This window comes from Talpa occidentalis, unplaced genomic scaffold, assembly GCF_014898055.3.
Source record: "Talpa occidentalis isolate TD23 unplaced genomic scaffold, MPIMG_talOcc4v2.1 talOcc4.11, whole genome shotgun sequence".
Taxonomy (NCBI): Eukaryota; Metazoa; Chordata; class Mammalia; order Eulipotyphla; family Talpidae; genus Talpa; species Talpa occidentalis.
The window spans coordinates 83,447,758-83,591,936 of NW_023601104.1; the positions used below are offsets into that span (position 1 = coordinate 83,447,758).

General features: G+C 40.7%; 1 protein-coding gene across 1 annotated transcript; it reads right to left on the bottom strand.

Annotated features, from left to right (window-relative positions):
* Positions 1-4,554: 4,554 nt before the first annotated feature.
* FLRT2 (fibronectin leucine rich transmembrane protein 2) lies at positions 4,555-107,382 on the bottom strand. The gene is given in 3 exon segments (XM_054691832.1): positions 4,555-17,199; positions 17,202-18,701; positions 106,792-107,382. Coding segments are annotated over 2 exon segments (1,980 nt in total). The 5' UTR covers positions 18,322-18,701; positions 106,792-107,382; the 3' UTR covers positions 4,555-16,339.
* Between the last annotated feature and the right edge of the window lie 36,797 nt (positions 107,383-144,179).

The following is a 144,179-nucleotide window of genomic DNA, read 5'->3' on the forward strand; positions in this document are numbered from 1 at the left end:
TCTCTCAAGCTAATCATGAGAAGGAATAGGAGGCAGCTTCTAGTGATGGATTTAGCATGTGGTTTGAGTAGTTGTCTATGTTCTAATCAGGGGCCTTAAATATCTTAGCAGAGATGATGGGCTCCAATAAAAAAGCCCAATCCTGACCAGTGAGTATCTAGCGCATGTATATGGACACAATGATATTCACAAGGCACATTTATTAAAATGTAGGAAATGTATGAGAGCAAAAGGTTTGTAATAGCAAAGACCTTAGTGAAGGAACTTATTATTATTAAATTCTACCTCTTCTAATTTGTTTCTGTAGAGAAGACTCACTGTGTCTTCTTCAAGGATTAAAATACAAACAAATGAAAAATCTGTGAAGATATCTAACACTGGCTAGCTATACATACTTTAGTGACTCCATTTTGCTACCCATGGGAGGCGGGGTCGTGCTCTTTGATCTAAACTAGTAATGTACATTTCCAAGTTCAGGCAGCAAATTGGAAGTGTCATGAATACACTAACCTCCCCACTTTGGGGAATAAAGTGTTTGGATCAGTCATTTTCAGATTTTCTTGGCTTTGTCTATGGCATAGTCCACTACAAACTCATGCCGGAGTGAATGCTAGCTGGGAAGTTACATAAAAAAACAACTGCAAGAATATCTACTGGTAGAGGGGAACCAGTGGGCTGAGGGGGGGAGTTATTGGTGTCTTGGTGGTGTTCAGGGTGTGCTAAAATACATCTGAAGGGGTGTCAACCTACACCTCTGAATCATATACCAATACTACCTCAATAAAAAATTTAGCAGTGTATTAAACCAATGCTACCTCAATAAAAAATAAAAGATACATTAAAATAACAAGGATATCTACCAATGAAAAATGTATATTGTAGTGCTCTGAAACACTTAGTCCTGTGTTACAATGCTTATACCATCACTCAGTATTGGAGCTTCTCCACTCCTTTCCTGGGGTTCAGTTTTTCATCTTGAAAACAGGTGATGTACTTGATGATAGCAAGAGGTGATAAATAAAATTTCCATTTACCCACATCTAATCCTAATCAAAATCACAAGAGAAGCTTCAGCAGCTCTCTAATGGGGTTGAGAAAAATCATTTATTGTTACCATTCTTTGGACACAGAAGCACTGAAAGAGCCCCTCCTACTTTTATTATAAAAAGTAAATTTGCTGCCTTGGATATCTCATGGCTTTTAATACTCACCCTCTTTTTGTCTATGTGGGTAAACTGCTTTCAAGAAAAGATGCTTATTTTAAAATCATAAACCACTTCAGAAAGGGAATTCAGTTCTCCTTCCTCCTGTCAAGATTTTATCGACTTAATGAGGAGGCACGCTCATGAATAACTTGCCATCTGGTTAACTGAATTTGTCAAGGAGTAGCAGAGCTGGAGGAAAGAAATAGGGAATGGTGAATGAGAGTCGCCACCTTCCCAGCTTCCAGGCAATTATTGAGAAAAGCTCTGGATCCTGCAGGTATATTTAAAATGATTGGACCATGAGAGAAAATTGTTACAGAGTAGAGACTGCTGTTCTGGAAATTCTTTCCGTTTTATTTTTTTATATATCCACAAGAGACACTTGTTCTAACACACCATCATTCTGGCTGCCTTTGTCTTAGACACTGTTATTTTCACATAGAGTTGATAAATTTGATTTCACTTCTCATCAAAGTATTGAGAATTAGCTTTTTTCACTTCAAAACTTTTTTAATTTTTATTTTTAGGGTATAGTAAGGCTATTTCCTTCACAATTTGACAATCATCAGAGAAGGAGAATGGTTGAAATATTAATTAGCCAAATTAAGTTTACCTTAAACATGCAGCAAAATTTGGGCTTCATCTATGCTCACGGCCATCATTCAAATTCACAGAACTAAACAGAAATTATAACAAGAAGTCAATTTTACTTCACTTTGCTCAATAGAGAGAAAAGGCTTTGGGCTCAATCTTGCACCTTTATCTCATTATAAGCCAATCTCTGGTGATATTTAAGAGACCTTCGAGCAGAAGCAGGAAGTAGACTAGGGCAGGTTGGGTTTCCAGGGAAGCAAACTCTGAGATCGAGATTAGCATGCAAGAGGCTTATTCGTGAGGGCTCTTGCAAGAGACACATGTGAAAGGGAAAAGAGAAAAAATGGGGTCACAGGGGAAGGGAAACCCCAATTAACTCAGGGAAGCCTAAATTGAGCCTGCAGTTGGTTCAATAGATGGTCCTTAGCACTGATTGGTGTTGGGGTAAAATGTTTAGATCCTAATATTGTGGTCCTAAGGAAAGGATGGCCTGGGGACAAGGACAGAATTTTGACAAGTGTTCTCTCTTCAGTGTTAAATTTTCTACCAATAGCACAAGAGCACTCCCTGGAATGCCAACCACACTGGCAAAGCTTGCTCTCCCTAATGCTGCCCACAATTTGGGATCCCTCCTAGTGACTGTCCATCCTAGTTGCCTCTGCACCAAATTCTTTCATTCATCCTTTGTCCATCCATGCCCAGTTGTCCTTTTTCCCATCCTCTGCTGGTAATTATCATATTTGGATAATATTCACATTTCAAGCTCCCATTATAATGACTGCTAAACACTTCATTTCTTGCAAATCTGGATAACATCACCTGGGTAACATAATCTAGGTAATATTACCTAAAATCAAAGGAATGAAGATATTGGTGGGAATTCCAAGCATGGAAGAGGATGACAGCAAAAAGCAAGGACAACAGAGAATTGAAACTCCCATTAAATGACAGCATTATATGAATATACATATTTAACCCTGTTATAACTATGGAATGATTAATCATGAAAAAAAAATGTAAAGTATGTGCTGTACCACCTCTCCGAGAAACATCCACAGATGCTCAAAAGGAAGCTACTACATCTTAATTCTTAATTTAAGTCAAGCAATAGATGAACATATCTAAAGGATGTTGAGATTGGTAGATCCATACTCCAAGCTATGCAACTTCTGGTCACAGAAGATGCCATCCTCTATTTGAGGATCTCATAAAACAATGAACTATGAAATGTTTCTGTTTGTTTCAGAACTACAGAAAGCACCTCCTTCTACCAGAAGTGATAGAAAAGTAAAGAGATGGGACATGACAGGAAGAAGCTGGATGGAGTTACAATAGCCAAATGACTGCTGAGCACAAGCTGTTGATTTTAAATGAATTCTCACATCAATACTATGGGAGGAGTTTTTATTACACCATTTTAAAGATAAGAAACCAAATATTGAAGAGATTCACTATTTGACCAGTGGACACAGCTGGTAAGTGCATGAGCTAATATTTAAACTTCAAATTTAATGTTATTTTCATCATCTCATGTGCCATGGGGATTCTTGAATAAGTTTTAACAAGTGCAGTTCAACACCCTAGCACTTGAAGGGTTAATATTTCAAACTACTGGTTAATGTTTTTGATAACTTCCTGGCACTTTGTTTTCACATCCTCTAAATGAAGCCTGATTATTTTAACTTGTCATAAGTGAACTATAACTTCAGTGTGTTCCTCCCTGTGTCTACAATATATGTTTATTTTCCCTAAAATTTTGTCACACCACAATTTCCTTCCTTAGCTGCTCATGTTGATAATTGCTTTGAAAAACATATAATTTATATGTATGTATGTCTTGTTGGGTTTTAGTCTTTAAACTGTTGGTGACTTTGGGAAACAAAGTTTAACTTAGGTCTTTCTCTTCCATATGCTGGTTTATTTTGTGTTTCTTTTCAGGTTATATTGGCTTTTTAAGACAATCAGTAAATAGTAATCCTTTCATAATGAAAGCTATCTTTCATAAAATAAGTGACTTCAAAAGAAAGTCTCTGAAGTTTTGAATTTTCTTCACTATGAGAAATTAGTTAAAATTCGTAAGAATGTTTTTCTGTAGGTGACTTCATCTGTGATTTACTTGTCTTTTGCCAGTAGCAGGAAGTTCCTGAAATGCCAGGTAGAATATTAATATTTGAAAAGATAAATAAAATGATTTGATAATATTTACTTTGATAAATTCCTTTAAAATGCTATTTTGCTCTTTTATTGTGGTGGCATGGTATTCCACTAATTTTCCAAAATGCTAGTTTTACTAATGTTTTTTTAAAATAAAGTCTCTCTATAAAATGTAATGAACTGTAAAAAAAATTCATAACAAAGAGCAAATGAATTAGAACTTTAAGTAACATTTTGTAAAAGAGGTGTACAGATAATGATACCTCAATCTGAATCTCAAAGATCATTTCCAACTACAATTAAAAGCCATTCATTTAAAATATTAATCATTAGGCTGATATAAATTACTGGAAAGCCTACTTTATATAAATATCTCTAATAATACAATTCTCATTATTAAATTCAGTTGTGTGACATAGTCAAATGAAATTGGCAGGGATTCTTAGATAATCAGTTTGAGGCTGAATATTTTAAAATTAACTTCTTATTGTTAATAATTAAGCAGTGATATCATAAATGTGTTGAAAATCATGGAAAGAAGTATTTACTACTTATTCTTAAAAACTCATTTTTTAATTATTTTAAACCATAATAGTATACTTTTTTCAAGTTTCAAAGATAAGAAGTGACAGTCAGTATTAAAATCTATCCTAGTTCATCAAAAATAAACCATAACTATTACTTAAAAATTCCCCAGATTTTCTACTCACAATCTCTTTTCTGTTGAATATTTAAAGTGTAGTAGCTAAAACTCTACATAAAAGGCCTGATAAAATAGAAAATGCATTCAACATTTGAAGAAACAGTTTTGTTTTGTACAATTTTTATTGTAGGGAAATTTATCTTTGATACTTTTTACTAAAATAAAGTATTTATAAAGATGTCTACTTAACATTATAGTTTGAATTTCTCTGTTTTGAATAAAGGTAATTAAGTTGAAACAAATGAGGTTTTTTTTCCACTTGCTTCTTTTCTAGTCATTTGTAATTTTTCAGTCATAATGGCTTTGAATGAATTGCTCTCACACACTGAACATTTGACAGAACTTATCTCATTGAATGCTCACAAGCATTATTACTCCATTTCATCTTTGAGGAAATTGAGGCCTAGGAACATTAAGTAATCTCGTACAAATACAAAAGTGGGAGTTCCTTGTGATGTTACAACTCTTGCTTTGAATGAATGTGCATGTAGCTTCCCAAACACAGGGGTTTACTATTGTAACTAATGGCAGAAAGGGGTGGGAGGGGCAGCATTCAGTTTTTACAAAAATTCATGAAACTGAGTCTTTGTATTTTTCTTGTCTTATATCCCATATAGAGCTTCCTAAGATTTACAAGAACATAAGACATAAGCAACCCAATTAATTCACTCTAAATTTTAAGGATCATTAGCCAGGATGGAATAGAATTTGAGGTCCAAAAGAAATTAAGGAATCAACAAAATTCCTTTGCTATCAACTAGAAGAAACAAGCCAAAAAGATGAATGGTCTTACTCAAGATCCAAGAAAAACCTGAGTTATGTAACCCAATTTTTGGGACATAAATTCCATAAATTTCTGGAAATAGCTGACTCTGAGTACTTCATATATGTCACACACTGTGTGGTATTGTTGTTGCTGAGGTAAGTACTATAACTACTTACACCTTGCACAGATGAGAAAACAGAAGCTTAAGTGTGCACAAGTCCAAGGTTAGCACAGGTTGGAATCAAATTAAATCTAGCTCTAGACAGCTTTGAATTCAATTGAAGGGATTCATCATGTTTCAATAATTTATTTTTCCATCCAGTGGGGTGTAGACACCACTGTTCTCTATCGGGTATGATTGGCATTCCTACAAAGCAACTGCTTCCCCTTGCTTCAGATACACTAGTGGACCATACTATATTTTAATGAAAGAAAGACAATATTTTACAATAGAAAGAACTTAGGGTCCATGTATCAAAAAAGACATTTTCCCCAGGATAATAGAAATTGGCTATTGATGCTGGGAATGTCAGTATTGATTTATACCTTTGAAATAATTGCCCTGAAACCAATTAAACTAGAAAGGGAGGTATTTTTCCCTTAGCATCCAAATATCTCAACTTTTATATGTATTGAACAAGAAAGAATAGAATAAAAAGGAAAATTATACTGGTATAGAGCCTAGTGATAGAGCTGTTTTGAGACGATTTAAACTGCCATCAACAGAACCTGTACAGAATGAAGAAATACAACCCAACCAAAGAGGGGGCATGCCTCTTAATTACAAATAGATTTTGAAATTAAGAATGACATTGATTACAAAAAGCAGCCATGTGGGAACTAATTGACTATCACCTTTGCAAACAGAGTCATTAAAACATCCATCCATGTGTTTCTACCATTCCCACTATCTTCCAACGAAGTGTTGAAGTGTTGAAAGAGGTCATGGTATAGCAGGAGGAACTCAACTATATGTCATTTAATATATTAGATTTTTCAAACAGGACGTTATCATCTTGGTTTTAAAAAAGTTTGCTTCCTTAAAAAAATTAAAAAAATAAAAAAAAGGTTTCAGTTTCCCAATGTCTTCTGAATACTTTTTCTTGGTATTCATTTGGTACATTTCCTGAATTAAATTTCAGCAGTAAGCACATCTATATGTGCTCTACAGATCAGAAAAGAAATACAATGTTTTATAAGAAAGTCTGTCTATTCCCTTTCTCTTCAACCATTCTATTGAGTAGTCCCTTACACCACAAGACAGAGAACCTAGTGTTGTTCTATGTTACACTATGTTACACTTTTCCAACCAGAAAATAAGGAAAATGTAAAACCTCCTGTCAGTCTTGCATTGATAAATGGTGGCACATATTTATGAGGAACTTAGGAAGCTAACTGCTTTTCCATAGATATGATCTCCACATATACTTGAAATCTTAATACTCAAGAAATACAGTTTTCATAATGTAAAGTTGGCAACATGTCACCCTGTGATTGTGAATTAGGTTTGTCTGCAGATTATATTGTGTTTGATGTCATGTATTCAAGCTTGCTTAATTCCCAGATAATTGCTCTACATGCCTGCAATTCTGACAATCACAGTATGTGTTAGACTTTACCATCTTCATTTAGTGCAAAAGAAATGAATGACTATACAGTATAAGCTACTAACAAGGCCAACAGACTGGTCAATAACAGAGGCAGGTTTCGAAAATAAGTCAGTCTGACTCAAGTCTTAGTTCTTAACAATCAATTCTCTGTCTTTACAATAATGTCATTTCTAGAAACGACTACTTGTTCTCATGGTGACAGTTAAGATAATATGACATCAGATATGCCATATTTTAGATACAGGATGTGTCACAGTGAATAATGACTTTTCCCTTTTGATATTGTTGATGAAAACAAAAGTTAATAAACTACCTTTGCTTTTTGCATGCAAAGAATTCATCTTGACTAGCAAACTGTCAAAATGTTTGACTTGATTCTGTCTACACATACTTTGTGGTTTCTTTTTCAGGATGGTCACAATTTGTTGCAAGACAATTCTTTAAGAGAGCTCTTTATGTGTCTTTCTTCAAGCTGCCTCAGAACTTTGTCTGTAAAGTATAAAAGAAATGTTTTCAAGTCATTTTAATAGTTCTCAGCATTCCTGTGGGGAAGCTTGAAAATCAGGTAAGTGTGTGCCCATTAAATAATCACAAAAACAAAATTTCCGTAAAAAATGATAAGCAAGAGATTTTTTAGAAAAAAATATATTGTTCTTATAAAATACCTATTGTGGCATTTGAGTGAGGCTTATTCTGCAAAATTCATAATTCCATTGCTTTTCTTGACTTCTTTAAAAACCATTCAAGGTAAGGGAGAAAGGAGGGGGGAGTAAATAAACGGTGGAGAGAATTGAACTTTTAATGGTGAACATAATGTTTTAGATGCAGAGGTTGATTTAATATGCACACCTGAAATCTATAGAGCTCAATGTTACTTTCATAACAAATGCATTTTAAAATTAAAGAAAATAAAGTCATTCAGCCATAGGAAACAGACAGGGTAGGGTGCCTGTTATCCTCATGGTTGCTGTCCATGGAGATCTGGTCCCAAGGGGATCCCAGTGTCACTGCAGGGGCCAGTGTGTTCTATTCACGCTTTTGCCAAAGCATCTGCTGGGTGCTAACAGGAGCCGGACACCACAGGCAGCCCTGGATGAGATACAAGGAACAGAATGTGTTCTGCCCCCAGGGGATCCAGAGTATAGATATGAGATAGAACCATGAAAAAATTGCAATATATAACTGCTATAAATAAAAAAAAAATTCTAAAGTTATATTTTTTGCACCAAGGGCTCAGATCATTGATAGGTGGAATTCAGAAAAGTTTTCCAGGGGAAGAGGAAGAGCATTTGAATGTATTTTGAAAAGAGGAACAGGTCACTAGGCAAAGGAGAAAGCATATACATAGGAGATCATTCAGAGATGGTCAGAAGACATTTTTGTTCATTTTAAATTTTGATTTCATCTAGAAGGCAAAATGGATGAGGATATGATTAAGGAGCAACTTGTGAGAGGACATACATAGCACACAGAGAGTTTGAATTCTTCAAAGCATTGGTAGCAGAATAGATGGCATGATCCCTGGGAGCAGACCGTGGATTAGTGCAGGATATGTTTGAACTTTTAGCATTGAACTTAATGAACTTTGCACATATCGTTTCTCAGGGATGAACATGTGAAACTTATATAATGTTGCTTCAATTAAAAAAAAAATAATGGTAATGGCATATTTTGAAGGCAAGGCAATGTCAATCTAGCATTCCTTAGAGATTATCCTTTGTCCCATAGAGTGTAGGTAAGGTTGACCTAGAGGAAAGGCCTTCTTAACCACATCATAGATAGGAAATTGTGAGAAGAAAACACATTTGAGTGTCAGATATAGGGACAAGGATGGCTGATTATTTAAATGTAGGCATGTGAGAGCTCAAAGGAGGAAAATGCAGTTTTCAGGAAAGACTTTTGATGATGCAGTTAACTCTCTTGGAAAACAATCTTATTTGGCATCAAAACTCAGCAAATATTTACTGAACGAAAACAAAACTAACCAATAAAGGCCCAAAGGAGGGAGTTTAGCATTTGATGAGGGAAAAATTCACCCAAATGGAGGTTTAGCATATCATTGATAGGATAAGCACGCCCCAACTCCCTCGCCAGAGGATATATTGAAAAGTTCACCTAGCTCAGACTTCATTCACACTGGAAAGCAGGCAAGTAGAATCATCTGTATATGTGCTAAAATGACATCTGGCTTGGGATATATTATGACATCTGGCTTGGGATATTTTGGTCATATTTTCTTAACTTTCAGTTTAATGAATGAAAGCCAAGCTTGTATGACATCCTCTAAAGCACAAATTCTGTGCTATGAAAAAAAAAAAGTACAAATTCATAAGCCAGTTTGCTAATGGCCTAATAGATTCTGACAGATGAGCATCCTCAGCAGGACCTACAAAATACTGAGAGCAACTCTCAAGCATGTAGCAAATTGATTACTAAAAATAACCTGCTCAGGTCCTTAAAAAAGTTCTTCAAGCTCACTCTGTGGGTGTAGATCTAGCTTCATCACATCTGAAGATTTCAAATCATGTAAGATGCATAGCCATCGTATAAGCAAACAAACAAAAAAATCTTTCATAAAAAGCAGGAATACCTGACCAAAAATAAGGGACTTACTAAATATTTTGAAGTTTTTTAAGAAATGTTCTCTTGATTTTGTCATGAACTATAGTATATGCACCTACTGAGTGAAGTTGTGATAACTTCATCACCAAAAATCTTTTTTTTTAATTTTTTTTAAGATTTATTTATTTATTTTATACAATAACCGGGCTACAGGCCAGATGTGTGGTGAGAGGGTGAGAGGATTCACCAGAGACAGAGCAGGGAACAGAACAAGCAGACTGAAATACACTGCTGAGGGGAGTAGCGGGCGAGACAGCAGAGTTCTGTGGCACCATTTGGGACCCTCGCCGGCCGGCTGGGATCGAACCCGCGCTACAGAGGCTGCAGACAGCTTCACTGCACTGCGCTCAATAGCCTGCGCCACCAGGGGAGACCCCATCATCAAAAATCTTCAATCTTGACCAAGAATTTGTTCTGAAGATTTTTCAGTCCTAAGGCTAGTCAATGTACCAAAAGGCAAGAAGACAGTTAAGACTGGACAGAATCATGTTAATTCCCAATTCTGCCGCTGACAGATTTTGGGATTGTGAAACAACCACATTTCCCCCTTAAGAATCTGTGTTTTAAAATGTGAATAGGGCCTCCTTGGCGGCGCAAGAGGTTGAGCAAAGCACTGTGAAGCTATTTGCAGCAAGTTCGAAGCGAGCCCATATGGCAGCCCCCTGTGCTGTCTCGCCCACTGCTCCCCTCAGCAGTGTTTTCCATCTGCCTGCCTGTTCTGTTCCCTGCTCTGTCTCTGGTGAATCCTCTCACCCGCTGCACCTCTGTCTGGCCTGTGCCCCAGTTCTTGTATGAAAAAAATAAATAAAATTTAATATACAAGATGTGAGCAATAGAGAATACAACTTACAGGGTTAGAGATAAAGTGTAATCACATGTAACAAAGCTTTTTGAACATGGTCATATGTGTATATATAGGTGCTCAATAATGGTCAGGTCTCAATATTTCTTTAAATTGATTTCCATTCTGATGCCCAGTGGCAATTTAAGAGGCTGAAATTTCTGATTACTTGATATACATCTGAAATCTTAAGTGAAAATGAGTTAGAATTTTATCAGTGCAGTATCATTTTGTTTTGTCTGCTAAACACCAAGATCTAAAATATACAACAGATGCAACATTCTATCAGGTGTATGTCTTCTAGTTACTTTAGACATTGTTGAGTTTCATGAGAGAATGCAAAATCATTATTAGGGATCTAGGACTATTAGAAAACGTTTATCCCATGATCTGTAAGCCCCTTTGCAGTGGACTCATATTTTTGTGTGAATACTCAGTAGAACCTGACACAGCAAATACTCTGTGGAAGTAGATGAAGAATAAATACGTCAGATGAACCCAGATTTCTTTAGGAAATCTGGTAAGAGTATTGGATAGACTTAGGTTCATTGGCACTACTTTTGTCTGAGCTCTCTGAAGCCTCCTCTGTGAGACCTCAGTGCCTTCAACACAGTAGAAAGAATAAACTTTTTTGAATGGATGCTATTCTCTGCCCACAGGTCTGGTTTTGTAGATTACAGAGTGTAACTCTTGGCTAAAGTAACCAAGAGTAGCATGGACATCATTTTACATAAAATCTCCCAAATGTAAGATCAATCAAATCCTTATTACTATCTTTCATAGTTAATTTTCCAACAGATTCTATAAGTAATTAATACTAGTTAACTGAAGTGTCATTTTATTCCCTGATTCAATCTCTGTCAAATACATTATTAGAGACATGGCCAAGACAGGTGAGAGAAAGAGATTCTGGAAAATCATGAGATGAATCTGGAGCTGAACTTGAGTATATGAATAGATACAATTTTTTGAGTGCCACTGAAAATATGGGTAGAAAAGCTGTGATTCGGAAGTAGAAAAGCACCATGGGAAACCTTAATGAAAACTGACAATTAAAAGCAATAGTACATATTATGAAATAGGGAAGACTCTTCTGATTGGATAACTACATTGATATTTAATCTATATGCTAAACATCATAGAATTCACAAATATGAAATATGTTCAATGTATGTGTGCATATTTCAAGAATATAGGAACACCACTTAGGGAGTAATAAAGGACATGATGATATGTGCATATGAACCCCTCACACTGAAAGGATAAAATGGCCTTAAAAAAACAGAATTTGCCCTCATGATAGAGAAAATGAAAAAACCCTATTATTACCTCTTTCATTCCTGCCATTCTCCTCCATGATCAAGAGGTATCCCTCATTTCACTTTGACACAGTAATGGCTGCATCCCGATGAACTTAGATAAACACAAAGTGGTTTTCTTTTAAAATAAGCCTTTACTGAGTATATCAACAAGGTACTGTAGAGTGCAGAGTCAAATTTGCAGTTAAAGTGTGCCGCATGATAGGTCTCAGAGGATGTGATGCAGAATCTTCCAGTCCCTTGCAGTCCCTTGTCAGCAAGAACAGACTAAACATAAACCAGAAGCAAATCAACACCGTCGTCCAAACAATAACAAATCATCAGGATTAACTTGCAGTGAACATATACTGGTCCTAAGAGGGACACACAGTGGGGACGCCTTCACCTTATCTCAAAATGATTATCAATCTAACATTCCATGGATAGTTTACAAATGCCCCAGTGGGGTGTGTATGTGTGTGTGTGTGTGTGCGTGTGTGTGTGTGTGAATATGTATGTGTTTTATACTAGTTTTAAAAGGTTTGCTGCAATGGTTTGTGCTCTTCTGGTGGGAGTGATACTAGAAAAGAAAAACAAAACAAAACAAAACAAAACCCAGAAACCAAAGGAAAGGAATCTGTATTATTACAGAAACAGTATTGGATGCAACTTAGTCCCAGCAATCAGTGGCAGGTATCTTGTAGTGCCTGCAATCTTCTTCCCACCATGCTGCAGAAATTAGAGAAGCTGATAAGCACTAGCTTCCTACATTAATATTTTGACTATAAAATACAGCATCAGGCAAGGTTTGACAAGAAGACCTGGGAGGTTTTCTGTTTCATTTTGTGCGTCTATCTTCATATTTTTCTGCTCTGCTTTCCCACATATCTTTGAAAGTTAAGTCATGAGCTAAACAGATGTTCTCATGTTCTAAAGTAAAACTTGATGTCTACTTGTTATAGGTTAGAGAAAAAAAAAAAAAGTCAATGGGTATTAACCACTTCACTGTCAAAGTTGCAATGGGCTCTTCTGCTGAGTTCTCTGATCAAAGCCAGCAGGGACCCCTGTGAATTGCAATGTTGCCTTGTGTTTGGATTGGTTGTTCTGCTCACAACATTAAGGGCTTGTCGTTTTCAGTTGGGAAGGAAGATCTCATTCTTGTGAAATCACTATGACAGTTAAGATCTGCTCTAGTAGGATAGGGAGCTGCAGCATTTGCTACTTCATTAATAGTTATTACCAGACTGGTCACATTGCACTCTTTTTTAATCTCCAGGACACTGTCTAACATTTTCAACAAACATCCAGATAATTAGATATCGTGTTATTTTTCACAGCGTAGAATGTTTTTCACTTGATACATCAGAAAATAGGCAGAGCAACACTCCTTGTCTCTGTGATTGTCCCATAGATAATTGCTGATGCATTTGACAGTTTTGAGGGAAGCCCAGGTCTCTCCATGATCAAACACTGCTCTCCAAATAAGTAGATTTATGACAACCCTGGTAGGAATAATGGTCAATAATACTGGTGTGATCATGGCTTTTCCTTTTAGAATTGCCTCTGCACAGGGACAGCTACCTTATTCTAAGAGTGGACCCATCTCTGAAACCAACTCATTGGGGTCAGACAGCATCAAACCCTTTATAAGCCAGTAAGTAGGACTTTGCTTATGATCTTGACCTACACATTTGACTTTGACTCTTGACTGATCTCAACATACATAATAATGACAATGACAGCAAGTATCGGCAAAACACATTCCTGTGACTATAAATGTCAATAAATGCACAATTCGGCACTTATGGTTGTCATCAGTTTCCCTAATACAATTAAGACAATCCAAATGCCATGATGTGCTCACTATGCTGGTGTAGGTGAGTCCCGGGTATGCTATTACAAATAGGACGTTCACAACCAGTCTTTGTCATGCTGTGCACATCATCATCAGACAACCTGTCTACATTCTATCTCTTCAGGAACACCTTCTAGCAAAGGCACCTTTTCAGATCAGCCTAATCCTCTCACCTAACTGGGTCTCTGCAGTATCACTTATGCCCTAAATCTTGTGGTTAATCTCCTAAACAGCAGAGAACCTCTCCAATCTTGGTTTTCTTGGGCCAGATTCGTTTCAGCAGCCAATTACCCACTGGGGGTTAAAAACAAATAAATGATAATAATTATTTTGTGGATTAAAAAAAAAAAAACCTCAAAAGTCAAAGTACCATCGTTTGGACACAGAGTTTTATCTACACAGCCAAGAGAAAGAGGACAGTGAAAGTGAAGCGTTCCGTGAAATACACAAAATCCCACACCATTGTTCTGATTTGGGATGGCTTTACTGCTTCTCTTCTCATTCACAGAATATCTCATCCCTTCACTGTGTGGACCTAATTTTAAAAAAGAAGCAGCTGAAACTTGCCAGCTAATAGACTAAAATGGAAACCAAATTCACTTTAGAATGAATTCAAATTAATTTGCTGCTAATTTCAGCTCAACTGACTGCAGAGTTTTGATTCTTGTGTCTATAATATAACTTTATAGGTTCTGCTTAGTCTGAAGAACAAGAGCTATTACAACATATAAGTTGGGGTATATTTTTAAAGAAAATAAAGCTCTTACTATAAAGAAAAACTTGCATAGAATTTTATACCTAAACTTTTACAAAGAAGACACATCACAGTTCTGTCTTGTGAAAGGGAGAGAGAGGGAAAGAAAATTATTGTGTCATTGACTTCATGGGTCCCTAAAAAAAAATGACCAATGGTACAGGAAATATGCAACAGAACATGAAATGCCTAAAGTTGATTTTAAGAAGAATTTACCAAGGGTGTACATTTTATATAATGCATGTGATCTATAGCCCTTCTACATCTAAGGGGTGGACAGGAGTAAATTACATATGCTTTCTGAAGATGGACATTGCTTCAAAAATATCTAGAGTTAAACATGAACATTCCTCTCTTCTCTATACCCTCTGCTCTATGCCCCATTCTGCCCAGATAAGGGAACAAGTGTTCTCTCTCAGACTTGTTCATTTTTCATCTGCTAGCCTGTTAATAGAAGATTGATTATCCCTCTACAATTCCCAAAGAAGAGGACCATCCAAGATTGAAAAAGAATAAATGAAATTTCAAAAATGGAGTGGGATCAAAGTCAGTCCAAGGTGGAAATTCGGTATTGCTTTTAAAGAAAAAAAAATGCATTATTTCAGACAGCTTTGATGTGTCCTTACAGAATTATTAGCAGTGAAAATTAGCATTACATTTTAAATGTATGTATTCATATGGATAGTTTATGTAACCGAGAGTGGCATCCACAATTTTCTTTCAAATTTTGAGCAGAGGGGGAAAGAAAACAATTGTAGCATAAATAGCTAATTACGAAAATATATGTAAGGTGATTGGAAGACAAAAATTTGTGAGGGGATAAAGATATTAATGCAAGTTATGTCAACATGATACTAACAAAGTCGGTTGATAGGAGTTAGCAGAACCACTGATGACTTGCTTTGTCTAAATGGTAGCAAATAACAAGCTGTCTTAATATAGTACAGGCATCGATCCCTTATTGGATCAAGTATCATGTTGACATAGCTGCAAAGAATCTACCCAAATAAGTCATTCTCATTATCAAAAATAATTCCATTCAATATAATTCTTCCCATTATTTTATTAGCCTCTTCTAAAAAAGTATTCTAGAATATATTTCTGTTGAACATGATTCAACCTTGACGTAGGATTTGAAGCATAATGTTATTAAAGGGAGTTTTCTTCCTGGGACATCAGACCCGTCCCTGGAGATGACAGAACTCAGATCCGGGCCTCTAACTCTGTTATCATATAGGGCCAGGGAAGCATGAGGAGTGATTTCCAATTCCCCAGTCAGAAAGCCAACCCTAGGGTTCCAAGGTCTCCTCAAATCCCCTTTTCTCTGCACTGTCTGGCTGGGTTAACTCATCTCACAGGAACCAACTTCCTCCTGACGCTTTCTGCATTTCCTGCTTTGGGTCAAAATCAGGGTAACTACCTCCTTTCTTTAGTTCAGGATTTTTAACTTTTACAGGAAGTCTAGAAATAGCATGAAAACAGCGGGCCATTTCTTGTCTCACCCATAAGATGTAGCCTGCCCTGATGAGCCCGTTTTCGCCTGGCCTTTCACCTGACCACCAAGTCTAAGAATGGAACTTACTCTGACAACCTCAACAGCAAAGTGGTTAATGTGCATCATGAGGAAGAAATCACTCGTTCGTGCGCTTGGCATTGGGTTCTCCTTGTACAACCCTGTACAGTACTTCAGCAACTATTTTTTTTTTTAAGATTTAAAAAGCAAAGAGTTACAAAACCGTTTGTAATTAACTTGAAATAGAAAAGATAGCACTTTTTTTTTAAATCCCATTATATAGTACACCGTATAAATTACAGAGTATTCAAATGCACAAATGCATCTGTGTAACATTTATCAAATGTAATTCGCGTGTCTGTATGTGCACACACGTGTGTGTTCTCAGGTGGCCTGTCCGCCGTGGGGACGCCGGGTCTGGCCGTCACGTGTGGCAGTGCTCCAGGTCCGGCACGCTGCTGTTGCAGTATCGCATGTTATTGGGGATATGACAGTCTGTGTAATTAATGCCCCCATTTGGGGTGTATATGGGCTGCAGTCTGAAATCTCCTTTAAGGAGCTGATCGTTATTTAAGGAGACGATCTGAAAACTGGTTTCTGTCATCTCCAGGATGGAGTTGTCCTTCTTGGTGCCTGCCTCGCAATAGTCATCTTTCCGCCGGCCCCGGTTGTATTTCCACTTCTGGGAAGTGTAGCGCCCCTTTTTGTGCATATGCCAGCAAAAGACGCTGAGCAGGACCACCAGCACAAATATCACCGCGCCCCCGATCAGGCCCGCCAGCAGAAACGGGGAGCCGAGGCTGTGCGAGGTGGTCTGCTCGTGGCTGGACGCGGTGTTGCTGCCGTTGTTGAAGTAGGAGTCGTGGGTGGTGGCCTCCGAGCAGACCGTGTCCTCCACCGCGCGGTAGTTGAAAGCATCCAGCGGCACTAAACAAATCCGGTAGGTGGACCTGGGCTCTAAATTCACCAGGCTCAGGTGTTGCTTCTCGCCACTGACGATGCGCTCCTGCACGATGCCCCCGACTAAGCTGTGGCCCATTTTCACCCAGGTGAGTTTGTAGGCCATGACAGCAAAGAGCGAGAGCCAGCTCACTTGAATGGAAGTGTCATTCACAAAATGGATGGAGAGCTGGACCCTTTCCGAGATGGGTGGGGTCGCTCTTGCTCTGCTGTCCCAGTCTGGGATGGTGGGCGGTTTGGCGGTGGTGGGGCTCGGAGGCGTGGCGCTCCGGCCCGGGGTGGGGTCGGCAGGTGTGGGTGCCGGGGCGGTGGGGGAAGCAGTGGGGGCGCGGGGGTGAGGCGCGGCAGGCCCGGCGTGGTGGTGGGGCATGACAGAAGATTCATATTCAGCTCCCTGACGGCCATGCCCCGCACTTGTTCGGGCCCTTGGCACATGAAACCCCGCACGTTGAGCGAGGAAGGGATGTATTTGAGCCATTCCGTGACCCACTTAATACTGCAGTCGCAAAACCAAGGGTTATTGCGCGCAGTGAGCTGCTTCAGGTTGGAGAGGTTATCGAAGACGCCCTGCGTCAGCATGCGCAGCTGGTTGTTGGAGATATCCAGCCTCTCCAGCTTGCGGAGATTCGCGAAGGCCGTCAGCGGGATGTGGTTGATTTGGTTGTCCTGCAGATACAGCCTGATCAGATGCGTCCCTGGGAGGTCAGGGGGCGGGTGGGAGAGCGAATTCCGCACGATGGAAAATTCCTTGAGCTTGGTGAGGTGGCTGAAGGTACCCTCGGCGATGCCCTTGTTGGTCAGGAGATTCCCGTCCACGATCAGACGCTCCAGGCTCGTGAGGTTCTGGAAAGCCATGTCCGAGATGACAGCGATGCGGTTCTCATCCACCCTCAGCTCTTGCAAGTCCACGGGGAGGCCGACAGGCACGCTGCTCAGGTGGTTCTTGGACAGGAACAGCAACTTGAGGCTGAGCGCCTCGCGGAAGGCCCCGTCTTCTACCCCCACTGTGGAGATGGAGTTGTCGTCCAGGTGCAGCTCCTCGAGCTTCAAGAGCTGGGCCAGAGCCGCGCGGGAAATGGTCTGAATGTTGTTTTCCTGCAAATGGAGGACGCGGACGTTCTTGGGAAGGTTCATGGGGAATTCGTCCAGTTGGTTGCCATAAAGGTAGACGGTGTGCACTGACTGCACGTCGTGCAGCTCGGCGGGAAATCCAGCATTATTAATTTGGTTGTTGTGGAGGTAGAGTACGGTCACGCCCTCCGGGATCCCAAGAGGCACTGAGGTCAAGCTTCGCTCATTACAGTAGACAAAGTTCCTGTCGCAGCGGCACACGCTGGGGCACGCCAGGGTTTCTGACACTTGGGAGGAGAGCCCCAGGGAAATGAGAAGCCAGGATTTCAGGAAAAGAGCCCCATAGCTGGGCCACCGTGGGGTCTGTAGGCCCATTGCTGAAGTACAGAAATAAAAGACAATGGGATGGGCGAAAGCAAAAGCAAAAGCAAAAGCAAAAAAATAATAATAATAAATGACCAGATAGGGGTTCTGTCAAAGTCCAGAACACCAACTACAGGGAAAAGTCCCCAAAGACCTTGATGAAAGAATCTTCCAGCAGTCTCTGGTCCTATTAGCCTGTGTGGCCTTTTTTTCTATTGTCCTCCATGGGGAAAAAAAATATTCAATGGGGAGAATTTTCCACGCAGGCAACAAGTGATAAGTTATCCCCACTCAACAAGGGCCCAGAGGGGCAGCTGGAACTCCTTCTTCCACTGCAGGTCAGACTGGCGTTGATCAGCCTCTGAACTCCTTGGTTAAGCTCAATCCACAATCTGTTGTAGGAGAGTAGAGAGAAAAGGGTCAGTTAGGGGAAGCAGTAGACACGCCCATATGGCTGTAGGCTTTTCAAGCACTAGGTGATTTGGACTAAGTGGTGTTGTGTGATATTTTAAGTAATAATAATGGAAATGGCTGTGGTTACCTCTCACGATTGAAGGGCATATTCAGTTTACATCTGAATCTGCATCCTCTCACACAGATCTCTGCACGTCCAAAGAGAAGCACACACCTCCCTCCCCCCCCACCCCCCTACTGCTGAATGCACTGAATCAACCCAGGATGGCCGCCTGCAAATCCCACTGGTCACCATTTGTTTCAAGATGAAACTAGTGGCTAAGCAGCTAATACAATTTAAGAGGAAAAATGTGAAACTCTTGCGAATTATCAATGAACAAATGTAAACTGGGGACTGCTAAGTCATTTTAAAAGATGCCTCCATTTGATCTGAAACTTGCGAATGAAGCAATATAAATGTAATGCAATATAAACAAATGCAGGTGTGAAGGTAAGACATTACGCTTTTCTTCTCCGCTTCTTGCCTCCCCACCTCTTTTTCTTCCTCCAAAAAGAGCTCACACTCGAGTTAGCAAGAACTAACAAAGTCTAGTCCTTGATACATCTCCACTTATTCGGGACCTCCAGGTACAGATGAGGTACACCGTGGTGTTCCCTTGAAGGGTTGCCAAGCTCATGATGGAGAATAAATTAGGTTTTCAACACCACCAGCTTCTTCCCAAATGTGAGTCTTTCCCTGCTTTTTAACGAAGGACTTTCAGCAAACTTTGCAATGATAGAAAACTCAGTCTGGGAGGGAAGGGCAATCCAGATCGTAACCATGCCTTCTTGTTCCAGAATGTGTTCCATCTGTTTTTAGATTAGAGACATAAAGAAGCAAATTGAAAGGTGCCAGATTTGATTTCCCTACAAAATAAGCTAACATGACAGGACATGGCAGGCTACGAGTCTCTTAATTCTCACCACTACCAGAGAGTGAAACATCTTATATCTAAAAATCACGGAGGAATTATTGGAAATTGTCCCTTTAGTTATCTTTGGAAACAAAATTAAAAAAAAGAAAGAAAAATCATTGTAAGTGCTATAAGTGTCAAGAATATTGTGAATTCGTTTTACAATTTAAAAAATTGTGAAACATCTTCTTTTAAAAAATGCTTTTGATGACCAGAAATGGCAACATTTGTGTTCCATTATTTAGAAACATTTAGGAAAGGACAAGGGAGTCTCTTTTCAGGCAAAAACAAAACCAGATGGATGTATCTTCATTGAAATTCAAGCATTATTTATATTAAAGAAAACTTACAAATAATAGGTTTGATCACAGTACATAAACCATTCCCTTTGACAAAAATCTCCATTCATGCTTAAAGTATAATTTATAATACAACTAAAGGTATAGAAAAGCTGAATTTTCGATGCCTTCCTTATCTCAAGCTTCAAATTGTCAAATTATCTCAATGTTCCCTACTAGCTTGCGACTCAAGTGTGAGCCTCAGTTTAGCCCCCCAGCCTGACCTGGGAAGTTGTTAGAAACACAGAATCCGCGAGTCAGTGAGCACTCAGGTGTGCATGTTACAATTTGAGAAGGGCTGCCCTAAATACAGTCTTAGCTTCTTCAATCATTCAAAATGTTTGATTTATTAAATGCTAAATGCAGGAGCATGTCAAATGACTCTTTTTGAGGAGAGGAAAGGCCTAATGCATACTAATCACTTTGTACCCAGGAGAGTCGCACATTTTATATGAATGAAATCTTAGAGGTGGAGTAACGCATTTGTAACAGGGTGGTCCCCCAGGCAGGTTTGTGGCGTCTGGGGTGCCCCTCTCTCTGCCCTGTAACACATTCACCACTTGTCCTTGGCCTCAAAGGATTCTTGCAAAATGCCTGCCCGAATGTCCTAAGAGCTTAAAGAGTTACTTGTAAGCAGAGGAAGCCACTCTTCTAAAGTATGATTTACATACTTTTGGTGCTATTAGCATTGACTCTTCAAAAGTGACAAAAGTGGGGCTCAAACACTAAAATCAAATATATTTTTGAATTTGTCACAGGAATCTTCAAAGTATAATAGTAGCACACAAGGAGTAAAATTAATAGTTAGGCACAAAGGGAGAAAACCAGCTGCTCTGATGCCTCTAAAACTCTTATGGAACAGATGCTTCTTAACTGTGTTTATAAGTTTTTAGGACCTGAAAAACTAGCAATACTTGAGATAATAGAACCTACTTAGAAAGTTCATTGGCTAATAACTTCAAGATAATAGTCATTGGCAGTTAACAAAATACAGGGGATGGACCTAGAGACTCATTGTTATACATCCATTTGTAAAGTTTCCACGTGCCTAAACTGTGTTCTCTATAAGAGAGAAAAGCCCTACCCGTCACCCCTTCACCCTGGGCTGTGTTCTCTTACAGGTGCGCTTTAATTAGAAGTTGTTTATTTAATTTTTTTAATGATTATGAAAGAAGGGGATGAGCCCCCTAAGAAAACCCCAAATAGGATTACATGGGGTAACACTATTAAACCACCTTACTAGGAAAAAAAAGGTCCATTTAGATCATGAGGTGATGATCAGCCAGGACAAGGTTCAATTCTGAATAAAAATGAACTCTCTCAAGGTTTCTTTGGAACTTCTTAGGAATCCCACAAATGAGAAGCACATAGTAGCTTTGCTCTAATCCAGGGATCCAGAGCAGCCAACACACTGTATCTGCTCAAATTAGTGCAAGTGGTAAAATTATAAACGCCAAGACAGTAATGATCTTTATAAATTTAAGTAAGTAGACTGAAATTTCCTTTCCATTTTCAGCTGTAATTTCTACTGACCACTGAGGATGGAAATCCTTTTAAATCTTAAGATGGAGACTGTATTTATAGAGAAAGTTGTACAGTTTAATGGTCCAATGCTTGGCCCTGAGCTTGAATCTTCCTGATCTCTGACACTTAGTAGCTGCAGGTTCTTGAATAAATTACTTAGCCATTTAAGTGTTAGTCTTCTCCTCTGAAAAATGAGGATAATATTAGTTCCCAACTCAGCACTGTTGAGAGGATTAAATCGATTAACTTTTGCGAAAAGCTTATATGATGCCTGACACATGGCAAGAACATAATAAATATAATCTGTTATTCTCCATGTTATTGCTATTATTAGTGATATCCAATGCGTAGAGCAAGAGAAAAATCACTGCAGACCTGCCAAGTTCTGTGCACTTTCTCTCACTCTTGGAATTGTCAACTTTAGGTCTGTTGACATGGAAGGGCGGATAGTTATTTTGTTGTGAGTTTGCTGCGAACATTCAGAAATGTCTCCAGATACTGCCATAAATATGATAGTGGCAGCCCTTACCCTAGTTGAAAACCATTGGCCTACACCATCTTATAAGAACCTTAGGAAGTTAATATTATCCTGATTTTACAGAGGAAAATGAAGTTCCAAATAAACAGAATTTTCCATGTCATTCACACAAAAAAGAGCATGAAAATACAATTGTTATTCAGTTATTCAGCCTATATATATATATTTTTTTTAAATAATGTACCGCTGTTTTATATCCTTGTTAATATTTCAACAGTATAGGATTTCTCCCCTCAGGTGTGGTCACCACCAAAGCACCCAAAGTCCTCCACCACAGTCCACTGTGCTCTCCTTTTTTACCCCTCCCCCACACTTCACATCTATAGGCAGCTTTCAAGGTCTTCTTCCAGTATTAACCTTATGCAGAGCTGATCAGCTCTTGGACTTCATGGAGCTTAAATTTTTAGTAAGAGGAAAGAGATGAATAAGCAGGGAAATGTGGCACTGTGTAAAGAGCTTGAAATTTTGGTATCGGATAATTATGGTACTTTGTAAAGAGTTCTAAAGGCAGTACGTGGGCTGTAGAGGAAAGAACCAACGAGGAGACCAATAAGAAGTTGTATGACTGGGAAGGGATTTGAGGAAATTGTCAGAGGTGTCCAAACTGGTTGTAATGTGTCTCAAATGGTGAAAATTAAGATGGCAGATCTGATTTTAATATTTTGAGAAACCTCCATACTGTTTTCACAGAGGCTGGACCTGTCCACATTCCCATCAGCACTGTAAGAAGGTTTCTTTTTCACCACACTCTGGCCAGACCCTTTTGATATGTCTTTCTCACAACCTCATTGTGGTCCTGAATTGCATTTCCCTGATGATAAGTGATGATGAGCATTTTTTCATGTGTCTGTTCACTGTAAGTCTTCTTTGGAGAAGTGTCTATTTAGTTCTCCTGTCCATTTTTTGAATGATAGTTTGTTTCTTTCTTTTTTTTTTTTTTTAAGAATACTGTAAGCAAAAGCAAACAAACAAACACAATGGTAAAAATCAGCCCAGGAGAGAGAAGGGACATAAGTTTGACTGCACAGAACTTCTTCCCAACTCTTGCTTCTCACTGAAACAGCCCTGTTTCTAGAAGGTAATAAACACAGCCATGTTTCAAAAATCATTAGCCGTTGCATTTATGTCTTTAAATGTTGTAAAAAAATATTTCACTTTATAAGATAATTTTAAATTTTGAGAGCAAAACTTTATTTTTTCTTTTCCTATTTGCTGTAATATTGTACTGACTATATTTTCCCTTCTGGAAACCAGAGATTATGAAGAAAGAATTAATGGAAGGTGCTAGATCAAAACAGAAATTTTCACTTAAAGTAGAAAACATACTTTCAAACGTCAGAATATAAATCAACATGTAGCAAACACTCTTTGGAGACACAAGAAAGTAGCCCACGGTCTGTAAAAGACGGTAAAAGCAGCGGTTATTCTAGGACACTTTCATTTAACTCTTTTCATAGGAACTGAGACTCAAAGCATATAAATCATATAAAAGCTTTCTGCAAAGCGTTTCTCTCCTAGTGCTGCCTAAGAGGATTTTGTTTTAACAATTAATTCCAGGATCCTGTTTTCTAGGAGCGCTTAATAAACTCCCACTATAAAAATCAAAGTACAGAAAATAGGAATTGTCAATAAGCACCACCGATTGCATAATATAATGACGCTAGGACAAACCTAATAAAATCTTAATGGCTTTGGCATTGGCTGGATTGAGACAAGACCTCACAGTGCATGAAGTGATATAAAGGAGAAAGCTAACCTGAAGAGAGATTCTCCTGGACAAGTTTCTCAGGGCGCATAGGCCTGAACTGTTGGAGGTAGGGAACCAGTGCCTACTAGCAGACACACACAAGTGCAGAATCCACAGGCCTGACTACACTACAAATGCCTTTGTGACGATCTGGAAACACGAAAGTAATTTGTAGAACTTGAGCACATTTCCACATTCCTGAAGACAGGTTATAAATATTGTTCTAAAACAATCAGGAGAGCTCTATAGTTAGTTGGCCAAAAGGTGGGGATTAGCAAAGGAATTTGGGAGAAACAATTTAACAATGGCCCTTGCAACCACTTTTCCATCAAACTCATTAAACGTCAAGCAAGCACCATGATGTTGTTCATTAGTTTTCTTTGCTAGAACAGAGAGAGAGAAAGAAGGGGAAAGGTTGAGGAGGAGGGAAGGAAAGAAACACTTTAAATAGCTGGCCATTTCCTGGCTCCAGCAGTCTAGTATTAAAAATATTATAATTGGACCCCCGTAAAAAGGCTATTCTCCTGGCCAGCATAAAATTCTCTAACATATTTGAAGAGTTGTTCTCACAAGTTTTCCAATGCAGTTGGAAAGTAATAGGGGTAACCTTAGAACAAGTAACCAGTGTTATAAACTGAAATGCATAAGCTATGAGAACACAGGCATTACTGCCACATGCTGTTCTCCATACACTAGGAAGCTCTCAGTGACCATCCCTTGGTTGCATCGCAATCTACATAATCTGGGATTGCAAGACAGGTTCTTCAGGGTATTTAAACCCATGGTGAGAGCAGACACTAATGGAAAAGAATTTCATTGCGACTATACACATCAGATCAAAGGAAAGGAAAATGCATAGTCCTTAAGGATGAAGTTCCCCAAAGCTCATGTCTATATAACTTTCAATCAATTTCAAATGGGGGAAATCCATTCATTCATACAGTCATTTTCCCAAAGACTGAACCCTTCATGTTTCAAGCACAGAAAATAGCTGATTTCAAATACTCTTATCTTTGGGAGGAATCATTTCCATCATCTAAAGCAGTGATTCCTCAGACCCAGGGGTTCAAAACACTAGGGAATGGTGATGAAAAAAACGAAGGTTTCCAGTTCAGTTTCACAAGTCCTGAGAAAAGGATGAGCATTTGCATTTTGTCAACTTTCCCCAGATTTTCACCAGCTTAGTTCAGTAGATCTACCTGTTCTGTTCCTCACTTTGTCTCTGGTGAATCTTCTCACCCCTAACCCCTACCTTTGGCCTAAACCCCAGTTTTTGTATGCATAAATAAAAATAAATCTTAAAAAGAAAATAATTACACATACTCACATCATTTGACCCTATTTGCCTATACATTTCCAATTTGAATTCAAATTCAGCTAAATACTCAAATACCAAGCTAGTCACAGTTAGCATTGTGAATTAGTCACAGTGATGAGGAATAAGTCACTATTATTCCTAATTTACAAATGAGAAAACAAACTTAGAGAAATGTGTGACTTAATCAAGTTCAAATAGTAACAAATGCTGGAGACAGAATTGTGACTCAGTTTTCCTGGGTGGAAAAAACAAAACAAACCAATACAACCAGTGCTCTTTCCACTACACCACATTTCTCTTCTGATTAACAGTTTAGAACTTTCACTCTTTCCTTGTGAAACTTATTTGGCCTATACCCAGGATTCTCCCTCTGAAAATGGATCACTTTTTAGACATTCACCAATATTTCCTACTAAAAAAATACTCCCTGCAGTTATTATCCTGTCTTTTCTAACTTTTAGCCAAATTGCTAGAAAGAACAGCCCATTTTCAGTAAGTTTTCTCAATTCCTCCCCAGCACACTCAATACTGGTTTCCATCCCAATTTTCACACATCTCTGATGTCAAAAATCAGAGCTGGTTGGTAAATCCAAAGAGATTTGGCCTGACGTACTCTTACTTGATCTCACAGCATCATTTAGAATTATTGTGCCTGCCCTTCTTGAACCAGTCTCATCCTGACATTAGAGTCTGCTGGTTTCCATCCTATTCCTCCTGCCTGTTCCTATGTGGCAGGCTCTCTCTCTTCAATGTAGTCATTTAGTGTGAGTCCAGAAAGCTTGGTTTCAGGTACTCTTCTCCGTCTTTAGAAAACAGCATCCAAGCCTTAGGCTTAAATTATCATAGATATGCAAATTAATCACAGCTCACATCTCCATCTTGGAATCTGAGTCTTCTCAGCTTCCTACTTTCACATTCAGATACCCAATTGACTTACTCGATTTCAGTGTTTCAAGACCATTTCTCTGTTAATATTTATAGTTATGATATTTTTGAGAACTTTACATGTGCTGAATCATAAAAAAAATGCATTTACAATATTGTCATTACCCACATTGAAAGAATGGATGTTCCAAGCTAAGTAGCATCTTCAAGGCTAATCAGCAGGTAAGTGACAGGAATGGGGCTTGAACTCAGGGAAGAGTTGGTCTGCTTTTGCTCACTTATTATTTCCCCTGTCACTGTAAGTGACAGGAATGGGACTTGAACTCAGGGAGGATCTGGTCTGCTTTTGCTCACTTATTATTTCCCCAGGGCTGAGACCAGCATGTGGCAGACCTTCAAGAGGTGGTTGTAGAATAAATGAAAGAGCCTAAGAGCAACCTCCAGATGATTACTCTGTTTGAAGAGGCAGTCTGCAAAAACTCTTCAACAACTTCAATCTGAGGTCCCATAAGGATTCACAGAGTTAATAGTACTGAACAGGTTTCAAGGGTCTTTAAGCTACATTACCTATCTGAAGAGACTGAATGGTAGAGAGATGGATGGATAGGCCCCAAACACAAAGAAACTGCATGACCTTGGGGAAAAAGCACAGGGTGTGCAACTAGCAAATGATTGCAATTATTATAGCACTAAACTTGTTTTACAAATTCCATAAAATTCTGTGCTTCTGTTGACTGATAGCGCCACTGAAATGGGGTCAATCTGACCTATTAGTACAAACCTCATTCAATGAGAGACAATTCTGATCACACCACATACCCCACACTTCAGTCCTATGATGCTTAGGATGTGAATTCAGGTAAGTCCTTCCAGTCTACCACAAAAAAAAAAAAAAAAAAGTATTCTTCTCCTATAATACCAACAATTTATAAATATTTACATAAATTCAGTGTGATGCTTCAATTGCACTTTACTTATACACCACTTTACCATTCCGTATAGGTAGGATCAATACCAAATAGGCCAGTATCTTAGAGAGCTATAAAAAAGCTTATGAAAAAAATACACTGAATCCAAAAATATAAACATTGGCCTATTTTCCCAACAAATATTGCACTGCATATGTAATATACATAATGAAACAGAAAATCTTGTATATCCTTCACAAGGAGAATACAGATTTCCGTCAGTGATATTGATTAGGTGCATGAAATGAAATTACATAGTGTATATTTCCAGGTGAGTTATCTGGCTTTGAGTCTAAAAAATGAAAAATTCATTGCTTAAGCCTATTTTGGTATCATAGGGATGGCTGTGAATGTAAATGGTGTAAAATTTCCTGACTGAATAAATAGGTTTTACAATGTACCTTCTCATCTTCAGAACACCTGTCACACTGAGAGTGTCAGGCTATGTTCAGGGGACTATTTCTGGATTGGGGGATGAGAATGGACAAGAAACAGAAAAAAGGTGATTATTTCTGATCCTTGACCCTCTCCTTTTCTCAAGGACATCCCCGCACCCCTCCCACCTGAATGTGGCCAGATATGCATTGAGATAAAACCCACTGATCTGTGTGACTTGAAACCCTAGATGAGAAGCCTCAGTTTCATGACCGGTGTCAGCTACACGGAAGGAATAATTCAAAGGACAATAGTAAAAATATGCAAGACGATTGAAAAAATACACAAAAGATAAAATAATACACGAAAGATTTTAAAAGCCTTTTTTTTCAAATCTTCACCGGTGGCCTGTCTCATTTAAATGGATGTTGCCATATGTTCTCCAAACACAGAGGAATTTAAGCACAGGAGAGAATCCTTCAGAGGTTTATACAGTCAAAGCATTACTTTCATTTATGCACGCTGCAGGTTTCAAACTTTACCCTAAATGCAAAAAGCTTGCATTTTCTTAAATATAGGCTGCCAATGAATGTAGTCCACTTAATTCTTTGTTTAAAAAGGGGGGGGGGAGCACCAACACATATCAATTCAGGAGACCGCAATGGTATATATATATATATATATATATATATATATATATATATATATATATATTTTTTTTTTTTTTTTTTTTAAAGGAAGGCAAGCTACAGTCTGACTTGGTGCAGGCCACCCAGGCCCACGTGCATAGATCGACCACCAGGGGGCGCAATATAGCTGAAACATGGTCCCTTCACATACATAAGCACATGCAAGAAGATAGATTTGACCAATTTTTCCCTCTTTGTCTCAGCTACCTGATGGCTGTGCAAAAGAGATTTCCTATACACACTGGCAAATAAAAAAGAAAACCTCAAGTATTTGGAGAGTAATGTGAATCTGGGGGGGGTAAAGCAAATGTAACACATAGCATTAGATGAGGGGCGTATGGTCTGTGTGAAATCAGAAGGGATTACTCATTCCTTCCTTAGTCACATGCTGGACTGAAATGCAGGCCCCACCCTTGGGAGTATCATGAGTGGCCACAAGCTGTGTCTTTTACAGAAGGATATATGAATGACCGGTCTGCTCTCTCGGACAAAACACTCAAAAAGGCCAAGGAAGAGGACATGTGAGTCCACCCTCCCCTGGCCCCTAATGCCAAGCACTTTCCCAGTGACCTGTTTTCTCGAATCTCCTTTCTTATCAGTAACCCCCACTTCACATTCGTTTTAAGATTTATTTATGTATGCATACAAGAACTGATGTGCAGGCCAGACATGCAGGGAGGTGAGAGGATTCACCAGAGATTTAGTGGGGAGCAGAAGAGGCAGATGTACTGAAATGCACTGCTAAGGGGAGCAGCCAGGGTGACAGGAGAGGTCTGCTGTGCCATGTGGGTCAGCTCCCTGGCTGGGGATTGAACTCATACTACAGAGGCTGAAGATAGCTTCACAGTGCTGCATCTTAACCCCTTACACCACCAGGAAAGCCCCCACTTCACATTCTGTGGTTACAAACCAGTTCCTTTGGGTTAGAAGGCTACTCTCTCTAGAAATGCAAATACTCTTGGCAAACATTTTAAATCAAGTGGATCAAACCTTTCCCTAAAACTAGTATTTTTCATTCACACATTCCTCAAACAATTGCTGAGTGGCTAATAGGATTTATTCCTCAATTGATGAGTGGCTTTGCTCTTAATAAAGCAAAGGTGAACCAGGGTGATCAAGTGGCTCCAATTAGGAAGGGGTTATATTTAGTAAGCAAGACCGGTTGGGGGTAGGTGGGAGAGGGGAGAATAAAATGAAAACAACAAACTTGAGACAGGAAATGATAAAATTGTGAGCAATGTCAAGAAGAACATAAGGAATTCTGGGAGCCTGTGATGGAATGAGGGTTTAGAAATGGCTGTCCTGGATGGCATTTTGGGGGTCCCAAAGAATGAGGAGTTGTTAACAGATGGGGGTTGGGGACAAGGGAGGACAGTGCGTGGGAGGAGAGAGGCTGAAGCCACAGACATGGTCAACCTCAGGATCGGGGCAAAGGTGTATGGGAGGGACAGCCTGAGCTCTTCTGAGAACAACCTGCGACCTGCGTGGCTGTGGTCATTGTGTGAGGAAGCAGGAGAGCAAAGCACACAGAAATGTGGTCAGCGGGCGGCCCCGGGTCCTGATGGCCCAGACAGGCAAGGCCTTGTGGCTTTGGAGAGCCATCTGGATTTTATTCTTAGGGCAATGGGGAGCCTACAATTAAATGGACTGGAGCAGGCGGGGTGCGGTGAAAGAAGGAAATGATCCAAACGCTGGACCTGAATGTGCATGTGCAGCAGCCCAGAGCTGAAAGCACTTTTGGGGGGGAGGGGAAGGGATGATGAGGGAGCACAGGAAATTCTATCCAGGCAAAAGAGCCTGGGGAGGAAAAGCAAGTTCCAAACATCGCCTGTCAGAATATTCTCTTCAGCCATGCTGTTTCAGAGAGCTTCTCCAAGAACCCCACCTGGTTTTTCCTCAGCTATCTCAAATTCTCTTTGCAAACAGATGAAGTATGAATAACAAATAAATCAAAGAAATACAGCTTTGACTAAACAAGAACTTTGATGACAAACTGAAGTAGGCACACTGGGTCACGTCAGTCCTGTAATTAATTAGGAGGGTCTCCCCCCTTCTGTGGAGAGCACAGAAGCCTGCCACCAGGCTCTGCCTATTGTCCCTTCCACTGGGAAAGGCTCAGGCCACACGCTGTGGCCTAGTGAGTAAATTGGTCCCTACCTATAAATTATTCTATGTGGGGAAGAAAGGCACGGGCTTTTCTTTTTTTTTTTTTTTTTTTTTCTGAAGTTAGAAGCACAGCCTGGCAAACAGCCATAGATAATTTGAAAAAGCAGCTTTTAGTGACCCCAGTGACAAAAAAGTTGCTAGTGCAGCCCAGGCTTTGACAGGTTTCCAGGGACTGACCGGCTGCGTCCTTCCTGAGGGGCTGCGTTGTGCCACCTGAGCGGAGGGTGGGGCTGCCGGCCCGCTGCTCACACAGATAAGGGTGGGCACTGCTCACACTCTCTAATCCTACCAGAAACCTGCTCACATGATTCTAGATTTCAGGCTCTGCAGAAGAGTGATTGGACTTTTGGGAGTCAGGGGGATGCAGAAACTGGGTCCTTAAGGTCAGGACTTACTAAAGTGAATTCCCAAGTGAAAAACCACCACCATTAGGGACTTTTGGATGTGTCTAAGCCCTGGCCCTGGTGTTTTCCAGAATTTCCTGTTCCCTTGATTCTTGGGTTCATTCTTCAGGGAATTTGGAGATTATTGGAATAATCTCAAAACTAGTGGTAGTTCCATAAGAAGCTGGAACTGACTACAGTGTCACTCTGAGACCTGCCAGGTATACACCCCCCACACCACACCCCTCCACCCCCCAGGGCAAGGAGCGCTGCCCAAGGGCCAAGGGGTGTGGCTATAGGGAACCTGGATGGCCTCTGAGAAGGCTCTACCTGAGTAGCTAGGTTCTAGAATGTCTTGCCCTAAACCTTCTGGTAGGACCTGGTGGCAATGATTGTTCTAGGCCTAGTCATCTGGGGGAGTAAGCATGTGGGCCAGGCCCCTAGGGGTTCAGCCTGGAACTCCTGAAGAGTGTGGGACGAGTTCTCCCTGTGTTGATACTTTCTTTAAAAAAAAAAATTATTTATTTATGCATACAAGAATTGGGGTGTAGGCCAGAGGTGCAGGGGGCAAGAGAATTCACCAGAGACCGAGTGGGGAGCAGAACAGGTGGTGAACTACTCTGCTGAGGAGAGTAGTGGGCGAGACAGGGGAGGTCTGCTGTGTCATGTGGGTCACATCCCTGGCTGGGGATCAAACTCATGCTGCAGTGGCTGGCGATAGCTTAATAGCACTGAGACTTTAACCCCTGCACCACCAGGGAGGCCTTGTGCTGACACTTTCAATGTAGGAACTCATGGAGTTTGAGAAATCAAAAGTCAAACCTGCCTAGCCTTTCAGGCCATTTCAAGGGCAGATCAGACACTGTGGGAGAACTGGACACCCCTTTCAAACAATTTGCTTATAATAGTTATAACGTTTGAAATATTAGCTCTATGACAAGTCCCTCTTAACTTTTGCCCATCCATCTGTATATCTGCCTGTCCATCCTTCCATTTTATTATGGAATGCTCACACAGGAGACATAAGGAGACATGAGGAGACATCCTGACTCTCAATCCTCATAAGAAGAGACCAGGACATAGTCACACAGCAGGGAAGACCACAGGACAACACAGGAGGTCTTGTAAAAAAGGAGGCCACAGACCCTGCTAATATCTTGATTTCAGTCTTATAATCTCCTGAAAGGTGAAAAAATTAACTTTTGCTGCCTAAGTCTCCTATCACATGGTAATTTGTTATGGCAGCCCAAGCAAAGGCCCAGAGACAGCCTCACTTCCATTTTTCGTAATGCAGTAGAGCAGAGAACCACGCCACAACTAGTCTGAAAACAAGGTGATTAAGAAACAGCTCACGTACAGTCAGCCCTCATAGTGGGACTGCAAAGCTGACTTGAAATCAAGGGCAAAGTCTTCCTTCTGTTCATCTACTTTGAAGCTAATTTCAGCTTCTAGGTCTCCCCGTAATAATTTTTCATTCTTAGAACTGAAAACTATTTTTTCCCAAGTGCTATGGTCACAGTGGTTCCAAGAATCCGCCCACACCTTACTTTTCAGGGCAATGGATAATGACTTCATGTCTTCAATGACAATCCATTAACAAAAAAATGAAAACTGCTAAGTGGTTATTAAGAAAAGTAATATTGCTGAGCCCTAATTGCTTTCACAGACTCTAAAATTCATCCATGTGCTTCAGTCTGTTACTGGGTCCTCTGCATCAACAGCCCCTGAATCTTAGACCTATCTCAGAAGGGAAACATCAGGAAGGTATAGAGTTGACACTCTGGTCAGTCTTGCTCAATCCCGTATAATAAAGAGTCACCTCCTCTAACATAGTGCTTGGGGTGGAGAAGACACAATCATCTGAAATTCAGGAGAACATCCATCATCAACAAAGGCAATGTGGTCCCCAAGGGGTTAAAATTGGCTCAGCATAAAGTAAAACCTTAGCTATGATGATAGTTTATCTTGCCCCAATTCACAGATATACAGTGTATCTTTTGTACTAAAATGTCATGTGAGATCTTTAGAAAAAAAATACCTAAGCAACCTCTTAGGGTTAACAATTAGGAGAATAAAGTATGAGAGAGACACTGCTAAGCACAAAGAACTACTAAGCACATAGTAGAGAACGGTAACAGCTAGCATGTGACTATCAGGTGAAACTAAAATGCACCATGGGGGATCTCCCTGGTGGTGCAAGGGTTTAAGCACCACACTTTGAAGCAATCCTCAGCCTCTGCAGCACGTGTTTGATCCCCAGCCAGCCAGGGAGTAACCCACATGGCAAGGCAGACCTCTCCTGTCTCGCTCGCTGCTCCCCTCAGCAGTGTATTTCAGTCTGCCTGTTCTGCTCCCTACTCTCTGATGAATCCTCTCACCCCTCACATCTCTGGCCTGTACCCCAGCTCTTATATGCATAAATAAATAAATCTTTAAAAAATAATAAAACAAAATAAAATGCACCATGTCACTTGCTTGAGATTTGTCAATTCATTTATTTCTCCCGGCAGCCCTGTGAGAGAGGGTTATTATGACCATCTTATCATTTCAGTGACATTGCAACTAAGGCATAAGGTGTTCATTTTTTCCAAGAGTACGCAGCTTAGATGGGGTAACTGGGATACAGGTAGCAGACAGCACCTTCCCTTTATTCCACATAGTCAATGTGCCAGAGGCACCATGACCTAATGGAATGTGTGCTACCCATGATGCACTGGGCATGAGCACAGCTCAGGTATTCTGGCTGCATCTGCACACGTCTCTCCACTATACAGCTCACGTCACCAAGATGCCAAGCCATATAATGCCAGTTAACACATTTATACTGCAATCATATAATAACAATACATATCCTATAAAGCAATAAAATAGGGGCATAAAAATGGAGTTGCTCATCCTACAAAAACCTAGTTAAATTGTTTAGAAAAAAATCATTGAAGGTAATTCACCTAAAATTATTGGCAAATTGAGGAAGAGGGGAGAATCTTTGAAATCTGGATTGATTGAACACTCACATTACTCTCCAAGTACCTAAATGTTTTCACTCCAATAGAAGAAGGCAAGGTGGAAATCGGAGTTAATGCATTTGGGGGAGAAAAGAATTTTAATACAATAGTTCCAAATGCAGGCACAGCCCTATTACATCAAGAGATTGATAAATTAATTTCCATTGAAATATCTTTCCATGTTTAAGTTATTTGTAAATATGGCTATGATTTCTTAGTTTAACTGAAATAACTGTTCTGATTACACTGGATCTTAGATGCTTTGTGTATTATGTAAAATTCCAAATATATATCCTGGTTCTTGCCACCCTAAAACCTAAACATCTGTGATTTATTACTGAGGCAAAAACTTAAGCAAAAGTATCCTGATCATCATCCAATGGAGAGAGCGATCATGACGGAAGCAAATTATTTACCTACATCCAATTGTATTTGTGAGTCACAGCAAACAAAATGTCACTTAAATAAAAAGCATGGGGTTCCCTAAATGGTCTTTCATGACAAGAGTGATATTTAGACACAGAGACAGAGATAACAGGAAAAGAGAGGGAGAGAGGCAATGCGAGAGAAGGCTGTAGTTTTTAGTCAGCTGGAAAGGTCTGGGAAGAGATGAAAGGGAAAGATAAATAAGCACAGTTAGTGTCTTCCATACCCAGGCAATTCTGACTCCCTGAATTATTTATCAGGTGCACTGCAGTTGGAACCCCAAAAGGCTATGAATTCTTTGTGATGCCTTCTTCATGGCCTGGGGTGACTCTGAACCCTCCCGTTGAAGAGTCCTGTCTTAGCTAACCAGCAATGACATTTAGAAGATGCTTGTGGGACCACTGTGGTGCTCTGTCTTCATTCCTAATCTGACCCCTGCTCTGCTAGCTCTCTGCACGTATGCCCTCGCGCACATGCACGCACACACACGCGGGCACACACACACACACATACACACACAGAGCAGGAAAGACAAATATCCTCCCATTTCCCACACCCTCCTGGAAGGTGTTTCTCTAGCACTGCTCTGAAGTAGAGCTATTTACAGCAATTTAGTTTATCTGCATCTTTTCCTCCCTCTACTATTAGTTCAATTTAAAAGCAGTGAGAGCAGAAAAATTTTTCTCAGTTTTATACACAATCTTGAGGGTTATTTATCTTGCTTCTGAATTTTTTTTTCTTGTTGATGGATTTTTCCAACTATCTCTCAATTTCCTAACCCACAATGATCGATAGGAACCAGTGCTGCCCACAGCAATCATTAATCCTTGAAGAGTGACCTGCTGTGAATAAAAATATTCAAAGACTTGAGTTTGGTGGTGAGAGGTCAAAGAAGTCAAAGATAGTGTCCAAATTCTTGAAAAATGTTCAATGTAGTTGAAGAGAAGATTACCAGACAACTGATAAACAAGTAAAATACAAGGAAAAAGTTGTAACAAAAGAGATTGGAAATGCAATCTATTTTTCTTGGGGGTTTACCTTCCTGGGACAACTGCAGCAGTTACCAAGTGAGCACGTACTATGTACTACGTGGAGGGCTCAGTACTTTAAGCCTTTGGGGAATTCTGAAATAAATTGGTTCAAGTCCTGGTCCTCACACAGCTTAGAATAGAGGACTTAAGGAAGATGGATGAATGACTATTTGAAGGCAGAAGGTTGTAAGTGGCATAAACAAAAACATATCCAAGCAGACAAGTGAGAGGATATTTTGGAATATCTGAAAGACTTGGAAATAATGTGGTATTTGAAATAAACTTCATTTTCAAATCCTCATTTAGTGTTCTGAAGAAGAAAATTACCTCAAGACCTCCCTCACACACATACTCATACTCCAGAAATAAAGCTGAGGACATAGAAGGTCATTAATCTGGAGTTAGGTAAGATTCTCTCTGCACAATGCCTTCTAAATGGTTATTATCTTCCATTTAAATAGAAATGAAAGGTCCCATGTAGAGTTCACATGCATCAAAGAATAGGTCATCTATGACATTCTGGTAACTTGTTTCCTAATGAGTAAGTTACCAACCCACCCAGTTACAGAGCAAAATAAAGTCACTGATGGAAAAGTCAGGTTCCTCAAGCAAAATTCTGCCCACATTCTCCATTTCATTCTTCAACATAATTATAACATTGACCAAATCATAGTTTTCTGTACTGAATGTAGAGTCCCATTTAGCTACTCATGCTTTGGAGACACTATCTTGGCTTTGAACAAAGCTTGACAGAGACTAAGAGATCAATCATCAGACAAGGTTGTTGGATTTATGTAATCAATCCAGATTTCTCCAATTTGTGTGCAAAGCTACGGTGCTTTAGTGAAGTCAGAAAAGCCATTTCATCTTCCAGTGGGGAAGCTGGAAGCTGGGCAGGGAGAAGAGCCCCAAGTAGACCGGGAATGTCTTAATGGCATCTCCCATTGGAAGCACAGAGACTATTCCAAGGTTGTTTCAGCAAGAAATCACACTGAGAAACCGGAGTAAATGTATCATCATTGGAAAAGACAGCTTTGTTAGGAGACAACAAAGGTAAAATACATATAAAATATTATATGCATTTACTGTGTAAATGTGTGTGTGTACATAAGCATATATATATGCACACATATGCAAATACATTCATATCCACAAAATATATCCTTTATTACCAATAAGTATGTAATGACAAATTTTAGATTTGGTTAAAGAATTGTCTTTCCTCTACACGGACCAAGAATTATTTGTCACAGTCAATGAACTGTTCTACTGACTTCTTTTTTTAGTTGAGAAGTATTTTTCTTAATGAACACATTTTATTTTCAATTCTTTAGAATGAGATAGAGTCCCATACTTGTGTTTCCAAGTTATGCTTAGATAATTTTATTTCTTTTTTTCCAACTATTTTAACTAATTTTAATTAATTAATTTATTTATATTTTTTACATCATTGTTCATTTTAAACCAAAGATTGCTTCCCCCACCCCAGGTTCTACCTGACTTCTAAAAGCAAACATCTGGGTCAACTGGTTTTCTAAATATAACATGCTGAACCCAAGCACAAATCTTCCATCTGGCTACTACAGGCTAAATCAAGACAATCCTTCAGGTCCTTTTTCTTAGCCATCCATATTTCCATGCCCTGGACAACAATGATGGTAGTTATGAAAGAGTAAGATTTGCTTAGAATTTATGATTTATGAGTACAATCCCATATACCTCATTTGATATTCGCAACATCTCTTTAAGGCATATTCTCATTGGACCCATTTTCTTAAAGACCAAACTGAGGTACAGGCAGTTCAGGGATTTGCTTAAGCTCATCTAGGTAATGTGGAGCAGAGCTGGGGTCACGGTCAAGTGTTCTTATCCTGGGTTGTACTCATTCCTTTGGAGTGGGGCAAATTTTAAGGCTTTTCTCCCCCAGCCTTAATCTACTGCAACATGCCATTTACCAGCTGAGTGGGCTGCCTACTGTCTTCTATTATACAGAGGCCAGTGGTCTCCCCAGGGAATCGGCGATGTTGGGTATAATTTTAGTCCTGACAGCCTGGCTGTGCTCCAAGACCTCTTTATTAGGATCATGCTGTGTCATTTAAAGTTCAAAGGCACTTGTAAGCAATGCTGACAAAGTGACTCAACAAAGATCTGTGAGTCCATGGCGAATTCAACCCAACCCTGATGGATCTGGGGCTGCCAGCTCACTGTTTTCCTTGCCCCACATTCCAGTCAGTTGGTCTCTTCCATGTTTTGCTTCCCTCAATCTCATCCTAAGCTCCCTTTAGCATGTTGAACTTGTCCTTGCATCTTCACTGTTTCCTGTGCCTTAATCCTGCCTGATGTCAGCTGAGCCCTCCTTTCTGATATTAACCTTGTCCACTGCATCCAAACTCTCTCTATCCTCCTGCCTCCTATAAGGTATGGATTACATCTGTTTATTTGATTCCATGCTTTATAAAATATATAAAATGAGGACAATATATATTCTTCTAGCTTAGTAGAAGTTTAAGTTAGTTATTCAATAAGCATCTACTAAGACCCTGGAGTAGGTAGGGCACAATGCAGCCTAATGTAAAAGTCAGATTCTTGACCCCAAAACTGGGTCTTCTGTGTTGAGAGGGGTGGTCAGGACTTCATAATCCAAAACCACTTTCGCAGCACTGGAGTCCACCATGTGCCTAGTCCATGCTTCTCCCTGCATTTATGCAAATTATTATCTCTATTTTACCCTCCAGATCCCTAAAATCCATTTCACATTATCCTGAGATACTTCGGAGACATCTCTCCATAGAGTCCAAAATATGATTTCAAAATACAAGACTCTCTGGGGCTTCCTGGTGGTGCAAGGGGTTAAGATGTAGCCTATGAAGCTGTCCACAGCCACTGCAGCACAAGTTCAATCCCCGGCCAGGGAGATATTCACATGGCAGAGCAGACCTCTCCTGACTTGCCTGCTGCTCCCCTCAGCAGTGTATTTCAGTCAATCTACCTGTTCTGCTCCCCACTCTGTCTCTGGTGAATCCTCTCTCTCACACACACATACCCACGCCTCTGGCTTGTGGCCCAGTTATTTTATGCATAAATAAATCTTTAAAAAAAAAGACTCTCACGGTCTCTTTACATCTTCCTTCCCCTTGATTTCTCTGTAGGATGGACACTTTCTAGTCCCTCCTTTCCCTAAACTTTCCCCGTCATCGATTTCTCTGGTCCCCTCTCAGTCTTGCTCTCATTTTTCTGACCATGTCTGCTTTCTTTCCAACCTCCTAATGTGGGAAGTTCTCATAGTTCTATCCCCATACACCTTCTCCTTGATAGACTATCAAATATTAGTATTTAATATTATAATGCTGAATCAGAAATCTTTAACCCAGTATAAACATCTGATCAGAAAGTGTGCCCTACGTTTCCAAATCATGGACATTAACAGTCATACATTCATCTGGAACTTCAAATCCAATCCTCTCAGCTTTTCTTTTGACTTGACCATTTTGACCAATGATTTTAACAGCCTCAGCTATTCACAGTGAAGAGGTCATCACTGCCTCCTACTTCCTCCTAACTTACCGCTCCTATGAGGCACTGGTGAGATTGTATCTTCCTTACAATTTCCTCTTCCCACACTTACTACTGCTGCCATAGATGAGCTAAGCTGTGCCTCACTCATATCTCCTTGTCTTGCTTTCCAAATCACCATCAATCATTGTATTGTCTAATCCAAAACTTTATTCTATAACTTGCCATGATAATGCCATTTAAACTTTTCCATAGATGAATGCAGCCTATTATTTTATTTGGGTCTTAGATTTAGATCACAGATTTACCACCTCCTCCAAGCTGTATGACCTTGAAGAATTTCCTTAATCTCCCTGTGACCTGGTTTCCTCATTTTCAAAATACACATGCATTTGCTCATTCACTAATGAAAGAAAGGATGGGAGAATGAATGAATTATTAAACTGAATGAGTAAGGTGCAACTTAAAAAGAAGAAATTTTAACTTTTCCTGTATGGCGCTGTTAACCATCTTAACTCTTCAAATTTAATGTTAGTCCAGTGTGGTACAGAGGCAAACATGTAAGCTTTACAATTGGAGAATCCGTGTTCAATTCCTGCATATTCTAGTGATTAGTTGTATAGCATTATGAAAGTTATTTAACCTTGATCTTTCCTAGAAAATGCCTGCTTTCTAGAGTTACTCTAAAAATTAGGAACAGCAACATGTTCAGCTATTGCAGCCACTGACAGTATGGTAGTTAGTAAGACTGTGAGGATGGCAGAGGGACATGGGAGCCAGAATGTAGCCACCTTGACCCTGGAAAATATTTTAGCTCATTAAGTTAAGAGCATTAGATGGGGACAAAAGCTGTTAGCATTTGTGTTTGAGTTTTGAAAAATATATTTCCCTTATTTCATCCTAAAATGCATAGCTGTATAACACAGGTTACATATTATTAAATCTATCAATATTCTTTCTTTAAAAAGAGAGACTGTCTGAATCATAGAAAGAGATTTCTACAATTGGATTTTAGACACCTTTGTCTCAGTTTTGTTGCTAACTAAATATGTGATTTTGGGAAAAGTTAGTTCATGTCTCGGGGCTTGAGCATTAAAACCATAACAGGAAGAGGGTTTTTATAATGTTTTTGAGGTCTCTTTCAGCTTGGAAAGCCCGTGAATCTCAGGGCTAGAGTGCTACCCACTGGGTGTAACTGAGAAGTGACTAAGATTTGCAGAGCTTCTTGGAGCATTTGTGTTCCCATCAGAAGTTAAGCCCTGTGCTAAAGTCTCAGTACTATGAAGCTATCCGCAGCTATTGTAGCACAAGTTCGATTCCTGGCCAGGGAGCTACCCACATGGTGCAGCAAACCTCTCCTGCCTCACCACTGCTCCTCTCAGCAGTGTATTTCAGTCAGTCTGCCTGTTCTGTTCCCTGCTCTGTTTCTGGTAAATCCTCTCACCCACCCTCCACCCCACCCCCCTGCACCTCTGGCTTACACCCCAGTTCTTGTATGAATAAAACAAATAAAATAAATCTTAAAAAAAAAAAAAAGAAATGGCCAAGAAGAAATAAGTTTATAGGCTTTTGTCTGTTTGCTAGGAATAGCAGTCAAATGATTCTAGTACAACAAATAAAGAAAACAGGCTTATCACGGCACCTCTGTGATGATGTCTTTCCTCACAAAGAAATCAAATATCTCCAAGTGGCTCATCTAATTTACTCACCTGTTTCTCTCCATTAATAAGAAATATGTACCTAGTACTGTATATATATAGTACAATGTTTCTAAATAGCTAATGCTTCTCTTCATCTTTCTTTCATGCCCTGACACATTTTCTCTCATTTTCCAGCTCCTTGAACTACATTTTTCCTTATTATATTTTAATTGACTTTTCATATAAAATTTTCTTGAAAGGATAATTTGGGTTGAAAAACACCAACACACTCATACCTTTTGAGCAAAGCTTTATGTCAAATTTAATTTGATCCAAACTTTGAGAGCAAATGCTGGTTTTCCCCTTTATTTTTCATATCAACATAATAAAATATAATAAGGGCATAGCTAAAAATAATAAAGAGAGAAGAAATCATTTCTGTCATTCAAACCTTGTGATTTCACCTTGACTTTCGCTATCATGAAACGCTATCATTTTTAAATGTTTTGCTTGCTTTCTGTGAATCAGATCGTTAAAGCCATATGCTATCTCCTAGCCCGGCATTCTCATTAACATTTAAAGTGTGCTTAAAATCAATTGGAAGTCAACACATCACATAACAAGGTACTGTTAGTGCATCTGATCTGTTCAGTTGCATGGAAACTGCTCGCCTGTGAAACATCCGAATTCTCTCAGGTACCATGGTGATAGGCAGGAGGGTTTATATGGTGAAAGTTTTTTTTCAAAAAAATCTTTGAAAGATGATGGGCTCGGTTACTTTTAAATTTTTAAATCTGAAATCCTTTTATCTTATTTGCGCACTGGACTGATCCAGAAAATAAATTCTCACCCTGCAGTTCTTTTCCTATGTTAAAAAAGTGTTACTCCAACAACAACAAAAAAAGCCTGTTTTGTGTTTGTGTCTAATCTCTACTTTGCTCCATGATTCTGTAAGACAAAGGCATAACAAAGAGCAAGCAAATGTGCTGGCACATCTCAAAAAAAAAAACCAAAACAACAAAAACATGAAAAGTGAGTGTCCAACTGTTATAGCATTAACAGAAATGCTTGATTCATTTTAAGTTTCTTGTGAAGATAGGGTGGGTGGCTGTTTAATGGACCCCACCTAAATCTGTGAGGACAGGTTCTATGTCAGTGTCCAGATCTGGAAGAGCAGATAACATGGGAAAACAAACAACAGCCCCAGCTCAGTGGCGTCTACTTCCTGGCCCCTGGGTGAGATGCGTCCTCCTTGCCCTGTGCAGGGAGAGTCCGTTTGTTTGGTGGATACCAGTATTTTAAAAGGCCCTTCCTGAACAGTCAAAAAATGAGCTGTAATTTCCTGAGACATGCAGCCACAAGTCTGATTTCAGCCAAATATGAATGAAAAGCAGCCTGTGCCCACCACGGACATCTCCAGGATATCCATACCCCCCCCACCCCGGGGCTAGGAGAGGCTGGATACAAATGACAGACCAAGCCAGGAACCAGCTCACCTCTTGCCAGTCAATTGTACCATCCTACCCCTCCACATGACACCAAGAAAATATGTGAGCCTCCCTGGTGGCCTAGGGGTTAAGTCTCAGCACTATTAACACTACAGCCTGGGTTTGATCCCCTGTCAGGGAGGTGATCCACATGGCACAGCAGACTTCTCTTGTCTCTCCTGCTGCTCCCCACCTCAGCAGTATATTTCAGTAGATCTGCCTGTTCTGCTCCCCACTCTGTCTCTGGTGAATCCTCGCACCTCACACCACAGTTCTTCTATGCAAATAATAAGAAAATATGTGAAGACAAGAAAAGACAGTGAACTGAGAATGGCCTGGTTTTCCCAATGGCCCTGTTATTTGATATTTATCCCCCTATAGAAATAGCTATGGATTTCACTCCCAGGCCCTCTGTATTAGGACTTCAAAGGAAATTCTGAATATTAATCCTAGTGATGCCCTTTGAACATGGTAGGCACTTATACCTTGGATAAAAGCGGAGCATTAATTCCTAAGCTCTTTGCATATAGACTTCAAAAGTTTCTTTCTTCCATATCTTTGAAAGAAATCCATGATTTCTCATAGCTTTGTCTATATACATTTAAATAAACAAAGAGATAGACATTCAACGTGTACTGGGACCAATGTCTGAGCACATTCTCCATGCCAAGCCCCATTTCAGGCATTGATCAGCATCACCAGGCCTCACAAAACCCTTAAGGGTCAATCTTCCTAAACCATTTTTGAAATTTTCTTAACAAAAAAAATGTTTTTAAGATTTTATTTATATAAGAATCGGGGTACAGGACATATGTGCAGGAGGGTGAGAGGATTCACCAGAGACAGAGCAGGGATCAGAACAGGCAGACTGACCAAAATACACTGCTAAGGGGAGCAGTGGGCGAGACAGGAGAGGTCTGCCTCGCCATGTGGGTTGCTCCGCGGCCAGGGGGATTGAACCGGCACTGCACATGCTGTGGACAGCTTCATAGCACTGCGCTCAACCACCTGTGCCACCAAGGAGACCCTGCTTAACCAAAATTTAAGATGAAGTAATGTGCTCAAGTTCACACTGACTACAAATATTAGCTCTTGGGACTCCCAATACTCAGTGTCTTTCTAGTTTCACACAGAAGGTACCCAAATCGGAACACCCCAAGATTCTTGGAACTGGCTTCCTCAAGATGCCTGCTCTGGTCTGCTAGGGATTCTGAGCAAAGAGCAATGAAATTCCTTGAGGTCTAGAAGCTTCTGTCCTTCCTTATGTCCTTCATTCTCTCCTAATCAAAGAGACGGTCATGTTCTAAGCTCCTGCCCTTTTGCTAATCGGAAAAGCAATCACTGCTCCCCCTTTCATAACCTGGAAGAATGTAGTATGGAGGGTCTCGTCCATGTGTAGTTTTATCAGCGGACATGGCCTCTCTCTGAGATTTCCATTGTTACTCTCAGAATAAGAATGAGTTCATTCCCTCCTTGTCTGTCATGTGGAGTCTTCCCACTCTGCCCTCAACATTCTAGGTCTCTAAATGCAGAGTAAATAATCCCTGGTCCCCTTTAAAATACACAACTATGTTCATTCTCCACTGGTGTTTACTATTGATTGTTTTCCTTCACTCACCCATTTCATGCTGTTTCGATGACTCATTCAGTCCAAGAGGAGACCAGTGGATAGGGGATTTCCTTTGCATGCAGACAATGGACAACATGCACATCTCCTTCCAGATAATTAGTGTGGATGTGTATGAAATTGTTAACAGAAGTTTAGTTCTTCTCAGCTTTAAGACTGGGAAGGGGACTTGGAATTAAAAATACCCAAACCTGGGCTTCCCTGGTGGCTGGTGCAAGGGGTTAAGATGCAACCTATGAAGCTAACCGCAGCCTCTGCAGCACAAGTTTGATCCCCAACCAGGGAGCTACCCACATGGCACAGTAGACCTCTCCTGACTCACCCACTTCTGCCCTCAGCAGTGTATTTCAGTCAATCTTCCTGTTCTGTTTTCCATTCTGTCTCTGGTGAATCCTCTCAACTGAAAATGACTCAGACTAGGGCAACTTAAGGGCCCAACTTCTTTCAGCCCTTGAGAAAATTCCCAAATGTTTATCAAGAACTGACTGAGATAACAGGGACTGAGGGTGTGTGGGAAGGCCAGTTGAGCTGAGACTTGCAGGAGGGAGGCAGCTGGGCACACTGGTACCTGGGGGAGCAGATCCAATAAGCTCCGCCCACCACCTAACACCTACTCAAGATACACACCAGTCACATCCCACACAACACAAATCTTCAGACCTCTCCAGCTTTAGGGACAGCTGTCTACACTTCTCTCCCTTCCCTGAGAGCAAAAGGAGAAACACAGAGAGAAGCTGATGGAGAGTTTTTCACTCATCTATTGTCACATCATTGTGACCTGCATTTCCATTCTCCTACAGAAGAGTCACTTTCTTTTACAGACTTGTAACTTTCCTTTGGGCCTCTGGATGCGTACAGGATGCATCTGTGGAGTTTCCTCCCCTCTTACTCCTTTGCTGTCCCCTGGAGTCTGATGGTTTGTTGCCTACATCCTCTCCTTTCCACAGACACCTTTCCTGGTCCAGTGCTTATTCTGAGTTAGAGGTCAGCATCATGCTGATGTAAGGGCTTGTTTGTATCAGCAGGTCCTCTCTAAGCAAGATACATTTTGATTTTAAAATACATTTTTATCTGCAGAAGAGCCCTGGGATCCCAAAGGAAGGAAGCCACGCCTCTGGGGGTGAGGCAGGGAGAGGCTTGGGCAGGGTAGACAGTGTGTGTTTCCTTCCACCAGCATCTGTCTGGGGCTTTCAGACCCAGGCAGGAGATCCCATCTATGCTGCACATAATGGCTGAATTACCTGGGTCTACCAACTGCATTGAATTTTCCAGAGAAACTGGACTGAGGGGTAGAAGTCTAGTGTCATTTCATTGAAAATTTCAGAAGACCACAATTAGGGCAAACTTAAAGACTTTTTACTGACAAAACATAAATTTTAGCTTAGGTAACTCATTTTGGGTAAAAAAAAAAAAATCATTGTGGTCATTCCCTGTCAGTTAAGTTTCATGACTTGTTTCCTTAATATTATTTAAGTCATAATTTTTATATATTATGTGTTTAAAATATACTCAATATTGTTAAATAATTTTTAGATAAATTAGGAAACAAATGATTAACTAATACCTGTGTCCTGAATATTCTAAATAAGCAATATATGAAAAATTGAGGCTAACAGAATAGGGGAGTAGGGCTGGGGATTCAAGTAGGGAGGGGCCCTGTTGACCCTGGTGGATTATTGGTGCTTTAGCGATGGGAGTGATGTGCTAACATGCACTTGAAAAGGTATGAACCTATACCCCTAAAACATAAAGTGTTGCAAGCCAAAATTACCTCAATAAAATAATTTAATTAAAAAATAAGCAGTATATAGGCTGAACAGGAAATTTTAAGAAACCGAGTGTTGAGGACCTGTAATGCTTAGGATCAGGTATAAAATTATTTCAGTCCAAGACAAAAAACAACCAACCAAGTTACTAAGTCATGAGAACAATGTTAAACAATCAAAAGAAATAGTTAAAGGTTGGCAATAATATCAAGATTTCAGAATATACAAAATAATATTAATTGTTTAACGGGTAGACTATAAATACTCAAAAATAACCCTTCCTTTTGGTCCTCAGAAAGTGCTCTACGTATTTCAAACTCCTACTGGCACTTACTGATTTTGACTCAACATGTTTTCAATTGTGTCAACTCAACAGGGTTTCAAATATGTTTAAGTAAGAATCATATGAAAGATATGAGCCTTAAATTAACCTACTTGTTGGGTCTACCTGGTGGTGCAGGGGTTAAAGTCTCAGAGCTAGCAAGCTATGCCCAGCTACTGCAGCCTGAATTCAATCCCCAGCTAGGGAGCAATGCACATGGGGCAGCAGGCCTTTCCTATCTTGCCTGCTGCTCCCCTCAGCAGTGTATTTCAGTCAGTCTGTCTGTTCTGATCTCCACTCTGTCTCTGGTGAATCCTCCTACCCCCCATACCTCTGGCCTACACTCCAGTTCTTGTATGCATAAATAAATAAAATAAATCTTTTTTTAATAAATTGACCTACTTGTCATGGAGTCTGGAGATGAGTTACAGAAAACAATTTTGAATTTCATGAAGAGCAGGCAAAGATTAATTCCATGGCCTTTCCAAAGCCACAAAAAACACAGTTGTAAGGACATCATAGAAAAATCTACAAAATTTTATAAAATGTCTAAAAAGCATCAAGTAACCATTTGAAACCACACTCAAACAAATCAAAAGTTAATCTAAAAATATTATATAGATATCTAGTCAAATAACCTTTTTCTCTTTTCTTTTGAAGTTTACCGAAATGCTTTTAAGACAGTATAATCCAGTGGCAATTACCAATGTTCAGATGTGAGCTGAGGTTCAGCCTATAGTGAAGATTTTGTGTGTATTTTCTCTACACTGATCTAAAAATATTATGCAAAATATTTATGTCATTTGAGGCACTTCAATGGAATGACTAAAGGAAAGCCCATGCATATGGAACCAACCAACCATCTAGCAGGCTGGTGTCTGGGCCGCTCACAGCACTCTGCAGATTTCAAGGGGTTAGTCGTGATTGAGCAAGTAAGGACAAGTGATTGAGCAAGTGTTTTAATTCACAGAGGAAATGCACTTGTACCCGCAAAGGGAAAAGGTGCACCAGTTCTTGTTATCCTGAGACAGGAGAAAGGGGAAGTGGGGGGTCTCCATTTACTGGATGTCCCACAATTTGCATCCCAGTTGCTACCAGATTGGGAGTGAAAGCAGGAATGCAGCCTTGGTGTGTCCACATGGGACTTCCTTCTTCCTCTAAGGGCATTTCCTTCCTTTTCTCTCTTTGTCTTCTATCATCACAGGATATGTTAAACATTATAAAATAAGGAATCCATTTTTAGCTATTTTGTTTTTTTTTTAAGACAGTCTTATAAAAAATGTTCATTTTTATCAAGCCCCAGGTATGTAAATAACCCATATCAAGCAGGGTGAAATCAACTATGTTGAGAAACATTTATTTGACATGTTAAAACACGATTTGTAATTTATAGTTTGTTATTTCAATTTAGTGGAGTGAGTCATTCATCTCTTGATTGTTGTGTGTGTTGAAAATAATAAGATAAATGCATATCAAATTTATATGGTATTCTATGTAAGCATAATACCCCTTTAGTCCCCACATCCATAAGAGTCAGGACTTAGCTCATGAAATATTAAGCAATAAAACTGCTATATATTCACCAGACTAAAGTCCTCATTTAAAAATTAGGTAACTATGTATACCTGTCACTCAGTAAATCAAAAACAATTAAGAAGGAACATTTAGTTTCCTGCTCACCTAGACATATAAAGATTTGTTTTATTATTACCTTTTTCATACACTAATGGGCACAAACAAGTTAATGGCTATTTTTCAGGTGATGGGGATTCCTGAGCACCCAGGCATTCACCTACATGACATTTTATTTTATTATTTTTAAAATTTGTTTATTTTATGTGTACAAGAGCTGGGGTGAAGGCCAGAGGTATGGGGGTGGAGGGGTGAGAGGATTCACCAGAGACAGAGTAGGGAGCAGAACAGGCAGATCTACTGAAATACACTGCTGAGGGAAGCAGTGGGCAAGACAGGAGAGGTCTGGTGCGCCATGTGGGTAGCTCCATGGCTGGGGATCAAACTTGTACTGCCAAGAGCTTCATAGTGCTGAGAATGAACACCTTGCGCCCCAAGTGACATTTTAAATGCTTAATAAAAACCTTCTCCAGTCTGTCCTCCAACTATGCATGTGGGAGTTATTCTCCATGGCAGACTTTCTAGCTAGAAGATTGATTCCCAGAAGACGAGGCACTCTGTTAAGTCCCAGGAGGGAGCGAGACATGCCCTCAGCCTCTGAGATGTGAAAGGGCACTAACATCAAGATATCACTGGTGTTGCTTTCACTCGGCTTTTCCAAAATTATTTTATATTCACCCAAATCCTCAATGACTAGAAAGTCCAAGAAAGTCTCCACCCCCTGAGAAAACTCAAAGCCACCTGAGGATGGCATGGGAAAGGCCTTGTTTCCACCTCCCTGCTTCTTACCATCATTTCTGTATTGATGGCTGATAAGTGGACCGTTTCATCTTGAAAATGAATTCCAATGAATGAAGCAGATTCCCCCCCCCAAAAAAAATTGCATTTACTTTTCAGTGAATTGTATGCCTTAGAATTTCTTCATGGTGTTTTGCAGTGAACATCCACCGTCCCCCAAAGTCAAAGATCAAAGGCAGTTTCTCACTTTCTCAAATCTCAAAAAGTAAAAAGAGGAAACACAAGTGAGTCACTGACTTGCCCAAGGTGACTCAGCAATTTGGAGAAAACAGCTACAGCCAGTCTGACTCAGGGAACACAGGACGCACCCAATCACCCTCAGCAAGTGCGGAGAAAAGCTGTCCGGAAAGTGCTCACTGTCTAGTCCCTGGGTGCAGGCCTGAGTCTAGGTGAACATTATACCTCAGAAACAATGACAGCCTCTTCATCCCCCTCTTCAGGTGCTGCTGCGTGTCTGCTGCTTTCCTTGCAATGCCTGGACCCCGCCCTATTTCTAACTGTACCACAGAGAACAGAAGGGTGTTTTGTCAATGAACAAGCAGACTAAGGGTCAAAGACTGCTACAGGCTGTAAATATATTCACAAGAGAAAGAGAGCGGGTGCTGTAGTTTTCTACTGCACAAGCAGGGAGTGGTGCTACAAGAGGTCAGAGGAAGACAGCCCAGGAGTCCCCCTATAACAAGGGCAGTGCTCAACAGGGGCCATCAGCACCCCTCTGCAGCCTAGGGATTGTGTGCACTATCAGAGATATTTAAGTCACGACTGCAGCTACCGCTGGCATTTGTGGGTCCAGACCACAGATGCTGCTCCATCTCTTACAAGACATAGCACAGCATCGCCACAAAGAGCTATTCAGTTCCAACTGTTGATGGTGCTGCAGTTGAGAAATCCTGGGCTGGGGATGGACATTGAACTTCTAGAAACCCATGTCTCCTTGTCAGTGTAAAACTACTCATGACACAGCACAACATCCTGTGGGTGGGTGAAGGTACCCTGGGAGATAACTCAAGGAAAGCACTCTATCCAGTTACTGAAATGCTGATTGAATTGGAAGAACCTTTATTCTTTTATGAATAATAATGCCTAAGGGCTTTGCCACAACACGTGAAGAGAGAAAAGGAAAATATAGGCAGCTACGTGAATAATCACACACTTTCAAGTTACAATGGTATTAAAAATACAAAATTCAGCACTTAAATAATCACATTTGGTTCATTCTAGAATATTTATTTAATCCCAATACCATCATTACAAAGATAGCTAAAGGGACAGCAAACCTTCCAGAACCTTCCCTCCTAGTCACCACGTCAGCTTCAGAGATCATGAAACACAGAGAATTGAGAAGCTTTGGCCATATGGGTAGTATTTAATCAGGAGAAATTTATGCTAAAAGAGGATGCTAAAAATTATTCTCATTTTAATATCATCTTTGAAACAGTTCTCATGCCAGGGGTGGGTTTTTATTTCAAGTCTTAAGGGTTCTGATGTCCTCCTTTTGAACTGTCAACTGTGGCCACATCTGAAGAGACAGCTTGCATTTGTCTGCTGAACCTGACCCGTGGTAGGGTTTGAGTAAGAGCAAAGTCTACATTTAAAACAAAACAAAACAAAACAAAACTCCATAGTCAAGTCCTTTAATTTGTTCAAATAGTTAGGACTTAAAGAGCAAGTTCCAGTTAAAAAGACCTAAGACTCCAATATATTTTTCTGCTCTAGGTGGTGTGAGAAGGGCCAGAAACCACAAGATTATACTTCAAAAGAGCAAACAAAACAAGTCAGGAAAATCTCCGACAGCAGAAGTATCTCTTCCGCAGGAATTCTCTGGAACATTGGCAGGCTGGTGTCTGCTGCTGGTGCCAATCACAGTGACCGAGATGTGCTCTGTCTTTTTTTTTTTTTTTCCCCATTCCTGAGCCAGCTACAAGCTGGATGACCAAGCAGTTTCAAGGTTAAATCGGCTTGAGCAGCTTTCCTAAAACGCTGATGGAAATGGATTTTTTTTTCAAGTTTCATTTCTAAAACAAGTAAAACTGAGCTTCCTCATTTGATGGTAACACTGGAAACTCCAACACCTTGTCTAAGACGTAACGGAATGTCAAATGATCCTCTGGTTTTATAAAACAGTGCAGCTTTCCTTAGGGCAAAATGAGAGACTGTGCTATCACGGAAGGCCAACTCCAAAAGCCAAAAACTCTCTTCTCTTTCAACATGCACAGGGGAAAATGCAACCAGCCTTCTTTGGTTTCCCAATTCTTCACCTCAACCACTGGCTGGTTCCCTACCAGATGAAAGCCAAGGGCCCTCTGGCTTTATAGCTTTTCTTGTCAAATTTGTTGTGATTTAGATCTATCTAAATAAGAAGAAAACAAAACACATTCATCCTTAATCTCAATTAACTCTATTTTTCAGGATCCAGAACCTTAAATAATATACTAAGTAATATAAAACATAATAAAGTATGTACAATTTCTACTCTTAGGCCTCTGCCTCTCTCTCTCTCTCTCTCTCTCTCTCTCTCTCTCTCTCACACACACACACACACACACACACACACACACACACACACACAGATTCTTTCTGTGTATGGAAATTATAGTTGCTGGGTATTTTACTCTTTAACTTTGGATTTTCCAATTAGCTACAATAAGCTTGTCTCACATTTGTGGTCAGAAATAAAAAGGTGTGTGCATTCCCAGCAGGGATAATTTTAGTCTTCTCATTGTAACTGAAGATTACGAGCCCTTTCTGAGCGGGGAAGGCAGGATGAGCATACCAAAAATATAAACACTGTCCTAAGAAGTGACAGTCTTGGGTGAACAAAATCTGAAAAAGACTAGTAAGAAAAATAGGACACTTGAGTACCCCATCTTGCTCTTCCAACCCATAGGGAAAAATCGATGTTCCACTCAAACTTGAGCAGAAATGGCCTGGATAGGCTTAGGGGCTGGGGTTTCTTAATGAGTGTTGATGGCAGATGATTTGGCAAAATTACCCCCAATCTCACCCACCTTGTAGGGAGCGGTCAGGACCATGGTTTTACAAATAAAATAACAACAACCAGGGTTCAAGGTCACATGGGCAGTCAGGAGCAGAATGCCAAGCACATTTCCTGGCTTGAAGTTAAATATCCTTTTGCCATGCCAGAGGCATCCTGAGCCCAGTGCCTTTCTCACCCCCTTACACCTTTATTCACTGCCTCTAACATGCCCTCCCTGTAAGCCCACCCCTCCCCTGCTTTTTGGAGGCCTCCCCATTTGCAATGAAAAGTAAGGAGGAGTACAAAAGCCTCATAGAAGGTCTGACTAAGGTGGGGCCAGTGATGCCTGGCCTACCAGGATTCTCACAGAATGCAGCTGCAGGCAGGCACACCGACTCTGCAAGGCTCATAAAGCAGCTTTCAGCACCACTTAGGAGCCTGTGTGAGCTGGCCTCGCAGCCGGCCCGTGCCTGCACAGTGAGTGATTCTCTGCTGAACTCGGGGCAGTGAGCAGGAAGGCGGGCGCGGGAACCAGAGAAGAATGTCTGTCCTCTGTAGCACTGGAGGGCACACTGTCATGTCTTGAAAGACAGGAAAGGATACAGAAACATCTCAGGAAGAAACCTGGAGTCCGAGTACATCTCCTCTCCCAACCGAGGTGCTAGAGGCTGAACGATTTGCAGAAATAGAGAACTAAGACATCCCTAAACAAGGCCTTCCAGGGCTCACATTGGCCTTCATGTTTTTCTCACTTATAACTTTCAGCATTTTTCTTCATGTAATTTCTTCTGCTAATTATTTATACAAGGAAATAAGTGCAGTGCCCTGAGTCAATATTAAGATGCCCTGGACCGTGCTCATCCCATTCATAAAAGGCATTTTCTAGTCCTGTGCAAATATTAATCATCAGCATTTTTCCAGGCATGAAGCTAAGGACCCCTAGTTCAGTAGCTCTTACAGGGAGAGGTTAAGACAATAGAGCATATAATTGTAGAGCCTTCCTGAGATTGGAAACTCACAGGTGAGAGAAGGGGGTGGATGCATGCTCTCTGAGGGATAAATAAACAAATAAACAAATAAATAAATGGATAAAGACAGGCCAGTGTGCCACAGAGCCAATTGGTAACAGAAAACCAATGCCTATCATTGCCTATTCCTAACCCATGCATTGGGAGAGTGTGATTAGCTTATGAAAAGCCCATTTTCTCTTTTTTCTCCCTGATTTTCAGTAGGTGATGGCTACAGAGCACTGCAATCAACATGCAGTGCTCGTGTCACATAAAGGAAGTTGTATTTTTGTCCCTGCATAATGCCTTGAAGAAATACTCTCCTAGAAGGCCTGGGGCTCTGAACTTGACTTGATCCTGCAGGATTCCTGGGATGGGCTAGAGGTCTCTCTCCAAGGCCTCAATCACCCGATTCTGGGTGTTAACTGGGATGTCAACAGCTCTTGCGGAAGCGAGTGTATTCTGTTTCCAAACGTCACTGCTTTGAGCCACATCTGAATTCTGATTGTAGAGCAGGCGCCACCAGTGGCTTTGTGGATTAACTCCCTGGTGGCCACTATGGGGAGATGTACCCAACCCACCAACAGTAAGGGATTTCAGTGCCTTATAACTGTTTCCTGAATTTCTGATGTCACAAAATGTAGGGATTTCTTACATTCTCATTACCTCTGCAAGTATTATGACATATAATAAAAATTAATTGAAATTAATTTATCATAAGTAAATATCCCTTCAGCATTGGCACTGGGAAGTTTTGGGAGAGATCATCTCATCTTCAGAGTGGGTCCTTCCCAGCCATTATCAGCCTCTTGTGCATGTTACCTAGCCATGGTTTTCTGCACCATTCTGGAGCACTTGACTCTTCACAAGGTCAATTTCCTTCCTTGCTTGGAATTTCCTCCAAGTTCTTTTCCTTGGTCTAAGTTCATTTCCTTGGGGGGCCTCCTGGTGGCGCAAGGTGTGCAGTCTCAGCACTATGAAGCTATTGGCAGCACAAGTTTGATCCCCGGCCAGGTTGCTGACCCACATGGCACAGCGGACCTCTCCTGTCTCGCCTGCTGCTCCCCTCAGCAGTTTATTTCTGTAGATCTGCCTGTTCTGCTCTCCACTCTGTCTCTGGTGAATCTCTCACAGTCCCCCTCACACCTCTAGCCTACACCCCAGCTCTTGTATGCATAAATAAATAAAATAAATCTTTAAAAAAAAAGTTATTTTCCTTGGGATGACTTTCTATCTTAGATAAGGGCAGGGACAGGGGAGTAGGGAGGAAACTTGCCTTTTATCTCCAAACTTGAACAGTGAAACAATGTGCAATTTTTACCCTGAAAATTATGCAGAGTATAGAAAACAGTAAAAAATAAAATGCATCTAACATACAATGAACCCCAGAAATGATGTCCTTTTTCAAAGTCATGACTTAACACTTCTCAAAGTTATATGCTTTCATCAAAATAAAGTTCATAATAAAAACAGCTAGATGCTACCAAGCGCTTTCTTAGCTGGATAAATCCGTGCATTAATAGCTCAGGTAATCACGCAACAACTGCATCAGATAGGGCTGACTCTCATCTCCGTGATATATATCTTGACAATGATTATAATAACATAATGGCTAGGCTTTATTATTTGAATGTCTAAGCATATACCAGACACCTTACTTGCAATATCTTCATTTAACCTCTGCAATAACAGAATAAGGTTGGTTCTCTAGTCACTCCCATTATAGTGATGAGGGAACTGAGTCCACAGACATTAGGTAACCAACCCAAGATCAATACTAATACATGTCAGGATTTAAGCCCAGACTGGCCTGATTCTCAATGCCTTAACCATTCTGTCATACTGCATCAAACACTTAGCATATATGAAAATCAATGAGTAAGAATAAAAAAGATCTAAGAGTTATTGAGCAAATAATTTTTTTAAAGATTTATTTATTTATGCATACAAGAACTGGGGTCCAAGCCAGAGGTGCAGGAGGTGAGAGGATTCACCAGAGACAGAGCAGCGAGCAGAACAGGCAGATAGACTGAAATACACTGCTGAGGGGAGCAGCGGGCAAGACAGGAGAGGTCTGCTGCACCATGTGGGTCAGCTCCCTGGCAGGGGATCGAACTCATGTTGCAGTGGCTGTGGAGAGCTGATAGTGCTGAGACTTAACTCCTTGCAGCACTAGGGAGGCCCTGAGCAAATAATTTCTATCTCTTCCTTAATTCTGCAACTCAAACTTTCTATCACAGTCATTATTTCATCCCAGTTCCTAAGTTAAAATGAATCACAATTATCCTCACACACACAGGCACACACATAATATTATCATGTAGTTGTACTACTTATGTATCAAGATAATGCTCATCTGGCTATCGAATAGAATGGTACAAACCTCCCTTTATTTTGCTTTACCACCAGCTTACAGATCTAAGTGAAGGACCTATGTATAACCTGCTATATAATATGGAATAGTAACTGTTATTAAGTAAATGTTTTAATGTTTTCCATTATTAGAGGTACTATTCTATATAAATGTCTGCTCACTTATATTTTGAAAGAAAATTCCAAAAGGACCTCTTATGTACAACCTAGAGACTCAAAAACTTAAACTCAGAAAAATAATAGCCAAATAATATTTAAAATTAATTCTTCCTCCAAAGTTTATTCCCTCTCCACTACAGACTGCCCTGATGCTATCCCCATTTGCAACTCCTGATGAACAAAACCATGAACTCCATGAAGAGAAAACCATGCCCCTCCCTGTAGGGAAACACAGTTAACACCAAGGGGTACCCTTGTTTGCAGGCAGATCCACAGCATGAATCCATCCCTTCAAAGGTTATAATGCAAGTTGAAATGAAATAAAAGAAACATGCCTGTCATACATCTTAATTGTGGACAGGACAATATAAAGAAGCAACTGCAAATTACCCCAAAGTTTTCATCCAAGTGAAATGTGATAAACTTTCAAACATCAACCTCATTTCTCTCATAAATAAAAACACATTTTTTTTCCAAATAAAGAATTTTATCATTTAAAATGGGGGCCAAATGGATGGTGGTTACCTATAGGTGCCTTGTAGTTGGGCGTGGTATGGTAACATACCTCTGAAGAGCTGTGATCCTATACCTCAGAATGATATATTGTGTTGTAAACCAGTGTTATAAAATACCAATTAAAAAAAGGAAAGAAATGAAGTTAAATAGATGGATAATATCTCTACCAAAAAAAAAAACTCTATTTCTAAAAATTTAAAAATAATTTGATAATTGGTAAAACAAACTTGATAAAATGCATGCCATGTGATGACTGCATGGGAAGAAATGAATGTTTCATTCCAAAAGAAAATGGAGGTCTTCACTAACAGCTATGAACACTCTGAGGACCAGAGTCTGACTGGAAAGGCAAGAGAAGGGTACCACTTTGTTCTAAGAAAAGAAGACGTGGTAGAATTTTCTAAACTATTTGAACTGGGACTCAGTGGTATTGTCAAACTATTGTTTTTCTTCATGGACCACTAACTACAGAGGCTGGTCTTCTGTGGGCGTCAGTGGCATCCCATAATGTGCTATGATAAGCCACAGGCTTGTCATTCAGAGCACCGCTTGCTCTGTTCTAGAATCTAGAAGGAATACTTGAATCCTAAGACCATCTCCAAACAAATGGAAGCTAATTTGCATAAGCCTCATTTTCATTTTATTCATCCTCTGCCCAAATCTAGATCAGGATGTTTAATATCATACCACTATGGGAGGTAACTCAAGGGCATCCCTAGTCAACAACTACAATACATGAGTTCCAGAGTTGAGTTTATTTGAAATGAAAAGCTGAAATAAGAGAAAGTCTGTTGCAAGATAGAGAGTAAGAAAAACAAAGAAACCAACTGAAGTCTAAATATGGAAGAAATCAGAACCATCACTAAGGTCTGCTTTCTCTCTGCTGCTGAGCTCAAAAGCCATTTATGAAATGCCTACCAGGTGCTTATTTGCACACCCACAATTACACTTTATTTTACTCCTTGATAAGGAAGAAAAGATCTGGGGTTTTCTAAATCAATGTCCTCTACACAGTATACCCAAGATTCCAACAAGAGCAGGTATCTGGCCGAGCCCTAAGTCTTCCACCAATCACTTGGGTGATGTCCCTTCTGCTGACACATTATTTTCTGATCTTAGTCCAAAATATCATATGTCCTAATAAGTATAAACAAAAACTTCAGCAATTTACTCAGCATTTGAATGTTTTCTTCTTAAACATTAAACAGACTGATCCAAACTGTTAAACTATATTCTATTTAGGTTTATAGGCCAGATATTTAGGTGAGTGTGTGAATATTATTTTCCAAGAATAAATCAGCACGATGCCATAATAAATGCACATGCATGCGAGCACGCGCGCACACACACACACACACACACACACACACACGCACATTTCTTTAGCAAACACAATTCCACTAGAAGGAGAAAACAAAATTACTTCTGAAAACTCTGCAGAAACACTGCAAAACCAATAGCACCTTCCCTGGTTCATTAATTCTGGCCTAAATTTGCTCCTGTCAGGCAAATCGGGTACACCGTCCAGCAGATACCCACCTGCTATTAAGCTGAATGCGCCTGGCATCTTGACATTCTATTGATTCCAGCCCAAAGCTTATGTAAAAAAGGCAGCTCAGAGTCCAAAAGGAATTTTAGCCACAAATACTTTGGGAGAAATCCAAACAACTAAAAACAGAAAGACAAGATGCAATTCTGAGTGACAAAACAGAGTCAACCCAATGCAGGCTGGTCAGTGTTCAAGGACAAACCTCCAAATGACCCAGGCTTCCCCCTCGATAGCGACTTATTTAGGAAATCTCAGTAGCTTATGCCTTGAGTGACTACCCTTTTTCTTCGGATGATCGGTGTATGTATGCACACAACTATTCATTATGATTCCAGCGGTGCTTCTTTGAAAGAGGACACTGTGGATTTTGCCCTCTCAACCTCCCATTCAGTAGAAATGTGCTATGTCAGAGCTACAGCCCTAATAATGGCAAAGGACTTGGGTTATTAAGCAGTTAAGATGAACCAGAAAGTGCTTAAGAGCATTGCATCCTTTCATCTTCAAAACAGCCCTATGAGTTAAGAGTTGCATTTCCATTTTACAGATAAGAAAAATTGAGGCTCTGAGAGACACAGTAATTTTCTCCAGGAAGCCAGAAAATGAGCCATAAGGGTAGCGAGAGCAGGTGCATCAGGATTCATCTGTAAATTTTCTGACACCTCCCAAACTACCTCCGCCCCTCAAATAACCTAAGTATAAATAAAATGGGTATAATAATAAGCCCAATCCCCAATCCTTGGCACTAGTGGCCTTGGCGATGGCTGCTTGTCACAGTCAGCTCTATATAAACAGGCTGACCCTGGGGGTGGTCCTCAAAACTAAACCAATTTTCTCTATCTTCTTTACTTCAACCAAAAGGAGGCACCCATTTCAAAATTAAAGCTTGTATATATTTAAGGTGAGAGACACAACCACAATCCTGATAGCAGTACAGAGCAGAGCTGGCCCCCTTTCTTCACTGCAGCTCCCCCTCCCACCCACCACTGCACAGCCCAGCTCCCAGTGACTCCAAGGGCAGCTGCTTGGAGGGAACACGCAGTCCATTGGGGCCAGCTGGAAGGAGGACCTTCTCCCTAGAGGCGGGTGGAAGAGGAGTGGAGATTCACTGCAGACGCCAATCATCTCAGGAATTCAAAGTGTTTTCCAAAAGATAGTTTCTACCAAGGCTGCAGGGGAGAATGGGAAGGTAGGCGGTGCCAACAGGGGGGATGTGTAGCTGCTGTGCATGTATTTCCCAGACCTGCAAGATCAAGAAATGTCCCTGTTTTGAAGCGTCCATCTGGGTCTAAAGAGCAGGGGTATGAGACTCCCCAGTACCCCGGCCAGGAGAATACAGCACTTCCTCCCCCTCCAAAAGAGCTCCTGTGTCTTCACATGTTTCTGTAATCAGAAGCACAACTACTTTTGCAGCAGAACCTCCCTGAATTGAGCTATGTAAAATATGTGAAATAACCAACCGGAGTTCCTTAGAGTAGATTTGCAATATTCCTCCACCCCGATGTTCCCCACTTGGCTGTGGCATCTACTGTCTTAGCCTATGTCAGTGGGAGGCTCTGCCTAGAAGTCAGCCCAATGCATCCTCCCTCTGCCCCGCCTCTGATCCACAAGGCGACTTCCTGGAGATAGCCAAGTGGCCATCTAGTTTTGGTGTATCATTCATTGGTTATCATTGCTACTACTGCCATTATTATTCAAAATGATTATGGACATATGAAGATGCCCTCATCTGATAATAATGTTTGCAATCTGCTTTCACATTGCCTAGTTAATTGAACACACTGGAGATCTCTGTTCTGGCACTAGTCACAAAAATGGCCATGGTAGAACTTTTACCAGCTTTCTGAATGGTTACATGGAGACCAGAGTCATCATCATAATCATAACTACAGGTGTTTTGTAACTGAAAAACAACAGCAAGGAAAACAGCAAGCTGGGTGTCCTTTCATGGAAGGTGACAACAAAAGGCAACGCGGGATCACACATTAAACGACCTGGTCTTATCCCCCTCCATTCAGGGTCTGAGGAGGTCTCCAAGGACTGTGTTTGCCCTTTGCTAAATAAAATCCTGCCCTTGACCTTCACACTCAAGTCCTATTGACAGCAAGGGGAATCGAACACATGTAATGGAGACAGCATGGTCCTTGGAGTCTAATAGAATGACTGAAAGAGTCTACTGCCCAGAAAGCAGAGTATCGAAGGGGAGCACAGCTGAGGGGAATTAATAAAACTCGGTGCCTCTTTGTGAAAGGCAGCAGCGCTGGGCTTGTGACAAGTGCTCCCTGTGTATGTGCTCGACTTGGCCAAACAGCACCAGCTCTGAAGCAGCATTGCAGGGCCACTGGGTCCATGCGTCATGTCAGATGAATCATTTCAAACCCTCTCTTCCATTTTTCTCTGTATCAACAAAATACAAAAATACATTTTAAGACATCAATTCAGCTCTGTCGTTTTCTACTCCAACAGCACGCATCAACTTCAGAATAAGATTCGATAGCACTTGAGTAATTATTTCAATGAGGTCACCCACTATGGAATTCCATGAGCCTCAGATCTGCCGAGCCAAAATGCAAGATGCAAGTGGCAATGTGTTACAAATCGCTCCTGATTTATTTTGAGATTTGAATTTCCACTTTATTTTTAACAAGGGCTTCACAGTTCTTTGACAAATGTCCTGAGCTATATTTAGGGGAATAACAATATATAAGATCAGGAGTGCATGAGGGTAGAGCTGGTTTTTTTTTTTCATTTTTGTTTTTGTTTTTAACTTTCTCTAAATAGAAATATATAACCTGTGCTCCTGTTCTGATTTTCATGTCAAGGCTTCATATGCTAGCAGCATGTCTGCTCTCCTGGAACACAATGGATTTGTGCTCTTGGAGGTGCCTCTCAGAATCTTCCAGGGGGTGTCTACATGGCCTTTGTGCAAGGCAATAGAAAATCTCCACATGGGCCTCCCTGGTGGCGCAGCGGTTGAGCGCTGGGTTGCGAAGCTGCCCGCAGCCTCTGCAGCGCCGGTTCGATCCCCGGCTGCCCCAGGAGGGTCCCACACGACGCGCAGGCCTCTCCTGCCGCCCCGCTGTTCCCCTCAGCAGTGTACTTCGGTTCTTCTGTCTGCTCTGCTCCCTGCTCTGACTCTGGTGAATTCACTCACCCTCCCGCGCTTCTGACTGTACCCAGTGCATGTATAAATAAATAAATGAATAAATCTTTAAAAAAAAAAAAGAAAGAAAGAAAATCTCCACCACCAAGCAAGCAATAAGTTTTAATATATGGAGAGCTACAAACTGGCAAGGAGTTTGAAAACCAAAACAAACAACAACAACAAAAAATCCAAATGACTTATGAGTCTGCCCACCAAAGATACACGCAGTTGTTCTAAAACTATTTTAGGAATTCGATTTTCAGAAATTTGAAAAAAAAAATGAAAGAATGTTACCAGCAGGCATAAGTTGATTATGTTTCAAAGGCGGGAAAGAATGTGTGAAGAACACTTAATGACATGTAAAGTTTCAAGTTTGCAAGCACCAAAAGCTAAATGATGGTCACATTTTAGCACTTTTCAAGTATAAGTCACTTTGTCTACTCTCGGGAGACAGCAAATACATTTTGGCAAATTATAATATCTCTGGCTCTATGACCAAGTAGAGGAAAACAGCCAAAAATTAGGGGGCATCAGAAGATAACCATGCTGATGAAAACAAACAGTTCCTATCCTGAAAGGAAACCAAGAAAACCATACACACATCACTCAAGTAGCGGCAGATCAGAAAGAAACCCCAATAACTGAGGCTTTGGTGATGAGTTTCCCAAGCTGCCTCTGATAGCCAGAATTTCAAATGTAGCACAGACTATGAGTAAAGGGAGATCATTTTCTCTCAAGATTGGTTACAGGAGAACTCAATGGTGGATTATTAATCAGAGGAAGAGCAGAATACAAATAAATAGGCCCATGAATAATCTTTTAAAGAGTTCGTGCCATAAACCTCCTACCCAATTCTAGCACATACCATTCCAAATGGTATTTGAAAGGCAAGAGGGAAGGAAGGTTACTGAACTCCTTAAAAGCCATGCCCCTCCAGAGATTGCACTAAACACTGAACATGCATTGCTTGTCTTAATCTTCTGGATAGCCCAGCCAAGTGACTAGTATTATCACTTCTTTACAGATAAATAATTTGATGCTCCTAAGTGAAGGGGCTTAGCACCTAACTATGGCTAGGCGAGACTGAGGAAAAACAAAAGTAGACTCCATTCTGATTTCCCAAGCCCCAAACCCTCATTCTCTGCAGCTGTAACAGAGTTGGCTTGAAATGGTGGCCTCAGGCTTGAAATGGTGGCCCCCCAGCCCATTGGCCCTCAGGGAGGTAGTGTGTTTGAGGCAGGGTTGTCAGTACTGTCTGGAAACCACATTTCCTTGGGGTCTGCAGTTGTTCATCTCTCACAACTCCATTTAGTGACCCTTAACCTGTCATTGGTCCCAGGACTAAAGTGCTTGTCCCAGAGCACAGAAACACTTCATCTTCCCACAGTTCCAACCAAACACACACTTGCTGAAAAGGTGAGTCAATGAAGCACTTTCTTTCTTGAGCTGCAGAAACCCTTAAGCCAATTGAAAACAGTATTTTGAGCAGGAAACAAAAATATCTATACAGTATTTAGGAACTTGGGGTTCTAAGTAACAGTCTGTTATTCCATCCACCCACTCTCCCCTCCAAGGCACCTACAGTATCAGATCACACTTTCAGTATGTTCCTGCCATAAAACACTGGGCTTGTTTTAGATGTAAAGCCTGTGTGGGATGATCTGGGTTCAGGCTTCAAGATCTCAGTGAGATGGTAAAAACGGAGAGCAAAGGCTGGGAAGAGAAACCTCCAGACCAGTGATGAGCTCCAGTCAGCTGAACGGCTTCCTTGGCAATTATAACCACCTGTAATTACAGACGTTGCTAGAATTTGCCTTGTTCAAAAGACAAGTATGCCTATTAAGTTCACAGAAAAATCACATCTGCTGATTAAAAAAAAAAAGAAAAGACCAAAGGGTCTCCCTGGTGGTGCACAGGGTTAGGTCTCAGCACTATGAAGCTATCTGCAGCCACTGCAGCAGGAGTTCAATCCCTGGCCAGGGAGCTACCCACAAGGTGCAGCAGACCTCTCCTGTCTCGCCTGCTGCTCCCCTCAACAGTGTAATTCAGTGAATCCACCTGTTCTGCTCCCCACTCGTCTCTGGTGAGTCCTTTCACCCCCGACACCTCAATCTACACCCCAGTTCTTCCATGCATAAATAAAAATAAATCTTTAAAAATAAATAAAAATTTTAAAAAGCCAAAGAGAAACATTTTTGCTTGTCTAGTGGCCACAGGCCTTTTTCTGCTGAGTCAGTTCATAATGAATGTGGGAGGCACCCAGAGACCAATTTCTGTGCAAATGAATTCAGGTGTCATTGACACTGACCTCATCTGCTCTTAGAACAATTGCCAATGCCTTTGCTTCCTTATCCAACCTAGTATGTCCTGGGTAATTTCTCCCCCCCTCACCCCGAAGGGATTTAAAGAGATGCAATTCAACGACAGTGGAAAATATTTCATTTGGAAGAGTATGTATTTGGGAAGATAACAAATTGGTCAGTGGGGAGGTCTTAGATTCTTAAAAGCCTCACATCAAAACAAAGTTCTACAATTTAGAAGAAGGTGGTTGTGCCCACATGAGAAATGCTGGAACAGATTTCCACATGAAGTGATGGCTTAATAGGAGCCATGTGGCTAAATTCCTTTGCACTATAAAAAAAAAAAAAACCTCAATTTATTTAAGGAATAAAAGTGAATGCAGTGATAGCACAACGCCACTCCAAGGGACGAAAACAAAAGATAAAAAAGATACTTTTGAATTTCTTTCTAATATAATGATCCTTATAAGGATCAGGATATAAGTTAAAGGGCAGGTGAAATCTCCACAAACTCCTCTGTCTTGGAATTTTTTCTGACCCTTTGGTATTAACACTTGTGAAAGAACCAAATGCTGGCTTCCTCAGCATGAAGGGCTGCCAGATTAAATGAAAGAAGAAACAAATATTGCATTGGACATGTGTCCACATAAAAACATTCACTGTTAATCAGAAATTCAAGTTTAACTGGGCATCCTCTATTTTTATTTCTTAAATCCATCAACTGTTTGAACAGTAAAAGAACTATCGAACAGTCTTGAGAAAGTTAGGAACGGACTATTTCTAAGCTGGTTAATGGTGCAACCAGAAGTCCTTAATCACTGGTGTGCTTCATGGTTTCCTGGGAAGATCTTAGAAAATGCAGACTCAGGGGGACCATCCCCTACAGATCATTTCTCCCGTGGGCCAAACATCACTATGTTTACAGGCTCCCAAGCGATTCCTGATGCATACCCAAATGAAAATGAATGCTTTAACCGAGATTCATTTTTTAAAAAAAGTTTAGATGACACAATAAGCCAGAATTCTCTGATGACTCAAATATCTCTATTAGGCCACTAGTGTTAATTTATATGTCATAAATCTTAAGACAGTGTTAACTTGGGAATGACAAAAAGAGGTAGTAAAGCCAAACATTGGTTAAGGAAACATTGTCCTGAACCATTTCTTCATTACCCAGATGAGAACACTGAGGGAAAATTACTCACTCTAAATTAGCAATCTAGAAACATAGGCAAGAATAGAAGATGTGATACCTGATGCCAAAATTCACCCCATGCTCTCATTTCTGAACAATTCCTCCTTACATCCTGTTTCTTGAACAGCTGAAAGAGCTGGCGCACCCAACAGAAGGAGCGGAGACATTTTTCTACCCTTAGCTAATGTGTAAAGTCCCCCCTTACAAACTGTCCAATCACAATGGGACATAAAAAAAATTCACATTTGAATCAGGAATTATCTCAACAGATGTTGTCTCAACAGAAGATGCTGCTTCTTCATTTTATCAGTAAAAGCTAAGATAGCATTCAAAGTGGGTAAAAAAAATCTACTTGTATTTCACTGAAAATAAAAAATCAGTTTTTGCTTCCAAGTAATAGACACATGTGTGTGTGTGTGCGCTCACACTTTGTCTTTGGTAGGAGTGACAGAAGAGAGGGTATTTCCTTCTTTATCATCAGCAGCATTTCTTGTCTGTGATATACTGGCAGTTTAAAATAACCCCACACCCACCCCACCATTTACAATCCATAAGAACTTCCCTCCCATGGAGGCCAAGTGTGATCATTATGGGTTGCAAACTGTGAAATCCAAATATCTAAAAAAGTGCTTCAATCAAGGACAGACATTAACACAAAAATGATGGCAATCAGTAGTAAGAATGACCAAGAACTGGAAAGTTAAAACTGAATCATGGACCTATATATGCAAAGGGAATTCAGAAAGTAGTGATGAAAACGCTCTCTTGTATTGTAACCCTCCCTGATCTGTGTTCAACAGAAGTTCCATCTTGACTGTCCAAGAGAGTAAAGGACCCTCTGAGTCATTGTAAATAGCAGTAGTTTACTCAAAGACACTGTTAGGATAAAATAATACATGTGAAGTGCATTTCACAAGACATGTACATAGCTTCCAAGTGGAAGAATGAGAAGCAGGGGCACACACTTGTGTGGGTCCAGTGGTCAAGCTGTCACCTTGGATTTGCCAGTACGTAGGCACAGTCTTACTCTGTGTCTAGGTATGTGCACAGTACAAGTGAACCAACAAAGACTATCAATTGCACATAGTGTCTTATAATCAACCAACCAGTACATGCTTAACAAAAACTCCTGGCTACAAACATGGTATCTGATCAATTGATGTGGATGATACAACAGTCATGAACAAATATTTCTAAGCCGCCATTCTCCCCATGCACTCATTGAGAAGATAACACCTCCTGGGGAAGTTAATGAAAACGAAGGTTAAATAACAGCAAAAGTCCACATAAAAATATGAATGGCAGCTGGTGAACAGCGAATGAATAGTCAGAGAAATGGTTTAGCTGATGGTGCCTATGAGCTCAGAGGAAAGGGAACCTCCAGGAGTGATAGCAGTCTGGAATTTCTTCATGGAAGATAAGCCACTTGAGATTGGTCTTGAAAGAGGAGTGGGATTTAGATAAGCAGAAGAGAGGAAATTCAAGGTTTAGGACATAATTAAAGCCAGAGAATAAGAAAATGCAGGACTACGTGATGACTGAGAGATATATAATACATTATCCATGTCCTTTACAGCATTGGATGCCAGGCAGAAGAACTGAACCATTGCTATTTGAGAACCACTGTTGGTTCTCAACATTTTATTGTTTATCACTATACAGCTGTCAGATAAGAACAACAATCATTTTCAAGGTTCCACCAAAAATATTTGGGTTACACAAATAAGATGATACATGTGTAGATGATACATGTTGTAGATGATATATGTGTACACACACACACACATCCATTTTGACTGAAAAACAATGGTATCTCTTGACCTGTGATACCTGTCCCTGCTTGAAAAACTAGAGTCACTAAGAGCTTTGGAAAGTCTGATGAAGTGACACCTGATAAGCAAACAAGGTGCTAAAAGTGTGCTCTCCACACAACAAATGCCCAGAATCAGGGAGGTCCTGTGATCAGGGCTCACCCCAAACCACCTGTTACAGCTCCTCCCACTCTAGAATGGCAAGAAATTCAAATAATGAACAAATAATGATTATTCTCATTTCCGTTTTTTTTTGTTTTTTTTTTTTTTTTTTTATAGAGGCATGCTTTATTTATTTGTTTGCTGGTTTGTTTGTTTTGTTTATACATGCACTGGGTACAGTCAGAAGCGCGGGAGGGCGAGAGAATTCACCAGAGCCAGAGCGGGGAGCAGAGCAGGCAGAAGGACCGAAGTACACTGCTGAGGGGAGCAGCGGGCGGCAGGAGAGGTCTGCACGCCATGTGGGACCCTCCTCTGGTGGCCGGGGAGCAGCCGGGGATCGAACCGGCGCCGCAGAGGCCGCGGGCAGCTTCGCAACCCAGCGCTCAACCGCTGCGCCACCGGGGAGGCCCTCATTTCCGTTTTTAATACAGTCTTTGGATATTCCAGGGAAAGGAAAGAATCCACAAATTAGAAAAAACATTTTTCCTGTCTTCTGCCTACATCAACCACCTCATCCATCAGGTTGTACCATTTTATATTTTTAATTCTTCCCATGGTTTATACTATTTCAAACAGTCAGGTATAAACTGCTAAATAAAAATGTGGCAATATGCATTTATGGGTCACCTAATAATTCAGTATCTCTTCACCCCCACAACGTTCTCTAAGTTTACACTTGTCAAAGTTTCTCAAACTAATATACAAGTGAGATCATTTAAATTTTAAAAGACATTTTTGAATACAAAAACATAATAGCATTTGTATATATTATGTCACAATGATGTAAATATGCAAAATATATGGACTGACTTAAAATGATTCCCTCCTCAGAGAAATACACAAGCAGATAATATCTTGTGCTGAAATCAAGTAGATTCATTTAAACCACTTTAGCTTTGAGAAAAACAGATGAAGAAGAGGCCTAGATTTCAAATCCTCAGGATGTCATCAGGTCCAAAATGCGCTGTCATTCCTTCCACCCCCGAACACACTGAGAACCATAAACAGTCATTTTCTTAAGAGACAGGTCTTATAAACACTTGAAATAACAAATGCTTTAAAATCTATACTGTTGACTGAGTGTAGAGTGGAGTGACAGGGGGGAAAAAAAGCATAATGGAATATATTTAGCTACCAGAGTCATTTTCAAAGAAATAAAGATAATTTAAGGGAAAACACAAAGAATTCTCTAACTCCATGCATGCCATTTTGCTTTTCCATTAAGTGTTCAAATTAAAGCACATCTACGCAATAATTCTGAAAAATAATTGACCTCTATGTGTGAATTCCCATAGAAACTTCCAACACTGAGGTCAGGCTGAGGTAAAACAATAAATCGATGAATTCTAATGCCTAAAATGAAAGGGGAGTTGAATTATGACATGTTCAATTTTCCTTTGTATCTACTGAGTTATGCACAATTCTCACAGTCTAATCTGGAGCTGGAATTTGAAACCTATGAAAAGCAAGGGCTTTCCCCTTTAATACTCACTATAAACTTGGCAAAGGAACAAGAGAACATCTTTGAAGGAGCCATGGTGTAATTGATGTGTCAAAATGACAACTCTCCTCTGCTGGGTGATGTCTGCCAATACTGGAAGCCGAAGCAGGGGGCTGGTGGAGATACATAGTCTTATTCTTTGTGAAAACCTATCACTTTCTGTCCTTGATTTTTTCCCTAAATTTGAAAGATGATATTGCCCATCTGAAGCAAAGCTGTTTAAAGAATACTGTGACGGATGAAATGGACACACCAATATCTTCTAAATGCCACTAAGACTCACTGTCACATTTAATTAGCGTGTCACATTTAATTAGTGAAATGAACTGGTCAAAACTTTGAAAACATAGCCTGGTCATGACAACACCTGTGATCATTTTTATGGTTAATGCAAAATCCCTCTAGAAGAACAGAGGAAAAATTCTTCAGTAACATTATTTCAGGATTAGTTTTCTGGCATGTTCTCATTGGTGTTTATTAAGATAAATATATTTTTCAGTAGCTCTAATAAAACCCAGACAAACTGTGGTAACCAAAGGGTACAAAATAAACCTCATCTGAAATTCCAAAAGCATACTCCTTCCTGTGACTGTCTGCAAACTTTTATTAGAACTCTAAAGTGCACTCACAGTGTCCTGGTTCCTAATGCTTTCTCTCAGGGTCCAGCTGAATCCGTCCAGTGGGTTGTTTGCTGCAGACAATGATGTCTGGGTCCTCCTGCCCTTGACCTGTTTCTACTGGCCAGAACAGAGGACTCTCCTCTAACTTTCACACTCTGCGTTGCCCTCATGCCTTTTCCTTGTCAGTCCCAGAGAATCAGAGGAGCTCAAGTTCCCCTCACACCATCCCAGCCTAAAAAAAGGAAACCTGCATTGACAACAGTAGCCTTAACAAAGGATGGGCAGCCGCCAAGGATGCAGGGTAATCACAGGGCTTCTTTGGGAAGATACCTTTTTTTTTTTTTTTTAAGATTTATTTTATTTACTTATGCATATAAGAGCTGGGGTGCAGGCCAGAGATGGTGGGGAAGAGGATTCAGCAGAGACAGAGTGGGGAACAGAACAGGCGGAATCACTAAAATACACTGCTGAGGGAAGCAGCGGGCGAGGCAGGAGAGGTCTGCTGTGCCATGTGGGTCACCTCCCTGGCCAGGGATTGAACTAAAGCTGCTGTGACTACAGATAGTTTCATAGGGCTAAGACTTAATTCCTTGTGCCAGCAAGGAGGCCCAACACCTTTTTTTTTTTTTTTAACCCCTTATGGGAAATTCAAGACCAGTGCTCAAAGGCAAAATGATAATCACCTCTATTGTTAATAGCCTTCCTTTGCCCCACAGAGTCCACATTAGTTTGCTCTAATTCCCAAAAGGTCTACCATTCATCTGTTCCTTCTTTTCAGAGAAGGATTGCAGTGGCTGGAAAATTACTGTTAGGAGGTAGCTATTTATCATGAAAGGAATAACTGAACACTTAGTACCAGGGCTGGGATTTTCAAGATAAAAGACAGACCTGCAAATCCTTAGAGAATAGATTTTAGGAAAGGAATAGAGGCAGGGAGGCTTGGCTAAAACATATCAGACTCTGTATTTGACACACACCCTATCTATTAATCTCTGAAATGGCTTCTCCATTACCAGTGAAACTTGTTAACAGAGAGGACAAAGAGAATGATCCCAAGAGGAAGAACAGAGTGTGGCCTCTGGGGAAGGAGTAAGATTGGATACTAGATTTCTGGAAGTTCAAAGACAAGGAAGGAGAGAGGCAGGATGGGAAAGAAGTAGAGAGGGAGGGAGGGAGAGCAGGTAAACTAAATGTGAAGCTCAGCACAGCTTTTGTGCCCTTTGATCTAGAGCTAGTCCAGGATTTTAAAAATTTTTAAATGTAATTTAAATGTTACTTTTCAATAATGTATACTTCCTGAATCTTTAAGGAAAACCCCCATCTATATTACATGCCAGAAGGAAGATTAAGTTGATTTAGAGACACACCAGCAATGGCCATTATCTTGGTGATGGTCCCCACCCTTCCCCCTATTCCCACCTCAGCCCCAGGGTCCTTAAGGTGTCTCAGTCACAATAACCCTTATGGCCTCTGGTCAGGGCAGAGCTCGCTTCCATTCACTGAGAAACATGAAGGACAGGTTCTGCCCCAAAGATCCATAACCCCTGGGGTCACCCACCTTTCTAGGAATCAGTAAGGTTCTACAAAAGGAGACAGGGCCTGCTGCCCTGTCACTGCCCTGTTTTATTGTCCATGTAGGAAACAGGGACACCCCCTGAAGGGATCCCCCTACAAGGACAACCACATTGGCTAGTTTCGAATAAGCCATAAGACTCCTTGCTATGGTAGCCCCCCATGACCTGAAAATGTCACCCACAATAAGAGATTTTACTAGAGATCACATTCACATAACATGTATTACAGGGTATTGTTATAATTGTGTGAATTGATTAGTAGCTAGTGCTGTTCATCTCTTACCTAATGTATAAGTTAAACTTCATCGCAGGTAGTTTAAATGTGTAGGAATAAACATTGTTCATGCAGAATCTGCCCCTATCCATGGTTTTCAGGAATCTACTGGGAGACCTGGAATGTCTCCCCCATGGATAAAGGGGTCTACCCTAGTGGTTCTGCAGAAGGCCCTGTAACTCCCCTGCTGGGCCGAGGGTCAGTATGCCGTTCACGGAAGTTCATGAAACTATCGATAACACACATTGATCTCTACCGGAAAAGAAAATTCGCTTCTAAGTCATTGACCATGCTAGTCCCTATTCTAAGCCCTTTGCTGTTCTTGACTCAATGGATCCTTGACTCAATGGATCCTCAATGGATCGTATGAGTAGGTCCTATAATTACCTGTATGTCCAGGGGAGAAACTGAGGTAAAGAGAAGGAAGGTAGGGTGGCGCAGGGGTTAATGGCAGTGCTATAAAGCTATCGCCAGCCACTGCAGCACAAGTTCAATCTGCAGTCGACCAGGGAGGTGACCCATATGGCACAGCAGACTTCTCCTGTCTCATTTGCTGCTCCCCTCAGCAGTGTATTTCAGTCACTCTGCCTGTTCTGTTCACCACTCTGTCTCTGGTGAATCCTCTCACCCCCTACACCTCTGGCTTGTATGCATAAATAAATCTTCAAAAAAGTTCTTGTATGCATAAATAAATCCTTAAAAAAAAAATAAAGTGAAGGAAGGTAAAGAGAAACTAAGAGAATGGAAAAAGGAACTTGCCCAAATGCCTAAATAAAGAAGTAGCAGAGCCGAGATAGGAGCCCAGGTGTTCTCGCTCTGTAATTCCTGCTCTACATCCATAGAATACAGCAGTGGGGTCAACCCACACATGACCTATACAGAAACACAGCAGTATGTGTCCTTCTAGAAAGCTCCATTTTGGTCTAACAGAAGTATGCAGAAGGTTCCAGATGCTTTTGGAGTTTCTAGGATATGGAGGCTCCAGGTCAGCAATGGAAGGACACTGAGTTCCAGACACTGGCCAGACCCCACTGAGTTCCAAGGGTTTGGAGCAAGAGGCAGTTAAACTGCCCTGGTTGTAACAACTTCGGGAGGTGTCCTGCTCTCAACTTCTGGACGCTTGCACATACCTTCCCTGGCACTAGCTCTGGGAGAACAAATGAGCACAAAGCACAAGCAACAACACATTTTTCATTTAAATAGGTTCTAATTGATGTGTCCTTCCTCCAACTTTCAACAACACTGGTTGAATCATGAGAAATAGGTGACCCATGAAAAGTACTTTCATTAGTCATGACACAAATACGAATCATGCTCGAAGGTCCTACCCTGTACTGCTATTCACCTGGCAGAAACGGACTGCTTTTTCAGCATGACTAATTCACAAACAGCCAAACTGAAAAATATTTACGCTTCTTTCATCTCTGGGAAGCTGAGACACAGAAAGGATGTTTCATTTTATTCATGACCAAGATTAGACAGTATCCAACACAGAGTATTTCTCAGCCAGAGGGCATTTTCTTTCCCTGTAACTAGGCCAGCAGTATAAATCCCGTATATTCTGTCATACCTATTTGGATCAACTACTGAACAATACTTAAGACTGCTTTTTACAAAATGCTTTCAGCAAATGGCTGCATAAATTTCCATCTTGCACACACATCATCGTGGGAGTGTTGACGATGACTTTAGAATCAGACTTGAGAATTTACTAATTGTTATCTCCTGGGCTAACAAATCAAGATGACCCTCTGGATTCCTTTAAGAAGTCCCTGACTTCAGTCCTGAAGGGTGCAATCATGGGTTACGTTTATTTCTCAAAGAAACATTCCTTCTCAGTCTCTGCAATTAGACCCCACAATAATTCAGGGAATACCATCTTCCTGTCCCGCACCTGCATGGCTAGAGGACAGCAGACCACAATACCTGGACTTCTGTCCCTAACACATCTGGAAACGACTGCATGTTGGTTCAAGGGCACTCTTGAAGGTCTTCAGCCAGAGTGGATCAGGCAAGAACAGATATGAAAGTAGATCTTGATCCAGGTGCATACAACTTTGTCCTCCAGTCTCTACTGTATGAATCATAATCATCAAGATAATTAATGAGAAAACTACTGCTGACATAGGAGCATTTGCAAATTTCTTTAAATTTGTCATTTTCCTATAATGGTTTAACTGGCAGCATGGCCTAGATTTGGCACAGGGCAGAGACTCATTTTTTGTTATTCTAATGAATGGGAGTGAGGGAAAATCTAAAATCTTACATGTTAATTATCCATCCCCTCCTGAAAGCACTCCCCAAACATAGAAGTTTCTGTCAGCAGGACTAACAAAGCAACAGTTTCCCCCCCTGTCCCCCCATAAGAGATGGCCTGTTGGTAGGCATTTTGTAATAAATTCCATTACAGGTTCTAAACCTTCCCAAGGCCCCATGGATTCAATCGGTACGAATACATCAGTGTCGTGTCAAGCACAGTCCCTCATGACTTGCAACAGCTCTTTCAATCCAGGAGTCTTTTCATGCTCTTTCCAAGTATCTTTTCAGCATGACAGTCCACAATAGCAACTCCTTTTAAAAAGCTAACAACCTATAATTTAAAACCAATAACCTGAATACAAGGACTCGCCAACACATATATCGCAGTACATCTCCATGTATTTGGTTCCAGAGATTATGTGAAAATTTAAAAAATAATGAAATGCAGCTACTATTCATGCCTGTACTAGAGAAGTGGTCATACTCCTGCTGATTAGCTCAAGAAATTGCCAGGGACTTGGAGGCTGTACAGTCCTCTGAAGAGCTCCATCAAGGTCATTACTTTTTTTTTTTTTTTAAGGTTTTATTTATACAAGCGCTGGGTACAGTCAGAAGCGAGGGAGGGTAAGAGAATTCACCAGAGCTAGCGCGGGGAACAGAACAGGCAGACTGATGAAATACACTGCTGAGAGGAGCAGCAGGCAGCAGGGGAGGTCTGCGCGCCATGCGGGACCCTCACCCGGTGGCCAGGGATCGAACCGGCTCTACAGAGGCTGCAGGCAGCTTTGCAAACCAGTGCTCAACCGCTGCGCCACCAGGGAGGCCCAAGGTCATTACTTTTATACTCAGTCCATTAAAACAACTGCAGAATCCACTTGTCTCATATCCATATTTTAACTTAAAAATAAATGTGACAGATTTCTTATGAGAAAAGTAACAACACACAAATGATATTATGACAAAAGCTATTTTTATGACCCCCTACATATGGAGGATAACAATATCACTCCCTTCCTTATGAAAAAAAAAAAAAAAACAAAAAACCTCCAATCTATTACACTCCAGATTGCATGCCACTGGGTCAAGAAGTCTTTCATTACCCTCTCCCCTCTATCCCTCGCCACCCCCAAAAAAAAACCCAAAGGCCAATTGTTTTTTAAACTAGACAAGTTCATTCTAGAGATGACAGAAGTGGAAGTCTATTTTAAGATGCAGTTCTCTGTGATATTGTACCTTGAATATTCTATACCTAAGACTGTACCTAAGACTTCCACAGCTCAGAACTCCATTACTCTGTGCCTGCTGTCATAGAAATGGCAAGACAGAGAGACAAGATAAAACCATTGATCATATGATCGATATATCTTCTTCTTACTATGCAAAGACCAGTATATGTTCAAATACCTCCCCTTTAATATTTTATAAATTAGTTGAATACATCAATTCAAGAGTTTGAATTCTCTTTAATATTTTTTTTGACAACTCCACTGGGATTCAGACCTGGAATTCTCTCTAATAAAGAGGAAACAATATTTAAAAGTACCAAAGATTTGATTGAATCATAAAATTAAATTACTGCCTTTTGGTAAGGCCAGAATTTCACTCAAGAACTAATTTGTGACTCTGCTATAAATATGAGAGTAATTCTTTTGAAACAAAAGGAAATAATTTAAATGGGGTATTTGATACCCGATTTGAGTAATATTATGGAAAGCTGATATATGAGAAGATATGAAATATGGTTCAATGTTTGAACTACCCCAAAGAATCAGAATAATCATCACCACTAGGACTTACAATGAATAGTATAGTAGTCTTCAACTTACAAATTGCTTTTAGATACAGTCTCACATCTAATCACTACAGAAAACCTTCTGAGATCAGCACTATTATAATCCTCATCATAGAGATGAAGAAGCTGATTTGCAGAAAGGATGCAGAGTTGCAGTTAAGAACTATTACACTAAATTACATATCATTTGTTTCAATCACGATAGGCATAGTGGTATTTTTCTGTGATAGCATTACCTATGTCTACAAGACACAGAAAATGGTTTGCATGACAGAACCTCACTTTCAAATACTTTCTTTTTGAGGGCCTCCCCGGTGGCGCAGGCAGTTGAGCACTGCACTGTGAAGCTGTCTGCAGCCTCTGCAGTGCGGGTTCTATCCCTGCCGGCCAGTGAGAATCCCACATGGTGCAGCAGACCTCTCCTGTCTTGCCCACTGCTCCCCTCCACAGTGTATTTTGTCAGTCTGCCTGTTCTGTTCCCCGCTCTGTCTCTGATAAATCCTCTCACCCTCCTGCACATCTGGCCTATACCCTGGTTCTTATATAAATAAATAAATCTTAAAAAGAAAAACACACACAAATACTTTCTTTTTACACTACCTAAGAATCCGATGGCCTTCTCAGAAAACCAGAGATTTTTTGGCAAAGTCAAATTATCTTCACATTGATCCTCTATAAACATATTTGAAATGGTCTTGATTGACCCAATGAAGATACAATGATTTGGACTTTAATACCTGAATAAATATCTACTTCAGGTTGTTAGTGATTTTCTCACTTGTTCAATTTTTCATTTTCCTCTGTGTCTCTAAGACTATTTTAACTAAAACAAGGAAAAACATTGTTCTTTTTTAACAATCCCAAATTACTATTCACCATACATTTTTTTTTTTAAATTAAATCATTTAGCTAGACCTATCCATCCAATTCAAGGAATACATAGTCATTGATCAAATCAGTTCAAGAGATATGTATAAAATATGCCATTTGGCTATAATATACTCCATGTACAGGTACAGAGTAGCAGGCAGCTAAGGGCCACTTTGGTTTTCTGCCATGTAAACACTTTATACACCTTTGATAAGATCATCTCATGGATCAATTGAATGAAGATGATCAATGCCCTGGCTTGTGCTATTTATTCAAGTGTCACATGTAGGGCTACCCCTTTTTAAGGGCTTTTCATAATAGGAGTTTTACATTTGTCAACACCATCATCTCCCTTTTAATTCATCTGCATTGAAATTTTTTTTAAAGATTTATTTATTTATTTATACAAGCACTGGGCACAGTCAGAAGTGTGGGAGGGTGAGAGAATTTACCAGAGCCAGAGCGGGGAACAGAACAGCAGACTGACAAAATACACTGCTGAGGGGAGCAGTGGGCACGGCAGGAGAGGTCTGTGCTCCACGTGGGACTCTCGCCGGTAGCAGGGAATTGAACCAGCGCTGCAGAGGCTGCGGGCAGATTCGCAGCCTAGTGCTCAACTGCTGTGCCACCAGGGGAGGCCCTGCATTGAAATTTAAAGATAACTATCATATATTATGTACATATGCCAGGCTATAGATAATTAACATGACATTTCAAATTTTTTGAAAGGAGTCAATCTGTTTTGTTTTGTTTTTTGGTTTGTTTTTCTTTCTCAATAACATATATAAGTACTGGGCTTTGGTGAAAATGAAACTCTAAACCAGTCCATCACAAAAGGTGGGAGATAAAGTCTTCTATTCCAGTCTCATGATTTCCTGGCTGGGTAGTTCTGGGCATGGGGTGGTGTCTATGATACTGCCTGATCATGAATGTGATGATTCATACTTCATATGGTTTCTGTAGTGATTACATTAATAGGGCAATAGTTTCTAGCAAATCATAATTCTCAAAAAGATGGTATGTGCTCATCTCTCATTATTAGAGAATTGCAAATCCAAACAACTATGAGATATCATCTCATACTGAGAGAATGGCTATTATCCAAAAGATAAGAAACAAGTGTTGGAGATGATGTGTAGAGAGGAAAATGCACTGCTGGTGGGAATGTAAGCTGGCACGGCTACTATGGAAAGTATTATGGAGATTCCTCAACAAAATTAAAACTAGTCATTCCATATGATCCAATTATCCCACTTTTGGTTATTTAACCTCCAAGTCCAAAAACACTAATTTGTAGATATATGCACCCTCACTATTTACAATAGCAAAGAACTGGAAATAACCCAAGTGTCCAGTGATTGATAAGTGGATAAAGAGATGTGGTATATATACAAAATGGGACACTCTTGATTTATTTTAGAAAGAAGATTAAATGCTGCCATTTTTAAGAACATAGATGGATCTAGGAGTAATTATGCCCACTGGAATAAGCCACACTGAAAAAAAACAAGCACCATATGATTTCACTCAAGTGGTATATATAGGAAACAAACAGATGAATTAAATAAAATCAAAACAGACATTTGGACTATAAGATCAATTAGTGGTTACCACAAGGAAGGGCTAAGAGACTGGGTAAGCTGGGTCCGAGGAGATAGTTGTAGGGTGAAGGATAGAGTTGCACTTTCAGCATCGAACTTAATGGTTCTCAACAATAAATATGTGCAACTTATGTTAGGCTTCAAAGTTACTTCAATAAGAAAACAAAGTACAAATACATTTTTTTTTAATTAAATTAAGTGGTATCTATTTTCAGGTGCAAATGACCTATATATGTTTCTGGATATCTTGACTTAATGTGAGGAAAAAAAGATTTAAAATGCATTTATTTACTATTAATCTTTATATTTATTATTGTTGAGTCTTAAAGAAGAAGACGCTGGCTCCAGTCCACGAGTCTTCTCAATCACCTCTAGTTCTCTGGCACTCAAGAGCTTTGTCTCTTCTTGCAGGGTTCTGTTACAATCCACTGATTTTTCCTCACAGTATAAAATTTCTTTTGTTTAATTTCATTGGGCTATTTCCCCTGGGTCATTCTGACCAATTATGTTTCTTGTTGTTTATACTGTTCAACCATCAATAGATTTTACTTTGAAGACAATGATGCAATCATGTGATAGCATTATTTCCTGTTATTGAACTGTTATTGCCTGAAGAATGGCCTAAAGAACAGGAAAGTAATTGATGCTCATAAGCATCATAATCTTTATGATAATGATGAAGTAAGTAAGACACCACACATCTGGTTTAAGGAAAAAAAAAAAGGTGGCTTGGGCAAGGATTGGAAATTAATCATGGTAGCCAACATTACCTATGCCTCTGCGCCCTCTCTCTCCCCAGAACAGGTATCCTCTCCTCTGTTCTCCAGAACAGGTTCATGACTTGGTATTTCTAACCTTATTACAGAGAGGAGACTGTGTTTCCAGAAAGTCAAATGGCTGTGAAGATCTCTTCACAGCTAAAAAGTGATAGAGATGGCGCTCAAATGTGATCTTCTTGATATCAACGAGCACACATGTGCCATGGAAAACCCAAGAATTGTTAAAGAAACTCAAATTTTGAATATTCTTCTTTGGTTTCAATTTCAGAAATAGCTATGTCTGAGTAAAACAAAGTATCTTTGGAACCTGAGGGAGTCAGATGGATTAAGAAGTTGACGAGGCAGGTAGCAAAGGTTCAGAAGATGATCATCCTTTGCTCCCTTGTGCATTCTGCCCAGCTGGTCAGTAGCTGCCAAATGCTCCATCTCAGAAACAGCTTGCATTTAGTCCAAAGCTTTAGTCATAGATTTAAAATGTAAATACTTTCAGAAAAGTTGCACTTGGCATTGTTGCCAGACATATTCACCGGAATGGAGATGAGTTTCTTACTGATCTTGAGACCAGTTTTATTGGTTTGTTCACTGCTTGAGGACAGAAAATAAATGGTGACATCGTGCCCCATAGGAGCGAGGAGGTAAGACTCTGGGACTGTAGGGGCAGTGAAGTCCGAACAACGATGGCCAAATACAAAGACACCACCACCAACACAAACATTGTCATCATTTCACCAAAGGCTGGGCTGCCTAAGGAACTAATAATGTTCAGGGTTACATTATTATACATTTGACAATAAAAACTTACCATTCTATTTGAAAGACTTCTGACATGATTCTCCTTTATCTCATTCCTACTTTATCATTGTATGCCAGGCAGTCATTCCAACAACATCATCTGCTATGATAATGGAGGGAGAATTTCCACGCGGCAAGAGTCATGCATCAAGGTGCCTTGTGGCCTCCCTGCCAGGGTTCTGTGACTTTCTAGTCTATTCTGCACAATCCATAATCTAACTGATGACACCATTAAACAAGTGTCTCTGGGAGTCAGTCTCTTTGAAAATGAGGGCAAAGAAATGCAGAGTGAAAATAAGTTGACTAGAACAATGCAAATCCTTATTCCTTACAGTATGTTGATAATGGCTGACAAATTCCTAGTGGTTATCATTTCACGGAACACACACAGTAATGTTTTATAACAACATCAAGAGAGATTGGAAGATATCTTGATAAATAGCTCCTTTCTCCCCCCAGGCTCTGCTGTCCTCTCTCTAGATATATACAAGGTTCCCATTAACATCAAACAGCCAGGGGAGAATTGCAGACTGCTCAGGAGGTAGCATTCAAATCACAGGGAGGTGAGGACACAAACATGTTGTACAGGTTGCAGTATCACTTTCTAAGGCAAAGAAATAGATACCATGCAGCAGAAAGGCAGTGGGGAAAGAAATCTCAGTGTTCTGTATACTGACAGCAAGCTGTTAACAAGGTGAAATTACCAAATATTGGTGCAATTTGGAGCTTGCATTTTCTGTTTGGGGAATTATGATAATGTGACAAGGTTATCGTTATAATTAGGAGAGTAATTAAAGTAAAAGAGTAATTGCTCTTCTGCATTTTTCTCAGTCAAAAAGATCTAATTGTAGGAAAAAATAAATGAAAAGAATATTCTTCATCTACTTTTCTTCATTTCCCACAAGCATCACAGAACCCTAAGGCAGGCCGACTGATCACAGAGATCTCATGTCACCTTTTCAATTTTCTTCTGATAAAGAACTTTTTTTTTAAGATGGTATGAATTTCTTGTTATATAGTATAGACCTTACATGCGAAGGGTGTCTTGAGTACAGAGCAGTCCTTTTTTGTGTGATACCATCTCTAATTCTGACAGGCTAAAATGTTTTCTCCTTCACGCTTCCTGATTCTGGATTTAGTTTCTATTAATTGCATGTTCACACCCACAAAAATGAGTGTAAAAATTCTTTCACCCAGGTGAGCATACATCCACACAGAGCAGACAAGCAAAATTCAAAAACAAATAAATAAATAATCCATTTGTGAAGATTCTGAGTCAGGAAAGCTAAAGTATGTCTGGGAAAAAGACTTTGAAGTACTGAAATGAGAAGCAGCATTAAGAGATTTGTTTAAATTCCTGTGGGGAGGACTGGCAGAGCTAGGAGAAAGTTAACATTTTTGCTCAAATCCTCTGGGCTTCCTGAGACAGATAAAAAGCCTGCCTGGTCTACACACTGTGAAGTGGGAGTGATGGAGACACCCCAGAAAGTGACTATGTGTCACTCATGCCAAGGGGAACCCTGGGGTCAGAGATCTACCCTGTCGTCTGTCACCTAACCTCAGGGTGACAGTGGGCAGCACAATCCTGGCTAGAGTGGAGGCTCCCCTACATTCCTAGAGGGAAACTGAGGCCCATGACAGCTCTTCTGTGAGTCTCCCTACCTTTCCAAACAAATGACAATCCTAGTCACCTAACTTGCTGAACTGCTAAAAGGCAAAAAGAAAAACATAAAGTTCAAAAGGGCTTTCTAAGCAGCAACACATATATGACACATACATGGACATATATTCACATGGACATAACCACGCATCACATGTAATCTTTACTACAAGCAACAGTGGTTGTGTTGACTTGCTTTCCTCTGGGCAATGAGAAGAGTCCCTTTCCAAGAACAGCTGAATCATTTGGAAACAAAAGGATTCAACTTCATTTTGGCGTAAATTCAGTCCCAAAGTGATTGCTTAGGACTCCTGCACCTGATAAACCATTTTCTGCATATCTGCTTACTATTCCCTGCTCCTTCATCGGGCTCAGCTATCAGGGTGGCCTATCAAGGAGCTTTCCCCACCCCTACTCTGCTCACAAGCCATTGCTGTACCCTACCACCACAGCTTTTGATACTTTTCCTCTTGCCCATCTGCTGCTGCTACACACTGAACAACCAGAGGGGCCTGTGGTCTCTGCCCCTCTGTACCCCTATGCTAAGCATTTACTGAAAAAGGATGTGTTGAACTGGTGACAGTTCTTCAGCATGAGCAACTCTGACAGCTATATATGTGTGGGCATGTGTGCATATGTGTATACAGGCACCTATCAATGTCAATGCATGTGCTTATGTGTGTATTTATCTACCTGTATAATTACATGCTTTAAATGCAGGCGTCTTAGATTAGGACTCTAAACTCTTAAGAAGCCACTAGCCACCCACATTACCAGATGCAGAGAAGCACACTGGTGTCTGTCATTCAGAATACATTATTTCCCAAAGGTTATTATCTGCTCTGGCAATAACAGTATCACAGCAATGCTTCTAGTAAACACTGTGTCCGATAGGCATGATACAAAAGCATTTGGAAAACAAAATGTTGATCTAGAAAGGAATCATGTAGCGGGAACTCCCTGGTGAATACACACCCCAACGCTGATGCTAAGGCTGCTGCTGTTCATTTGAGCAAGTGCATCCACCCCTCCTTTATGATATGATTTTAAACGGGAAGCATTAGGTAGCAAAAAGCACTGTAATTAAAGCTCCAAACAGAAAAATGATTGAAGAAACACTGAAAGAGACTTCTCTTTTGAAAGTGCATTTCAATTCTCCCTGTGTCTCCAGAAGAAAAAATGCTTCTGACAGTCTCTATTTTACCACTGTTTCATTTAATAATGCATATCGACATTTACCCAAGAACATCGGGCAGTGATGTTACGTCCTCATTTTAAATCAACCAAGCCCTGCCCATTTCCAGGACTCCAATCCTCTCTTCCTCCCAAACACAGTTTTCTCTCTGCCCTTAAATTTATTTCTGAAGCAAGGATAAATATTGCAGGGTGGAAATATAAATTCCCTGAATAACTGGACCATAACTCTGGGAAAATGAGAGCATTTTGCCTCTTGTCCTACACTAAATGATAATCTCAAGATAAACGTACTGAAAATACATACACACACATACTCATTCACACACACTCACACACAGTACAGGTATTCCAAGAGCAAACCACACAGAGGCCTCATTAATCATATGATCTTTGCTTAGCTCATGAGACAATTCCTATAAAAGTCCATTCATTACCTGCTTTATTATAAAGAAGACTACTGATTTAACAATTTCTACCATTTCTCTTCTAATATGCTACATTCAGAATAGTTCTGAGAAGTCTCTTTTTTGCTTGGCTTTGGTTTTTATAGCCTCTGGTTCTGAATACAGACATCACTTAGTCTGTGTCCTTTGTGAATATCTGAGTTACCTACTCATGATACCGCCTATTCAGAATGTAAACGTAGGAAGGAAAGAGTTCAAGCAGATTTATTCATTACTTCATTCAATACTCAGGAACTGTGATGGTATTAAAGATGAGTATGATTTCAACCCTGCTGTTGAGGTACCTGCAAACTTGTAACATAGCGACCTAACACGAAATGCTTCCAGAAGACTGAACCTCAGTCATGATTTTATAATTCCTATTGAGTAGGGACCTGTATGTTTGGGTTTTATCACTTTGAAAACAGAGTCTGCAGAATTGCTAACTAGATCAAGAGGTACAGAAATTTAATTGTTAATTTAATTAATAAATCAATAAATTAAACAAATTAAATTAATAAATTTAATTAATTGTTAATTAGAGCAAGAGGTACAGAAATTTGCTAGTAAAGCATCATTTATAACTAATACCAATAGTTAGTACCGATCATGCCCATGCTAAGTGACAGACACTGCTTTAAGTACATTATATGTAGCAAGTCACCTCAAGAACTTTGTAAGGCATAATGGGCATTAGCTCCATGCTCTGGTGGGGGGAACTAAAACACTAAGAGACAAGTCACTTGAGGAAGGCAACCAAGGGAAGATACAGGATTCAAACCCAAGGAGATTAAGCTTCAGGAATAGCTTAATCATTTTCTATAACTGCCTTTTGGTACAGGACACTCAGTCAAGCAGAGACTACATTATATTACAAGGTTGAAAGCTCATTCTCTCGAAGGAACATGTGAGGTCCCAGACGAAGCTTGGACTATGATTTCATTCTTAGTCACAGAATTCTGTCAGTAACTTTTTGAAATTAAAATAGAGTACCACTTACAGGCAAAATTTAAGGAAAGGAAGCAGGGTAGATGGGATGTAGGATAGAGCTTGTCAAAAGGTAAATACATGACAATATCTAAAACAAGGCTCCTACCCCATGGAATCACTGCACCATGCTTATCCCCTGCACGTCCCGCATGTTTCATTTCCGACAACCCAGTGGGTGTTCTCACAGAACCATGAACACTGCAGATGCCAGCTGTACCACTGTCTCGAGGATACCAAACTTTTTATAAACCTTAAAGGTCTAGAGAGCCCTGCATCTTGTTACTGGTTTCATTTAATTTCAGCAAAATCATCTGTATATTCCAGACAGTGTTAAGGGCAAAATGTCTATGTTCACAAGTTAATGGTAATGTTTTTAATGATATGCCTGTCATCCCTATTGTATTAGCATCTCCCCACTAGGGAACAGAAACATACAAGCATCTCAGTACATCCTAATTTCTTCCTGTAGCCATTACCCATATTATCAGGCAACTATTTTCTACTTTCATTACCAGGTTCACTTCAAGATTTGAGGTAGGGTAGAAACAGTTATGTTGCTGACCTACATCATCATCTTTTCGGATTCTAGGCACATTCTGACATAATGACTGATTCATTTCTGATGGGAAAGCAGGATTAATTAGTAGGGCTGCTAACCTCCTGTGGCCCCTTACAATCTGAATCTACAGTAGAATTTGATGTGAAAACCTTCAATTCCTTACCACTTAGATGTCCCATCTCTCCCTCTCAGTAAAGATAGCTTTTGCACATAGTAAAATCAAATTTCTGAATTACCTATCAAGTCTTTAAGGCACAAAATCACATTACCGGATGATGCCTATCTCCATTAAACAGGCATGATTAGCTGGTGGTAGAGGTCTTTAATCCACAACAGCGGCTATGATGGATACCCAATGGGTAAGGGCGCACAGGGTGTGCAACGCTTGTTACAAAGCATCACCCCACTCTGCTGGTCAACTACCACCTGCAGGGAACAAATACTTCAGAATCTGACCTCAGTGGGAATTCTGCAGTGACACAGAACTGCTCTCTTAACCAGGCTGAGTTTACTGAATTCACAGCTACAGATCACTTCGAATGATCAGAAAAGAACAGCTGAAGAGGTGGCCATGGTGTGATTAGGTGAAACCCCACACTCCTATTCACAGTGCTAATTGTTTAGGTTGAAATCAATAAATTTTGCAAATCATGGATTGAATGGACATGTCCTAATTTTAAGTGGGAGAGATTCTCAGCATCTCAGGCAAGTTCACTGTCAGTTCTAACTGGATTCAATATAGGTACTTGAACTGCATAGAAATGATCTGATAAGACTCGGATTCATCTTGAACGACACTGGCAAGCTTCAAAGGCAATGAAAATGCTGTACTTGTTACACTGCACTTCTCAGGTGTGCTAATATGCCAGGAAATGAAGTCCGCAATATTTCCACTCTGCAGGAAGGGCATTTGCAGCCTGCGATCACTCAGGGACCAATGTTTACCTTCCACAGTCTCTTTGCAAAATGACAGTTTATTAAATCCCTTGAGAAGACCACTAAACCAGCACTTAGAACTTTCTGGTCTTTGGGACTTCAATAAATACTTGTTGACTGCTGGCTCAATCATGAAGCTTTTTTAACATAAATATATGTGCTGTCCTGCAGAGCAAAATGAAGCCTCTAATAAGTTAAGCTCTTTGAAAAAGAATAAAATGTTTTCTCCTACATAAGAATGAAAGGAGAAGGGAGGCTTGGCTTTATATTCCTGGTGAGATTTTCTTTCCAATTTAAACCCCCCAAAAAAATCACAGTTGAGAAGTATCTGCCCTACCCTATAAACGAATGAATAAAAAATGGAATCCTTTGTGTTTCTACAGCAGCTTGGACAACTTCGTCACACAGACAGGCTTTGGAACACACTCTAAAGGTCATCCGCTGTGGTATTTTTCTAATAGGCCAAAAATCTCCCTCCTTTCCCAAAATTACAATACCATAAACACCACCATCAACAGCAAAACTATTTCTAATCACCTACTGGGATAAATGGAAATCTTCCTTTTACCCTTTTCCATTTCTCTTCCTCTGTCTCCCCCTCTCTTTCCTTCCACAAATATTTGTGGAATGCCTACTATAATATGTATCTGATCAGCGCTGAAATCTGAGGACAAATGTGTTCATCAGACAGCATAGTTCCAAGGGCTTTAAGACAAATACATGGCCCTGAGATGATCTCAGTAATATAAGAGAGAGGGAGGGAGGGAAAGAGAGAGGTAGGAGATCAAGTGGGTTGGGGGAAGAGAGAGAGAATAAATAAGAATGTCTGTAAGTAGGAACTGGCATATAAAGGCTGACCACTGGGGCCTCCCTGGTGGTACAGGGGTTAAAGTCTCAGAGCTATCAAGCTATCACCAGCCACTGCTGCATGAGTTCAATCCCCGGCCAGGGAGTTATCCCACATGGCGCAGCAGACCTCTCCTGTTTCACCAGCTGCTCCCCTCAGCAGTATATTTCAGTCAGTCTGCCTGTTCTGTTCCCCACTCTGTCTCTGGTAAATTCTCTCACCCCCTGCACCTCTGGTCTGCACCCCAGTTTTGTATGCATAAATAACAATAAATCTTTAAAGGCTGACTGGTTATACTGTTTGCTTTCTAAAATATTATCACATCTTAATCTAATTTCAAGCTCCTTATCCAATAAACCCTATTGTTGCACTATCCACTACATTATTTTGTTGTCTGAATGCAGCAAAAGAGAGCTGGGTGTGCATTTCATAAAAGTGGATAATGCAGATACCCATGCAGTTTTACCCAGAAGACGCAGGGGCCAAAAGGAAGAGGTGGCTACTCTAAGAATTCTCTGTCTTACTCATTACATCTGTTGTGCCTCAAAGTCTTTAATTTACAAAAATCCATAGTTAAAGTTAATGTGAGAGATATATTACGAGCTTGCATCAAAAAGTGCCAATACCCCCCAAGTCTTTTAAAACTAATTCCTAGAGGACAGGCTGGTAAATTGTTGAGAAACTCAATGCAATGGCAGAATCATGAGAAATAAGCACAAAAATCTCATTAGTTATAGCAGTTTATACTTCTTGGAAGAATTTCTGGCCTAACCTCCTCACATCAAATGTTTTGTGATCAATCTTACAAATCCTTCCATTAAAAAAAAAGTCTTCAGGTCTTACCTGTTTGAGCCTGGAAACACCATGCTATCACAGAATCGGCAATGAACAGTCTTCAAATTTTGCTGAATTCCTACAGGGAGTGAGAAGAACCTCATCTTGCTTTGGAGAGGACTGTGGGACATTCAGGACTTAACCTTGATGGCTCTGCCCTTGGGAGATTTGAAGGGCATAACTTAGGCTGCTGGGTCTGTAATACAGGCACACATTAATGTGTATTGCTTTCAGAAAACATGAGAATATCAAAACATTTTTTAGCTGAAACAACTTGGAAGACTTGTTATTTTTTGAGGGCGTCACTGCACGAGGTACTATGTCAAATACTTTACATGTACTGCCACATTTAATATGTATGGGTAAGTCTTTTAGAAGCTTTTAATTTTTCCATCTCCAATGTAAAGATGCAAAAGTGAGGATTCTCTAGATTCAGTACTTTGCCAAGATACTGAGATGGGGAGCAATAAAATTCAGAACAGAGCTCCCAACCATTAATACCAGCTCCTTCGATTCTGAGAGTGGCACAACTAGAAATGTCCAATCTTGAACAGATAAAGAAATGGGAGACTCAAGAAGGTTGAGTAGTTTGACAAAAATCAAGGATGTTTTTAATGAGTTATAAAAATGAAATAGATTATGAAAAATGGTCTACCTCTTAGTTTCTCACTTTATGTTATATTTATCCCTGGCAATAATTAAATCTTTAGCTCCCTTCTTTAGTATCATAGCGATATTATATACAATGAGCCTTTTAAGCATTTCAAGGCAGAACTACTACATATCTTCATCGAACCCTGCATCCATCCATGCAGGTTTGCATTCATCCATCCATTTATTGAAGAACTTAGAATAGAGTGGTAATTTGGGCCTCCCTGGTGGCCTACAGGTTAAGTCTCAGTGCAGTCACTGTTATGGCCTGAGTTCGATCCCCAGACTGGTTGCTAACCCACATATGGCAGCAGAGCAGACCTCCCTGCCTCATCCACTGCTCCCCTTAGCTGTGTATTTTAGTCAATCTGCCTGTTCTGTTCCCCACTCTGTCTCTGGTGAATCCTCTCACCACCCCCACCTCTGGCCTACACCCCAGTTCTTCTATACATAAAATCAATAAACCTTAAAAAAAAAAGTGGCAATTAATAACACACAAATAAGACCGACAATGATATACTAAGATCCTACTATGAATAATACTTTGCATAATTTACTTCAACTAATTTTTTACAGGAACTCTATAAAGAACTGATATCTTTACAGAAGATGCTTAGATTAATTTTCTAATTTGTCCAAAGTTTCACAGTTAGGTAATAGTAGAGCTGGATTCCAACCCAGGTTCATTAATTTCTCAGTGATCAACCATACAGAACTTGAGGGTCCACCTATGGGAAAGCAGGTCTGGATGTGCCAATGACCACAAGGTCCTAGACCTCTCGTCCTCCCTTCCCCCATGAAACACGACATATGGAGATAACCCTGGAGCCACTATTGATCTGCCTTGAGGTTTAAATCATGAAGTGTACATGAAGAAAGCAAACATTTAATTTATAAATGAGTTCTCAGTAAATATCCATTCAAGAAGGATTAAGTGCTACTATATTTGAAAAGGAGATTTTGGAAGGTTACTCTTACCAGTAGCATACCCTTCTCAACCATCTGGGTCCCCACTTGTTAATTTTTCCAAAGATTCCCATTTTTATAGCCTATCAATTGTGATTTGTCTCACTGACCACATTTTACAGATGTCAATGACCACTGTATCTGCAAGGTGCTCTTAAATTTGAAGAAAGAAGGGAAGGAATTTAAAGTTGAAATTCCTTCACCTTATTATTAGGAGTTCTGGGAAGAATGGTGGTGTACAAATCAAACCCAAACACCAGTACATGAAAATAAAGATTTCTCTCTAGTATTCATTACTTGCAAATTGCTATCACTTAAAGACAAAGAATGATCAAAACATGCATTTTTTTCAGGATTCCATTTGCCATACATTGCAGAAATTCCATATATGATCTAGAATATTAAATCATGGAACATGAAGGTTAATGACAAGCCCACTTATTTGCATGTCTGTCAGAAGAAGATCAAACTTAACTTAAACCAGGAAACTTATTCATTTTATTTTAAAAATTTCTAACAAAGGAAATGCTACAATTTTCCCAAGACATCCTTCTAGACTTCCAAAACATTTCCTTTAAGGAGATCAATATTTCCACCACACAAAATAATCAAATCTAAGTTCTAAAATCAGTTAGTGGTGGAAAATAACAATAAAACATGTTCTAGATTAGCTTTTATCTCCTAAAATTGAGTTCCCAGATTGTGGGTGAGCCTTGCAACTGAAATCTTTCAACTGAAAACTAGAAAAAATTGAATAATCCTGAAATATTACACAAAACACAATGAAATACAGGAGTCTATAATTTTGCATGACTGAAAAATTTTGATATGAAAAACTTCACAACCTTGGGAGACACTAATATGAAGAAAAAAGCATTCATTAGTCAATGGTCATCACATTGGCCATTCCTGTCAATGAAATGTGTATTTTCCACAGCACAGGCTGCCAAGAAATTACTAAGTAGATTTGCCTCTTTTGCGTCCCTGTTGGTAATGGTTTCCACATTTGTTGTTTACCTGTTTCCTAATAGACATTCCCTAGGGTTCTCTACAAGAAAATGTTCATTCTTAGAAGCTCTTACTGGAGAATTGAACCTAGTCGAAACACTCACAGCATTGTCCCCACAGAATATATTATGAACATTGCTATTTTTGTGCTTATAGTGAAAAGTTGAAATTTAGTCAAAAAATTCTTTTTTTATGCTGATTAGCCATTAGTCTCTTCAGGCAGAGCCCTTTCTTTGGGTAATGTCTTTCTAATAATCCATGATGCCCACTGTTTTTGAGACAATGAGAGAAATATTTGTTTTGCTTTGTTTTGTTTTTTCCCCAGAAAGAGAAGGGATAATAAAAGAGTGCTTCAGCAGTGAGTGTCCTGATGGAGAAAGTGTGATGGTTGTTTCTAAGACATCCTATCATCTTCTGGACCCCAGAAATAAATATTGTTAGGGGGAAAAAGTGGGAAAAGAGGCACAATAGGTCCACAGGGAGATTCTTTGGGGAACATGTTGACACAGGACTGCATAACTGCGATCCGTGCAGAGAGAAAACAGCCACGGATTCATATTACTTTAAGTTGCAGGGCAAAGGGGAAGAGAGTCATGGTTACTAGGACTTGTGTGTCAGGCATCAGCTAACCTATTTGTCACAGGGGTCCTATATTGCGTATTATTTTTCCTCTATTTAAAAGTTGAGAAAGTAACACAAAGATGAAGATGCATGCTCAAGTGCTCAAGTTACTCATGCTGGGTGAGGCAGAATCAGGAATCAAATCCAGTCTGTCTGAATTCAAACTCCATGGCCTTCCTGTTCCCCTCTCCCTAAGTCTTCACACAGTTCTCTTTCCCAAAGAATACAATTATGAAGATAATAAAAAGCATGTGATTATTGTGTTTGTCAAAACATCCAGATGTCTTCAAAGATCCCAGTGAGTTTTGCAAAGTTTCAGGCATCTCTTACAATACTAACTATCACATTACTAATTCTAGCTATCAAGCCCCGGTGATAAGAATCCAATTTAATATAATCAGGTTCTAATGCCTCTGATTATTTCTATTTGCTCTTGCCTAGAGGCCTGGAAATATTACAGATTTTACAAATATAAGCAGAGAGTTCATGATGTGGCTGCAATAATCTACCTGCTTGTTATCAAAGCCAGAGAATACTGCTTTCACAAAGGATCCACAGCAGCAACAAAAGAAACTTCTTCCACTCCATCATTTAAAATTGAAATACATAAAAATTATTTGGGCAAACTTTGTTAACATTAGCTTTTCTAATAATTGAAATTGATAGGTATAGACGTATGTTGTGTGTAAGTTTCACTCAGATAGGTGGGGATCAGATAGCTGAGTTCATTCTAGCTCCTCAATTATTTGGGGTACCATGGCCTTTACCCTAAGTGAGCTCACAGAAAGTGGAGACAAAGCATTTGGTAAAATTTCATACCACAATGAGACTACTATAAAGTGAGAGTGCATTGTCAATTCAGTTCAGAAGAGAAGATAACTTGTGGGAGGACGATTAGGAAAAGCTACAGAAAATGGATGTCTAGTTGAGATGTTTATACCTGATGGAGAGTAATATCTTTAGCAGAGGAAGGGAGGTAACTCCTGTGTGCAGATCATGGAAGGAAAGACATAGATGAACTTAAGATGATCATCACAAAACCAAAGTAAAGGACAGAAGTATACAGAGCTTTGAAAATCGCACATATCAGCCTCGCGGGCTCGATCCCGGCCGGCCGGTGAGAATCCCACATAGTGCTGCAGACTTCTCCTGTCTCACCTGCTGCTCCCCTCAGCAGTGTATTTCAGTCAGTCTGCCTGTTCTGCTCCCTGCTCTGTCTCTGGTGAGTCCTCTCACCCTCCCGTGCATCTGGCCTGTACCCCAGTTCTTGTATGGATGAATAAATAAATCTTTAAAAAAGAAAGAAAATTGCACATATCTCATGACAGAGAAGCTAAAAGTGAGTAAAGATGACCCAAAGTAGTGGTTCTAGACTGCCTCTTATGTTAAGCAAGAGATATGAATTAAGTACAAGAAGGATTCTGTTGAAAAGGATTCACTCATTTTCAAACATACCAACACTGAAGTCCAGCAGGAAATCAAAGGTTAAGCACTGGGAGTGGAAGGAGGCAGTACTGGGCTGGTCCTTCACAGATGCTTGTGATTCAGACACCAGGTGGCCATTTTCAGTAGGAGGGACACTGGTAAGGTTAAGTTCTTTCACATGGCTTAATCATTTCTCAGATGCACAGTGAAGGTAGCAAATACTTTAGTTCCACCCAATTCAGCTACATTCCCATTGTCATAGACTGAAACAACATGGAGTTCACCAGTGAGCCAAACTGAGCCAGTGTTTCCTTGTGGTCATGGAGTAGACCGGCTGTGGAGCCACTCACCAAGTTACCCCACACCTGGGCAGTGCCTCCATTTGTAAATGAGCCCATCTGGAATAATCTGCTACCCCATCCACAGATGCTTCATGACACATTATGGGCAAATGATGGCAACAGAACACAGAAGCAACAGCAACCATTGTCTAGTTGCTAACAGGGACAAAGAGGAATTAGGGACAAATCAATTAATTTAAACAGTATTAGGAATATTTACATGGAATTAGCAAGAGCAAATTGGAGGCTCTTAATTGCAATCCCTGAACAGATAAAGCACAACTTTGATGCATGCAGAGATGAGTGCATCAGCAAAGTCAGAATAGGGAGGCATGGTCAAAAATCAAATTCAACAGGGTGAAGATATTCAAACCCCAAGGGTGCTTTACTTGTTCTTCAAACTATCAATATGCAACGGCCCTTTTCCAGTCCATCTCCGGATCATTTTTTCACCCAATAAGGTCTGCCACCTGAGTAATTACATAGATTTAGAAAAGGAGAGAATATGACCTATTTATAACAACTCTCCATTATTTCCAGGCGCTTTAGAGGCCGCTCATTTTATGCTATTATCTGCCCTCCAGTCATCCTTTGTCCATTATCACCTCCACAGGGAAAAAGAGGTGAATCTCCAATCAATCTATTTAACTATTTATTATTAGTGCTGGTAAAAGGGTAAGGGAAAAGGATATAGAGTGTTCTCGACAATAAATGTACTCCTTAATCATTAGGCACTTACCCACAGAATTGTGTTAGTACAGAAAACGTGCTAAAGTTTGTCCCGTTTTATTTTTAAATCAGTGATCCTTCCCTCTCCCCATTTTGTAGACATACATTAAGACACCCAAGAATCTGTTTCACTCAAAAGTGATAAAGAGCAGATGACTTCTTAGAATTATCTATTAAAGAGTCACGTATGAAAAGCTCTACCTCAACTTACCCATTAGACAGTGAGAAATAACCCTGATTTTGATATTTAAGCCCTTGAAAATTAAATATTGAGCTGATTCTGGAAAATACTCTTTGCTCACCTCTTCTGTACAAATAATTAACAATTACTACAAAATAATTAAGCAACCTGAGGCAATTCTCCCTTCTTCAGTTTCCCTGTGGGCAAAATGGGGCTATTAACAATATTGCTAAACAGAATTCACTTTATAGGACGTCTATGAAGGTTTTAATGAGATACTATACATGAACTTCATAAGCAGTAAAACCTTTATTGCTGCTGTTCACCACTATTTTTATTGCTGTCATTGCTTACCTAGATGAGACTATGACCTTACTCATGCTCACTGGAATCAAGAATCAGGAGACCACACAGTTTCTTTTTTTTTAACATTTATTTATTTATGCATACAAGAACTGAGGTATAGGCCAGAGGTGTGGGGGTGAGAGAATTCACTAGACACACAGTGGGGAACAGAACAGAAGGATCTACTGAAATATACTGCTGAGGAGCAGCAGGCGAGATAGGAAAGGTCTGCTGTGCCATGTGGCCAGGGATTAAACTCATGCTGCAGTGGCTGCAGATAGCTTCTTAGTGCTGAGACTCAACCCCTTGCATCACCAGGGTGCTCCACACAGTTTCTAAACAATTTCATAAATTAACATTATAAGAACTTTTGGGGGTGGGATTGTAAGCCCCCAGTATTAAAGCACAATGGTTCATTAGCCATCAGCTCAGGTGTGATTCCTATTGGCATGGAAAGAGCTGACAACATAAAAACACAGGAACAGCCCAGAGGCAACCAAGTGTTCAGGGAGAGGTGCATTAAACTCTGCTCCACTATCTCATCTTTCTATTTATTTATTTTTTAAAATATTTATTATTTATGCATACAAGAACTGGGGTACCAGCTAGAGGCATGGGGGGTGAGAGGACTCACAAGAGACAGAGTGGGGAACAGAACAGGCATATCTAATGAAATACACTGCTGAGGGGAGCAGCAGGCGAGACAGGAGAGGTCTGTTGCACCATGTGGGTTGCTCCCTGGCCAGGGATCAAACTCGTGCTACAGTGGCTGCAGATAGCTTCATAAGTAGCATCTTAACCCCTCGTGCCACCAGGGAGGCCCTCTGTCTCATCTTTTTAGCCAATGAATATTTGTAAATGAATGAGGAGAGACTGGATATGCAGACCCCACCTGCATGGAAGCCCTTTTTCCATCAATTGATAATCCACCATGAAAGCATCAAGATATTGCTAGAAATGTCTTTTGGTCAACAAGAAGAACTTAAACTTCTGTCACCATCATGATTGTTCTGAACCATGCAAGTCTAAGATTTATCGACTTACTGTAACTTTCCCATGTTCAATATGTAAGTCGTGAAGACCAAGGTGGACTGGATCCTCTCTTGTGGAGAAAGAATGATTAAGGAGCTATGATTTCTAGTCTTTCTCCCCTCAGAGAGCTCTGGTCCCTCAGAAATCTCCACAAGAAAATAATGTGCCTGGAATTAAATGAGCAAAATTAAAGCACACACACAAAAAAAAAAAAGGAAAGGGGAGTAAATACACAAATGTTCATGAGTTCTTTGGCTCACTTTCACTATTCCAAGGAAGATATACAAAGTGAATGCTATGAGTTAAACTCCTCGTTCTATGGAAATCAAAATCTGCATGAATACCAACTTAACTGATGATTTTACTCAGTACCAAAAGATACCATATCAAGGGAATTACTTCATCTTTAAACAAATCTCCCAGTGTGGCATCTGAATTATCTCATGTATGGTTTGGAAAGCTTGATGCTAACCATGGTGGCAATAACCAGCACACATTTACCTGGCAAATGTGCTTGTAGTGAGGTAGAAAGGTGAAGTTCTGCTAATTTCCATCCCTTGTCTTCCAGGCTTGGCCAGCACATTTATGTATTTATTCACTGCATCATATTTATGCAGAACCTGGTGCCCAGTTTCTCACTGTTAGCACAGTAAGGATAAGCCAAGGTTCTTGGGGGTCTATTGGGAGGGAGAGATGCGTGAACAGAGAACATTAAAACAGAGCATGAAGGGCCTCCCCTGGTGGCACAGCGGTTGAGCGCTGGGCTGCGAAGCTGCCTGTAGCCTCTGCAGCGCCGGTTCAATCCCTGGCCACCAGCGAGGGTCCCGCATGGCATGACAGACCTCTCCTGTCTCACCTACTGCTCCCCTCAGCAGTGTATTTCATCATTCTGACTGTTCTGTTCCTTGCTCTGGCTCTGGTGAATTCTCTCACCCTCCCGCACTTCTGACTGTACCCAGTGCTTGTATAAATAAATAAATCTTTGAAAAAAAAAAAAAGATAAATTGTGTATTGCTAATATATAGAAAGGCGGATTTTTTAAAAAAAAAATAAAATAGAGCATGAAAAGGGAACTAATAAGGATTTGAACAAAATGCTGAAGAAGCTGAAAGGAGTGATTTGTTTTAACTGGGAGGGAAGGTGACATTTGTATGTGTCTTAAAAAAAAGAATTTGCCAAATGGAGAGAGAACAAGTAATATTCTGTGTAAAGGGTGAAAGTATGGTAAAAGTTAGGTATCTAGAAGGTGATGCCTTGTCCATGTTTGAAAAGTGAGTGCTAGGGATGGGTGCTTGAGAATGACGCCTCAGTGGTGGCTTGAGACCCAGATCATCAAAGATCTTGCATATCATGCTAGCAAGTTTGAATGGGGTTTATCCAGAGGGACAGGGAATCCACGCAGTAAGTGACCAATGTTTATGGCATGACTAGTTTTTTCTTAGGAAATTAACTCTGAGGACAATTAAGAATAGTATAATACAGTGATTTAGGGGATACTGATATAGAGTGGAGAGACCACACCATACAGGACCCTGTATCTACCAAGAGTGAATGAAACCAGCCCTGATGTCTGGTCCCTCAAGTTTCTTTCCTAGAAGAGCTGGGTTAAATCAAGTACTATTACCTATGTGGCAAAATAAGCAGAAATGACTATTGTCAGAAATTCACAAGTGACTATAAACCAGTCAATTATAAAATCACAGAGTGTCTGGGTCAGAAAAATTTTCCAAATTTATCTAAATCAGTGATCTCCAGTCCTAGGAGATTCAATCCAATCCAATCCAATCCAATCCAATCCAATCCAATCCATATTCCCAAGTATCAACACAGACTTAATAAATCAGAATCTCCAGATCAAAAGCCCAGGAAACTGTATTTTTAATAGTTCTTCCAATTAATTCAGATGGAGGAGTCAAGTATGGGAAAGAGCAACTTTAGGCTAACCCATAAACAGGAACTAGGTCTTCTTTGAAAGAGTATCCCAAATGCCCAGCACAAAATTCAGCATGGTGCCTGGCACAGGCTAGGGAGTCAACCTTTGTTGAATCACCAGTTAACAAGCTCTTGACAATCTCGTGAGTTGAACACATGTCTGCCTTGCATTCCTTTAGAACTCAAAGAGTATTATTAGACTTGAGTTTTGAATTCTACAGTTGTCAGCACTATGGGACTGTTCCTTACCTATTACATTAAAAAAAAATTACTTTAAACCACTTCCCAAAGAATTTTAATCTCTTACATATTCTAAAGAAGCAAAACAAGGTCTTATTGTTTCATGTTCAGTGGAATGTTGGTTCAGAAGCTACTTACTAAGATGTCTAGTTAACAGCTTACAAAATACATTCTAGTTCCCCTTTACTGTGCTCCAATTTGATTAATTATATGTATATATAAATACAGATAAATATTACCATTATATTATGTGATCATAACAGGAAACACTTGTGTTTCTGATCTTCAAGATTTAAGGCATACCTAACATCTAGTTAAATATAAAGTCCCCACATCAATAAATATATAGACACAGTGTCAAAAAAAAAATCTCGATTGTTGAGCAGAATGGAAAAACTATATTATATATACATGCAATTATAATGATACATGAAAATTACCTTGGGGTTATTTTCCCACTGCATGGATTCCCTGTCCCTCTGGATAAAGCCCATTCAAACTATCAAGACACGCAAGATCTTTGATAATCTGGGTCTCAAGCCCCCACTCATTCTCAATACAGAGCACTGTATTTATTTAGAATCTGCCATAGAAGCAAGCCTAAGAAGCTCCTTTACTCAAATTAATTGAAAATAATATTTTAAAAGGAATATTTCCACACTGAACTGTTAACACGAGCATCATTCTTATTCTAACATCTATCATTATACAGGCAAGGTACATTCAAGTACAGAATAAGCATTATATAAACATAACACTAACTTCCATGTTGGTAACATACTTTCATGACCCTGCCTGCAGTCAAGTGAAGAGGAAGTGTGTGAAGCAAGTGGTCCAGACTCACGCTAATAAGCATGGTCCAACATAGGAAGAAACAGCACAGCCACAGTGCCGACCTCCAGTCACAGAACTTATTGCAAGCTGAAGGTACTGGTCCCTCAAGGAAGGGAGTGTGGAGCTGAATGACTGGGGAATGGAGAAGCACCCCAAAACTGCCAACGCCATGCTTTCAATGCATGAAAGATCTACAGCCAAGTTGGAGCCAGCCAGACACTTTCTGCTTCCCTGAGCTAAGATAAGGCCTCATTTCTGTCTCCCTTCCTTCTCACTGTCCCCCTGCCACCTTCAGCCTATGTGCAACACCACTAGCTACGAGCTCCTTCCACCACTGTGTCAAGTGCTTATTTCTTTTGCTGTCCTTGTTATGCTCCCTTACATGAAAAATGAGATTTTATTTTGCAGAAGAGGATATATCCTGTTAGTGAATAGGTTAAGGGGTCAAATGCCTTCTTTGGGATTCTAAAGAAAAGGTAAAAATATTTGTAGGGGGGAAAAGTACCAAAATGGAATCACCATCATTGCAGAGAAAATGAAGGGTCTGCAGTTAGCGATGTTTTAGCCTCTGGTGGTTGCCAGACAGATAGACTCTTTTGCATGATCTCAATCTCAGAAGAGAAGTTCTGCATAGCAATTATTTCTTCTCCTTCCCCATTTTAGATTTGAGAAGACAAAACCATTCAAATATTTGCCCAAATTTATGAAAGTAGCAAGTACTAGAGCCAGCATTACAACCTGAGAATGGTCCTCCCCAAAAGTAAAGCTCTTTTCATTAATACTACGTATTCCTGGCACACGTTATCAGGATTAACTGCACTGTCTGTCTTCAACCATGTATAAATCTGTAAGGTATTATGTCATCCTTTCCCCCACCCTGGAAACCCCAATGGGGTTGTCCTGCACTCTCCCTGTTTGCCTCTCCTGTCTTCCTCCATGCCTAGAACATGGTCAGTGGTAAAACCAACTGAATGAATGGAAAAGCCTTCTTCATTATCTGGCATATACCCTCTGCCTCGATAAGAATAATAACTCATAAGTACCATTCACTCCCACATTATTATATCCCCTTGTTGCATTCTGTGCTTTTCTTTTTTTAGACGTTGCTACCACACCTATTTGGAAAAAAAAAATATCTCCAATTAAAAAAAATTTGGGTCAAGGCATTATTCTAGTATATTAGAGACACAGGGACTAAATTAGCACCACCTGGCTTCAAGAGAGACCAGGAATCTGCCCTACCTGAGACTCAGTTTCCTTTGTACCTGTCATGGATGCACACGTGTGTACTATCTCCTCACACGTATATCTACAGATGTTTCTGACTTTATTAGCAGGACTCTTCATAGTAGTAGCAGCTTCCCACTTCAAATATTATAATGATATCCTCCAGCACTGCCAGAACAAAAAGTATTCAGATTAATTTTGCCAAACTCTGGACTGAGAGTGTCAGGTAGAAAGGTAGTTCCGGGGCCTCCCTGGTGGCACAAGGGGTTAAAGCACCACACTATAAAGCAATTCACACTGCTGCAGCATGAATTCGATCCCTGGCCAGCCAGGGAGAAACCCACATGGCGAGGCAGACCTCTCCTGTCTTGCCCACTGCTCCCCTCAGCAGTGTATTTCAGTCAATCGGCCTGTTCTGCTCCCCACTCTGTCTCTAGTGAATCCTCTCACTCCCTGTACCTCTGGCCTACACCCCAGTTCTTTTACGTATAAATTAAGGGGTCTGCAACCCTAATAAAGCCAGACTAAAAGCCAAGCTTTGAAATTATGTCAAGTCCTAATAAACCAGATCATTTCTTTTACTTATAATGGGCTCAGTATATTCCAGAAATCACTGAACAGACAGTCATGGGCACCAGTCTGCCTTATTTTGAGAAACAAAAGTTTTAAAAACCATCATCTGTTCTGTTAATGCCTGTGTTGTTGCAAAAGGTAACTTGGATGGCTAACGCATAAATCCAGCCAAAAAGAGAAACAACTTTCCTTCAGGGGACACTGATGGTTTCTTCCCAAAAGATGCTCAGTGGTTCCACTTGGGATAAATGCAATTTCCAACATCAAGCCAAGCTGTCAAGGAAGAAAAGCTTGGCCCTTCCACCCAATTCACCGTAATTACCCCTGATCTTAAAAAGAATACTTGCATCAAAATAGAGCAAACTCACAAAAGGTGCCGAGGCGCCATTAAATGAATAGGAGGAGAGATGGAGAGGCCACCAGACACTTCACCAGCCGGGCACCACCCCACAGGCCCAACAAAAGCAAAGGCTCCAGAGGCTGGGCTCTCTTCATTTGTATAAAACCTAGAACCATCACAGCACATGTGAGTGATAAATGTTATCAATTTAAATAATGCCTCCTTATGGGACTTAACACTGTGCTGTTATCAGGGTATTTCCACATACATTAATCTTATCTGCACCCACAACTACCCAGTTGAACTCTGCAGAGAGGAAAGTAAGTCTCTGGGAGATTAAGTAATTCATACAAGGTCATAAATGCAGAAAGGAGGCGCTGACATGAGAATGCAGGTTTTCTTTATAGAAACACAGATTTTCTTTCCTCCCAAACAATCTTCCTATTGCTCAGGCCTTGCTAAACTTCAGGCCCCAAATCACAAGGCCTACATCATAAAATTATACTCATTTTGAACAGGAAAAATTATATCTGACATATTGTTGGAGAGAGAATTGCTCTTTTTTAAATTTTTTATTTTTTTAAAGATTTATTTATTTATGCATACAAGAACTGGGGTATAAGCCAGAGGTGCAGGGGGTAAGAGGATTCACCAGAGTGGGGAGCAGAAAAGGCAGACTGACTGAAATATTCTTCTGAAGGGAACAGCAGGTGAGACAGGAGAGGTCTGCTGTGCCATGTGGGTAGCTCCCTGGCTGGGGATCGAACTTGTGCTGCAGTGGCCGCGGATAGCTTCATAGTGCTGAGACTGAACCCCTTGAGCCATCAGGGGCTCTTTTTTTTTTTTTTGAAATCAAAACATTTACTAATGGCCCTAAATTTTAGTGTTTGAGTTAAAAATCCAATTCCTGATCATTTTGGGTGGGTTTGTAAAGAACAAAACTTCTAAACCACGTCTAGCTAATCTAGCCTCTATGTGATAAAATAAAACGTTCATCACTTTGTATCAGGCAGAGGGCTTGGAAGAATACTTGGTCAGGTCTAAAATAGGCTTTGACCTCTTCTGGCTCTTGTTACCCAGTAAGGGAGGTGGGGTGGGGGCTTCCTCACCCAATTCACAAGGGGTGGGGGATGGCGGGGGGCAGGGAATCAAGGAAACCACACATGGAAGAACTGGGAAATCTAAGCTGGGGTACATGCCAGATATGGATGTGTTTTAAAGTCAATGTCATCTCTTAGGATCCAAACGGAATTTCTTGGTATCTCTATGATAATTGCTTGTCCGTGCTACTACCCTACCTTCACTTTCTCTATAGTATCCAGGAGGCATATTGCAATTCTCTGCATTATTTCCTTCTTCAAAACATTTGAGTCCAAGCTCCGGAGCAAAGTGGGAGAGGAAATTCTCACAGAGCCTATTTTGACACTGGATATTCAGGAAAGTGACGCCCCTGGGCAGCTGGAGCTGGGAGTGACACCAGCACGTGGACCTATTTCAGGCCTGGGTGAGTCTAATGTTTTCCATCCAGCCCATGACCTCTGTTGACTTCAGTGGACAACACATTTGTGAACTGAATTTAGGAGCCACTTTCCTACTTTCCTTTAACTCCCTATTGAAGGAGGAATCGGTGTGTCAAGGCCCAGTTGTGAACTCTAGGTCCTGATCTTTTTGAGTACGTTTCAATCCAAAAGCCCCCCACTTCCTAAAATGTTCAAAAATGGAAGATTCTTTTATGGGTGTCTTGAAAACTCTAAAAAAGGGAACTGAAAAAAAAATGATACATGACTTGTGACAGAAGGGAACAGAGGCCCTTTTACTTGTTTCTTGCATGTTTCCTTAAAGTGAGAAGCATTGCTCAGTTCTAATGAGCAGCCAATTTAGGGGACCAGCACCAGAGGTTTATGTCTTGAAGGCTTCAGAAAATGTCTGAAGCCTTTAACCACTAACCTACCAGAAAATGTGTGCCTTTATTTAAGCATGAGCAGAATAACTGGCCAGTGTTTGAGGCTCATGAATGTGGCCTTCTGGCTTCCCAAATCATATAAGGATATTTTCTTTGACCTTCCTTATTAGAGATCTGTGAAAATGACACACGTTTGTTAGGGCGACTCAGGACACATGGTACAGCTTGCTGCTGTAGAAACATATCCCACATTAAATTAAGTTAAAGGTGGCATTTGCAAAATAAATAAATAACGGAGTTCCAATTCACTGCAAATGGTACAGGGGGCCAGTAAGTGGAAAGCCTGGAAGAGAAGGACTTCTTTTAGAAAGATGTTTTACAGGACTTTTTCTGCATCATTAACTCTTCTGGAATCCTGAACATAACATGATGAATTTCCCTAAAAAAGTAGCTACTGTTTAATTCTGAATCACTTCAAAGCAACACAGTAGAAGGAATCAAAGAAAACCAAAAAGACCAGTAGATGTGAAATTTGCCAAGGGGAAAAAAATAAAAAAGAACCATGAAGGTTCTAACAGATTTTGACCATGTCCTGAAAATACCACTGATTATTTTGCTAATACAGAGTTTTACTGTTCCATGCAACTGAAATAAGTCTCTGTATTCATCGGAACACAAGATATTTTTATTACAATATTTGTGTCATAGTTCTTCAAAAAGGAACACATATAAAACCCTGAAAAGAATCTGTGTCTCAAGTGATTGTTGATGTGTGTATGTGAATGTGTGTGCTATGCTATAACAGATACTACAACAGCTTCACCATCTGAGAAGGAATACAAAGATACTGACAGTCTTGCCTCTGTCCCAACATGTAGTTTTAGAAGAAAAACAGAATTGCCCTGAAAGAGGTAAAGCAGTTTGGAGGGTGGGGAAAAATAAGAAAGTTGGCTGAGGTCTTATAAAGGTTATTTAATAATACTAATCATGATCGGCCTCTAAAAATGTCTTCGGAGTAAAACCTACCCAAGGGAAAAGAAAGAAAAGCTCCTAAAAATTGCATATCCCCAAGTACTACTACATCCACTACATCAAGTACCATCTGGAAAATGTCAGCTAATGGTATCCACCCACCTAAAAATTCAGTAAACTTTGTCTTCAATTACCATTTAGAATAATCAACTAAAATTGAAATTTCAATTTCAAAACCCTCAGAAGACAAAGCTGGATTAGGAATCAGATTGTAAAAGTCTCCTTAAAAGACCATCTGTTCACATGCACCCTTCTCACACCCCACGTCATCCTTGATCTGTACCCTTGGTGGGCAGGAGAAGCACAGTAGAATTTAAAGGTACCCACATGCTGCTACTACAAATTCAAGTCACCACATATGTTCTGAGCTTGTCTCAAGTTTCCATTATTATGTAAGCACTTAGGGGTCATAAGGTTTCTCTTCCATTCAGCAGCGGTATGAGTCTCAAACTATCAGTCTATTTGGCTGTACATTTCTTTTACCGGCAGCAAACAACACTGGCATTTTATTAATGTTGATTATACTGTCGATGCTCTATGGCATAACCATTCAGTAGCCTACTAGCATTTAACATTTTTATTACTGATAAATATCATTACTCCTATTGAACTATGTATTAGGAAAATCAAATCTGAAAATCAAAATATTCAGAAAGGAATACAGAGCCATTGGGTACCCCCCACCCCCCATAATCTGTAGATGCTGATGAAAAGAAAAACAATGAGTATTCACTTCTCACAGATAGAGGTCACTAATGGACTGAATTTGAATCACTGTGGCAGAAACCACAAAGTTATTAAAGTAATCTACTGAAAAATGAACTTGTATTGAAATTAAAGATACCCAAAGATGATTATCCAGAAAAGTCTGACCTGAATAGAAAAAAAAAAAAAATTACATCACTTTAACCTTATTGGAATCTTCTAAACAGAGAGCAAAAACCAAGAGCTGCTTCGGGCTGCTTTTAACTTCAGACACTGGAGATCTGATCGCAGAAGCAGCAATTCTTCCTTGCGGAGCCCAAAGCTGAAGATCAGATGCTCATACTGTGTCTGTCCAGAATAAAGCTTCTGGACTTTAGGTACTTGAGTCTTTCTTGAAACCATAGCTTCAAACTGAGAAGATATAAGGTTGCTTTGGGGAGTTGTGTCAAAATCCTAAATCAAACTCTCCAGTGATCAGAATTGAAATGTAATAGGCATCCAAGAGGGTTCCAAAGAGATCCAGCAGGCTCAAGTCAAGCTGAGAGCAGATCACATCATCTGACATGGAACATACAAGTAAAACCACCAGTGCCTCTGGGCCCCAAGGCAGTCCAGCACGGTGTCATTCAGTAATCTAATTTCTTGTGTTAAAAGCATCCCCCAGAATTTCTAAAACTCCAATGAAACTACTGAAGTGTTAAGACATGGGCATTTTTTTTTAACAGCATTCCTTCTATGCTAGGTTTGTAATAGGTTCTGCTACAGTACAGCTCACCCAATTCCTTTTACAATTTCTTGTACCTACTGGCAGAGACATGGAATAATGCTTAAAATTTCATCTTCCAACCTTCTCCAGTCACAGATCTTTGCAACTCAACATGACAGCATGGTGTTGCACTGTCATCCCTGATTATTAAAAGTCCTTAAATGATTTAACCCAATCGTGTTTGAGACTTTGGAGATGGATAGGAAGAAAAGTTGTATTTAGGAGATCAATAATGCTGGGGAAATAAGCAACTTTTCACAGTATGCATATTTCTCCAAAATGTATTCTCTTCTAATATGGTGGCCTATGGATCTTACATCCAGCTTATGTTGCTTAGAGATGTTTAAAAAAAAAAAAAAAAGGTCCAGTTCTAACACTTTTGATACTGAACTAAAATTTGAATTCATACTGCAACAACCAAAAATATATCCCTGGACAAATGCCAACCTGCATTCTTTTTGCCTCAAAATGTTTATGGGATCCTTTCATTGGAGATTTAATAAGATCCTACTGCTTAAGTCCACAGACAATATCGGTCCCGATATGGCAGCTCGCTTTCATATTAGCTTTTGGTGGGAAGAAGTTAGACATAATAAATTTAGCAATAAGCCTGTGAGTGAGTGGACATGCCCCAAAGCTCCCTGAAACCTTGTGTGATTAAAGAGCCTCCCAGCTGAGTGGGGAGCAAAAGCTCCCATTTGGAAGAAGCTTTGCATAGCAAATGCAGCATGTAAAGAAATCTAATCAGCACCTTGCACTCCAGCGCTAGCATTTACACAGATTTGTGCCTTGCACTTGATTAGCTTACTGTAAGCTTTACAAGATTCCCTCCACTAAAATCAATCAAAAGCTTTTGGTGACTGATTTCCATTTACAAGAGAAGGCAAGATGAGTTTTCAGGTGAATAAATAATGATAATAAAGATGATAGCAGCAGCAAAGGTTGAGCTGCTTCAAAACTCAAATTCCACTGGGGGAGAGTGGATGGTGGCGAGTTGGGGTTGGAATCTTTTTGCTCAGGAGTGAAAAGCAGAAGCTATTTTCTTAGTTAGCTTAAGTGAGGCTGCTGTTCCAGAAACGTGACCATCCTCTCTCCCCTGCCCAGGTCTCTGATTCTGCACACACCGAGCCCCCACACCCAGGAACCATGGTGCATCAGGACACCTAAGAAAAACCACCCTCTCCACAACAGCACTAAACCCCCCACCCTAACACACACACACACACACACACACACACACACACACACGACAGTCGTGCAAATTCATGTCACCAATGGTTAAGATTTTCATCTCATCCTTCAATCAAATTGCGACTTCTAAAGTTCCTATTTTATGAAGCCAGAAGGTGAATAGAGGGAGGGAAGGAGGGAAGGTTCAGGGGATGTCAAAGGGGGAGAAGGGTAATTCTGCTTGAAATTTACACACGCGCGCACGCGCGCATACACACACACACACAGAGATTTGCTTTCCTGGATCAGCTTAACGTAATGGGAGTGGGCGCACACCATGTTTTAAAGATGCTAAATAAGGGTAAGAAAGTGAGAGGGTGCGGGTGGGAGCGAGTGAAATCCATGCATCATTTCCCTGGATGGAGGAATATTAAGAACCTCTCAATCCATATTCTAAATTTCCAAAGAGCTACAGGATGAGGCACCAGCTGGGGCCAAGGGTTCTCCTCCATTCCCGGCGGAGAGTCGCCTCTCCACACGGCTGCCTACCCGAGGGGGGGCAGCGCCAGGGGGCCCCCCCGCACATAGCGTAGTGGATCTTCCAGGTCTAGGTGCCCATCCCTGGGAGCTTGAACTTCTCCAGGACCGCTTACTTTCAGCCAGATCTGACCGGCTGAGGAAAAGGCACCGGGAGGGAGCAGGAGACCAGCAGGGGGGCAGAGAGGGTTCGGGGTGCGCATTACCTGCGAAGGTTCTCTAGGTTTCCTTCCAGTCCTGGTTGGTAAAGCCGCTCAGCGCCGCGTCCTCCCACAGATCCAAACTTTTGCTGGGTCCTCCGGGTGGCGGCGGCAGCGACGGCTGCTGAAGCCGGGCCCTGTCGCCCGCTGCGTCGGGGCGCGGGGGTGCGGAGACCAGAGCCTCAGAGCGGCGCGCGCCTCCCTGCAGCCGGCCAGCGCCCGGGCGCCCGGCTCGCCTGGCTCGCTCTCGCCTTTCTCCCCTACCGAGCCGCGGCATTGTCTTCCCCCGTCCTCCAGCACCTCCGCCTCCAGGGTTCGGGCATGCCACTTTCTCTTAGCTCCAGTCGCCGCAACCTCAGCCTCTTCTCCACCTCCCCCTCTCCGCCTCAGCCCAGCCAACCAGTCCCGAAAGGAGGGCGAAAAGGGAAGGCGGCGGAGAGCGGCCCCGCAGCGCCCAGGCTCCTCGGACACGGAGGACCCCGGGTGGGGGGCGGCTGGAGAGCCCGGCGGGAGCGCCTCCGAAGCCTGGGAGCCAACCGACTGCGCGGGTCCCGGCGCGGGGCGCTGCGCAGGGGCGCGCGCGCGGGGCTCGCTCCAAGTGCTGCGCCCACCCGGCGTGGGTCGGTCGGAGGCTGCTCGGACCTCACTGCTGCCTCGGTCTGCCGAGGCCAGGCTAATGTAGGCGCCAAGGCCCCCACCCCCACCCCTCTGACACCCCCGGGGGATGTTTACAGTAATGAATTCGCGGGATTGCCTCCGCTGCTGGAGCGCTCCTGCTCCTCCTCGCGCTCAGTCCCTCTCGCTCTGGCGCGCTCCCTCCTCAAGCCGCCTTTCTCTCCCTCCTGCCCTAATCCCTCCCTCTCCGAGTCCCTCCCACATTTCTGGTTTAAAGAATGCTCGGGAGGCGCGGCTGCAACCCAAAGCTTTCCAAGAGGCAAAGGCAGACTCGGCTTTTAACCCTGTCCTGCCTGAAGAGAGTTGCAGAGCTCAGGAGCTAACACCGCGCGGATGCCGCCCTGACCGTGGCTTCCCCTTTCCACCCGGCGCGGCCCCAGCCCCCTACTCTTAGGGGCAGCGCCTCCATCGAGCCCTGAAAGTCGACTTTCCCCCTGGCCACCCGGTGTTGTACTTCCAAGTTAGAGGGTCTATTACTTAGACACTGAAAAATGATCGAAACGTAAGATTAGAGGGTAAAAATATAACGTCTCTCAACCAAGATGGCGTTATGGCAAGTGCTGGCAGCCTGGGTGACTAACCCCCTCCCCACCGCCCAGCACCGCTTCCCCCATCGCTGCCGAGCTTTCAATTCACCGTAATTGGGGAAATAACCCAAAGTTGAAAGTTGCATTATATTAAACGCCGCCTTTTCTCCCTTCATCCTGGCCGCTGCGAAAAGCGTTGTTCACTTTCCCCACGGATTACAGCAGACACCCAAATGCAGCTTCAGAGATTTAGGAATCAGGCTTGACAGCTAAAGAAGTCTCATGTGTATATCGGCAATGTTTTCACTTTGCCATCTGTTTGCAAAGGATAAAGCGTGGTGTACGAAAGCCAGATGCGTCTCTTTCTTAACAAATAAAAAAACTAAAAAGTACTGGTTTTCGCCTCTTATTTCATTGCCGCTCCTCCAGCCTCCAGTAAGTTGCTGTCATGTTTTAACAAGTCTTAGAGGCTGGATCTGAACAGAAGAGGGAGAACGAGCTCGCGCCATGCGCTAGGCTACGCTGAGGCGCGCGCCGTCGGTGGGGTCGAGCCTGCAGGAGACCGCGACCTGCAGGAGACCGCGTGCTTAAAAGTAGCTCAGGACCAACTCTCTAGGGATTCGCTGGGCTCTCGGGACAGAAGCATTGGGCAGGGGCGGTGCCCATGACTGGCGCTGCTCTGGGTGATTTCCGGACGCGCCCCAGCCGCGACTGCATTTGCCTTTCTCGGTTCAAAGCCTGAATCACTTGGCACTTCTTCCTCAATTGTTTTTATTTCCTTGCACCCCTGTTGTGTCTACCGCCTTCACGCATTTGAGCGCCTAAGTCGTGTTAAGAAGACTTGGAGAAACGCCCAATTTGCCTCCCAAACACAAGCCACGTACGGATCCACCCAGACGCACGCCGAGACGCACGCTGGCACACACGTTCACACGCGCGCACACACACACAGGACCCGGGTTCATACGCGTGGGTCGCAGTTCCTGTTGCACTATGCAAAGATCCTTAGGAAAATGCTTTCACTTATACAGACACCACCGCTCTTCTCCCCTTACTCAACATGTGACTAATAAATGCAAAAAGGACGAGGAGGCAGGGCTGGGGGATTAATCGCACCCGGACAGTGAGTGCCATCTTGCTGGGAGGCTCCAGGAGCAGAGCGCCAGGGGTGACAGCAGTGGTGGCCTCCGCATCCACCAGCAGCTGCCTCCAGCCAAACCCCACGAGCTCCAGGAGTTTCCCCAGCATCCAGGAAGGGTCCAGCCCGCCCCAACTCATCCTGTTCCCCAGCCTTCCTTTCCCAGGTTAGTGTCCCGACCTCAACTGGCAACCTAGATCTTGGGGCTGATGGCAAAGGAGAAGTGACCGCGCTGGCGCTGAAAGCCGCGGGAGCGAGCGAGCCCCGGACTGGTCAGCGCAGCGGAGGGATTTTTTTTCTAGGCGCTTCCGAGCCCACTCGGGGACGTGGTGGCAGCTGGAGGGGCTCTCCTGCCCCCTGTGCCGTGGTCTTATCCCTGCACTTAGTGCCGCGGCGCCGGGTGGGGGCGGCTGTCCGCCCTCTCCCCACGTCCCCCGCATGGCTCAGGGAACGCAGTCCCAGCGCAGCCCCAGGACTCCCGCGCCTTCATCGCCCCCACTGGCGCGCCGGGAAGAAGCGCTCGCTTGTGGGCTGCAGTACCCAGGACCAGCGTGACTGGAGGGACTCTTGGTACAGGGAAAGCAACCCTGTCTCCAACTGCAAGGAAAACGAGCTGGCACTCTCTTCATCTTAATCACTAACCAATCCCGATTGCGGCCAAGGGGTGGGCTGGTGACTTTAGATGCCACCGTTTGCTAATAACGCTAATGACATTAACAGCAGAAGGAGCGAGCGTGGGGGTGGGAGATTGGGGGGGATGCTACTCCTAGAAGTTAACAGATTCATTCTGGGAAGTGAGAGGCTGGATGCCAGCAAGGTTGGAGGTGCCAGAAACCCCAATTTTAGGATCCACACACCCAGCAGAGTAGCAAATTTGATCTTCACCCGGAGTTCAGCTACAAAAATCCCTAGAGGAGGTGGATTCGACCTACAAATAGATCTTCATCAAGTCCAGGGATTGCTAAGCAGCCTGTGCTCTCTGGGGATAAAAGATAAAGCTTAGACCCCCAGCCTGGTTGAAACCCGCCTACACCCCCATCCCCCAGAGACCGTGTGGTGCCGGAGTAGCTGCAGCTCCTGCGGTTACGGGAAACTCCACCTGGCACCTCAGTCCCTTTACCTGGAGGCCGCGTCTCCACCAAGTGTGCTCATCCGAATCCGACGGGGTCCGGGAGGTGGAAAGGGAAGAAGCTGGCACGGCAGCTGCAGGGCTCCCGGGGCATGGTATTGTCTTAGGGGTCGCCGCCGAGGTCTCTCCTGCCCATCGTTGAGAACTGCCAACCCGGTCCAGGAGCTGGGTGGACTCGGCGCGCCGAGCTGCCCCTCGCTACCCTCGACTCCCGAAACCGAGGGTCAGAGACGCACCCCGGACGGGAGCCGCACAGCGCCTGGGCGCGGAGGTGGAAACCTCTGGTGCTGTCGCCGGGCGCTGGTTCTTCTGCTGTGACAGTGGGATATGCCAAACTCACAAGTGACGGCGACAGGTTTCAAACGTACAACTAACTCCAGGGTACCCAGCCTGAGACGTGGTGCTGCTTTTCCCCTCCCCCGTGCCTCCTAAGGGGAGGGAACTCACTTAACCCTGTGTGCGCTCTGCTCTCCCTGGAGAAGCTGGGATCGACTAGGAAACCGCAGGCTGCCGCTCCCGGGCTAGAGCTCTGTTCAAGTGCGTTTGGGGGGTGGGGGGTGTTGCTGTCTGGGGTCCCTCGCGTGGCAGGAAGCCCGTGGCAGGCGTCCAGCGCCCGGCTCCAGCAGGCGAAGGAGCCCTGGCGCTTCATCCGGACCAGACCCAGCGCTCGGAATCTATTTTCTGCCTCCAGTTACCGGATTTATTGAAGTTGCCAGTGAAGTTGAGTTTGACTCTTTCATTTCTACCCCCTCCCCGCCCCCGGTATGATTTCCTTTCCTAGCGCTCCTTTGAAGATGCGGGACTCTCGGCTCATCTAGCTCTAGGTTTTTGCGCGTGCGAGACGAATGGCGGAGGCGCCCGCCCACGCCACATTCAAATGGCACCGCAAGGAACCCTCCCACGGGGCCCAGCGCCCACAAAAGTCAAATGACCACACGTTGAAAAGAGACTGACGCCGGAAGACCTGGTGGGTGGGGTATGGAGGATCTGAGAAGCAGTGGCAAGTTGGGGGTGGGGTTGGGGGGTGTAGAGACATGCAGGAGGAGGCAAGAGAATGCTTTCGTGCTTCAGAATAGAATAAGCAGGAGAAACCCCCCCAAAAAAGAATGAAAGAATGACGAGGCAGAAAATATATCTGAATCCCAACTCTGAGAGCAGCGGATCAGCTTTACGCGCCTAGGTTCTATGCTGCCAATATTTCCCCAGCTCCTCTGGAAGCGGTAAAAAAGAGAATATAATTGCCTCCGCCTTGGCCACCCAGATGCTTTGCATTTTGTAAACTGCTTCGACTAAGTGCTCTGGACTCCTGAGAAGTTAACTGGAGTTGGAAGCCAGGCAAGTGGTGGTCGCGGAATGGAGGGTTGGATAAGGGAAACTCGCACAGAGCGAGTCCGCTGTCGCTGACACACACCCCAGGGAGCCAGAACGTGGCACAGAGCACAAACGGACGTCCCCATAAAATTCCTTCTCTCTCCGTCTGTATTCCAGGCTAAAGCAATGAGTTTCAAAATCTTTCAGAGGGTAACAGGTGCATCCTGCAGAAACTGGTCTTTGCAAGTGAAAAGGTCTTTCGCCACCATGTAGTTCTAATTTCTCTCGGCTCCATCCCCTCTGTGAATCAGTAATAACCTGTTCAAATGCCTCCCTGACCACGGCAGCCCACAGAGGCAGTAGGAACCGGGAGCAGAATTCCGTTGTAAATCCTTCTGGTTTGCCAAGGTGGCAGCAAAGCATAGGGAGAGCTTCTCAGGCCGCAGAAACAGGGAGGACCACATTTTAGGAGAAATACTCCTCTACTCTGCCGGCTTTTGAACATCCATTATCATGCGTCGAAGTGTACATAAGTGTCCACAGAGGTTCTACCTTTGAAACCTTGGGCTGAGATAATATAATTATTTCATCTTTAAGAATATATGTTTATTTAAAGGCAAAACAGAAGCTGGTGCAGGTTTTATTTTGATTTATGTTCCCAGAAAATGAAGGAGACTGAAAAAGGGAGCGGGTAGAGGTGGCCGGTGTATAGAATTAGTTCTGATGTTATTACTGTTTTAAAATTATAAGAAAATAGTGTCACATGGAGTGCTCCTCATTAAAGGCTATTGACACCATCATTCTCACCAGGACAGAGAGCATTAAGAATGGAAAAATATTACATCAAGTGTATGGACAGCATCACTTTAACAAATGTCTTCTCTGCGTAACCGAAGATTCAGATTCAGAAATGGTGATGGAGGCTATCAGGAGGAAAAAAAAAGATAGTAAATGTTGAAGGGCCCCCAGGTGTCAGAATTTTGCAAATAAACAAAACTGTTAATTGGGTTCCTCTATTTTTTAGAAGCTCACTGATACTCAAGCTTAGAGAAGCAGAGAAACAAAAAACAAACCTGAAAGCTTCATAAAAAGGAATCTGGGCTCATTGTTTTTTCTTTTTCAAAGATTTATTTATTTATGCATACAACAAGAGCTGGGATTTTGGCCAGAGGTGTGGGGGGTGAGAGGAGTCACCAGAGATAGAGTGGGGAACAGAACAGGTGGATCTACTGAAATACACTGCTGAGGGCAGCAGCGGGAGAGTCAGGAGAGGTCTGCTGTGTCATGTAGGCAATTGCTTCCTGACAGCCTGGGAATCGAACTCGTGTTGTGTCTTAACTCCTTGTACCACCGGGGAGGCCTGGCTCATTGGTTTTTCTTAGAACTTCAGTTTGCAGTAGGGTGTTTCTTGCAGTTGAAATTTCACTGCCATCTCAAATTCTTCAGTCTTCATCTCCATGTTTCTTTTTTTTTTTTTTCCCTTAAAGATTTATTTATTTATTTATACAAGCACTGGGTACAGTCAGAGGTGCGGGAGGGTGAGAGAATTCACCAGAACCAGAGCCGGGAGCAGAGCAGGCAGAGGGACCGAAGTACACTGCTGAGGGGAGCAGCGGGCGGCAGGAGAGGTCTGCGTGCCATGTGGGACCCTTGCCCGTTGGCCGGGATTGAACTGGCACTACAGAGGTTGCGGGCAGCTTCGCAACCCAGCGCTCAAGCACTGCGCCCCTGGGGAGGCCCCATCTCCATGTTTCTTGTGCCACTCCCCAACTGTATATGCCCATGTCCCTTGAAATGTTTTTCTAATACTTAGGAAAAGTAAAAATAACACAGGATTTATATGCAGAAGTTTGTGGTTTAAACCCAAGGCACTAAAAATTTTAATCTGAGGTTAAATTCAGTTGCAAACCACTCTAGTCTCATTTATAAAATGTGCATAACTATGCCTATTCTAGTGGCCTCATGATATTGTCACATCCTGAGTCAGTGAAGCGAAAGTACTTTAGAAATTGGTTGTTACTATTAAGCCTACCATCAAATCAAGCAGTGCCAGCCTTCAAAGCACAGACAAATTACACCTTACCTTAGTTTCCCCTGGTGTTATCGTCTTGCAGTACTGTAGTGGCAGGAATGGGCACAGAGCAGGTTTTCTATGAGTCGAGCAGATGGATGAAGGAGAAGAGAGTCCTTGGTGGCCTTTGCAGGCTTTTATTGGGGTTTTACTGGGTATACAGCAGGCAAGGGTGCCAGGGGGCCGGGAGGCTGGAAGGCCTTGGCGTTAGCCCAGGTGAATCCCATCTACATATGCCCACACCTTATTCCAGGTGCCCGCCATCAGGCATGCATTCAGGACCACAAGGATCCATCATCAATCCTAATGGTGGGAGACAGAAAAGCCTGATAGTTGTTCACTTACCCTACACATACCTTGGAACATTCCTCAAAACTAAGAAGCTAGGGGCCTCCCTGGTGGCACAAGGGGTTAAGACACAATCTATGAAACTATCTGTAGCTACTGCAGCACAAGTTTGATCCCCAGCTAGGAGAAACCCACATGGCGCAGCAGACCTCTCCTGAGTTGCCTGCTGCTCCCCTCAGCAGTGTGTTTCTGTCAGTCTGCCTGCTCTGCACCCCACTCTGTTTCTGGTGAATACTCTCACCCCCACACTTCTGGCCTGTACCCCAGTTCTTGTATGCATAAATAAATAAATCTTTAAAAAAAACCTCAAATATCAAATTCACTCAGGAATAATCTCCCAGGAAATTCTACTTACTTTCTATATCCTTGAGAAACAGTTCATAATTTCCTCTTGGTTACTTAATTTGAAGCCATCTTTAAATTCCCCACATTTTACAATCCTCAAACCTAATCACTGTCCAAACCCTGATGATTGTTTTCTGAGATGTCCCCCTTCTTTTACAATTCTCATTGCAACATCCATTGGTTCAAAATTCTAACTTCCCCACAAAAAAGATGGCCACAGTGACCACTTAGCCCTCGCCTGCTTTCATGGGTTTCTGCCAAAATCTGGTATTCATTTAATTCTCCATTGAAGTAACATTAGCTATCCATATGTTTGTCTCTTGACTAGATCTGAATTCTCGAAGAAATGAGTTGGTTGTACTTTTCTATTCTTTAGCTAGATGCCCAAAACATGATGACTGACTTTATGAGTAAGTTCTTCTGGCAGATAGAGAGACCTACAACCTTACTTCTAAGATGAGGAAAGTAAGGAAATCCACGAGTAGCACATTGCGGAGAGGGGGCTGTTAATTTCTCTTGTGTATGTAAAATACTCTATGACACCCTTTTTATGAGTGGCTGAATTCATGCGAATCTGTGACATTGAAATGTACTTTTTGGATTTGTAAATACCACTTTAAAGTAAGTGGATCATTCATTCTCAAACAAACATTTATAGAAAATCTACAATGTGTAGATTCAGACCCCACCCTGTCAAATCTCTCAGTCCAGTGGAGTCATAGAGACATATTGTTATATACTCATTAGGTACAGACAGCAATTTGGGTATATACAAAGTACTTCAGTGCTCTAAAACATTCTCTGTGAATGGAAAACCTTATCCAAGTGATAATAAAGTTCTTTTTACTGATTTTACAGGGGCTTTGTGGCGTTGCTTTTATATCCAGTTTTCTGCAGACAGCACCTCCAGGCACCAATTAGAGTCTCCTGTCTCAAGGAAGCTGTTTAGGCCCCAAACTGGACAATCAGCATGGAAATAGTTACTTGAAAATCCATTTCCCCAAACCGTGGTTTCATTGACTTTCCATGTGGGTTACAATTATGCATGAACAGAAAAGGTAGGTATAAACTGACAAGAAACAAAAGCATGTTAAACCACGGAGATTTCCTCTTACATGAACCGACCATTTGTTAAACAGTGTCTCTCCATTTCAAAGGGAAACTGGCAGGAACTTGAGGCAAACATTTTCCTATAGCCCTGGAAAAGAAAAAGTGAGAGAAATGCCTTTTTAGAAAGGGTGTTGGGTGATATAAAAGTGTGAGCTGTTTTGAGAAGAGATGAATGATTAACCCAGGGGCTGATTATTGTTGGATGCTATCATTGCAGAGACTATTACTGAGCCTTTTATACTGGACTGTGAAGGAGAAGGTGCTGTTTAATCCAAGAAAACATATTTGATTGAGTACATAAGATTCTGAATTACATTTATATATATGTGTACATGTATGTATATGTAAGTTCCCACTACTATACACACACACACACACACACACACACTCCCCATTGTCCTTTGACATATTAGAAAAAAAAAATAAAGTTGCTTTCTTTTTATTGATTGATTGATTGATTGATTTATATAAGCACTGGGTACAGTCAGAAGCGCAGGAAGGTGAGAAAATTCACCAGAGCCAGAGTGGGGAGCAAAGCAGGCAGAAGGACCGAAGTACACTGCTGAGGGGAGCAGCGGGCGGCAGGAGAGGTCTGTGCCATGTGGGACCCACCTCCGGTGGCCGGGGAGCAGCCGGGGATCGAACCGGTAAAGTTGTTTTCTTTCTTTAGAAAGTCAGAGAATTTAAAACTGACTCTTGTTACAGGAACAAATATTATATCTATTGCATTTTGTGTAGTTGCAAGAGTCCTAAACTTGGGCTTCGAAGACAGTACTTCAAATTTCCACCACTTTATCAAAAAATCAGTTAACTGCACAAAATCCGTTTGCCTTCCATCAAAAAAAGTAAAACCAAAACTACTTGCAAGGGTAGATACAAAGAGTAAGTGAGGGGCCTCCCCTGATGGCACAGCGGTTGAGCACTGGGCCACGAGGCTACCCGCAGAGCCTCTGCAGCACTGGTTTGATCCCTGGCAACGGTGGAGGGTAACCCTCCTCCTGCCTCACCTGCTGCTCCCCTCAGCAGTGTACCCAGTGCTTATATAAATAAATAAATAAATAAATAAATCATTTAAAAAAAAAAAAAACAGAGTAAGTGAGGTGGGGTATTTCACATTGTAGAATAAGTATAAACTTTTTATATACTATATATCGTTATTTACATATTTTACTATCTTACAGAGCAAAATGTAATGAGACACATAATTTGCACTCTGTTATCCTAAGTCATGTGGCTGTGCTGATTTTTTCTTGCTTTCTGGTGCCTTGATTTGATATAATGTCTCAGAAAAGCTTAAAGGGTTTAGTTTTTACAAAGTTACTCTTCACAGTACTTTCAGATTCCATTCTGCTATGAGTTTTGAAATTCCCAAGAAATAAACTCTCAAACTAGGGAAATGTTAGCTTGTTTTCTCACTGTATCATTAAAAAAAAATTCATATAAATTGCTGTTGGCCAATTTTCCTTCACAGTTCCTCCACATAGCTAATAGAAATAACAAAAGTTTTTCAAGTGATTCTTCTATTTTTATTTTTATCTCATTGTTGAATTATTTTAGTGTTTGCGTTTTCTGGGTTTACGCATCTCATTTGCTTACTCGGTTAGAACAGTGTGGATTTCTCATTTTTCTTTTCTCTACTTGAAACAATTTTGACAAATAAAACTGAAACAAAAACTTGATCATAAAAAATTTAAAACGATAGGTTCTCACAGATAGTGTCTCTGCTCTTCTGTCTCAACTTGCCATTATTATCACTATTTCACAAAGAGTCTAGAAAGGCATTTACCGCAGGTATGAGTTTATCAGCATTTGATTTTTTAGTATAGAGGCAAGAATTAAATTGTCCTTCCTAAACACTGAGGGATTGCTGTGGATCATTTTCCATTTAGTAGGGTGACAAAGGTCATGAACCCCTTTTTCTCTGAAGAAGTCCTTAAGACCTTGATTTTGAAAGGCATTCCCCTTTTCTTTGGCATTTTGAAATGATGCCTAGTAAATCCCAAACACTGTATTAATCCACAGGAAGAACTAAATTGTTCTGCTCTTGGATTATGTATTTATTCATTTGCTTTATTTCTGGGCATACCACTGCATTTTCAAATTTTTATAGTGGGGTTTCCTTTCAATTTCATGCTGTATAAATGGTGCAGTGTTAGATCATTAAATGCAGCAGAGACAAGAATATGGATTATAGATGAAGTTGGTAGAAAGTGAAATATTTGACATTAAAAATGCCTCCATTTGTAAAGTTATCTCTCCCAGAACTCCTCAAGGAATTATTTTATCAAGAACTTCCCATACTACACCCGCATGCCACTGGTCATAGACCCAGTGGTGTTCCCAATAGTAGATGCTGGTCTCCTCAACCTCCCTAGAGTTCATCTTACACATTTCACTCTCTCATCAGCCAGAATTTTTGTTTCTTACTACTATGGAGAAAACCCAAGATATTTATTTATTTTTCTAAATGTCTATGGGTTAAAAGCAAGATTCCTTTATTCCTCACATGTCTGAGCTGAGCAGAAGCCTTAAAAATTACAGAAGTGATCCTGTAGACAATATGGTGTGCCCCACTATATGTAGAGATCTATAAATCAAAACCACAATGAGATATCACTGTACACTCACTAGATGGCTATGGGGGTTACAATTTTCATGTGGGTTATAATTATGCATGAACAGAAAAGGTAGGTATAAACTGACAAGAAACAAAAGCATGTTAAACCACGGAGATTTCCTCTTACATGAACTGACCATTTGTTAAGCAGTGTCTCTCCATTTCAAAGGGAAACTGGCAGGAACTTGAAGCAAACATTTTAGCTATAAAAAACAAAACAAAACAAAAAAAAAAACAGGCAAGAGCTGGTATTGATGAAAAAGTAGAGAAATGGGAACCCTTATATACACACTGATGATGTGAATATGAAATATTGTGGCCATTTGCTAAACCCTTTGGTGTGAAAGTTACTAAAAATGTATGTATACATCTGACATATGTCCCAGTAATTCCATCCTTAGGTGTATCTACCCAGGGACAGTATAAACCTAAGTCCTCAGAATCCCTTTCACATAAATGTTCTTAGCAGCATTTGCATAATAGCCCCTAACTGAAAACAAAATATGTCCATCAGCTGGTGAGTGGATAGACAAGATGTGGCATATTCATGAGATGGAAGGCTACTTGACAATAAAAAGGAACAACCTATGGATTCATAATAAAACATGGATAAACCCCCAGAACATTTTGCTCAGTGAAAGAAACCAGACACAAGGGATCCTTTATTTATGATTTTGAATATGTACAAATACATTGAAAAGGTAAAGTTTATAAGAGGTTGCCAGGGAGAAGAGATCTGCGGGAGGAAGAAGGAATGAGGACTTAAAGTAAATGTACATGAGAGGTCTTATTGCAGTTATAAAAATGTTCTAACATTGATTCCTGATGATAGATGCACAACTTGGTATACTTAAAAACATTTTTTTAATTATACTCTCAAAAAGTGAATTATATTAAGTGTAACATAATCCTAAATAAAGTCATTTTTTAAAACCTAAGAAAGTTGATGACAGCATAAATATTTAATCTTGGTAAAAATCTTGTTATATCCTCTTACATTACCAATAAATAGAACTTGAGTTATCTTAAGAGAGATAAAGAATATGAAGAATATTAAAAATAGTTAAATATGCAAGTCTAAACAATTGTCCATGTGGTTCTTGCTTCTTAGTTGCAGTCAGCTGTAGTGTCATCAAATCAACCCATGATCCACATAATTCAGAAGTAAAATAAACAAAATACAAAGTGATATATCCTTTCCACTCTAGTTTATAAAAAAAAAGTTAGATTTTTTAAATGTATGAATCAACACAGAAAAATAAATTTATCCTCTGTGTTAAGTTCTCTGCTTGCCAGATTCCTTTGCCAAAGGATTTTTCTATTCTCACGACCCATGGTATAGTTTTATACTGTGGATTAAAGAAAAAATTGATAAAAATATATCTTAGGTAATAGAATTATGAATTATTTTAACATACTATTTGAATAGTCTAATTCCTTCAGATGTTCATCCGTTAAGAATCTTCTTTGTGACTCTGTCCAGTTAGAGCAATAAAAATATCACTTTGTGAGGTTTTCACATTTTTCTCTTTTCTTGCAAAACAAGAAAGCATTAAGACAGATGGGTGAAGAGGAAAGTCAGACAGTATCAGTTGCCAAAGGAAAAAAAATAAAGACAACATCTTGTCGATCAAGTAGCTCAGATCAAGAGTCTTTCTTTTCTCAAATGATGACAGCTCCAGAGTTGTGAGCAATCAGAAAATAAATAAGCAAAACCACCAGAGGTGCTTCTCTTTGGTTTCCCCCGAAATGTCTGGAACAGATAAATATGTCACTTTATGAGGTGGATTACCTGTATAAAAAAAAGAAAATTAGCTAAGCAGGCAAAGAAAAAAGAAGAAACTTAAGTAAGAGCAAGGCATGTCTCTTACCTTGGGACAAGCTGTCCTCATGCTTTTCTGGATGATGCTAATGAAAATATCTAGAAAGAATAATCTATATTTATCTTCGATGATATAATAAAATGCAAAGTACAGATTAACAGTCTCACCCCAGGACTGTCGAGGCAACTATGTAGCTGCTCTCAGTTGAAAATGTGTCCTGGTTGAGTTTGTTTGTTCATTTTTCTCAAACAGGAGCTTGCCCACCAGATGTGGTAAAAATGAGCTTGTGTTTTCTTTAATGGCCTCTTTACAGTCAGGAAAGGCCTTGATTCTAGGCCTCAGGAAACTGTTGATAGAAGGAAGTAGGTTAGAGCTGTGACTAGATCAACTGATTCAGTGAGTCATCCATCACCCATTCATGAGGGTGTCCAGGGTGGAAGAGAGATGATGGTAAGTGCTTTTAATGAGGGATGAGCTTTGAATTGACAGGAAAAAAATACAATTCTGATGGTTTTGAGATCACTTCCTTGAATTTATGCAACGACAAATATTTTATCATGGACATAAATACATTATTTTCATTTTCCACATTACTCCCAAGCTTTAGGAAAAGAGTAGAGACTAGAAGATATCAAGGAAATTTGGTAATTGGCCAAGCTCTTTGCCAATGCCTTACAGGATGTGTGTAAGTATAAGAGCATGTTACAGACTATTTGGACTAGAATCAGGCTGAGTTCTGGTATCAAATATGTTCCCAACTAGCTGGGTATTTAGGAAAGTCATTTAATTTTCTCAGGCCTCAGATGTCTCATCTGTCGTAGGTGATAATTTCTGGCCAACTTGCTTTATATCTTTTCGCAAGCACAGAAGAAAATGATAAATGTAAAAGTATTTAAGTGAAAAGCATTTCCGAAAAGCAAAGGTGTCACTCCTGTTTAAAAATGAGAATGTCTCCTCTTTAACCCCTTAGTTTGCTTGAGGATGAAAGTCAGGGTAACTCCTCTAGGAAATGATCAGGTTCTGGTTTACATTTCTTATGTTCTGAGGGTGATAAAGGGCTGATCTTTAGAAGTGACAAGTACAAAGTCTTATGCTTGGGTTAGAGTTTGGAGAGTCTCATTAATCATGTTCCTTGTGTTATAGGTTCTGTAAACATTGCAAAAGCATAAAGCACAGCCCTTCCCTTAGTGACATCTTTCCAACCTAACTCCAGGAAGCCTTTGAGATTTCCTTAAATGACTGGATTTCATTTCAGTCATTAGTAAGCCCTGCCTCATGGGTGACTGTGAATCCCACCAGGCAGGAGTAAGGGGATATGTATTCAAACAGTATAAACAAGGCTTACCCCAGTCACACAACCATTAAGAACAGTAGGGGGCTTTCCTTTCTCAGGATAAGCCAAGTCACTTATGTGAATCACATAATAGTCCATACTTTTAATTTGTAATTTTTTTTTTTTTTTTTTTTTTTGCTTTTGGAAACTCATGCCATAAAGTCATTGTGAGGAAAGAACAAAACACTGACAATACTTCCTATGGATATTTTGGGTGAGATTAAAAGGCACATACCTTCGCTAACAGTTTTAAAAATTTGGTTAGCGAAATATTTTCATGAATGAATGAGTGACTCAGAGACCCCTGAGCAGTCGACCACCTTGGGAACTACGGATCAGAGGGCTGGCACACATGTGGTTTTCACTGAGAATCATCTGCTCAAAGTTCCTCCTTGTGTTTTGGTTACACTTAGTTCCCAATGTCTCAAAAATGCTGTGGTTTGTAAATATTTTTTATTTGATTAATATTTTTCTTCCTGGAAACGGTTTAAATCATATCTACCAATGGGCATATCGTCCTTTTTATCTGCAACAGCAAACTGTCAACAAACAAATTGTTCAAAAAGCTACGTGGGTGAAACTTGTATAGAAACACATATATTTTAGTACTATTCATTTTACAATTTAGTTGAAGAGAATATAGCAAGTCTCAATATCCAAGTTGTTTGAAGAGGTCCAGATCCAGAAAATAGAGTAAAAGCATTAATTTCTGTGCAGCCTTTCTGGCTTTTGAAGTTCTCCAATCATTTGTCCTTAGGAGACGTCATGGTATGGTGGTGAGGCAGTGGTCTGATAAGGCAAGCACTGCAGTTTGTCCAATAGACAAGAGATTTTCCTCTGTACAGAGGACATGAAAAATTTCACGTGTTTCAGAACAGAATGTCATTAATATGTGGGGAAAGATATGGATGAATCTGAGATAACCATAATCACTTCAGTATAAAAAACTCAAGATATTGGATATGAATGACAATGGGTCACAATCAATATAATGTTTATGGAAAAATAGAACATCTATTTCCTTTACCCCTGGTAGCCACTTAATTCTGACCCAATGGGGGTCTCTCAGTCTATCTTCTGAATGTTTTGACTTTTCATACTAATATTTTGTTTTACTTATTTCAAAACAGTGAAATTCAAACTAAGTACTAAGAATAAAAATCAAAATGTGCATCTAAATAATTGCAGTAGGTAAATTAGAATCATTATTACCAAGATAATATGGATGTGGGGATGTCGGCATGTAACCGATGGCTGAAGCCAAAAGACTGTTCCAGGTGGTGTCCCCTGGAGGGGGTTGCTGGTGAGGATAGATAGCCCCACGGAAAATACTAAAAAGTATCACATTTTGGGGGTGGAGTGACTGATAAGTAATGTAAGTGACTGCCGATGCCTTAGAGGATGTGATAAAGGGCTGGTGTTTAGAAGTAACAAGTGCAAAGTCTTATGCTTGGGTTAGGGTTTGGGGCAGTCAGTCTTTGTAATTTAGCATTTGGGGTTAGTGGATTTGGGTCCCCACTGTGCCAATCTTCCGTAAGGTTGTTGTGGCCTGGTGATGAAGATGGAGACCCGGAACCAGGCCTTTTATTCAGATGTGTGAGGGTGGCCGTTTGTTGGGGCTTTGCAAGTAGCCAAGCAACTAAAATGGTTTCCGTTTTTGTTGTTGTTGTGGCCTGGAGAAAAATGGGAGACCCAGGAGCCAGGCATCTTACTGGGCTGCGGCCAGGCAGAGAAGACAGAGACCCGAGACCCAGAGCCAGGTGTCTCGCTAAGGTGAGTGTGGCCACTTGTCAGATCGTTCAGCCGTTATTGTTTTGAGTGTTGTTTTGTGTGTCTGGTGTTGTGCTGGGGGTATCCCAGCAGCTCATGGAACATTTCCTATTGCGTCTTTTGTTGTCTTGTGAGTCGAAACCTGGCCTGTAATCCGGCCGCTGCGTGTCCACAGTGGCAGAAAGATGCCATCTTGGACACATGTCCTACTGTTTGGGAGAGGAGCTACCTGTCCTCAGTGGCAGAAAGATGCCATTTTAACTGTTTTTGTGCAGGACTGGAAAACACTGGACACAGCTTTGGGTAAAAGCCATTTTTGGCCTCAGTAAATTTTTTTTTTCCTGCTTTGCTAAATAAATCTCTTTGTTGTTGTTTACTGAACCTGAGTAGTCTTGCAATTGTGCGCAGGTGAAGAACTCAGACAGTGACCGCTAAACTATTTGGGCAGTGTCCATGGCCAGTTTAGTGCCCCTTGCTGCCCTGTATCAAACATGCTTACAGAAATACAAAATTATTTACTGATGTTATTAGACCATCATCCATGAATTATGTCTGGTGTCCCATCATCTTTTCTCATCACTATAGCATATTGCTTAGTCACATTCAGTTAATTGCTCCATTAAAGTCCATGTTCTTTCTACCATGCCTGGTTCTCATCTACCTCTTTCTAAATTTGGTTGTTCTCTTTGTATTTTTACAGATTGAACTTCTATGATGGATTTTTTGTGCATAATATCCATGCTTTATTCTTTATGTTACTGAATATTTGTGAAATCCTGCTGTGTTCAGACATTTTACTTAATGCAGGTAAATGTGGCAGCAAGAATAATGCTCTTAAGTAGTTTATTGCAGAGGACTCAAGCAAACAAGCAAAATTACAGTGAAATTGTATTATACACTAAATTAGAAACTAAAGTTCTATGAACGAGCATAGAAGAGGACCTAACTCTTTGGAAATGAGTCTTTTGGAATTGAGTCCCTTCTGGTAGGACATGGAGTATTACAGAAACTTAAAGTTGTTCACTTTGCCTGAAATGTCTATTGTTGATGAAGGGGGGAAAAACAGAGACATGGGCAGTGACAGAGCGTATAAATTGTGTTTAGAATATTGAGATTTTGAGTGAAATGGGGAGTCATGAAAAGGTTTAAAGTAAGAGAGTGAAAAGATCCAATTTGTGCTTTTGCTACTCTGCAACAGACAATATATAAACAAATGATTCTGGGTATGTCCCAATAAAACTTTATTTACAAAACAATAAGCTTATGGGAATTGATCCTTGACCACAGAGTGCAAAACTAGAGAGCTGCTGATGAAGTGAAATTATAAGGGTTTGGTCTCCAGCCAGAAGTAAGAGATAGAAGATGTAAAATTTCTAGCTTAGTGTGTAAGAAATAACTACAAGTGGGCCCTCTCCGGTGGCGCAGCTGCTGAGCCCTGGGTTGCGAAGCTGCCCACAGCCTCTGCAGCACCGGTTCCATCCCTGGCCACCAGGGGAGGGTCCCACATGGCGCGCAGACCTCTCCTGCTGCCCGCTGCTCCCCTCAGCAGTGTACTTCAGTCCTTCTGCCTGTTCTCATTCCTGCTCTGGCTCTGGTGAATTCTCTCAATCTCCCATGCTTCTGACTGTACCCAGTGCATGTATAAATAAATCAAAAATAAAAAAAAAAGAGTATGTTTAAAAAAAATAAGAAAAGAAATAACTACAAGTGAATGACCCTGTATCTGGTGAAGGAAATGATACAAAAAGAGATCATAATTTGAAAGATCTTTAAATGTCTTACACACAACCTGCATTCTACTAAGCACTATAGAAAACAATAAATTATTGTTTTTTAAAACGTAGTAGCTAGGGAGACTGTATTTGTTTGAACAGCATTGAGCTCTAAGAATAAAAGGTGCTATTAGATACAGGGACAGTATTACCACACAGTCATGTGTAATATTTTGAAATGCTTAACAAAGAGTCACACATAACTGCAGAGAGAGGGGGTAAGTATGGAAACATTTAAAGAAAGGATGTGACTCACAGGAAGAGAGCCAATCTGAAAATTCAGAGAAACATAGGGAGGAGACCAGGGAGAAATCCAGAGTGAAATGAAATAGCTGTTTGGGGAGCAGATGGTGCGATATCTCATTCTTAAGAGATAAGATGAGTAAAGAATCTACCTTTGCTCCTTTAAAAAGTTGCATTACTTATAATTTATATTCCATTCCTTGCCTTTGGGGAGTGGTTTTAGCTGTCATTTTTATTCCAGTTGGAATTTTACCAGTTTTTCCTGTGATATCACTGCTGTCACCTTATAGACGTGGTGTTCTCATGCCATTATTTTTCTTCCCTCTCTATCTTCATGCTTGTGTCCAGACTTCATTTTCTACAGATGAACATGAAGTTAAGGAGCTTTCACCATAATGTGATGTTAAAATATTTTGACAACTCCTTATTACTGGTTTCTGTAAGACATTTGGGAGACATTATTTACTATGAGGAAAGGAAATCCCTTCTCTCCTTTTTGGCACACTTCTTGTGGCCTATCACAGTTAGACCATCAATGGCAGACGATGGAGTTTTTAAATTCTTGGCAATTGTAATTTGGAACTTCTATCTTTCATTGATTTCAGCATCCACAGTCCAGATGCTCTGCCTATCCCACTCTCCCTGGCCACTTCGCCAGACCCCATTCCCTGAAAACTTGGTGTCAGTGTCTCCAGTTTCAGTGTCAAGGAACTTTTGGCAAGGAAACCACCAGCAAACAATGAAACATTTCCTTTTCATGTACATTGAGTCATGTCAATGTGCTTTTAATCTTGAGAACCCCTTCTAGAACTGTCCAAATGCCACTAATGTAAAGGAGGGCACTAATAGAAATGTCAAAAGCCAATGACAGCAGGGTTGATGCCATCAGAGCTTTTAATTGCAGCTTGACAAGCTCTGAGCATGTCCAGATGGATATGGCTAATGTTTCATTTAACTTGCCTGGAAAAAGAACTTGGAGGCATACAACCGAAGGTTGTTTATTTAGATCATATATATGGGTGTGTGTGTATACACACACACACACACACACATATATAATGTCCCAGAAGAGAGAAAAATCTATTGTACAGAGAGTAAAGTAAAATGTGTAGATTCTCTATGTTCCAAAAATCAGATTCTAAGACTTACTACTCTTTTTAATTTTTGTCAACTTGAAAAGATGCTTCTGCTTATACTACCTGTCATGTGCAAACAAGTACACATTCTTGAGCTTTTTCTCTTTAATAACATGATTCATTTTAATGAAAAAGGGCACACATTTAAAAAGTAAAAGGAGGGGGAAAGTACTATATTTCTACCAAGTATATGTTAAATTAAGACTAGGTTTATCCAGACTTGACTCCAAGTTCCCTTGAAGATGGTTCACTGCATTCAAAACATAAAGAATATATATTTTTAAAGATTTATTTATTTATTTATACAAGCACTGGGTACAGTCAGAAGCACGGGAGGGTGAGAGAATTCACCAGAGCCTGAGCGGGGAGCAGAGCAGGCAGAAGGACCGAAGTACACTGCTGAGGGGAGCAGCGGGCGGCAGGAGAGGTCTGCGCGCCATGCAGGACCCTCCTCCGGTGGCTGGGGAGCAGCCGGGGATCAAACCAGTGCTGCAGAGGCTGCGGGCAGCTTCGCAACCCAGCGCTCAACCTCTACGCCACCGGGGAGGCCTTAAAGAATATTTCTATATTGTCAAATCTAAACCATAACTTTAAAGAATGTCAGATATGTCCATTTGAAAAATTCCAAAGATTAATCGATAATATTGTTTTATTGTCTTAAGTTATACCAATATATCCATTACTCTGACTAAGTAACAGGGGTTAATATAGCTTAATCCTAATTTAATTTGCTCTGAGCTAAGTGTCTGCAGAGAGCTGGCAAATTACCATTCCTCTTTATTGGGTTCATTAAAACCACTGAAAGGTGATATTTACAATTAGTTGTAAAAACTTACTGCTTTGGCTGAAACAAATCCAGAGTAGGTGATCAAAGATTGTAACTCTTCAAAATTTCATAGCCAGAGTTCATAGAATACATTTTAGATAACTCAAAATGCAAAATCAATGTTAACATTTTTTTTTTAAAGTTCTATCTCAAGAAGTACCTAAGTCAATGGTGAATATTCAGAGATTCACTATATAAAATATGCTTATTAATCTGTATTACAATAGGTTGGGATTTTTAATGTACCAAGCACTTCTCAGTCTGTGTGAATTTTTCTGATTATACCAATCTATGGGTTGAAACACAAATTTAGCAATCTCTAAACCCGTTGCCTAAAAACCATCAGAAATTATAGTTTACACAAGATAGCATAGGTAAAAGAAGTGCATGAGTCTCAAACTTTGTATGCACTTGAACATAGATCTTATGCCTTCTTATTACCTGGCAGACTGAGGGGTACTCAGAAAGCCCCAAGCTTACAGAGTCTAAATAGGTTCTGCCATCCGCCACATAATGGCTAAGCATACTCTTAGGGTGAAATAATTTTAATAGAATCATTGTGCATAGAGAGAAAAGAAGGTAGGATAAGAGTTTCCCAGTGAAACCCCCAAAGTTACCCATCTCCTCATGGACAAATGCCCAGTCAAACAGACTTGGGCCAAAGTGGGACCCCTGGGGCCTCAAAACTTGCCACAAGTCTAAGGTACCTTCTTGCAGATAACCATAGGAAAGGGGCAGAAGGAGCCAGGGAAATCTGGGACAAATGGAGCAAAATCAAGGTTATGACTGCCCTTATCAGTCTCCCGATGGGTCTGTCTCTTCCAAGTATCTCTACTTGGAAGTGTCTCACTCCACGTTCCTCAAGTCCCTGGTGCAAGTCCAAAGCTGAAAAGCCAGCAATACCACTTCACTTGTGTCTCTGCTCCATATGCCCTCTCCAAGTCTTCTTCTAGCTTCCCCTTACTGCTCAATTCCACCCCTATTAGGTGGGGCAGTGAACATGAAACCTCCCCTTTGAATGGGGATCCCTCTCTGTATTACTAAGAAGATCTACAAAGTCTCTAAAAAGAGGAGAAGATTTTCAGTGCCTTTCTTGTTTAGGCTTCTCAGAAGTAACATGATCTAGATACTGATTTACTATTTACATTAGTAAACAATAACTGAAGACTTACTACACATGTCCTGGGCATCTGTGATTGGAACTGGAGATGCAAAACTGAATGAAAAGTTATTTTAGCTGTGACCATCTACATTTTATCTGGTTGAAACTGCCTTAGTTGCCTAGTTGATAAGAATGGTCTGTACATGTCAGATATACATCAGTTAATGTCCATCCAAATTATTTGTTTGCTTTTGTTCTAGATCTAATTATTTAACAAAAATAGATATCTCTGCTAATGTTATTAGCTATCTAAAGATTGTCAAGGTGACAATTCTTGTACTTCTCTCTTTTATTCTTGTACTTTTTAATTTCTTGTACTTCTCATTTTTTCCCAAGGTAACATATAAATTTAAAATATGATGTTGGGCCTCCCCAGTGGCGCAGCGGGTTGAGCTCTGTGCTATAAAGCTGTCTGCATCCTCTGCAGCATGGGTTCAATTCCCGGCTGGCCAGGGAGAAACCCACATGGCTTGGCAGACCTCTCCTGCCTCGCCCACTGCTCTCTTCAGCAGTGTCTTCGGTCTGTCTGCCTGTTCTGCTCCCCGCTCTGTCACTGTGAATTCTGTCACCCTCCTGCACCTCTGGCCTGTACCCTAGTTCTTTATAAATAAATAAAATCTTTAAAAAAAATGAAAAGAAAATATGATGTTCCTGTGTTTTGCATTTCACTGTGAGTTTATAAGGCAAACAATTATGTTAACAACTAAAGCTGCAAAGAAATCATTCTCCAGTAATTAAATAAATCTCAAAACCTCTGAGGTTCAGCAAGGGTAATTGCCAGGGAGAGGAGAGATGGCCAGCCCTGCCTGCCACAGATATATCTTTCTCTTAGGGTTTTCTCATTTTCAATTACTGCTGCCAATTTACTTCCCAACACCCAATGGGTCCTTTCGCTGTAAACTCTAACCTTTTACTTAATGTTGAAAAGTCAGCCAAAATTCTCTCCTTTTGTCTATCAGTAAAACTGATTGACTCTGGAAGCTCTCAAATTTTACTTAATGTTAATAGAGTACAAAGATAATCTAATATGAAAAAATAAATAAAAAGAGATTCCCCCTAATAAGGTAAAGGATTTGTGTTTACTCAATTTAGCTTCCTTTAGAATTGGCTAGCTTTATCATAACTAGTCAATTAGTTCTGGAAGTTATTGCGGTGTAGGAAATGCAGTCAGTGGGGAAGAAGGTCAGAAGGGAGAATCAAGTGAGTAGAATTTCTAGACATTACTCATTTTTTCTCTTATCTGTTCTGGTTATTTGCATTTCTAAGCTAAGAAATTTTAAAACTATTATATAAACCATGTAGAGTTAAGCTACTTTCTGGTTCATATGTGGCAAACATATGACATGAGGAGAGTTATATAGATTTATATGTTCCTTGCTTGATGGAAGGATTCTCTACACATGCAATTCCTCCTTGACTGATGATATAGCTTCAGAATTCTTCTCAACCCCACATATCAGAGAGCCCCAATGATTTGTCAGTATTTACATATTTGTTTAAACCATCATCATCCTTATTCTATTTTTTCTTGCAATTTCTTACTTACTAACTCCAGAAAATAATGTGTGATAACATTCTGAGAAGTGCTGTATTTGAGAACCCAATCTGATTTAGTTTAACCAAGCACTTCCCAAATTTATGTGACCAAAGAACACTTTCATCCTTTGATGCTTTTTAACAAGTGCAGGAATGCATTTTGGAAAGTGCTTCAATATCATGACTAAACTTTATACTCAAACTTCTTCTCCCTTCAATCCACCTAATTTTCTGGCCACAGAATTATCTTTCTAAATTATATGATTTATCATATCTGATTTGTGATCAAAAACCCTAAATGGCCTCATATTAGCTACAGAATAAATCCAAGCTCTTGACTGTATGCAAAGATTAGGATAGCCTCTGCAGTTCATCTTTATCAGGTGGAGAAAATTCCTTTGCATCTAGTAGGCACTTCATGAATGGATCTATCCCAGATGTCTCCTCAGCTCCAGGTCTTCCTGATTGTTATTCATCAGACATCAAAATCACTGTAGCTTGGAAAATACTTTACCTCTGAAAACCAAAATTCTTAAAGTGCAGATCAAATATGACTTTGATGTGAAGTACTTTTTTTTTATCTTCTCCACACCCCTAAAGAAACCAATTGTGTCTTCAGATAGGTTCCGTTATATTCTGAAAACCTTTCTCTACTTGGTTCACTCCATGCACATACATGGAAGTATCTTTAAAAGACTAGTCCAGAGTTTCTTATCCTTGGCACTGCTGACATTTTGGACTGGATAACTCTGTTATGTAGAGCTGATATTGGGGTTGCCCTGTAACAGAACTGATCCATTCACTGTTGAATGCTGACCCCTGGTCTATCCCACATGTGCCAGAAGGACCCACCCTCCTCATCCTGATTATCAAAAGTATCTCCAGATTTTGCCAAATGTCTGGGGTGGGAGAAGGTGAAATTGCACCCTGTCAAGAATCAAACGTTTGCATCTCCCTGGCCTTGGTCCCAAGTCCAAGACAGAGTCACTGAATTTGACCTAATTGAATTGTTCTTATTTACCCCTTGAGGGTTTGATTGTAGTTGACAAAAAAAGAAAGAAAGAAAGAAGATATTCTAGAAGTGCTGTCATGTGGGAAATCTTGTGGGTATTATTATTTTCTAATTTTAGATCTATCAGAGTCAAACCTGAGAAGATACAGGACAGATCCTCTCACTCAGAGATTACCCAGACCTTGGAAGTCTGTTTCTCCTTTCGAGGAATTTGTTATTCAAAACTTGTCTTTTGTTTTGTGCTCTCTCAAGTGTTCAGATTTGGTGAAGTGAATACACAATTGAGCCATTAAGACTCGTTAACTGCATTGATTTGTCTTTTTCTTTCTGTTTCTCTTTCATTAATGATACATAGCGATTTGTCTCCAGAGACTTTTTTTATCTTTTAGGGGGAAAAAATTTCATATTTTCTTTCCTAACAAAGAGTTTTCTTGTGGCGTGAAGACTCATCAAAGTCATAATTACATTTCATTTGTCAGCATTGAACTGTCTATCATCTGTAAGAATTTGAGTCTGGCTCACATCTCTATGCATTTGTACTTTTTCTGAGTTCCTTTCCAATCTGAGATGATTCTTTAGTGAGGATAAACTACTTTGGGTGTTCTCTGCCTTTAATTTCCCTGGTTACCTAATGAGGTTGTTTATAATCTGAAAGCTGTCCACAAGCCAAGATAATGATGAGGTTGTTTTTCTTTTTTGTTTATAAAAATTGCTAAAAGATGATATTTGCCATTAACATTGATGTTTGTCTCCATATCCCACGTATGCAGCAGCAACCTCAATTTATTCACAAATACTGAATTCCCACTTTAGATGGAGCGGATGAATTTAGGAGGTTTAAAACCATTGGAGTGGCTGGGTTTTATCCAAACTTCATGAATCTCAAATACTGAGCTGGAAATTAGACAGCAACCTCTTTGCTAGGCTTCCTAAGTCTAGTTAAAAACAAACAAATAAGGCCTCCCTGGTGGCATAAGGGGTTAAAACACAAACTATAAATCTATCTGCAGCCACTGCAGCACAAGTTCAATCCCTGGCCAGGGGGCTACCCACATAGTGCAGCAGACCTCCCCTGTCTTGCCCATTGTTACCCTCAGCAGGCAGTGTATTTCAGTCAATCTGCCTGTTCTGTTCCCCCCTCTGTCTCTGGTGAATCCTCTCACCCCCAACACCTCTGGCCCATACTCCAGGTCTTGTATGCATAAATAAATAAATCATTAAACAACAACAACAACAAAACAACAAACTATCTGGTTCAAGAAGAATTGGTACATGCAGGGAACTTCTATACCTGGGTCACTGTATTTAATAAAAATTACAACAGACTTCTCGTTGCTTGATTTTGTTCATCCTGGCTTGTTATTTTATAAACATGTGCAAACTTAGTCGAGGATCTACTTGAGAGCCTTCAATCTACAAATGGAAAAACCATGGACAAGAGGCGTGAAATGGTTTGCACTTATAAGATAAAAATGAAGTTAAAAAGAAAAAGGCTTAAAATAATTTTTAGTCCTCCATCTTGACCTTCCCATTCAGTTAAGGTTGGGCAATCAGTGTAGACGCTTCATTTCATTAGACTTTGTCCCACAGATGGACAGATGTCATTTTAAGCTAAACATAAAATAACGAGAAAACAATCAGCACAGAGCTTTCACTTCCCCTCTCATTTCTTATATCTCATTTTTTAACTGTCCATTACTTCCATGTATAAAGACAATTAATCTTCACAGATATCCTTGGTCCTCTTGGCTTTTACATTCACCAGAAGAAGAAAGCATTAACTGTTGTCACTTCCCACTTAGCTCCACAGCTGTCATGCTTTGAAGTCAATATCTAATGTACAGTTTCCACTGGCTTAGAATTAAAATGCATTATCTGCCTCAGAATTTTCATTAACTTTTGCTAGTTTAATTGCAATTCTTCCAACAATGGGAAAAATTTGGAAAATGTCAATCCTCCTAGATTAGTGTTTTTTGGAGAATGATTGTGTAGACCATCTGTGCCAGAAAAATCCAGAATACCTGTCAAAATGCAGATTCCCAAGAGGACTCATTCCAGGTGTATTGCATGAGAAGCTTGAACATAGGAACCAGAACTCTGCATTGCAACAGAGCCCCTCCAGGGAATATTTGAAGGGTTTGCTGTAGAAATGGTCATGTAGAATCAAACATTGTGCCATCTGGCTTATGCACACTATACTGGGTGTCTTTCGAACTCTATACCTGTATCTATCAGCATATTATAAACATCCAGTTTTCACTACCTCTGCCCTAACCATCTGGCCAAGCCATCGTCTCTTTCCGAGATCATCCCAAAAGCCTCTTCACTGGTCTCCTGCTTCCAAGCATGAGCCACTGATCCTGTATTAACAGAGTAGCCAGAATTTTCTTTTCTTTTTTTTTTTAAAGATTTATTTATTTATACAAGAATGGGGGTACAGGTCAGAGGCATTGTTGGAGGGTGAGAGAATTTACCAGAGAGAACAGGGAGCAGGACAGGCAGACGGACCAAAGACACTGCTGAGGGGAGCAGCGGGCGAGGCAGGAGAGGTCTGCTGCACCATGTGGGTTGCTCCCTAGCCGGGCCAGGAATCAAACCCATGCTGCAGAGGCTATAGATAGCTTCACAACACAGCACTCAACCCCCTGCATCACTGGGGAGACCCAAGAATTTTCTTTTAAAGTAAGTTTTATCCCTCTTGTTCTCTGATCCCTTCAGGGACTTTCTCTCACTGCAGCACACAATTCCCAGGGAATCTGCATACACCGTACACACTCCTGCCCCTCATTCTCTACAGCTTTCCCTGCCCACTGCTCTCCAGACAGCTCATTCCTTGCACTTCATTGACAAGTCAGACTAGCTTCCACCCCAAGGTCATCCAGGTAGATTGCTCTTTTCCCTTCTGCTTGATCTACTCTCTTACTGTCTTCAGATCTTAGTTTGAAATTCTTGGTAAGTCTTTCTCAACAGTCTCATTTGAATTGGACTTACTCTACTTCTGAACATTTTCTGTCCACCTTCTCTGTTGTGCTGTCTTCCCTGAATTTATCAGCATCTGTTGCTTTGTACATTTTATTTGTGGTAGTCCCTCCCCCAAGCTCTAACCCATAAGTTAGAATTATTTTCTCTTATTTTGTTCACTATTGTAATCCAGTACCTAGAATAGTGAAATCTGACAGACATTCAATAAATATTTGTTAAACAAAATGAAGAAATCATATCATCTGTCACAACTCTGTATTATAAGTGCTATTATCTCTATTGACAGAAAAAGAAACCAAGGCTTATGAAAACGGAGATGAAGCACTTAGCCAAAGTCACGTGGTCTGCATTTCGATGGGCCAAGCCTTACTCTGATGACAGAACACCCATTCTTTCCATGATCAGCGCTTCTTCTGGATCCTTTTAGCTCAATTTTTTTTTTTTTTTTGTTCACCAAATAAAAATGTCCTTTCACCCAAAATTCCTACACAATCAGAATGAAAGAAGGAACTTGAGACAGTACAAGTGTTACAGGGCCACCCTAAAATGAAATGGGTTGGTCAGTGTGGGTCCCTCCCACACTCACTTAAAGGGATGTAATGAAACTCAACCACAGGTGCACACACTATAGGTTAAAAGAGGGTTTATTAGTAAAAAGGGGAAATGAAGAGTAGAATGACCCAGGGAGAAGGAGAGAGAGAAATTGGTAAATGTGTCCTACCAGTTCCATTGAGCTGGGACCCCAAGAGCACACTGAAGGCTGGAAAAAAAACCAAGCACCCCCAAGGTCCACAAATCTCTAGTTATATACCAAGCCTGGCTGCTTAACTCCACCCAGCAATTCTCCCTTTGGTGGAGATGACATTACAGGATCCGTAGTCCTTGTGCCTTGGATCTATTTGGCCTGGGATAGGGATGGAGTCCATAAAACCTGAGTTTGTGGAGTTCTTTCAGGACATCCTCCCCCCACAACACAAGGTTCTAGAAGACAGGATGGGCAAAGTTCTCCCCCATCCCCTTTATCAGACCCTTGAGTGCCTACAGCCTCTCAGGAATTCCTTATTGCAAGAGCCCAGGCAGATCCAGCTGCATCTAAAATAAACTTTTATTTTTTTCCTTGATCTTCATGATGGAAATTTAGAGTAGAAAATTTAGGATGCAAGTTTTCACAAAGTAGAAAACAGAGATGGGGTGGACATCATTCAATCCATAAATCAGCCGTGGAAGTTTCCAGGAATTGGAGGTGGATCAGAGAGGACTTTAAGTTCCAGAAAACCAACCCAACCTAACTCAAAAGTGATAAAATCCACACAATAATTTCATCAAAGAGTAATATTTAAGGACATTCCTTGCTCTGGTAAAACACAGATCTTGCCTTAAGACAGCCCACCTGTATCTATGCAGGTGTCTCTTTTTTTCCTGACAAATCTACCCTTTGAAAACTTAGCCTTTGCCTGTTTGTGTTTGTGCAAATGTCTCTTTCCTGGATGAAATTGCTGTGTGCCACTGAATGGGGACTCTGCCAAAATCATTTTCAGAAGAACCCAAGGACCCCAATCACCAAACCCTAATGTCCAGGTACAGAGGATCCAGTTAATCCTACTTCTCTATTTCTGCCAAATTATGAGTGTGAATTCCAGCAAATTATTTAACTTGCATGGCTTTTTTTTGGTCCCTTCATCCTTGATCTCTCCTTTCGCTGCTTTTCCTCTATATGCATTTCCTACAATATGTTGATATATGTCTTTAAATACATATAATTCCTGGTAAAGAAAAAAAGCATGTAAAAAAGCTGTGTATTTGTATGCTAAATTTACAAAAATAGCATTATCCCTATTCTCATCTTTCCTTTTATTTTTTCTCAACTTTTATCATAGCACTATATTTTTTAAATGTCTAGTTTTCACTTCCTTGTAAGGTAAGGTAAAAAGTATCAGGCTTTTCTGCCCTCCCTCATTAGGCATAAAGATGGATCCTCTAGTCCTGAATGCATGCCTGATGACGGGCACCTGGAGTAGGGTGTGGGCATGCGTAGGTGGGTACACCTGGGCTGAGAGACTGGGCTTATAAGAGTGGTGCAGTGCAGAGGATGGAGGAGTGCAGTGGAGAGTGGCAGAGTGTGACGGAGCACAGCGACGAGGAACAGTGGAGTGCACGAAGACAACTTCGCTGCTAGAACTGGTAAAGAACTTACCCGGAATGGGTTGGTTGTGTTACACTTCCTATATATATAGTTTCCTATAGCTTGCATTTTTGACATTTTGTTATTCATTTCCTTACTCTGTCCCTTTTGGGGTACAAGGAAATCATCCTGTATCTTTGCGGGTTCTTCTATGTTTTATGGAAAAGATCAGGCTGAAGCTGGAGGCCCAGGGATAAAAGAGTTCACCAGAGACAGAGTGAAGAACAAAAAAAGGGAGGATTATTGAAATATACTGATAAGGGAAGCAGAAGAGGTCTGCATGGAAACAAGGATTTAGGGCTCCCTTTTATAACCTATATTTTGTGGGCTTTGCATGACTAGGGAGTTGGTCTGGGTCAGTTAGTGCTGGGATGTCTGGTCTTGGGCGTTGACTTTGGACACAGAATATGCCCTGGCCCTGCTTTTGCATTTAGGTTCAAAGTGATCAGTCTTATGGCAAGGTTCCCAAGGCAACCTTATCAGTTCCCTTTATCTATTCAAGCCTCCCAAACCTTGCTGCTGGGCAAAGGGTGGGGGCTTAGTTTTAACTTTATGAAATGATACCCTGACCATTCTAGGCTGACAAATAATCTGAGAAGCATCAGACAGGTTGAGAAGAGAAAAAAGCCAAAAAGAAGTTTAATAATAACACATGTACTTCCAGTATACATGGAGGAAGCCCAGCTTGACTTGAATAATTTGCCTAGCATGTTTCAGAAGCCATATTAAATAATTTAGGTAAGACAGGGAGAGTGGGGAAAAGAAAAATGTTAGATTAGGGAGTCTATCAAGGAGGCAAAGTAAACAAAGTTGTGCTTGCTTAAGTTCTGCAGTGTCCATGGAAAAGATAAGGAGATTAGGTCTTCCCAGTACATTGAGGGAGATGCACTCACAGAGGGAAATTGACATGTAAATGTCTTTGTCAGAGGTAACCTCCACCCAACCTTTGAAATCCTCTCCCATGAAATCACCTAGGGCCAAAAGGACAGATTTGAGGGTTGTAGATATTTGTTCTTCAGCACAGCCCAACTCATTATCTCAAACAATGCCCTGAAGAATATCTATTGTGGGGGAGAGAGGATGTCCTGAAGGAACTCCACCCCCACCCCAAGCCAAAGGGATCCAAGGACTACAAATCCCATAATGTCATCACTACCAAAGGGAGGATTGTTGGGAACTGAGGGTGGAGTTAAGCAGCCAGGCTTGCTGTACAACCAGAGACTTGTGGGCCTTGGGGGTGCTTTTTTTTTTTTTTTTCCCCAGCCTTCAGTGTGCCCTTGGGGGTCCCAGCTCAGAGGAACTGGTAGGACACATTCACCAATTTTTCTCTTTTTCCCTGGTTTATCCTCTCTTCATTTTCCTTTTGTAAATAAGCCCTTTATTAACATTTGTGTGTGTGCCTATAGTTGAGTTTCTGTAAGTTAATTTTTTTTAAAGATTTATTTATACAAGAACCGGGGTACAGGCTAGATGTGCGGGAGGGTGAGAGGATTCACCAGAGACAGAGCCCGGAACAGAACGGGCAGACTGACTGAAATACATTGCTGAGGGGAGAGGCAGGAGAGGTCTGCTCGCCATGTGGGTTGCTCCGAGGACGAGGACGGCGGGGATTGAACCGGCACTGCAGCGGCTGCAGAGAGTTTCACAGCGCTGCACTCAACCGCCTGCGCCACCAGGGATGCCCTCCATAAGTTTTCTTAAGTGCATGGGTGAGGACCCAGAGTCAGTCCAACTCATTTCACACTGGGGTTGCCCTGTAACATATCTACATACTTGGCACCCAATAAACCCCAAGAAATAGGGCACCTGCAGGTCGTATGGTCCATGATGAATTTATGTCAGTAAGAATTAACCGACTGCTTTCCAAATAGCCTGTTCTGATATTTGCATTTGTTATAGGGCAGGGAGAGGGGCAGCCCAAACCCCACCTCCCCCTTTCCTGGGGACCACCCTGTTACACATTGACCAGAATGCAGGGACAAGCTTACTACTATGCATTCTCCCCAATACCAAGTTTTGAAATTCACATGGGTTTGGAGGGCCACCCTGGTGATGCAGGAGTTTGAGCTCAGCACTGTGAAGCTGTCCGCAGCCTCTGCAGTGCGGGTTCAATCCCAGCCGGCCAGGGAGATACCCACATGGAGCGGCAGACCTCTCCTATCTCAGTATATTTAGTCAGTCTGCCTGTTCTGTTCCCTGCTCTGTCTCTGGTGAATCCTCTCAGCCTTCTGTACCCCAGTTCTTGTATAAATAATCTTTAAAAAAATAATGGGTTTGGAAATCCATAGAATTAGTAGCTGAATTTTTTCTTAAGTGAATTATGTCTTTTAATATATTTGATCATTTTAAAAGAGAATTGGATTTTTGTCTTTCTTTAAAATTCAGAGTTATTTTATTAGGAATTTAAACTTCTTAGATGTAAATTCTGGTTTAAGAAGTTTTCCCCATGTTTACAAAGTCCAGAAATATTTTCTTTTTTTTTTTTTTTAAAGATTTATTCATACAAGAACTCTGGGGTACAGGCCAGAGGTGTGGGGGGCGAGAAGATTCACCAGAGACAGAGTGGGGAGCAGAACAGGCAGATGTACTGAAGTACACTGCTGAGGGGAGCAGGAGGCGAATCAGGAGAGGTCTGCTGTGCCATGTGGGTTTTTCCCTGTCTGGGGATCGAACTCGTGATGCAGAGGTTGCAGACAGCTTCACAGGTTGAGTCTTAACCCCTTGCGCCACCAGGGAGGCCCCCAGAAATATTTTCTTGAATGCTTTCTTCCCTAGTTTAATTGTATAAACTCTTGTTGTTTTTTTTAAAACATCTTTATGGTGTATGTTTTTGCATTTTGTGTAACATTAGAGAACTGATGCATTTTTATCTATAGAAGGGATTGTTTTCTCAGCATTGTATTTAGAATAATCCTCTTGTCCACTTTGCTTTGAAGCTCCATCTCTATCACACTTTTTTGATATAAAATTCTGTGTAAATAGCTTTTTTTTACAAGCTATTTTACTGACATTTTGTTCCTTCATCTATGTCACAACTGTTCGTCTTATTATAAACATGTATCTTAATATGTAGTAATTCTACCTAACCCAAACTTGATTCTCCTTTTTTCAAAACCAGCATTATTACTTGTAGACCATTGCTATTCTATATTGATTTTAAGAGTTTTAATTAATTTTTTAAAAAGTCAGCTGAAATATTTATTGTGATTGCTTTTGAATGTGTAGAACAATCTGGGAAGCATGGGCATCATTGTCATGATATATTGTCTCATCCATGCAAATATAGTTTATTCCATTTGTTCCAAAAGAGTTTGTAAATGTCTTTTTATTTGATTGGTAGATAAAAATGCTGGTGTTATAACAAAGAGTATTTTCTAGTTGGTTATTGCTAATAACGGCTAGTTCTTGAAAAGAGAAGGATTTGGAAAGGCAGAGATGGGTGAAAAGAATTTCTAGTTAGAGGAACAAATCTGAGTGCAAATCCATAGACTATAAACGTTAGGACATATATCAGAAATGGAAAATAAGTTTTGTTTGGAACCAAAGATATTTACAAAGAGGTGTTGGAGAATAAGTATCAAACAAGTGGCAAGACAGGCAGCTTAGGTTTCAGGGGAGTAGAGCCTGCTGGTTGAAAACATGGATTCAGAAGTCAAACTGCCCATTTCCTGACTTTGCTCCTTATTAGCGGGGTGACCTGGGTATTTGTGCTTCAGCTTCTTCACTGGTAAATGGGGATTATGACAGTGCTGACCTCATTAGAGTACAGTGAAGATTAAATGAGTCAAGACGTGTAGCATCTGGTGTGGAATAAGCATTCAGTAAATGTTAACTTTTATTGTAATTGCTGCTATTATTATTAGGAAATGGAAATCATTAAAAATTTTGATGTGATTTGTCCAAGGTCAGAAAATAGGTTAGCAATATAGCAGAGAGAAGAGACTTAAATCTCTTGATTCCTAGTGTAGAATTTGGCTTATAACATTTTGTGGAAACAAATGCATTAAAAATATCTTTGAGAAATGACCAGCTATTAAATTATTTCAGAGGGTCCACTACAAGTGCAAATGTTAAGCATCAACAAACTGGCATGAAATACTCATATGCTGGCTACATGTGTTCTGTAACACAATTGAATTTTGAGTACACAAGCACCAGATTTATATATAACACCAGCAAAATCATTTGAAATTTCTCTCTTCTGGCAAGTATAAATGATGCAGTAACACTTTAAAGGATCTATTTAAATATGGAACCATATATTATAGTGTGATGAAAAATAAATTATTCACCAAATATTCACTTTAGACCATAGAAAAGGTTTTTGTGGCACTGTTGGTAGTTGATGACCTATTGGAAACTGAGAATGGAAAAATAAAAGATTCAAAGTGAGGTTTATTCACCCTCAACAACATGTCTATATCCTTAAAGTTAAGCTAATAACAGAGACTTTTATAGAAGATGGAAATCAAGAAAAGCTGGTTAGCACCAAGAAACTGGGGACAGTTCTTGTTTCTTTTTCAATTAAAAAAAAATTACATGTATACATATTATATATGTGTGTGTATGTATATATATATATATACTTTAACTTTTCTAATGTTTACCATCAGCAATGGACAAGATTAGCTCATCTCTTACTATCAGAACACATATTTACTCTTTTTTTAAAAGATTTTATTTTATTTATGCAAGAAATGGGGCACAGGCCAGATGCGCGGGAGGGTGCGAGAATTCATCAGAGACAAAGCGGGAAACAGAACAGGCAGACCTATGAAATACACTGCTGAGGGGAGCAGCGGGCGAGACCGGAGAGGTCCGCTGGCCATGTGGGTTGCTCTGAGGCCAGCCGGCATTGAACCCGTGCTGCAGAGGCTGCAGACAGCCTCACAGCGCTGTGCTCAACCGCCTGTTCCACCAGGAGGCCCAATATTTACTTTTTTTTTTTTTTTGAAGATTTACTTATTTATTTATACAAGCACTGGGTACAGTCAGAAGCGTGGGAGGGTGAGAGAATTCACCAGAGCCAGAGCGGGGAACAGAACAGGCAGACTGACGAAATACACTGCTGAGGGGACCCTCAGCAGGCGGCTGGGGACTGAACCGGCGCTGCAGAGGCTGCAGGCAGCTTCGCAGCCCAGCGCTCAACCACTGCGCCACCAGGGGAGGCCCCCAATATTTACTTTTTAATGAACTATTTCGAATAAGGATCAATAATAATCCAGGAATTTATTTTGCTTTTGAAGTCAGTGTGGGTCAGTCTCCCCAAAAGGGTCAGACTTTTCTCAATGTGCCCAGAGTAGGTCTGTTACCACCTTGATAAAGGAACTTCTGAAGGTCAGTCAAGACCCTGTGTGGGTCAGAAAGTCTTTTACTATGACTTAAAGAAAGCAGATCTTGTTGAGGGCCCTGTCATTTGTAACTGCATCAGAGGCTGAGCAGCTTTGTCCTCACTTGTGACTTTCACTCTCCCTAATTACAGAAGAGTTCACCACTCCCTAAGTTTCTGTCCTTTGAAGAAGCAATCACTATTCCTCCTTTCATGATCTAAAGAATGCATATATGGGGGTCCCGTCCAGGTGTTGGTTTATGAGTGAACTTATCCTCTCAAAGAATCTAATTTTTACCCTTAGATTAAGGTTGAGGTCCTCCTTGTCTGTCATGTGAAATTTTCTCTTTCCGTCCTTGAATTCCCAGGTTCCTAAGTGCAGAATAAATATTCCAGATCTGCTCTATTACTCTTTAGAATTTACAACCATGCAAATTCTCCATGCATACATTATTAACTTGATTGTTTTTCATTTGTTAACCCATCTGATGCTATTTTAATTAATCATCTAGCCCAAGAAGAACCCAAGGGTTTGGGGGATTTTCCCTTGACCTTGACATCAGAATCAAAGTTTGTCCCATTCCTGATTTCCGCATCTTCTCTTTTCGTCCAACTTTGTTATTTCTTTTGTGTTAGACCTGCCTCCATTATTGTTCTGTAGGTCACAATCTTCTCTGAGGGCTGGAAATATGTCTTAGAAACACTGAATCCCCAGAAGACACAGTACAGAAAACTTACAAGGTAAATCCTCAAAAACAAAGTGGGCTGGTCCTAAAGAGAACAGACATAATTTGTGGTCACTGAGAAATGACTTATGTTTCAGATTGGAGTGGATTTATTTATTTATTTATTTATTTGGATTTATTTATGCATATAAGAACTGAGGTACAGGCCATAGGTATGGGGTGGGGTGGGGTGAGAGGATTCACCAGAGACAGAGTGGGGAGCAGAACAGGTAAACTGACTGAAATACACAGCTGAGGGGAGCAGTGGGCAAGATAGGAGAGGTCTGCTGCACCATGTCGGTAGCTCCCTGGCCTGCCAAGGATCGAACTCCTGCTGCAGAGGTTGCGTATAGCTTCTTAGTGCTGTACTTAACCCCTTGTGCCACCATGGAGGCCCCTGGAGAGGATTTAATGAAGGTCAAGATCCAAAAATACAGACCCTAACCCCAAAGAGTCTTCTTAGGGAGAGAACTCACCAGAGTACATTAGGTATAGTTAACCAGGCAAGACTCTACTGGAGATTCATGCATGAAGAAGCCAGGTCCTCAAAGGAGAATATAGTTTGGTTTTTATAAGAGAGGTGGTGGGGGTGGGTCCCTAGTGGCAAAAGGGCTTAAGTCTCAGCACTATGAAGCTATCTGCAGCAACTGCAGTGCAAGTTCGATCCCCAGCAAGGGAGCTGACGCACAGGGTGCAGCAGATCTCTCCTGTCTCAACTGCTCCTTGCCTTAGCAGTGTATTTCAGTCAATCTCCCTGTTTTGCTCCCCACTATGTCTCTGGTGAATACTCTCACCACCCCCCAAACCTCTGGCCTGTACACCAGTTTTCATATGCATAAATAAAGTAAATCTTTAGGAAAAAAAGAGTTATAAAGGGAGGTCCGGGCCTCCCAGGTTGCGCAGCGGTAGAGCGCTGGGTTGCGAAGGTGCCCGCAGCCTCTGCGGCACCGGTTCAATCTCCGGCTGCTCCCTGGTCACCTGAGGAGGATCCCACATGGCGCGCAGACCTCTCCTGCCGCCCGCTGCTCCCCTCAGCAGTGTACTTCGGTCCTTCGGCCTGCTCTGCTCCCCGCTCTGGCTCTGGTGAATTCTCTCACCCTCCCGCGCTTCTGACTGTACCCAGTGCATGTATGAACAAAACAAACAAACAAATAAATAAATAAATAAAACATGCCTCTAAAAAAAAAATAAATAAAAAATATAAAGGGAGGTTCATGAGGCAGAGGGGAGGCAAGCAGTACCCCAGCTTGTTCTGGGTTAGGCTATGCCTGGGCATGTGATGATCAGTTACACTCCAATTCACATGTGGGCTCTTGGCCTTCTCTCTCCAGGAAATTGTGAGATAATCATTTGTCAGAATAATACTTTTTGTCTAGCATGGCTCCTTATGGTCAGTGTGGTGGGCCAAGGTGTATGGATAGGGTTCACCAATTGTTCAAATAGGATTTGGGACAACTCAATCTATCCCCCCACGCATGGGAATGCCTTTTAGAATCATATAAATACGTGGGTCAGTGTGGGAGGTGCTCAGTGACAACTGGTTTGCAGGTCGACCAGCTCAAGCTTTGAATCCTATGAACTAGATGATGAAACACCACCGCGAGGTGTAACATTCCCCAAGAAACCACCGATTCCACCAATGTTTTTACACCATTCAAACCCCAACTCTTCTCATGCATACACATAAAACAAGCAAGCTTTGGGAGTTTGAATGACTTACTTTGGATAGAACAACACAAATTCATGCACAAAAGCTGCTTCCCTGAATTCCTTCCCTTTAGGCCTGATTCTAGCACCTCCATTCTTTGGGTAATAACTCTAATTTGGTTAATAAGTAGGATAGAAATAGAAGGGCTAAAAAAAAAAATTCACATAAAGCAACCACTCCTAAAGCCCACCTTTTAATGGCTTTGAAATGTGAAGGCCAAGGACCTTTTTGATTTAATTCTTTTTCAAATTTGACTTTCTTTGTTATTCTCAACAGGAATTGTAAGTCTACAAAAAAGTATATATCAATCTAACCTTTACATAAGACTTGTTTCTTTTGGTTTAGTACTTAAATAGATTTTAACACGAGGTAACAAAAATGTTTAGTATTTTCCAAGTGGCACATCATGCTGTTCAAAGATGTAATAAATAGATACTACTGATCACATTTAAACATTTTCAACTAGTGGATTTATACCCAAGGCATTGGAGATTTTAATTGACAGAGTTTTAAAAGTGATTCATTTCAAAACTCAGAGACAAGAAGAAAAACACATCCACTTTTGAAGAAATGAATATAGCCCATTGATAAGTGCCTTTGTTGCAAATGAAGAAAATACTCTTACTCTGTCTTGGCACCAGTATTTAGCAGTTGGCATCTAATTAATTAGTTATCAGGGGTGGATTCACACTGGAAAACAAATCCCTCTTCTCCTGATTATGGATTGCATTTTGATGATAAAATTGTTGGTTGTGTACCTCCTCAGTGACAGATTTTGTGTGATTAATGTCTCTCGTGTCTATTTTTCTTTGTGCCCTTCACACAAAAGATGCCACAAAATCAGCATCACTGATCAAAATGTAGCTTTTACCCCCCTTTTTTTTTTTAAATCTCCCTCCATATTCACTTGTTATGGTTGATCTCTAGCTTTGTGTATTTGAAAACTAAGAACAAAATAAAAGACCACAGTGACTACACCTATTACTGCCAGTTGAGTTTAAATTATGACTACATACTTCTCAGCTTCCTTCACTAGGATTTTACACAGATGAGCTCATTTGCAAGAATAGTTCATTAAATGCACTTGTTTTAACAAAATGCCTTTCAACAAAACATTGTTTTCTGCAAATGACCTAAACATTTAGTCATTTAACTGTAGCTCCTTGTATTGTTATTTGTTCAGACCCACAAGCAAATTCACCTGATTTAACAAACATTTACTTAAAAGCATGAATAAGATAGTTTTGATATAGTGAATGTAAATATAACCTAATCATGTGCTTACCTGATGAAAAAGTATAGATGCAGGGAGACTAGTGCTGAAATCTGTGCTAAACCTCTAAAGATGAATTACACCAGGCACTTCTGCTAACTCTTCCACTGTAGGGTAGCAACTCTAGGGCTTTGCCCTTGGTTTTCTCATCTTATTCAACTACAGTAGCAGATTTAGAAGAAATGGAAAGAAATCAATTTTATTCTTTGCCAGATGGGTGCTTGATGGGAGTGGGGTGGGGGAAAACGTGGGAAAATGATCTATAACCGAGCTGTTGTATTATGATTTAGCCCTCTTTTAGTTTTTAGATATAGAAAAAGTTAACTACAGGAAAGAGAGAACATGACATTCTTTGTGATAATGAAATTATGTCTTTTTTATTATTCCATCATTTTTAGCTGGTTGTAGTATATTAAGTTTCTTAATTATTTAGGTAACTAAAATATGCTTTATTCTTATATGCAGAATGAACTTCTTGCAAATAATTGGCAAAGCTAATTCACAATTTATCCCTTTTACTTAAGCCAGAAGTCACCTCTATTGAGCTCCATATTTTGTGAGTCTATCCTAGCCTTAGGAGCTTTAAGTAAATCGCTCTTTCAATAGCCATACATTTTTAAAAGGTAAGGTTAGTGTATTGTCACAGAGGTCAAGTCTTCTTGTTCCCCTTTCTTGAAAGGATTGGAAGCTTTGTATTACTATTTTTTTTTTTTTTAGATTTATTTTTATGCATACAAAAGCTGGGGTACAGGCCAGAGGTGCGGGGATGGGGGGAAGTGAGAGGATTCACCAGAGACAGAGTGGTGAACAGAACAGGCAGATTGACTGAAATACACTGCTGAGGGGAGCAGCGGTCTGCTCCGCCATTTGGGTTGCTCCCTGGCCGGCTGGAGGATCGAACTTGTGCTGAGGATTTCTTCATAGGTTGTGTTTTAACCCTTTGTGCCAGCAGGGAGGCCCTGTATTATGATTTCTTTACAGGGTTTTATTAGAGAAAAAAAAAATTGTGTCTTTGAAAACTGAGAAATTTGGACTATTAAAAAAAACTGAGCAATCTAGAAGTTTCTAGCTTACATGAATGACAAGGAAGGAAAAAGCTACTACATGTTGATGAAAGTTAGAATTTTATGATATAATACATCAATAATTTGTCTCAGTTCTATTTATGGAACACAATTGAAGGCATTTTGTGGCAACCACTTGGGGATGCAGTGGAGAATCTTGTGAATACAGTGACTATAATGGCATCTATTAGAACTGAGCTTTTCAAACCAGGCTCCTGTGCCTTCCAGACTTTCAGGACAGTTAAAAGGGACTGGAGAGTTTACAGTCATTAGTGTCTAGTTCAACAGCACACCTTAAAATTCATCTGTTGAGCTGGAACTTTCCTATCTCCTCTTTCACAGTCGTCTTCTTCCACATTACAAAAGAAAGGCACACTTGTAGTGTTCCTAGGAGGAAGCTGGAAGAATCTCCAGGTACCAACAATGATGATAAGAAGATGAAGAGCTGGGTACTATGTCCTTTGCAAGTCTGGCAGGTTTCAATTATCTGCTTTATAGAAATGAATTTGAATCTGCTGGAGATGGAGACTGAGGGGCCATTATAAATGAATGCTAAACCGATACCATTTGATTTCAAAAGCAGACAAATGAAATATTTTAGGTGGTAGATCACTAGGTAATTTTTGATGTCAAACAAAAATTAATGAGGGGCCTCCCCGGTGGCGCAGCGGTTGAGCGCTGGCTTGTGAAGCCGCCTGCAGCCTCTGCGGCACCGGTTCGATCCCCGGCTGCTCCCTGGCCACCGGAGGAGGGTCCCGCATGGCGCGCAGACCTCTCCTGCTGCCCGCTGCTCCCCTCAGCAGTGTGCTTCGGTCCTTCTGCCTGCTCTGCTCCCTGCTCTGGCTCTGGTGTATTCTCTCACCCTCCCGCGCTTCTGACTGTACCCAGTGCATGTACAAACAAACAAACAAACAAATAAATAAAATAAAATACATGCCTCTTTAAAAAAAAAAAATTAATGAGTCTATGAACTGAGTGTCCCTAAACTGTTCCATCCACAGTGACTTATTTATGGTGACAGATTTTCTCAACACTGCATCTAAAATCAAAGATAATAATGAAAAATGGGGGGGAAAGAAACTTGATGATAAAATCTGTGTTATTCTGTCAGCAATCACATTCATTCATTACCCAGGAGCCTGGGGAAATAAAAGGTTAAAATATCATAGTCCATCTTGTTATGGATCTTTGTAAAGAAAAATTCCTCTTTTAATAATTTGAATCACAATTTTAAATTATTTTGTTACTTGAAAGTTATTAATATTTATAATGATAGCTCATCCAGTAGAAAAAAGTAACGTAATAGATTTACAATGATTTAAAGTTTAAAATAACTTTCACTATCTACGTTTTTTGTTGTAGACTAATATTATCGGTCAATGAATAAAAACTCATCCCTGGTACTTATTATTTTAGGATAAAAGCCTAAAAAGGAAGAAAAATGGAATTAGGAGTTTAAGGATAAATGATGGGATGATTTGAAATGAATGATAGGTATAGCCAAATTGCTTTCACTTAAGATGCATTGGATGTCAATACACTATAATACAGATAAAATATACATTATAATACATGTAATATAATTTAATACACACACCTTATACATTTACAATTACATAATTTCATCATCAAAATTTTTAAAAAAAGATTTATTTTTATTTATGCATACAAGAACTGGGCACAGGCCAGAGTTGAGGGGGG